The 141,892-nt window shown below is 34.5% G+C and overlaps 18 protein-coding genes across 26 annotated transcripts; 10 read left to right on the top strand and 8 right to left on the bottom strand.

Moving 5' to 3' along the window:
* Positions 1-7,397: 7,397 nt before the first annotated feature.
* LOC131010322 (SUN domain-containing protein 4) lies at positions 7,398-12,239 on the bottom strand. 4 transcript variants are annotated; one of them, XM_057937788.1, is made up of 6 exons: positions 12,145-12,239; positions 11,110-11,863; positions 10,219-10,485; positions 8,267-9,792; positions 8,106-8,191; positions 7,398-7,699 (listed from the first exon to the last, which is right to left on the bottom strand). In XM_057937788.1, exons 3-6 carry the CDS (start codon positions 10,376-10,378, stop codon positions 7,456-7,458), a joined length of 2,016 nt encoding a protein of 671 aa, XP_057793771.1. In that variant the 5' UTR covers positions 10,379-10,485; positions 11,110-11,863; positions 12,145-12,239; the 3' UTR covers positions 7,398-7,455. The 4 variants fall into 4 exon arrangements, with proteins under 4 accessions (XP_057793771.1, XP_057793769.1, XP_057793770.1 ...); XM_057937786.1 differs by having other exon boundaries at positions 11,348-11,863; XM_057937787.1 differs by lacking the exons at positions 11,110-11,863; positions 12,145-12,239 and adding an exon at positions 10,874-11,102.
* Positions 12,240-21,585: 9,346 nt separating this feature from the next.
* On the top strand, positions 21,586-23,961 carry LOC131010374 (spliceosome-associated protein 49). 3 transcript variants are annotated; one of them, XM_057937873.1, is made up of 4 exons: positions 21,586-21,800; positions 22,238-22,449; positions 22,751-22,919; positions 23,057-23,545. In XM_057937873.1, the coding sequence occupies exons 1-4, from the start codon at positions 21,767-21,769 to the stop codon at positions 23,221-23,223; spliced, it is 582 nt and encodes a 193-aa protein (XP_057793856.1). In that variant the 5' UTR covers positions 21,586-21,766; the 3' UTR covers positions 23,224-23,545. The 3 variants fall into 3 exon arrangements, with proteins under 3 accessions (XP_057793856.1, XP_057793858.1, XP_057793857.1); XM_057937875.1 differs by lacking the exon at positions 23,057-23,545 and adding an exon at positions 23,746-23,961 and having other exon boundaries at positions 21,619-21,800; XM_057937874.1 differs by lacking the exon at positions 23,057-23,545 and adding an exon at positions 23,743-23,961 and having other exon boundaries at positions 21,619-21,800.
* Positions 23,962-28,359: 4,398 nt separating this feature from the next.
* On the top strand, positions 28,360-31,582 carry LOC131010320 (pentatricopeptide repeat-containing protein At1g71420). The gene has a single exon (XM_057937784.1). The coding sequence runs from the start codon at positions 28,599-28,601 to the stop codon at positions 30,642-30,644; it is 2,046 nt and encodes a 681-aa protein (XP_057793767.1). The 5' UTR covers positions 28,360-28,598; the 3' UTR covers positions 30,645-31,582.
* LOC131010382 (protein TAP1-like) lies at positions 30,786-31,321 on the bottom strand. Its single transcript, XM_057937884.1, has 2 exons — positions 31,063-31,321; positions 30,786-30,987 (listed from the first exon to the last, which is right to left on the bottom strand). Exons 1-2 carry the CDS (start codon positions 31,319-31,321, stop codon positions 30,911-30,913), a joined length of 336 nt encoding a protein of 111 aa, XP_057793867.1. The 3' UTR covers positions 30,786-30,910.
* A 300-nt stretch (positions 31,583-31,882) lies between the features above and the next one.
* On the bottom strand, positions 31,883-35,080 carry LOC131010358 (eukaryotic translation initiation factor 3 subunit I-like). The gene is made up of 8 exons (XM_057937851.1): positions 34,680-35,080; positions 33,806-34,021; positions 33,333-33,460; positions 33,078-33,197; positions 32,901-32,990; positions 32,445-32,531; positions 32,264-32,343; positions 31,883-32,112 (listed from the first exon to the last, which is right to left on the bottom strand). The coding sequence occupies exons 1-8, from the start codon at positions 34,861-34,863 to the stop codon at positions 32,037-32,039; spliced, it is 981 nt and encodes a 326-aa protein (XP_057793834.1). The 5' UTR covers positions 34,864-35,080; the 3' UTR covers positions 31,883-32,036.
* A 1,728-nt stretch (positions 35,081-36,808) lies between these two features.
* On the top strand, positions 36,809-37,480 carry LOC131009754 (uncharacterized). Its single transcript, XM_057937163.1, has one exon. It carries the CDS (start codon positions 36,809-36,811, stop codon positions 37,478-37,480), a length of 672 nt encoding a protein of 223 aa, XP_057793146.1.
* Positions 37,481-40,856: 3,376 nt separating this feature from the next.
* LOC131010337 (endoglucanase 3-like) lies at positions 40,857-43,162 on the bottom strand. The gene is made up of 5 exons (XM_057937813.1): positions 42,908-43,162; positions 42,164-42,667; positions 41,824-41,973; positions 41,626-41,737; positions 40,857-41,542 (listed from the first exon to the last, which is right to left on the bottom strand). Exons 1-5 carry the CDS (start codon positions 43,100-43,102, stop codon positions 41,052-41,054), a joined length of 1,452 nt encoding a protein of 483 aa, XP_057793796.1. The 5' UTR covers positions 43,103-43,162; the 3' UTR covers positions 40,857-41,051.
* Positions 43,163-54,533: 11,371 nt separating this feature from the next.
* Positions 54,534-57,846, bottom strand: LOC131010339 (mannan endo-1,4-beta-mannosidase 1-like). Of its 2 annotated transcripts, XM_057937816.1 has the most exons (5): positions 57,279-57,846; positions 57,005-57,199; positions 55,435-55,557; positions 55,147-55,352; positions 54,534-55,074 (listed from the first exon to the last, which is right to left on the bottom strand). In XM_057937816.1, the coding sequence occupies exons 1-5, from the start codon at positions 57,597-57,599 to the stop codon at positions 54,660-54,662; spliced, it is 1,260 nt and encodes a 419-aa protein (XP_057793799.1). In that variant the 5' UTR covers positions 57,600-57,846; the 3' UTR covers positions 54,534-54,659. The 2 variants fall into 2 exon arrangements, with proteins under 2 accessions (XP_057793799.1, XP_057793798.1); XM_057937815.1 differs by having other exon boundaries at positions 54,534-55,352; positions 57,279-57,803.
* Positions 57,847-61,767: 3,921 nt separating this feature from the next.
* On the top strand, positions 61,768-64,056 carry LOC131009753 (mannan endo-1,4-beta-mannosidase 1-like). The gene is given in 6 exon segments (XM_057937162.1): positions 61,768-62,109; positions 62,561-62,755; positions 62,848-62,970; positions 63,291-63,380; positions 63,383-63,495; positions 63,579-64,056. Coding segments are annotated over 6 exon segments (1,341 nt in total).
* A 500-nt stretch (positions 64,057-64,556) lies between these two features.
* Positions 64,557-73,294, bottom strand: LOC131010311 (SCY1-like protein 2 A). The gene is made up of 14 exons (XM_057937769.1): positions 72,629-73,294; positions 72,212-72,316; positions 71,489-71,599; positions 70,668-70,850; positions 69,578-69,704; positions 69,293-69,354; positions 69,113-69,199; positions 68,676-68,762; positions 68,315-68,428; positions 67,310-67,438; positions 66,575-66,637; positions 66,197-66,358; positions 65,987-66,105; positions 64,557-65,760 (listed from the first exon to the last, which is right to left on the bottom strand). Exons 1-14 carry the CDS (start codon positions 73,121-73,123, stop codon positions 64,875-64,877), a joined length of 2,730 nt encoding a protein of 909 aa, XP_057793752.1. The 5' UTR covers positions 73,124-73,294; the 3' UTR covers positions 64,557-64,874.
* Positions 73,295-79,285: 5,991 nt separating this feature from the next.
* LOC131010338 (MDIS1-interacting receptor like kinase 2-like) lies at positions 79,286-80,931 on the top strand. Its single transcript, XM_057937814.1, has one exon. The coding sequence runs from the start codon at positions 79,424-79,426 to the stop codon at positions 80,852-80,854; it is 1,431 nt and encodes a 476-aa protein (XP_057793797.1). The 5' UTR covers positions 79,286-79,423; the 3' UTR covers positions 80,855-80,931.
* Positions 80,932-82,438: 1,507 nt separating this feature from the next.
* On the top strand, positions 82,439-84,046 carry LOC131010385 (molybdopterin synthase sulfur carrier subunit). Of its 2 annotated transcripts, none has more exons than XM_057937888.1 (2): positions 82,439-82,596; positions 83,583-84,046. In XM_057937888.1, exon 2 carries the CDS (start codon positions 83,621-83,623, stop codon positions 83,909-83,911), a length of 291 nt encoding a protein of 96 aa, XP_057793871.1. In that variant the 5' UTR covers positions 82,439-82,596; positions 83,583-83,620; the 3' UTR covers positions 83,912-84,046. The 2 variants fall into 2 exon arrangements, with proteins under 2 accessions (XP_057793871.1, XP_057793872.1); XM_057937889.1 differs by lacking the exon at positions 82,439-82,596 and adding an exon at positions 82,643-82,876.
* A 227-nt stretch (positions 84,047-84,273) lies between these two features.
* LOC131010359 (uncharacterized) lies at positions 84,274-87,271 on the bottom strand. Its single transcript, XM_057937852.1, has 2 exons — positions 86,231-87,271; positions 84,274-84,596 (listed from the first exon to the last, which is right to left on the bottom strand). The coding sequence occupies exons 1-2, from the start codon at positions 87,062-87,064 to the stop codon at positions 84,462-84,464; spliced, it is 969 nt and encodes a 322-aa protein (XP_057793835.1). The 5' UTR covers positions 87,065-87,271; the 3' UTR covers positions 84,274-84,461.
* Positions 87,272-102,259: 14,988 nt separating this feature from the next.
* LOC131010310 (bifunctional aspartokinase/homoserine dehydrogenase, chloroplastic-like) lies at positions 102,260-109,034 on the top strand. The gene is made up of 18 exons (XM_057937768.1): positions 102,260-102,593; positions 103,178-103,251; positions 103,352-103,726; positions 104,179-104,267; positions 104,368-104,671; positions 104,804-104,856; positions 104,940-105,148; positions 105,257-105,344; positions 105,421-105,534; positions 106,049-106,147; positions 106,382-106,576; positions 106,715-106,797; positions 106,883-107,108; positions 107,339-107,484; positions 107,626-107,761; positions 107,933-108,016; positions 108,096-108,188; positions 108,434-109,034. The coding sequence occupies exons 1-18, from the start codon at positions 102,466-102,468 to the stop codon at positions 108,677-108,679; spliced, it is 2,742 nt and encodes a 913-aa protein (XP_057793751.1). The 5' UTR covers positions 102,260-102,465; the 3' UTR covers positions 108,680-109,034.
* LOC131010367 (protein PARTING DANCERS) lies at positions 109,021-110,931 on the bottom strand. Its single transcript, XM_057937864.1, has 8 exons — positions 110,787-110,931; positions 110,209-110,330; positions 110,045-110,133; positions 109,867-109,962; positions 109,688-109,782; positions 109,575-109,615; positions 109,403-109,486; positions 109,021-109,303 (listed from the first exon to the last, which is right to left on the bottom strand). The coding sequence occupies exons 1-8, from the start codon at positions 110,839-110,841 to the stop codon at positions 109,154-109,156; spliced, it is 732 nt and encodes a 243-aa protein (XP_057793847.1). The 5' UTR covers positions 110,842-110,931; the 3' UTR covers positions 109,021-109,153.
* Positions 110,932-111,009: 78 nt separating this feature from the next.
* Positions 111,010-113,667, top strand: LOC131010380 (uncharacterized). The gene is made up of 4 exons (XM_057937880.1): positions 111,010-111,158; positions 111,228-111,281; positions 111,447-111,498; positions 113,265-113,667. The coding sequence occupies exons 1-4, from the start codon at positions 111,076-111,078 to the stop codon at positions 113,484-113,486; spliced, it is 411 nt and encodes a 136-aa protein (XP_057793863.1). The 5' UTR covers positions 111,010-111,075; the 3' UTR covers positions 113,487-113,667.
* Positions 113,489-117,806, top strand: LOC131010352 (uncharacterized). The gene is made up of 7 exons (XM_057937842.1): positions 113,489-114,786; positions 115,641-115,693; positions 115,996-116,088; positions 116,174-116,397; positions 116,965-117,031; positions 117,261-117,374; positions 117,575-117,806. The coding sequence occupies exons 1-7, from the start codon at positions 114,339-114,341 to the stop codon at positions 117,596-117,598; spliced, it is 1,023 nt and encodes a 340-aa protein (XP_057793825.1). The 5' UTR covers positions 113,489-114,338; the 3' UTR covers positions 117,599-117,806.
* A 1,163-nt stretch (positions 117,807-118,969) lies between these two features.
* On the top strand, positions 118,970-122,901 carry LOC131010384 (succinate dehydrogenase assembly factor 1, mitochondrial). Of its 2 annotated transcripts, none has more exons than XM_057937887.1 (2): positions 118,970-119,141; positions 122,402-122,901. In XM_057937887.1, the coding sequence occupies exon 2, from the start codon at positions 122,480-122,482 to the stop codon at positions 122,768-122,770; it is 291 nt and encodes a 96-aa protein (XP_057793870.1). In that variant the 5' UTR covers positions 118,970-119,141; positions 122,402-122,479; the 3' UTR covers positions 122,771-122,901. The 2 variants fall into 2 exon arrangements, with proteins under 2 accessions (XP_057793870.1, XP_057793869.1); XM_057937886.1 differs by lacking the exon at positions 118,970-119,141 and adding an exon at positions 120,258-120,525.
* Positions 122,902-141,892: the final 18,991 nt, after the last annotated feature.

The raw sequence follows: 141,892 nt of genomic DNA, 5'->3' as shown, positions 1-141,892 counted from the left end.
GAATGAAGAAAGAAATCCATCAAAATCGATGTGTTAAATTATTGAATTTTTGTAAATATTGAATGTAAATGAGATTTAAAATATAAGGGGTGATTCCCAAAAAAAGAAAAACTAGTATAATTTTTATGGACGGACGAAAATAGTAATAAAAATACAATTTTCTTAGATAGATGGAATATAACTCAAATCATCTCATGCGTCCCATGGGTGATTTTATTATATTATACTCCCTATATCCTTGAAAAATAGTCATTTTAATACATCTACAAAAAATAATTTATTTCTATTTATATATACTATTTCACAATATATTACCTCAATATATCAATTTATTTATCTATTTTACTATATGGTAGATCTCTTTCTGATATACAACTTGTATATTAGATTTAGTAGCATTGCCCTCGTTATGTTGTTTGATTTGAGCATGAAGCTAAAATTTTAAAAAATATACACCTTCGTCCCACAAATAACTTCTTATATTTTCTTTTTGGGACGTTCCCCAAATAACTTTATATTCATTTTGGGACATTATCTCACCACTAATAATAATTTATTTATTCTTACTTTTCAACCTTTTATCATTCTCAATACTAATTATAACACTTTTTCACCACTTTCAATACTAATTATAACAATTTTTCTCTATTACCAATACACTTAACAATTTTTCTTTAAGACCCGTGTCGTTCCCTACTAGGAAGTTAATTAAGGGACCAAGGGATTTATGTGTTGTGTGGTTTATTGCATTTGTTGGGTGGTTGATTGCAGGGTGTCGACGTCCAAAAACAGCAGTGCCCCTACCTCTTAAGCCACGACGGGTATCCGACGGGTAGTGGGTGTGGTGGGTATCCGACGGGTAGCGTGTGGCGGATACTCGACTGGTGGCGGGTATCCGCGGGTCGCGGGTATGAATGGCAAATAGTAGTGACTGGCAAATAATTTTTTCGAATATACATTTTGCTAAGTCATGTTAAGGATGAAAGTCATCTTTAATTATTTTTTTCATTTTAGTTTGATGTGTAACGCAGACCTATATCATCTTAACAGTTTTTTTTAGTGAATAATATCCATAATTTATAAATATATTAAAAAATAAATTTTACATTTTTTTATATAAATTATAACATCAAATGATACCCGTCGAAATTCGACGGGTTACACACTAGTATATTATTATACATTAAGTGGTTCTCATAGTAATTTGAGGGACTATACACTAGTATATTCAGTACTTGTTTGATATCTATATTTAGAAATGAATTGATTAATAAAAGTAAGATAAGTCTATATATGGTTATTGGTGTAAAAATACATTAACTTTGGACCAATTTTAATTTTTTACACGAACTTTAAAAGGTGTCAAATTTTAACACGAATTCTGTTTTCAGTCAAATAAAGCTGACTTGGCACCCTAGAATGATGATGTGGACAAAGCGGACCTTTATAAAAAAAATTATTGGTGCATGAATACGTACCAACTTTGAATTAGTTTTGATTTTTTTTAATACGAACTTTGAAAAGTGCTAAAATATACACCAACTTATTGATGGTAATAATTTTAAGTTTTAACACAAATTCGAATTATCGAATTATGTTAAATTTTAAGACATTTGTTTTGGTTCATCTTGAATTATATCTATGAAAGTAAGTTGGTAAAACATTTAACACGAACTCGAATTTTCAGATAATGCATCAATTTCTGTAGTTGAATCGATAGTTGTCTTTAGTTGCTACTCATTCATGTCACTTTGCTTTCATAGATACAATTCAAGACGAACCAAAATAAATGTCTTAAAATTTAACATAATCCGACAACTTGAATTCATGTTAAAATTATTACAATCAATAAGTTGGTGTATTTTTTTTTTTTTGATATTTTTTAAAGTTTGTGGTAAAAATAAAAATTGGCCCAAGATTGGTGTACTTATACGCCAATAACCTGTTTTATAAACATTCGATTTGTCCACATCAGCATTCTGGCGTGCCAAGGTAGCTTTAATTTAGCCAGAAATATAATTCGTGTTAAGATTACTATAATTAATAGGTTAATGTTTTTTTTTTTTTGACAATTTTTAAAGTTCATGCAAAAATCATAATTGGTTCAAAGTTGGTGTATTTTTGCCCCAATATATAAAATATGAGTTTTTCCCTCCATTTTTTTTCTCTCTCTTCTTCCACCAATTTTTTCATTATTTTTTTTTCTCTCTACTTCTAGCAATTTTATCTCTTCTCCTTTTTTTTTTCCTTCTAAATATCGTCAGATTTGATTCATGAAAAAAATATTCAATATGCATCTCAAATTTAAGTTTGTGACAAGTTGCCTTTAATATTTTTCAAAAATTATTTAATAGAAAACCCTTGAATTCTTCCTTCTTGATTTTTTTGAAGGGTTAATTTATTCAGTTTTACTTTACGCATTTCTTGAATTATGACAGTAAAATCGACCTGACACAGCCCAAAATTATCGGATTGCAATTTCACCAGCCTACTTAAATTGAAAAACATTTTTGTGCTCAGAAAATTAAAATTAGACCTATTCCGCTAATCTCGTATTGTTGTTTTCATTTAAAATTTAGTTAATCAATCATAAAAAATTCAAAATCCACCACAATCTCTACTATCGCCCCCCCCCCCTTTTTTTTAAACCTTTTTAGACATAATCGACTCAACATTATTACCGCCGCTTTCTCCCTTCCGTCAGAAAAATAGTAGATGCATGTGGTTTGAATTGTAAAATATGTTCAACATCATGCATATTTTGTGTTTCATATTAAGTTGACAAATTATTAGCAAATTTCACATTATATCAAGGGGTTTTGGCAAATAAAATCACGAACTATTTCGAATTTGCAATTTTAACGTGATTTTTGAAGTATGGCGAATTAAATCACCACTTTTTCAAATTTTGCAATTTCGTTCCCCCAATTTTTTTGGATCGTCAGAGTGTTTTTATGAGGCCTAAATGACATCATTTCGTACAACTTCATTAAAAAATTCTCCAAATTATAAAGAAATTGTATCATGTATTTGCACCATAATTTTCAATATTAAGCAATTTTATAGAAAGTAACTTCGTAACATGAATATTATGTAACGAACTAATTCACGTAAATTTCAACTCAACATTCAACAACCGAAAAAAATTGGAGGGACGAAATTGCAAAAATTGAAAAGGTGGTGATTTAATTTGCCACACTTCAAAAGTCACGTTAAAATTACAAATTCAAAATAATTAATGATTTTATTTGCTAAAACCCCTTATATCAAACATTTGTATATATATATATATAGGGTTAGGTTCTATTGAGAAGAACAAATGTGTTGAGAAGTTGAGAAGCAATTTAATAGATGAACATGTCAATTAGTTTTTATGAACGCGAGTTTGATCTGGGGTTCGATCCTTGGCGGTGGCGTATTTTTTAATAAATTAAATAGATTCGTATGTTCGTCAGTTATATTTGGTATGTTCAAAGAATTTATTGATCTAGGTAATTGCCATGTTCATCAAAATGTCTGACATGTTCATCTATTAGATTGCTTCTCAACTTCTCAACACATTTGAGCTTTTCAATTGAACCACTCCCTATATATATATATATATATATTATTTTTTATTTTTTATTTTTTTGAGAATTAAACATTTGTATATATTTCTTGTATAGTGTATTTTGCCATTTTGCAAATTATGGATTTAATTCAAGAATGGTTGCATTGGATTACGAGTGTGAACAGTTGAACCTTTTCAATTAGCAGCAGCAAATGACCGTAAAATAGAAAAGAGCATACAATAATACATTTGTATACCGAATAAAAAGTATAGATACAAATAACACTGGCGACAACATTTTCATTAAAATGTAATTAAATAAAGAAGAATTGAAGTCAATTACAATCCACACTTAAACTCACAAACACATTTGCTTGGAGTGATATTTGAGTTGCATTTAACACCAATCAATTTAGGATATGTGTCCATGCATTTTGTGCATACTTTGATTCCTTTCTTCTCACATAATGGATTAACATACGAAACAGAGCAATTTTGTGCTTCAGCAGACACTAATCCTCTCTCATCTGCATAATTATACGCCAAATCCATTAACACACACAAAAATAGCAAATCAAGTTTGTAAAAACCTATGATATGTTTTTATTAAAGTATATAAAAACTCAAACCTGGAATGAGGAAGCATAAAATAGCCAGAAACAGAAATTTCACAGATATATTTTGAACCATCTTTTCTTACTTTCAACGATTGTACGTATATAATGTTGATTTGTGTTTATATAGAGAGGACCTAGACATTAATTTTCGGTGTTGATTTAGTTACTTAATCTGATGAGATTGATGTGATCATATATATTTAATGAAAATTGTGTCTATAATGTGATTATTTAGGTCGACAATCAATTCAATCAAATACCGGATTTCCGCTCCCTTCTCAAAATGAAAAATACCGTATTTCCGCTATGTATTACTCCTACTACTGAATGTTTCAGCTAACATTTTGGAAACTTGTTTAATTTATTAAACCAAAATCAAGTTGTTAAAAAATTAAAAGATTTTTTCATATTGCATTTAAGAATTACAGCTATTTATAAGAGAAAATAATCTTAAGCTACAACATATTGAGATCGCTATATATTCCCATTATCTTTTTCATAGTATTAATTAATGAAAAACCGGTCTTATATATATTCTTCCTTTTTAGTGTTCTTGAATTTTACTTGATGCATTTCTTGAATTATGACAGTAAAATCGCTCAGACCCAGCCCAAAAACTATCGAATTGCAATTTTACCAGCTCGATTGGAAAATTAACATTTTCATTCACAAAAAGTTCAACCCAATTCGGTTTAATCAGCCATTGAAAATGAGTAGCTAAATATTTATTGATTACATATATTTATTCAAGACATAAGAATATTACTCTTCATTATTGCATGGTGGATGGGATTTAATCAAAATCCATTATTTACTAACAATAATAAGAACACCCACACATCGAAACTCCTTGATAGAATACACAAAAAGTATTCAAGAGCTTGGCGCCATAATCGGCTTCGCACTTGGGATTGCATATACCAATTCCTTTTGTATCGCAGCTCGCCGGAAACCTGTAGCTGCACAATTCTTGCGCCGCCGCCGCCGACGACAGACAAACAATCACAACCACCACAAACATTGCCCACACCTTCGCCATATTCTCAATTCTAATTAAATATGTTCAATTTTCTCATTCACATCTCCCTTTTATAACAGCAGCTCTTCGGGTTTTCAAACATCAAGATGAGATCGAAGACATCTTCGGATAATCTCACCGCATCCCTAAAGATTGACTCATTAATGCTAAAGTTCATCGGATTTCTATGATTTAAACGTTGTTTTTGGTTTTTTCTTCCAAAAAAAAAAAGTATTCCATTTTTTTGCGAAATATTGAAGTCATAAAGTAAGGATTATACATCTGCTCAAAGAGACGATGAAGCGCAGTCTGTTGGTAAGATGCTTCCCCTCCAACCAATAGGTCGGGGGTGAGCTAGAGTGTGAGTGGGTTTTTTTCTTTCTTTTAAAAAAAAATACATCTGCTCAAAGAAAAAGTAATGATTATATATAACTTAATTAATTTGAAAGAAAATGAAGATTATAATAATCCGAATTCTCATTAATTGCTTGAAAAAAAAATGCAACATATTACTTATTAGCCTTTTCATTTTTACCAATTATTGGGTGCGGCGGTCGCACAGTCTAGCAACAGGTTGACCCGCGCATCCTGCGCTTCTAATTATTACATTTATTTATAATAATTGTTACTGTTAATTAGTATAATATATACATTTGTTCGCATAAATGTATATTTATGTTAATATAAGTAGTTAATATCAATATTGTGAAAAATGTAATGTTTTAAAAAAAATATCTTTCTTTATAATAATAATAATTAATTTTTATTATAACAATAATTAATTTTTATTACAACAATAATTACAATTAATAGTAATATTTTTGAAATATTACAATTCTCCATATCAAATATTACTTTTCATTATAAAAATGATTACTTTTAATAAGCATAAATAATTACATTATTATTTGATCAAATAATTATTATCATAAGAAAAAGTAATTTATTAATATGTATAATGCTTTATATTGAATGGAGGTAAATATTTATATTAACATAAGTATACATTTGTGCGACCACATGTATATCTTATGCTTATTAAAAGTAAATTAATACTCTTATTAGGGTTTAGGGTTTAGTTTACAGAGTTTAGGGTTTAGAAAATATAATATACCCTCCATCCCAAATGAAATGTCTTGTTTCTTTTCGGCACGATTATTTTGAAAATTGTTAATTATATTATTAAGTGGTGTAGTGTAGAGTTGAAAAGATGATGTGTCCCAAAAATTCTACTTTTTGAGGATAATTTTTTCCATAAAAGAAAACAAGACATTTGAAGTGGGACAACCCAAAAAGGAAAACAAGTCATTTCATTTGGGACGGAGGGAGTACTTTATATTAAATAAAGATAAATACTTATATTTATATAAATATACATTTGTGCGAACAAATGTATATCTCATGTTTATTAAAAGTAACAATTATTATAAACAAATATAATAATTTAGGATTCAGGGTTTTAGGTCTGAGGCGCGGGCCGGATCGAGTGCGGGTCAGGGGCGAACCTGTCGCATAGTGTGCAACGATCGCACCCAAGACCAGCCGTTTCATTTTTGTTGTCGATGAGATAGATTTATCCATGGGATAATACCATTATTCAATATTTACATTTTCTAACATTTTCTACAAATTAAGGTATTAATGAGAAAATGCATTTTCTTATCCCATTTGCCCAAAAAGCCTACTAGTTATTCAATAAAAGATGGAAAATTTAAGGGTTAATAGTGTTGTACTTTTTGAATTTTCAGTGTTTCTCATAAAATATCTCAAATTTTTATTTTTTTTCATAAAATATCTCGCTATATAAAATTAGATGACGAAAAAATGACAAAAAACTTAACTTTCAACATTTTCCAACAATGATTAAGATTTTCCAACAACGATTGTCCCCAAAATATTTCATTCGGCGAGATAAGTCATCTTTTCATCATCAAATTTTGTATAGCTGTACATTTTATAGGAAAAATTGAAAGTTCAAAAAATTTTAGGAGAAAATAAAAGTTCAAGATATTTTATGGAAAATACTGAAAGTTCGGGACATAAAACACTATTAACCCAAAAATTAATAACAAAGATAGATAGCAAGCAACAAAGGGTAAATTTCATAATAGGTATTAATGTGAAAATGCATTTCCTTATCCCTTTTGCCTAAAAATTCCATACTAGTTATTCAAATAAAAGCTGGAAAAATTAATAACAAAGAGAGAAGGCAAGCAGCAAAGGGTAAATTTCATATAAAGTGTGAAACAAAATTTTGATGAAAAAAATCTCTATAATGAGAGAATAATTATAGTAATACTACAGCTGAGCAACAAGTAAAACCAGGATGACTTCTCTGAACAAAATTTCCTGGAAATACAATCACTCCAACTATTCACATTCATGTTCTGTACCGCCATATCCGCAAATGACCTCACAATTGCCAAAAATCCAAATACTACACAAACAAGAAATATCAAAATCCCCTTATTCTCCATGTGTGTCTGATCCCTCCTAACTGTCTCCACTTCCGATCTGCAGTGGAACGAGCGAACCAGCTCAGAATTCATTGCGTACAAATGCGAAGAAGCACACGACATTTGCAAGGTTATTTTGTTTTAACGTTTCTTTTCTTTACTACTTTCATGCAGCCTAGAACTCAAATTAACACAGAGAAAACATATAGTGTGAGTGTGTGTGTGTGTGTGCAGATTTGTTGTTGAGTGTATTGATAAGAGCATTTATCTAGGTCTACTTGTGTTCTATGCACCAAGAAATTAACTAAAGTGTTGATCCCCATATACTAACACCAAACATGGTTTCCCCACAAAATTTTATCTTCAAATGATTCAAACAAACAACAAATAAAAGAAACGGAAGGGCATGCTCTTTGAGTATACAGAAGGTGAGAAAAAGTGGAGCAGCAGATAGATTGATGAACCTGAGAAGGGCATGTTCTTTGAGTATACTCTCCAGCTGCACGGAAACAAGAGATTTCCAAGACAAAAGCTCGCTGATCTCCTCGTTCTGCACAACGAGAGAATGTTTTAGAAGAAGACTACATATGAATGGATCAAGAAACGAATTTAAAACATTACATACCATATCCTCTCGGCTTTTAGATAGACTTTGGAGATCAGATATTATCTTCTCTAGAAGTACGTCCTTGTGTCCGATATCTCTATCAAATTCCTTGAAAATGTCTCCATATCTGGTACTTAACTCCTCTAGGTACCGCTCAAGAATTGCTAGATTCAAATCCAAAGATCTAACCTTTTTCATTAGAATTTTAAGAACTGTATCCCCAGGCATCCGATTTACTTGTTTGTGACGGATTTCTTCAACTGGGTCGGGCACATCAATTTCCAGCCTTCCACGTTTCACATCAGGGGTTCTGATCATAGTATCGGGTTCTTCAACTAGATCTTCATAACCCACACCTTCAGTGCTCACGTGCTGGCTCGAACCTGACTTTTTATCATCTAATATTTCCCCAGATAGGGGCACCTTATCTTGAGCTGAAATCAGATCCTCAAGCATTTTCTCAACAGCATCAACGCCGTACACTTCGATGAACGTTAGTGTGCAGTAGAACTCCGAACCATGATGACTTAACAAGTTCAGTTTAAGGTATCTCGCCCATTTTGGCTCTGGCAGAACAAAGTCTTGAGCGTGTTTCATGTTTACAGCACTAAAATTTCCAAGCTTGACCCATGAATCAGTAGGGTAAACAGCACTGCCTAATAATTCGAAATCTTTCAAATTAGAAGAGTGATGCTCAAAGTTTGCTATTTTAATAGCGTCCACCAACGTTTCTTCAGAAAGCTCTATAACAACAAATTTCTCTTCGGTAGAGCAAGGGTTTCTAAGGTACTTGTCTTTGTCGCTGTTCAAGATATTAGAAGCACCCTTGGCTTCCTTATTGAAAGACAAGACCTTTGCTCCTTTAGAAGCAGAAGCATAATTGTAGTCCTCTCCACCAGGCTCCGATCTGTGCATTATGCTTCCAGGTTTACCAGTTGCATATTTAGTCTTGGAGCTAAATGCTTTATTCTTGAATTCATCAAGACCTATATGTACTCCACGAGACAACTCGTCGGTTAAAGACTTGTCCTTCTCCATATTTCCATGCGAATCAGAATTTTCTTTTGTAGGCAAATCTTTCCTTACGGCAGCTTCCTTGGCAGCCGATTCAGAATTTTCTTTCGCAGGCAAATCTTTCCTTACAGCAGCAGCTTCCTTGGCAGCCGATTCAGAATTTTCTTTCGCCAATTCAACAAGTGATTCACTCTTACTATGATTGTTATCACCATTGTCAGAGACAGTTCCAGCTGATGGGTGTCCGCCTACAGTTACTCTCCGATTTCCATCCCTGTCAAAAGACACTTCCCCTTCACCCCACCTTGTAGTTCCATCTGATGGATGTGTAGTTCCATCTGATGGATGCGTATTTCCATCTGTTAGTCTCCGATTTACATCTCTGTCAAGAGACGCTTCGTCTTCATCCCATCTAGTAGTTCCATCTGATGGATGTCCGTCTATAGATGATCTCTCATTTACATCCCTGCCAAAAGATACTTCGTCTTCACCCCAGCTTGTTGCATTAACAGAATACTCATCTGATCTTTCTGCATCCATCAATAAGGAAGATGGAGTTATTTACTGATGAAAATACCAAGCAAGTAGATGAAGATTATAAAAACAAAGGGAACTAATAAAACTCAACAACAACAATGATGCCAACAAGTCAAAAGATGAGCAACAATGATTAATGTTAAAGTAAGGAGCAATTTACACAAGCAGCTGCGTAAAAAATTCTTCTTGAAGGATATAATTTAAACGGAAGGTCACACATTCAATTATAATACTAAACAATACATTAAAAGGACCAAATACTAATCTTCTTATGAATAAATGCAATATGTAACTTCAGCATTCATCATTGATTAGAATAATGAAGTACTAACTAATAAACAACAACCGAACTGACAAATAAAAGAAGGCTTGTCAAAATAATTAATTCAGTTAAATGGAGAATCAGATAGCCGACCAACCTGCTTGACCATCGCCATGGCCGATCCATGAATTTAAGAGGAAGACAAGGCCCCAGAGAACGACAACAACAGAAAGAGAGACCTTATACAAGCGACTTCTACCACAAATCGCCTCCTTTACAGCTCTTCTTTGTAGAAGAGCTTTCCGTGACCTCTGCATTGCACATCAATCCAGCTTGCTGCAGATCACAGAACAGCTGTAAACCGAGAGAACGAAAACAGCCCTACCCCAAAATGGAACTTTATTTACTGAGGAATTCAATTCACCTATAAAAGACACACATTGACAGTCAGCATATAAGCAGAGAACATCTTCGTATAAGCTAACCACACAACAACATAAATCCTAATGTATCCCACAAACAGTTTCATACGGCTAAATAATGTAAGGAGACAAAAAGGAATAGATCATTGCAAATTTTCAAGATCCGATAACAAATGAATCAAGAAACAGCTCATGATGGGCTGCATATCTCAGCCTACAAAATTCTCAAATGCCAGCAGCCTCCAATCTGTGATTGATACACAGACCGATCGAGATTATATTGAACATACAATGATAAAATCCGCAACAAAAATACCAGGAACAAGAAAGAGACAAGGAATGAAGAAGTATAGTTATCTTATAAGGCGAAGATCAGAAAAAGGCATGGACCTGGATCAATCATGAAAAACATATAATCCACTAACACCACACAATAATTATATAGAAGGGTACAGAAACATGTAATTTGCTTGCCAGCAAAGACTGATGATAAAGTCAAGAAGCTGGCTTGGTTAATAGAGTACAAAATCGAGAATCTATCTTAGCAGTGACGTAAAGTAGAACAAGCACACTTCATGAATAAGGAACACTGCTACCAAGAGCTGATGGGGAGAATTTAGTCCCACCTCATAAATAACGAAATTCAAGAAATAAAGCTCCCAATAATCTCGATTCTTGATCACGTCAAAAGGAAGGGGGAAAAAAGAAAAAGAAAAACATCAAGTAAAACACAATAATATTGAATTGGCCTTTAAAAATCAAGACCCATATTGAGAGATCTAATCCCAAACAAGCAATCCCAAATATCTTGACGAAGAATTCTACACAAGAGAGAAAAAAAAAGAATTTAAAAGACCAACTCACCTGAATACCGCGCCACCCTTAGAATGTCTTTGAAATTGTGAGAACTGGGAGACTTTTGGCCGATCTTCAACAGATGCTCTATCAACTTCTGTTTCTATTTGAAAATAAATAAAAAAATAAAAAAATAAAAAGTCTGTTTTCCTCTCTCTCTCAGATGCAGGCAGCGATCCTTGTTTTTATATACATATCACAACATAACGGCTTTGTGGGCTGGCGTCGGCCAAAGTTTTGATCTTTTTTTCGCTATATAAAGGGATTTTTTTATAAAACGGGAAGTGATTATTCTCGAAGGACTAGGATTTCAAAATCATTCGAATTTCACTCCAACAACGTCGGCTTAGCTGGATAAAATCAACTACTCGTAAAAAACGATTCAGTTAAAACTGTCGGATTCTCCGAAAAAACAAACTACAAAACAAAAGTCAAGATTGTAATTGCGCGGTATCCATCTCACTACAGGGATGAACACAATTTTTAATGGCCGACAGAGAGAAGCAGTGATATAATATTATATTACTCCCTCCGTTTGCCAAGATTATGTCACAATTATTATATCGGGCGTCCGTCAAGATTATGTTACTTTTCTTTTATGACAATGGTCCCATCATCCTCTTTAATATTTTATCCTTACTAACACTCTTTATTTACAAAAAAAAATCACTCAAAATTCAATCTCAACCACTCATCTCATAAAGTGATGGGACTCTTTCTCCACTACATCAAAATCATCATCAATTTTATTAAATTTCGTGCCCAAACAAATTGCCATAATCTTGGCGGATGGAGGGAGCATATACTAGTACTAGAATTTTTCAAAATTATTGTGTGGGAAAAGGGTGGAATTTTGGAGTGAAAAGCTGTAACTGATTTGGTCACTGTAGAAACTAATTAATTAATTTTTATTTTTTTTGAAGCAACTAATTAATTAATTAGGCAAAGAAATTAGTGCCTGTTCAATAGTTAGGACAAGAAAAGGGTCAACTGACGTCGTTTCGTAGAGGTGGAGGAATTCTATTGGTGGTGACCTACTGCTGGGGTGGTGGCGTGGCGTCGGTAGTTTTGAATTTAAATAATTGACGCTGAGCTGGAACCAATTTGGCGCACCAATTCATGTAATTGGGCCCAGCTTCGTCTATTTTAAGTTTTTTAACTGGACTTTTTTTTTGAGGTAACTTCTTTTTTTAATATAATACGAGTACTTTTTTTTTTCTTTTTCGACAAAAAAGAAGAAGCCGGTATTTTTAAATGTTAAAAAAAAATTAATTAATTGAATTCATTTGGATAAGAACTTAGGAGATGATTGGTATGATGGAATGGAATGAGGGTGGAATTGAATGAGGTTAGGAATGGAATGAAGGGGGGAAAGGAATGACAAACCTTGATGATTCCTTTGCTTGGTATGCATAAGGAATACAAGAGGAATGAAATTGTAATTCCTTGTTTGATTCCATTCCTATGATTGGTATCTAAAAATAAATTATAGGAATGGAATGAAATTATTTTGTTTTACTAAATTAACATTTACATCATAACTAGCATTTGCACTCGTGCAACGCACGAATTTTTTTTATATATTTTATTATATATAAAATTTATATTAATTTGATTTTTATATAAAAAATTCTAAATATAATAAAAATTATTGTAATTTAAGATAAATATTTTAGTTTAATATGAAAACATAAAGAATAATTCACATTAATAATTTTATTATAATCACAAATTTGCCGCTCAATTTTGTTTGAAATCAATTTGAAATTGAGAACTCCATTTTTAATATAGTATAGATTTATCAAATTGGCATTATTTTGCATCTCTCATCTCTATTTTGTGTTATATTTGTAGGGACAAACCAAAATTTGAACTGGGGTAAAATCGGAAAGAAAAAAAAATTGAATATTAATAAAATTATATTTTAAAAAAAATTGACGTATTTTCCATGCATATTACTACACAAAAACATGCACCCCCCAAAAAAATTAAGTTTTTCTTGCCACCCACAACCCCCCCCCCTCCCCTATCTTTTTATTAAATTTTTCTTGCCACCCCCAACCCCCCCTCCCCTATCTTTTTATTAAATTTTTCTTGCCACCCCCAACCCCCTTCCCCCAAATTTTTGTATATTTTACTCGCCACCCCCACACCCCTCCTCCCCCCCCCCCAATTTTTTTAGGGTAAATTTGGTTTAAAACAATAATAAATTTTCAAATTTTGATTTTTCCCACAAATATGGCTGAACATCGGTTCAAAACCGAACCGAACCGACCCGATTTATAAAAACTGAATTTTCTATTTTTCAAATCATAAAACACATGCTACTGTCATTTGACTCATTTCAAATAATTACAAAAAAAGCGAAAAGAACAAGAAAAACATGTTGCTGCCTCACATCTCGAAATCTGAAGAGAAAAAAATCCATAAACATCAGCGATTCAATTTCACACATATCAGTCAATTCATAAAACAAGAAAAACATATATTAACAATTCATTCTTAAAACAAGAATGCTACTGCGTGGACGTGACGACGCAGATCGCGGGCTGCTGCTGTTACGGAGGAGAGGCCGGGGAGCAGTCATCGTCGCCGACTCGCCGATAGGGTGCTGCTTGCTGCTGCTGTAAGACGGTGGTCTACTGGCAAATGACGGGAGGACGCAGGTCGTGGGCTGGGCTACTGCTGTTGCGTACTTGCGTGGACCTGGCGAGATGGCGCCGGTCTTCTGGCGTGGCGACGGAGGGGAGGCCGGAGCGGAGAAGGAGTAGTTCTCTAGGGTTTCACTTTGAAAGTTCAGATTCTAGAATATGGGTGTGCGGCACAGCGGTAGTTCACTTTGAAATTGAGAACTCCATTTTTTTTATTGCATGTTCAGGTTCACCAGCAAACGTTTCCCTAAGAACTGGATCTTGAGTTGCAATACCAATGAGACATGTGTCTTCGTGTCATTTCTGCATTATGATGGATGGGTGTGGGTGTGGGTGTGGGTATGGGTGTGGGTGTGGGTGGCGAGTAAAATTTAAAAAAAAAATTGTGGGGGTGGGGAGAAATTAAAAAAAAAAAAAAAAAAATTGGAGGGTGGGGGTGGGTGGGTTGGGGTGGGGAGAAAAACAAAAAAAAAATTGGGGGGAAAGGGAAAGGTGGGTGAGGTGTGGGGGTGACGAGAAAACTTAAAAAAAAAAATTGGATGGTGGAATGGCGAGAAATTTAAAAAAAAAAAAAAAAATGGGTAGAGGGGGTGGGGTGGGGTGGGGGTGCAAAATATATAAGGATAATTTTGTCAAAACCTAAATTTAGGTGAATTAGAAATGGATTGGAATGGATAATACCGTGTGGGAGGGAAGGAATGGTGATTCCTATATGTAAAGGAATGGTGATTCCCTTAAGAATAGTGATTCCTAAAATAAAACTATACCAAGCATAGGAATGAAATGGAGGTAGGAATCACCATTCCATTCCCACCTCCATTCCATCATACCAATCACCTCCTTAATCATTATCCTCAATTAGATAACTCAATCACCTAATTTATTACCCTTTAAAATAGAAAAAAAGAAAAACAAAAGAAAGAGAATTTTTTACTAATAATTCATTTTCATTGTTAAATCAAACACTCAATAAAAGTAATTATTATTGTTATCATTTCACTCCTTTATTTGATTTTATTTTCTTTCCATTGCTTTACTTGAACCAAACGAGCCCTTAGCCTATTCGATAACCAGATTTCCATTTTTATTAATCAAATCAAAATAAACTAAACCAAAAATAAGTTTCGATTTTAAGTTTCTTTAATTTACCGAGCTTGATTAATCTAGCTTAATTGATAGTTTTGCTTTGATTTCAATTCTGCACAATCTAAGCTCATAAGCTCATATTTATAAACTTTTGTAGTAAGTTCATTCCTCAACTGGTTACTGCCATCATAAATATTACTTCCTCGTCCCTGAAAATTATTAATTTAATTTGAAAATATATAAATTTTAATAAATAATTATAAAATATATATAAAGTGAATAAAAGAATCATCAAAATTGAGTGAAGAAAAAGATTTATCAAAACTGATGTGTGAATACTTGATCCTTTTATAAATATTGAGTGTCGAAAAAGTTTTAAATAGTGTTACAACAACAAATTCTCACTTTTATTAAATGTGTATAAAAAATATTCACTTTTATAAATGCAAGCATCATATGCTCAAATTAAGTGAACGGACATAAATACCTTTAGATGTTAATAATGGATTTATTTTTTTTTGTAAAAAGACTTACACAAGTATAAATGTGTTAGAAATCTATAAGAAAAATTTGAAAAAGTGACCAATATAACAACAATCAGTCAAAATTCGTCTGGCTTGTGGCTAGATAATTTAATTGGCTGGCTAGTTCGAAATCCTTATAGTCTCCTGATGAGCTCAAAAAGGGTAAAGGTCACTGTATGTCCCATCGTTTGCGCAAATTCTAAAAAATATCTCACCCTAACGATAATATCAAAACGGTACCTAACCTATCACAAAAATATCGTCCGTGTCCTGCAAAAATTTTCCGGTAATCTGAAACTTACATGGATTACCAGAGTTACACCATGGCAAATCCACGTGAATTCATTTAATCTAGGTGGAATTAGTTTTTATCAGCAATTGAAAAAAGGCCCAGAACGACACCGTTTCTTACGTCTTCTTCTCCTCTCTCTTATATCTTATTCAATCATCTCAACATTTGCCCTAGTTTCAAACGCGGTAGTCTTTTTCTCCTTTCTCTTATATCTTATTCAATCTTCAATTTCTCGATAAAAATCTCTCAACCTAGATCAAAGAATGGAGAACTCTTACAATAAGGCGTCAGTGAATTCATTTGAGAGAAATAACTGCATTCATGGAGAATGTAATCTCCTTCAGTCATTTAGTACAGCTAATCCAGGTAAGAGGTTTTGGAGATGTCGATTTGGAAATTTGATAAGTTTTTTTTTTCTTCTTCAATTTCGTTAAAGTTTCATTTTTTACTTTGAAGTCAAATTTTTTGTTGTCAAATTCTATGTAATTGTCAAAGTATTTGTTAATTTAGTTGGATGATCGCAAATATTTTGTGTGGTACGATGAGCCATTCGATGGAAGAGCGAAATCGGCTCTACTACATTGCATACGGAAAAGCAACGTATTAGTTGAAAATGAGCAAAAGGTTGCAGCCGAAAAGCTTCAAGAATTGAAGGACGACCTAGAGTTGAAGATGCATAAGTATCATGTTGAAAATAGGTCATTGAAGAAGTATTTGAATGAGACGAAGTATAGACTTCATACTTTGTGTTTTGTATTGATTGTAACATATGTGTTTTTGATGCTTTGGATTTTCGTAGGTCGAGTTTAGTTTGTATCGAACACTCGACGTCGTCTTCCTATGTAAATGTTATGTTTAATGAATTTAGACTTTCATCACAAAATTCTATTGTAACTATTCGATACAATATCTGCCTATTTGAGTAGTAAAAAAATCATGATACCACTTGACTACTTATTGGCCAAAACCAGAGATGAATGACAACGTATGGAGCAGTGTATATAAAGAAATGAAAGAGAGAGTATTGGAATTCCAAAGCTCATTGAAATCTCTTCCCTCACAACCACATATTCCATTACAAAGCATCACAAGCTACAAGAAGAAGAAGAAGACTGGTGGTGCAGAAACACAAAGGAACAAAATTCTGCACTCCAAGAATAATTAGTGAATGTGATACAAATTTCTCATTCATGAAAAGTCAAAGTAGATAACATAGCATACTCAAAATGACAATTTTCATCAAATTTCTAAACTTAGTCTCGGCTAAGCATCAAAATGACAAGTTTCATCAAACTTCTAAACTTCAAAATTACAAATTTCATCCAAATGACAAGTTTCATCAAAAAGCCTAAATGAGGCTACCAAAAAAAACCCAAAAGATGCAACTAAAGAGGGGTTGGATCATCCACTTGGCTGCTTTGCGATCCCGGAGTGCTATCCACTATATTCTTCTTCTTCTTTAGAGGTCGAGCAGTTCGTTGAGTAGCATTGTAACCACTGACAAATTGTACACGCCGTGTCCCAGGTTCCTGAAATAATACGTTAAGATATGCATATTTCACATTGCATAAAAAATCTTAAAATAATACATACCCGAAGATAAATACTACCAATCTCGGGAGATACTAATGCGCCATATCTTTGTCGTGCCTGAAGGATGTTCAATTAAGTATAACATTTGTAACTTAATTTGACAAAGTTGCAACAAATTGAACTTAGACACATACTGTGCGCATCTCCTTTTGCTTGACAAACTTGGCTAGATTGCTAGGCTTTGGTGGCTGAAACATTGAACTCGGAGGCGCCCTTGGCTGCCTACCTCGTGGCACGCTGCGCTCAGTGCCCTCAGCTTGTGGCTCGCTGCCCTTTGGTGCCCTCGGCATGTGGCTCGGCTGCTCTCGATGCCCTCGGCTTGTGGCACACTGCCCTCGGTTGAGCTCGCATTTTCCTAAACACAAATCATATTTTATTGTGACATTATATTCAATTTCACCAACTAGAGAATATGAATTACATAATATTGTCAAAAGACTAACCTGTGGCATTCTTGGTGGCTCTTTACACGTTCTCTTATTGTGATCAAATCCACTGCAGTTCTTGCAAGACATGCGTAAACCACGCATCGACCATTTTATCTTTGAAGTATTTTGTAGGTCATCGAGCCCTCTTATCCTATGCTTTTTTGGCCTTCCTATCGGTCTTGAATATTAGGAGGTAAGATAGGCGATTCGGTCACAATCGGCCACGACTTATATCCCTGCAGAGGATTCAAACCAAAGTTGTAACATTCCACATCGTTGCTTTTATAGTAAAACCGATCAATGAAAGTCATAGGATCATCTCTGTTGTGAAAGATGCAACTTAAGGCATGACAACACGGAATACCTATCAACTCCCATGCTCTACATGTGCAATCATAATCAACCAAAGATACTACGTGTGTGTCATCATTCATATGCACAAATGCTAATACTACGTGTGTGTCATCATTCATTCGTGTTTTATCATCATTTTCTTCTTTCTTACAGTCACAAAATATTTCCAAGATCTTTGTTTTATCATCCACAAATGCTAATGCAAGAGACACAAAATCAGCTTTGTCATCACACGGATCCACAAACACAAACTGACCACTGTTTTTATCTCTAAATGCATATCTACCTACATCATCATACCCAAAATCAACAACCACCAACTCATTAACAAAAGCATCCTCCCATTCAAATATGTCATATTCAGGAATATCAAGTGCTTCTTTGAATTCATACTCTCTATCACTGAGAAAAGACCCTCCATGCCACAATCTAAGCCTAACCACAAGTTTATCCATTATATTATATCTGCAAAAAAATATATTTAGGAGTATTAGAGAATCCATTTCAGAATGTACATGTATATTATGTGCAATATGCAGAAATCGAAATGCAAAATCAATTGAAGTAGATTCTGCTCTAGCTTCAAAATTTAAAGGCAGCCATGGAATTTCCATCATTAGAAACTAATTCTAAAACTTATTCCATCAAATTAGACATAGCAGCAGAGATAAGAAAATTGGGAATTTTCGAAAACTAATTCAAATTAGGAACAAATTCATGCTGAAAATTTTCGAAAGGAATTTAGGAACAAATATGGAGAGAGAATTTAGCCCTAGATTGAAGAACACAACGATTGGGGATGACGATACCTACCAAAATTTTTCAGATGTCTAGGTTGAAGAACACCACGAATGTTAGGGCTTCTTCAACAGAACAACGCGATTTGAAGAAGACTTCATAGATTTCAGGCCACCGCGTTTCATGGTTACCCAGCCGATTTCAGGCCGCCGCGATTTTAATGAAGTCTGGTAAGATTTTTGGCAAGAGACAAGTTTTTTCAAGGAAGGCAGCCGCGTTTTTTTCAAGGAGACAAGTTTGAAGTTTCAATCTTTTAATCTAAATGCACATATACGAATTGGAGATCAAGTCGTATTAGAGCATCCACAGTGGGAGTGACTTGATAGCTTACTTGATAGAAAAAGGGACCACATTGAGTAAGGAGGCCACAGTGGGGTGACTTGATAGCTTACTTGATTAATTTAGTTTTGATTTTTGTATTTTTCATTTAAATTTAATTGCACAAATTTAATTCAAATTTAAATTACATTAATTTTAAAATCCTAAAACTTACATAAAAAAGTTACATAAATTTTAAAAATTTAAAAACATATCATAAAATAACTATTCCGGCCCTAGAGGTCCGAAACGTGCCCAAACATGCTCGATCAAATCATGTTGGAGTTGAGCATATATCTGTCTATCTCAGAGAAGTGCATCTCGTTGCACGTATTCCTTGAAGCAAGCACTCTCCATCGAATCATTGCTAGACGCCCTGTGTCCTACGTCGTCATCTCTCCAGTTGGTAGCTGTTTCACCTTCGTGCTCCACAATCATGTTGTGGAGAATGATGCAACATATCATGATGTCCTTGAGATGCTCGACGTACCAACTCCGCGCCGGTTGTTGAATGATTTCCCATCAAGCTTGAAGTACTCCAAAGGCACGTTCGACATCCTTCCGTGCTGATTCTTGTATCTTCTTGAACCTCGCCTCCTTTGGATTGGTAGTCATCGATGGACTCTTGACGAAGCAACGCCACTCCGAATATATATGTTATCACACAAGTAGTAGTCCATATGGTAGTAGCATCGGTTGGTCTCAAAGATCATTGGCGCCGCCGTTCCATCCAACATGTCGGAAAACAGAAGCGACTGGTTCAGAACGTTGATGTCATTGTTCGAACAGGCGACACCGAAGAAGGCATGCCAAATCCACAAATCGTGGGACGCAACGGCTTCCAAGATTAGCATGCCACGCTTTTGAGCAATTCTTCCACGCTCAATGCATACAATCAAGACTCCCGAGCATCCCGGAAAATCCGTGTCGCGCCTCGTGCATTCGAAGAAGGCGTTGGACGTCCCCCGTCGTAGGACGTCGAAGATACTCGGCTCCGTATGCCCGGATGACAGCTTTGCAGAATCTCTTTAGGCATAGACGCCCCGTCGTATCGGTGACCTTGAGATACTCGTCTAAAGTATCCGCACCGACGCCGATCGCTAATTGGCGGATAGCCACCGTGCATTTATGCAAAGACGTGAGAGAGTCCCGACCTCGTGCATCATGGCTCATCCGGAAGTAACTATCTTCACCTTGCACAGCATCGACGATGCGCAAGAACAACTCCTTCTGCATCTGAAAACGACGTCGAAAAAATGTAGGCTCGTACGTCGAATTGTCGTTGAAGTAGTCTTGCATAAGACGTAAATGAGCAGCTTCACGATCACGGTAGACGTATTGTCGGTGATGAACAACACGTTCCGGCTCCGATTGGGAGTACATTTGAGCAATCAATTGTTTCTGCAACTGGATCTCATCGATGATCTCCTGCGCTACCCCGTCGGACGAAGACGACGAAGTATCATTGAACCATTCCGCCATTTTTTGAAGGAAAAGATTGGAAGATTGAAGGAGAAAAATTGTTGTGTGTGTGAATGAAAAAATGAGTGGTATTGATAGATAGAAATTAAAAACAAAAAAATAGGTGAATGAACGACTATGAAGCCGTTGGGAAAGAAAAAAAAAAGAAATCGACTAAAATAGCTGTTTGATTCAAATTTAAACAATTATTTTTTTAATAGGCGCGCGTGGACACGCGCTTTGTATAAGGGAGATTAGGCCTTACTCGATCTATCAAGTCAACATCGAGTAGGCGTTGGCTGCAGTGGGGGACTCGATCCCCACCTTACTCGAGTAGGTGGAATCGAGTACCCCACTGTGGGTGCTCTTACAAAATTACAAATCCTTATTATTTCAATGTTAAAATAAAGCAAATACACAAATTGATAAAGAATATAATTATATAAAAAGTAAAATAAAATTCTTTTTTATGGACAAAAATAATAACTAGAAATTTTTTTCGTGGTCGGAAGGAAGTACTACAATATAATACTCTCCGTCCCGTGAAACTTGAGTAGTATTCATTTTTACGCACGAAGCCTAAGCAATTTTTCTACATAGCAATTTTTTTTTTCTTCATTGACTTTTTTATGCTTTCATCTATTATATTTAACATATAAAATATTAATAACTTTTTAAAATTTGTGTCGAAACGAAATTGTTCAAGAGAAAGTAGCAGGGCATCTCATGGGATACTCGGGTGACCAATAAAACTGGTCTATAAATAAATTAGAAATCAATTAAATCCGCCGACCTCACCTGTGACGCGAGAACTTAGCCATTCTTTCCGTCTCTCGGACTTCTTCTGCTCTCTCTCTTATCTACACTAGAGAATAATTCGTAGCTGCAGTTGCGAGCATATTCTGTAATTATTGCTTTAGATCATGGCGGACAATCCTAAATCCTCCCTATATATTGGTATGCACTGTTTTTCCCCTCTTCATCTAATTCTGTTTGCTATTTTCTTTGTTTCTTTCACTTTTCAATTTCGGCTGCTTTTGATTTTTTTTTGAAACCCAGTTTTGGGCATTTTACCACTGATTTATTTCTAGTGTTTGTCCCCGTTTATTTTTACAATTTCTGAATTTTGCTTTTAATTTACAGCATCGCCTTTGAATTAGGGATTATTTTTGAGATCTTTAATGGTAGATACTTTTTAGCTGATGTATTAACAATTTACTATCTTTGAATCTGCTTATTTGGTCATTCTCGAAGCATACTACTTTCTAGAGTAAAGATATTTCTGATTAGGCAGTCGAATTGCTCTGTAACTTATCATACAAGATAAACTTACTGTTAAACTTCAGGTCGTTTTCTTTTGTTAGTTATCAAATTACGAATTCTTTCTTCTACAGGCAACCTGGATGAGAGAGTCAGTGATAGGGTGTTGTATGACATTCTAATTCAGGCGGGTCGCGTATTAGATTTATATATCCCTCGGGATAGGGAGACCGATAAACCTAAAGGGTATGCTTTTGCGGAGTATGAATCTGAAGAGGTAGCTGAGTATGCTGTCAAGCTTTTCTCTGGGCTTGTAACTCTCTACAAAAGGACATTGAAGTTTGCCGTGAGTCTCTAACTTATATGATCATACTCTCAACTGTTTAGTAGTTCCCGCTCCTCAATGGTTCACTGTGAATTGCCCCCTTTTGAGTTTTGACATGATATGGACAGTCTAGTTCCTAGCTTTTCTCTGAGAATAGTGCGAATGCACCGTTTGATTTTTGTTAAAGAGAAAATATGCTGTAATTAAGTTGACGTTGGTGAGCTGAAAATTTAACTGGTACTGTGGAGTGAACAACTATGTTAGAACCTCATTCTTTAGTAAAGTTAATAATTGTATTAACAAAATCACTTTTTAAAAACAGATTTCCGGACAAGACAGACCCTCTGCTTCTCTACCCATTGCAACCTCACCAGCAGTTGTTTCTTCTGCTAAACCAAGGCATTACCACAAGAATACCGAGCCTTACTCGCATTCTCCGAGGTTATCAGCATCTTGTCGGTTTTCAGAGCATAAGATTAATTATCCAGAAGGTGTGATACATGGTTTCTGATTTACTGATTTGTGACATTCTGCTTTTAAGCTTTTGACTGGTTAGATTATGTTTTGGAATCTTTTCTTGTGGTTAACATGATCTTCTTCTTCTTTGTTTGTCTCCATTCTCTGCCAGTTCTCCCTGATATGTCTATGCACCGGTCTAATGGGTATAGATCATACCATGACAGCACCGATTATGATTACAGTCGAAGAGTGTTTGGTTCAGTGTTGGATAGTGTTAGTCGTTCTAGCTCGAGACGTTATGAGACACGTGATTCATGGAACCGTGATCCTTATTAGTTATTACTGATTATCTATTTGAATTGGTAGAGACCAACTTTGGTAGTTAGTCTATAACCATTGTTGTTCACATAAAGTGGTGTAGCACTTGACCTAGTAGTGAGATGACTCCTCTGTACAATTATTTAGTTCCATCCGTCTTGTGTGGTACATCCGTCCAGACTGCTGAACGTGTTGGCTAATTTGTACTTAAAAGTTATGGTGTTGTGTTGTGAACTTGAATTATGTGTGAAGTTCATCGCTCCAGACACGGTACTTGGTGTTCGCGTTTTGTGTACCTTTGTAGTTTGCTTGGTAATGTATGAAGTGTTGGAATGTTGCATCTCTGTCTCATAACATTTGATGCATGAATGAGTGATCTTCTTTTGTTTGGCTGAAGGGGCCATAGCTAGCCTATATTTCTTTATATGGGTGATTTTTATTGATCTGGCATTTGTGGAATGTGACTGCTGCTGTGGTTTGCATTGTGTAAATTTGACAAAGTGCAAATTGTAATTGATGTGGTGCAATGAATGGTAGAAGGTGATGAGAGCAACAGTCATGTTGATGTTGAAGAAGGTGAAATTCCTTGGTCAGAATGATGCCATTGCCAGCTGATTACATCATCAATCTCTTACACAAGCCACGGACAAAATAAAAATATAATCTTATTCTTTTACACCATCTAAAATCACCTATGATATGTCATTTTTGCTTCATTGTTACACTCCTTTCACAATAAATCTGATTTTTCATCAAGTCAATTCTTTAAATTTGTAATCACATTTGGTTACATATATTCCAATTCATTGTACAATTTTCACAGTTAACAAAGCCTATCATTTTGTTTTCATTCTCAAGAGACGTTGCAATTAAGGATGTCAATTGTGCCCGCCGCAATCAATATCGGATTGGCTCATTCGGCTTATTTTTTATTCTTATCATTCGGATTTTTTGTTACTTTCGGGTTAAACTAGACTTTTGATTTTTGGTTTAGTTCATCGGATTATAAAGTTACCAAAAATATGCTATATAATATTTTCTTTATCAAGATACTAAGCTTGTATATTATTAAATATAAAAATCTGTCTTTTCAACATCGACTTATCTAAAAATTAATTAGAAATCTTTCGAGTTAAGGATATGATGGACATCTCTACTATATTTAAAAGAGTAATTTCAAAATTGAGGGGTAATTTTGTAGTTATAATAAAATTGAAGGTTTATGTTTAAACTCTATATTTTTCTTCTTATTTTCATTTTCTTTTAACTTCTTATTTGTTGTTATATTTCTTTCCAAAATTGTGAAATTCGATTAATTATAAAATATTTAATATACATATCAAATTAAAGATCACGATAAGAGCTTTAATATGATACTATATTTTATGAAAATATTTGATTTAAAATGTAAAACTTAAATTTGTTTAAATATTAAAGTTTTATAAATTTCTCTCTCCTCTATCATCTTTTTTGAATAAATATATTTTTAATTCTTTTTAGTTACTCCCTTCGTCCCTGAAAATTGTAACCTTATTACTATATCGGGATGCCCCTGAAAATTGTGACATTTCCTTATTTGGAAATGACCCCACAAACTTTTCCTCTCACTATCTACAAAAAAGTGTGGAACTCAATCTCCACTTAAACCAACTACTACACTTTTTCTTAAAACCCATACAATTTCCTTTGGGTCTCAATTTTTAGGGACCGAGGGAGTAGAATTTTATTTTTAATTTTTTTAATTTTTTTTTATTTAGTTTTTCATAATATCAAATTTTATAATTGTGAATTTTTTTTTTCAATATTCAATTCAAATGCTTATATTTATAATTATAATAATTGAATTAGTATTAATTTAGAGTGATTTTATATAAATATAAAAATAAAAAAAATATTTTCCCGTGCATTGCACAGATGCAAATGCTAGTTAAACTTAAATGATTATACTCCCTCCGTCCACCAATCAACTACCCATTTGCCTCTAAAATTTTGTCCACCAATTAACTACCCACTCTGCTTTTTAGACATTTATACCCTTTCATACTTTTTAAATTACAACACTTTACCAGCATGACCCACCATAGTTTATGGTGAAACATAAGAGGGTGGGTATCTAACTAATCGGTGAATTGTGAATAAATCGTGAGTTATACCTAGTTTTGATTGATCGGAGAAGACAAAGGAAGTAATCGGAATGCTAGAACGAGAGAAAATCTGCTGTTATATTGAGAGTAAAAGATAGCGTAAGTTACAAAGGAGCATGTATGCTGCTATTTATAGATTACATATAAAGGGTAAAATAGTAAAATCAGCACTGGAGCATGCGTCTTGCGTGGTCAGGGGTATAACAGTAAAATCACCTTCATGCGGGAGACCTCCCCGCGTTTCTGGTGATCCCTCTGGTGAATACCATTCCTCTGGCGAGAGCGGCTTCTCTGGCGAAGATGGTTCCTCTGATAAAGGTGATTCCTCTGGCGAGTGTGATTCCTCTGGCGAGTGTGATTCCTCTGGGGAGTGTGATTCCTCTGGCGAGTATGATTCCTCTGATATATTCATTCCGCTGGTGAGGCTTATTCCTCTGATTTATATCATTTTTCTGCTCTGCACATATTACTCATCATCAGTTTACATTAAGAACACTAATTAATCCCACCTAATTAATTAAGTGAGCTAATGTTAACAGATTTATTTTTTGCCTTTTTCGGCCCACTCACCCAAAATGAGTTCTCACTTTTTATTCCCTAAAAAGGGAATACAACCCCAATCGGCGCAAACCCTAATTCTCTATCTCCCTCCCGCCGTTGTTCTCCGATCTTCCTCTTCGCACCATCGAGTTATCTGTCGATGGCTTCTCTTCCGACTGCTCATCCCTCCTATCCAAGTGAATGGGAAGTCGAATCGACGGAAATTGACGGTGGATCCCGCCTCCCCTCAATGGAAGAAGTCGCCATTTCTTATGTGGCTTCTCTTCAGGGGTTGGCGCTGGAATCTGAATCATTCGTGCCAGAATCTGAGTCATTCGTGCCGGAATCTGAGTCATTCGTGCTTTCGACGGAATCCATGGTGCCGGAGACAGAATCTTTCGTAGATTCGACGCCGACACCCGGATCTGTTGATCTGTGGTCGCCACCTACTCTCGCTCCACCTTTCTTGTGGCATTTTGTGGAGTTGGCTGAAATTAATGAGTTCACCAACCTCCCCCTTTGTGTATTTAATGACTCATTAAGTTGCTAGGTACATTTGAAATATTCCCTCCAAATATTTTGTGTAATTTGGCATAAACAGGCGCCATTTGTGTAATCTGCCATATTTATTGGCTTATTTAATCAATTCAGTGTGTCTTAAAGTACCGAAACTTGTGCCATTTTTTTAAATATTGCATGAATAGCTTCTGCCATTTTCACACCTATTTTCAAGTAATATAGGCATCACTAATAAAATTATGAATGGGTTTACTTAAGAATAAATCACAAATAAAGCTTGTTAAAAAAAATAAGGAGTAATTTAAATAAAGGAATAAAAATAATGTTAAATAACTCAACTTATAAAGGAAAGATTAGTAAAAGTAATCACATTACACTAACACTATCATTTTGGTCTTTTACACCACATTTTTCAATTTTCTTAGTCTCCGTGCCGACCACCAAATGGGTAGTTGATTGGTGGACGGAGGGAGTATTTAATTTGGGTTAATTATAGTTTATAGCCTCAACTTTCACCTTTTTTTATTTTATAGGCTTAACTATGATTTATTTTTTGTATATCCTGAACTTTGGTATATTATTTAATTATAGCCCGAAAATAAAAGTCAGTATCGGAAATATGATCTGGATAGCCGGTAATCTGACTCAGATTACAAAAAAAATGATGTGGACATTTTAATTTTATTTGTAGGCCACATCATCAAATAACAAAATAAAAAACAAAGAAAAATTGAATTGATAAATACCATGGAATTGTCGTTTGGCCCATTACAAACTCATTCAATTATAAAGAAGCATATTAGAATATCAACTGTTCTGTCACCTTTACGTTCTCTCCAGTCTTCACCAAAACCACAGACTTCATCCAAAGTTTCGACATCAAGATTCTACCTTTCATGTGCGTTGGGTCTTTCATTGTCGACAAGTGAAGATTTTGGTGTCCACGTCGAAGGGCCATTTTTTTTCCCGAAAAGGGACCGCACGAGAGTAAGCTTTTATATAATACTTGTTCTCATCAAATATTAGGGTTTATACTTTAATGGTTGTAGAGGCTAATCGAATGGTTGTAGAGGCTGAAGAAGGAGAATGGGTTGTAGAGGCGAGCAAGTTTATAGTGGTAGATGAGCAAGATGTTGGGGGAATAGATTGGGGTTTAGAGTGTAATGAAGATGATGAAATAATTGATGATGATGATGATGATGTAGATTCAGATTATGATAAACAGTTAGTCATTGAAGAGTCTGAATCTGAGCAACATTTAGATGATTGTGATTTCTCCGACGATACTGACTTTTATTTTCGGGCTATAATTAAATAATATACCAAAGTTCAGGATATACAAAAAATAAATCATAGTTAAGGCTATAAAATAAAAAAAGGTGAAAGTTGAGGCTATAAACTATAATTAACCCATTTAATTTTCATGTAAGATTTTGTTTAAAAATTCACATCACAAATGTTAAAAACCTTATTATCAACTTCAAAATAATGAAATTTAATAATCAAGCAATCAGAGATTTTTTAGTTTATCGAGCCAACTCATTTGATTTCTGAGTTAGTCTATTGGCTATTTGAATTTTTTATATTAAATTAAAGACAACTCGACCTTAATTCACTTTTTTCTTGATCGGGTTATTGAGTATTGACATCCCCAAAAATCACCAAAATACTTTCATCCACAAAACAAAATAAAACAAAATCGACCATAAACATCTGTGTAAGCCTGGTGGTTTTCTGTTGCGCAGCAGCTTTAGGAAGACGGATTTTGTAACAGAAAACGGAATAATTGCCCTGAATATATCAACTTTGATTCAATTTTGATTTCGAAGTATAAATTAATAGTTTTGACTTGAAATACACGATTTGAAATTTTATATGATCGTTAATCTTTGATAAATTAATATCATCTTTATTAACTGAAGTGACAAATTTATGTGGTTGTAACTAAATAAAATGACGTATATATTCAACTACGTTGTTTAATTCGTCCACGGTTTAAATTATAGTATACATTTTTACGTTTACCTTAGCATTAATTTGAAGATAATTGATAATATTATAAAAAATTAAAATAATTGAAAATTGATATATTATGAGGCATAATTTTTTGTTCACGTTCAAAATCAAAATTCGATGAAAGTAGGTGTATGCATGCGCAATTGCTCTGAAAAAAGCTGCATTTTGTGAGCTATGAATATTGCTCTAAAATCAGTAGCTCCAAAAAATTGTTACACGACCAGCCAAGCAATTCGGCGCTACATGCAGCCGCATACTATCTCCCAGCCGCCGCCGGACCTCGTCGCCGCCAACAATGCCATCAACGCACATGCTAAGCGCGGCGACTTACATGTTGCCCACCAGCTGTTCGCTGAAATGCCTCACAGAAATATATATTCTTGGACGATACTCATCTCTGGCTACGCACAGCGCGGCAAAATGGAGCACTGCTTCCGTCTCTTCTCTCAAATGCTGTCCCATCATAGACCCAACGAGTTCGCCTACGCCAGCTTGCTGTCCGTCTGCGATCACTGCCACGGCTTGCAAGTTCATGGGCTTGCCTTCAAAACCGGTTTCGATGCTTGGATTTATGTCGCTAACGCTCTGATCGCATTGTACTGGAAGAATATTCGCTGCAGCGCCGGAGTCGAGGCGTGGAGGGTGTTTGAAGGAATGAATTTCAGAAATCTCGTTACCTATAACTCCATGATCAAAGGACTTGGGATGCACCATCGAGGCCATGAAGCTATGGTTTTGTTTGTGAGAATGCTTTGTGATGATGGACTTGAGTTCGACCGCACTACGCTCTTAACTTTGATATCTTCTCTCTCTGTAGGCAGTGAGAATGCTATGGGGCTAAAGTGTTGTTTGCAGTTGCAGTCTGCCAGCATTAAAACGGCTTTGAACTTGGATGTTGGGGTGGCGACCTCACTCATCAAATGCTATTCAACTCTTTCTGGAGATGTTGGTGCTTGTCGTAAGCTCTTCTTGGAGACGAGTGTTGTGGATCGCGACATTGTTATGTGGACTGGTGTTATGGCTGCATCTGTTGAAAGGGACCCTGCTCAAGTTGTAGTCCTTTTCAACCAGATGCGTTGGGAGGATGATTTGTATCCGGATTGCTACGTATTCACCGTGTTGTTAAAAGCTTGTGCGAATCTGGTGACGGAGAGTGCTGCCGCTGCAGTGCATGGTCAGGTAGTCAGAGCAGGTTTTCTAAATGGAATTGAGCTTGATAATGCTTTGATTCATGCTTATTCCAGGTGTGGTTCCGTTGATAACGCTGAGCGAGTTTTCCACGACATGTCATCAAGGGATGTTGTCTCTTGGAATTCAATGTTGAAGGCTTATGCTGTGCATGGAAAGGCTGAGACAGCTTTGGATTTGTTCGCACAGATGGATGTTGCACCGGATGAAGCAACTTTGGTCGCGCTTCTGACATCTTGCAGTCATGCCGGGATGGTGAAGGAAGGGATTGAGATGTTTGATACCATGCGCGAGAGATATGGTATAGCTCCTCAACTTGATCATTATGCTTGTATGGTTGATATTCTAGGGAGATCTGGCCGTTTATCGGAGGCTGAAAACATCATAAGAAATATGCCTATGCAACCGGATTGTGTTATCTGGAGTGCTTTTCTAGGAGGATGTAGGAAACATGGAGAAACAGAGGCAGCCGAGTTAGCATCACAAAAGTTGCAGGAATTGGATCCGGACAATTCATTAGGATATGTTATGATCTCAAATATCTACTGCTCAGCTAATAGCTTTGGTGAAGGAGGCTTGATAAGAAAGAAAATGGATAAAGCCGGTGTTAGGAAGGAGCCCGGTCTGAGCTGGACAGAAGTCGGGCATGGATTGCACGAATTTGCTTCTGGGGGGCAGCGGCACCCACAAATAAAAGAAATAGGCAGCTATTTGGATGGGCTACTGAGGCAGTTGAAGGAAATAGGTTATGTTCCAGACACCAGCTCAGTCTTGTTTGATGTAGAAGAAGAGCATAAGGAGGAGCAACTGTATCTTCACAGCGAAAAGCTGGCGCTGGTTTTCTCTTTGATGAATGGTGGTGATTCGAGTTGCAGAGTTATTAAGATAATAAAGAACATACGCATTTGTTTGGACTGCCATAACTTCATGAAATTAGCATCAAAGCTTCTTGGCAAGTCCATTGTTGTCAGAGATACTAATCGATTTCATCATTTTAGAGACGGAGCTTGCTCTTGCAATGACTATTGGTGACTGCCTCTTAGTTTCTTGGTTGCAAGGATGGTAAAATTTCAATTCATATCGTGTTAATGGTTACAAAATATGGTATGATATAACTAGAATATTGTTGAGAAAAATGCTATGCTGCTTGCTAGTTCCTGCAGAGAATTTGGCTACAAACAAAGCGGCAACAATGCATTGATAAATGGAGCAAAGAGAAGATTTATTACAGCCACGTTTATTTGAAACAAAAGATTATGTGGCTGCAGTTGCAGACTATTTATTTGACCACAGAGCAATCACTCTACAATCTTGGCATTGATCTTGCAGTGGAATTTACGGCATTTGAAGACGCAGTCGGTCATCCTCTTCTCATCTGCAACAGCAAATGACAGTTTACACGATGCAAGAATCCGAAAACTGGAGAAATGGGAGAGTAGAAAGTGCATACCACTAGTGAACTTGGCACATTGATCGAGCATACATCCGAGGCTACAATAATGCTGTTTGGTGGAGGTGTCGGGAGGGAGACAATGCACCGGGCAGTATTTGATGCAGGCTGCAACACCAATGCCGCTTGATTTGCACTCTTTCAGGCAACGGTCGATGCAGGCTCCGGGGGGCAAGTGAGCCATCGTTGGGCCAACATTGAGCAATGCCATCACCACCATCATCAGCCCCACAATCGTTTGAATGCCTTTCCTGCCCATGGCTGCTGTGTTTTCTCTGCACAGAATAATAATAATACCTAATCAAATCTTGATGCAGAGGAGGCGGGGCTACGACGCCTTTTATACAGCCCATGTACATAACATTAGTGTGTGAATGTTGCAGTTGCTTCATTTACCTCGTGTGACTGCACCTCCATTAACTTGTGACCAGTGGAACAACGCTCTGTTTCTTAACTACTTGCTTTTGTGTTTTATTTAGATTAAGAATTCCATCAATATTTGAAATATCGCCTTATATTTGCTCATAAATTTATCAAGCATTCTGATTACGTCACTATAAATGTTGATGCAACAGGAGAAACAGCAAAATCTTGACAACTCAATGGTTCGCTACATAGTAAAATTAAATTTAGAAATTCAAACGTGGTTTCTAATTTAGCGATAGATAGCTCGATCTAAAACGCGTTTGAGCTTTTGTCTTTCAAGCTTAATATGGAATCCTAGTGTAATACAACTGCTGCCAATATCGTAACATTCTCATATTTACAAAATCAATGAACCGTAAGTCGAAATTGAACGCATTGGTGCTAATGATGCCGCTTTCAAGAATCATAAATAGTATTAATAGAAAACGGGGCAAAAATTGGATGTTAATCTCGTACAAACATTTGAACTCAATGTTCCGAAATTTCATCATAAACACAATAGTACTCTAATGTGAAGATGAAACTAGCAAGGGCCGAACTCTTGATGTTCAAATCTTGATGTTGAAGTAATCTTGATCAAAATGGTGCAACCTAACGTAGCCATCTTCCCCTCCGCTCGAGAAACTACGGACACGACAAGGAGAAAATCATTAGGTTGAAACTTAAAAAACCAACTTTCTTGTGAGAAGCGAGAAGAGTCGTAAGAAAATGATAAAAAAAGAATTGTTCAGATGATCGTCAAATGAGATGTGAAGGAACAAGGGGAAAATGTCACCTCCTGCCATCTGGATTGAACGCCAAGGCGTTGATAGGTCCAAAATGGCCCTTTACACCTCCTATTTCTTCGGTGAGGATCTACAGAAAAGAACAGAGAACGAAAAATCATTAAAGAGCTCTTTACTTTTGTAAGGTCACAATATCATCTTGAATGTGAACTTATAGCAGCATGAGTTAACCTTGTCATAGAATTTGGCTTCAAACTTTCCAGCACGATGATCAGTTGTGGTAACAGCTGATGCATCCTGACCACCTCCAAGCACCACCTATAAATGCCACAAATGTCAAAATCAACGCAACCGGAAAACAAACATCTATCTTAGTAACATGTGGAAGATCGACACAACATTTTCTAAGTTCACAAAAAGCTGTGCGTATAAATTATAGGAAATATTGCATCCAAGCAAAAATTGAGACTCTTTCTCCAAACATTAAATATGTTCGGGAAACCAATAAATATAAAGAGCTTCAGACGAATTATCTAAAAGCATAAATCCCAGTTTCAAGAGGCGCGCTAAATTAGGGTGTCGGAAAATAAAGTAAAGACGACTTTGAGAAAGAAATGATAAAAATGCAAGACTTAAATGAAAATAAAATAGATATCTGTGTTCGCTGGATCTGCTTCTGATTCTTACATGATCAAGAAGCGGAGACATTGCAACTGCATTTACAGGCCGTTCTGTCACATAGGTTTTGATAAGTGTTAATGTTCTTGAATCCCAAAGCTGAAAAAAGGGAATAGACCAGTTAATACAAGATGACAGCAAGAATTATGGACATATTGAAAGGACATTAATAAGAACATGAACCACCTTTGCAGACTTATCCAATGAACCCGAGAGAAAATGTGAACCATCTGCAGCCTTTGCAAGTGATGTAATAGTTTTTTTGTGGCCTTCCTCCTTGTTAGACTCTTTCAGCAACTTTCCTGTCTGTAATTTCCAAAACAATAATAGAAGGATCAGCTATTTTTCTTGGAAAGAAAAGCGGTTAGGTGATATCTTTTGCAATATGCTAAAAAACAAAAATATAGTCATTAAGAACTGAGTTTTGGTTAAAATACTAACCTCAGAATCCCATACACGAATTACTGAATCTTCACCACCACTTACAATGGTCCTATTCAGGGGTCCCCAAACTGCTCTGTTTATTCTTCCCTGTGGCCCCTTAAGAGTGAGAACAGATTCGCCACTCTCTGCAATACCGTCCCACAATAATTAGCCATCTGACGAATAACGCAATTTGAGTAACAAATATGATGCCACAAAGTTTTGGAAAAACCAATATCAATATATAGGTCAAAATCTATTCTTTTACTACTCTTCTTAAAAAAAGTTCAGAAACCTTAATGATATCCTTATCAGATACCCAAATATAAAGGTAGTATTTCATAGATTACTTCTTAACCTTAGTAATGGATAGAATTTTAAACTCATCAAAAAGTATTGGCAAGCATACAGCTCAAACCATGTGAGACATCCTCATATGTCAACTGCATGATTAAATCTGGCTAATTGCTATAAATGAGAGAAAAACTTACGGTCTTCTGGATCTCTAGCTATGCGTTTGATGTGAATAGCAGACGGCAATCCCATGAAAGGATCTGTTGTTATGACTGCAAGCTTATCACCAACAGCAAAATCAACAGACCTCGCTGGTGAATCAAAATTGAAGGTGAAAAGCGGAGTTCCTGTTCTGACATCCCATAACTTTGCGGTCTGATCAGCACTTCCAGTTATAAGCCTTGAGGAATCCCCTAAACAGCAAAAGCGATCCATCCACTATTCAGTTTACAAACACTCCATTGAAATTATCATACAACAAAGTCACTAACTTGGCAACCGATAACTTGAAAGAAAAGGCAGAAATCAGTACAAAAATCACATATTTTCATATCCAAAATCGCTGTAACATCCTTCGTTCGACTACAACTACAAACTTGCAGCTAAAACAGAGCAGACACAATTCACCCATTCATCCACTAAAGCCTAAAAACAACACAAAATCACAAGCTACCTAATTACTTTAGATAGCATCGATCGTGAGGTTATCAACACTCTATAAAAAATTGTCATATTTTATTAACTTGGGAAATTTGAAGGAAAGTAAAGGCAGCAATCGTCTTAAACATGATCTCCTTGCCGATCCAAAAACTCTCCTCAATTCAACTAACTTACGATCTTACAGCTAAAACAAGCCCAAAACAAATTCACCTATCCATCCACTAACACCAAAAAAAACCAATAAAAATCTCAAAGTTGCATAATTCTCCGTCAGCCATTTGCTTGCAAGGAATTCAAATCAAACAAGTTTATATTGAACAAAATTAATACTCCTAAACTCGTCTTAATTTCGAGATGTTCGGCCTCTCAAAGTCCAGAAATCGGGGAAAATAAGGGAAAAAGAGATAATACTGGAGATGTCGCAAGTCCAAACAGCGCCATTGTGGCCGCGGTAAGTTCCGAGGCGCTCGCCGTTGTCGGCAAACCAGACGGTAGGATCGTGGTCCTTGGCGCAGGAGAAGAGCAAATCGCCGTCCCGGTTGTACTTGAGAAACGTCAGCGGCCTCTCGTGCCCTTTCATCAATATCGGCCTCATCTTTAATACCTTCCTCTTTTTTTTCTTTACCTCTCTCAACAATGGCTGATAAAACCCTAATTTGTTGTCTGAGAACACTCAAGAAGAAGATGGGAACCGAGAAACCCTAACATCTATAATGTCTTAGTTGTTTATATTTTTGTCACTATGACCTCAAAATTAAATAAAAATAAATAGTACTATAGTATTTATAATTTATATTTTATTGATGCAATATACTTAGAAGGTGTTTGGCTGAGCTTATAAGCTCCTCAAAACAGCTTATAAGCTGTTTAAGAGCTTAAAAGCTCATTCAGAGTGTTTGGCAAAATAAGCTCATCAACAGCTTATAAGCTTAAAAAATAAGCTCCAAGAGCTTATAAGCTTCCCAAAAAATAAGTTCCTCTACCCCAACTTATTTTTTTATAATCTCATATGCAACAATTTTTTTATAAATATTTTTCAACTATAATTTATTATTTTCATCATATATCATTTAAGTTCATTTTTCTTCGATTTTCTCTCTGTAAAAAAATATTTTCTATTTCTAGCAAAAAAATTCTTTCTCTAGCTTATAAGCTCAATTATCCAAACACTTTGATAACTTATAAGCTCTTAAAAATAACATCTTACAAGCTCTTGAAACATCTTATAAGTTCCAAGAACTTATAAGCTCTTTAAAATAAGCTTAGCCAAACACCCTCTAATCTCATTGCTGATAGAGTGATAGTATTCAATATACTATTATATTTTGTTTCAGTAAATCCTTATACAATATTTTAATTTAATAGATCCTTATATTATTGATAATATCAAATCCTTAGTTAAAGAAATTAACGGACCTTATATAACTTTTCCGTTAACTTAATGACATGTGAATTGATTTTAATTTTAATTTAATTCCAAATCATATCTACTAAAAAGAATACAAAATCTGCAAATTTATAAACCTAGCTAGTCGACTTCCTCATCATATCTCTACCACAGTGATAAGTCTGAGCATTGAGACGTCTGCAAATTAAATTTAATGGCACAATTTGATTTTTTTTTTTCTTAGCAAGAGTGGCAATAAGAAATCTGAGCATAAGCACTCAAAAGGGCTGCCAAACACTCTCAGTCCTCTTTCTCCAAGAAAAATGTACTATTCAAGCACTCAAGAAACATATCTACTAGTATATTTTTATTGCTCACTCTAACACTCTACTTTTGCTTTTGCTTCTTCTCTACTTGTATGGATTTTCAAAAATATTGAAGAACAAACTTGAAAAAAATTGGGTAAAACAAAAATCTCGATAGAATAAACAAAACAAAGAATATAATTATTGTTCTTATTGACTAGTACAATGGTGGATTTTGTTTTAATCTTTAAATAATATGACATGGAATTTAATTTAATAAAACTGAGTTGACCTAGTTATAAAAAAATTATAAGATCAATTTTTTAGGCGAAGTTATAAGATCAGTTAGTTCCGTTAAATAAGGATTTGATGTGATCAATAATTCAAGTATAAGGATCTATTAAAATGAAGAAATTATGAAATTGTATAAGGATTTATTGAAACATACTCATTCCGTCCCAGGCCAATAGATAAGTAGTGTGGTCCACAAAAGATTAAGTTTTTAATATTCCCTTATTTTTCCTTAATCATTTTTCTTTCCTTATCTCATTTATACATTCTTCATTAAATTTAAGTGAATTAAAATAAAATTGAATTATGCGGCTGAATCAAAATGCATTGAAAATGACACCAATTAATTGAACACTTCATTCTGAAAATTAAAAAAAATGCGGTTGATTCATTAAATTGCCAAATGAATTGGCGGCTGTTTACAAACAATTTCCACAAAAAAAAGGCGCCGGATTTTTAAAGCTTGAAACCACTACACTCCTATAAATATTCATTTCCTAACACAGCATTCTACACTTCTAAACTAAAATCTCCATACTAAAATTCAACACGGCATAATGCACTTGAGGGATCTTGAAGATGATAAGAAGATGATGGTTGTTCAGTTTCTCCTTCAAAACTTGAATGATGCCGACGTCAAATTCAACTTAGGGCGCCGAACTATCACTCGATTGTGGGCTGAAGCAAAGAAACAAAAACAACAAGGTCGGCTTATCAATTTGACATCAAAGAAAAGATTCACACCACGCTTGACAAAGAGAGTCCAGATAGACATAGCACAAATTCAGGCTCTAGAGCTATGTAGAAGAAGCACAATCAGAAAATTGGCAGTTGGCATACAAGTTAGCAAGAGCACAGTGGGACGTTGGGTTCATTTAGGCCTTAGCAGAACGCATACGAATGCCATAAAGCCTGATCTCACGGCCCCTAATAAGCTACTGAGGTTAAGGTTTTCTCTTGAAGCCTTAGAATATGATAGGATTGCAAATATTCTGAAATTTAAGACAATGCATAATGTAGTGCACATAGATGAGAAATGGTTCTACATGACAAAGGCAAATAATCGATATTATCTCACAAAAGAGGAGCCTGAACCTTACAGGAGCTGTAAGAGCAAAAAATTCATCATTGAGGCTCACTTCGACTCCTTTGAACTTGAGGCGCACTTCGACTCCTTTATTCACATGGGCAGAGGTAAGAACAACAAGAAATTCCTTGAGGCTCTTTGAACTTGCACCACTTGGCTTATTTGGAAAGGTCGTAATGAGAGTAGATTCGAAAACAAGAACTGGCGAAGTCAAGAAAATGCTGGGCGAAATCAAAGCGAGGTTGTGGAGCTGGAATAAGGTTTTTAATCTGTTAGATGAGGAGATCAATTTTATGTGCTGGTTTTCTTACGCCATTTCTCCTTATTTGTTGTAATTGTTTTGGTACCTCTGGTACCTTGGATTCTTTCTTTAATATAATCCTTTCTCTGACCAAAAAAAAAAAAAGCAAAAAATTCATCACCAATGTGATATTTTTGTGTGCGGTTTGCAGGCCACTCTTTGATGAGAATGACAATGTATTGTTTGATGGGAAATTTGGTATTTTCCCTTTCACACAAGTTATTCCAGCTCAGAGAAGAAGCAAGAATAGGAATGCAGGGACACCAGAGACTAAACCAATTCAGTCAATCACTAAAGCAGTGATGAAAGAGTGTTTCATCAACCAGGTATGGAGACATACAATGACTTGTATGCATCGCCGAAATGTACTTTATGTCATAGAATTAGTATGCAAAGTGTAATGCAGATGCAACAATCTAGGGTTTCACCAATAAATCGAAGCATAACAGATGCTAAAACAACAAATCAAGGCATCACAGATACCATAGCACGAAAAGGAAAGTCCTCACCTGTTTGATAATGGGAAAATAGATTTCGGTGAACCGATCTACAATCCTCTTGAATCGGCAGGGCGAAGGCTCCGCCTTTTCCTCAAAATCAGGCGCCGCCACTTCATCTTCTTCAGCCACCACCGCATCAGGTGGCTCAGACTCCGGGACGAAGGTCTCCGGTAGATCTGTCATAGGAACCGCCTTCCTTTTAGCCTGTCGAACTGCCTTCCTCCTAGCCTGTCGATCTGCCTTTTTTCTACCCTCTCAAGGAAGACATGGGACATAGCCACCAAGATCTATACGAGAGTCACAGCCATTGGAAAATTGCGAGTCAGAGACGTGACCACCGCTCAGAGACTCGGAATCGACGAATTCAACCAAGGATTGGTTGAATTCTGGACAAATCGAAGGGGGTTTTGGAGTACACATCATGGTGGGAGGTCGAAGAGGTGGGTTGCGATCGATTGGTGAAGGAGTGGCGGCGGAGGTTGAAGAAGGGTCGGCAGCCCTTTCGATTCTAGGGTTTGCTTAGAGAGAGAAATGATAGAAAGAGGTTGTGAATGAGTGGCATGTGTAATGAGAGGTTTTAATTAGGAGTATGTATCATTTAATTAACCCTCATACTTATACTTAATAAAGCCCTTATTATTTCTATAAAAAGACTGGGCCTATTGGAGTGAGACGTCCCAGAAAGGAAAACGAGCCTATTGGAGTGGGAGTAATATAATAGTAGAGGGACTTGAGGATGTGTTTTACCTAAAAAAAATCCCAAATCGAAACCCACATGGCATTAACATGGAAAATTAAAACTGATGTGAAATTAACATGAGAAATTAAAAATTATGATTATTGACGTGTAACTACACCAATATTGAACAAGTTCTTATTTTTAATATAACGCTAAGAAAGTGTCAAATAATATATTAACTTAAAATTTATTTGAATTTTTTCACGAGCTAAAATTTTATCTAAATAAAACTGACGTGGCACTAGTGGCAAATTGGAATTGACATAGCAAATTGAAACAAAAGTAACAATCCAAACCACGTCATTTTGATTATTATTATTATTATTATTATTATTATTATTATTATTATTATTATTATTATTATTATTATTATTATTATTATTAAAATAATTTTTAACTCCCCACTTTGAAATCTCTGACTTTCTCTATGTTGAACCCTTCTTTTTGCTGGTGAAAGTTAGGGATGATAACGGGCCGGATCTGGACCGAATCTCATCAATACCAAATTCAAATTTATTTTAATTGATGGGATCCAGATCCGCCCCAAATCCAACGGATCTGAAAATTTGGGATCCAGATCCAGATTCGTCAGATCCGCGGGTGCACAGGTCCAAATCCATGGATGTACTGTTTTAAAATTAAATTTAAAAAATAAATAGTCACAAAATCAACAATATCTAGTTTCCATCATAAAAAATATTGCACAAAATCAACAATATCTAGTTTCCATCATAAAGAGCAAGATTGGTGAGTTGTGTTGTTCCAACTTACAAACCAACATCTAATTTTAGTTTATCTTGAGTGAGAGACTTGTGAGTTTCAAATTACATTAAGAGCATTTATAATTGTTATAGCACTCCTAGCAGATCACCTAAATGCATCACTAACTCTAAATTTAAGCTAAAACAATTGAAAATGAGATAAAAAATGCATCCAGCAGATCTCCTAAATTGGATGGGGCCCACAAAAAATTTTACACCCACCTAAATTCAATCTTAAATTTACACCCACCCTAAATTTATTTTAAGCTTATAATTAGTAGGGCCCACGCATAATTATTATTTTTATGTAGAAAATAGGAGATCTGGTGTATGCATTTATAAAATCGAGATCCTAAAATTAAATAGGGAAGCTTTAGGGAGGAATATAGGAGCATAATTTTGAGATTTCTGCTGGGAGTGCTCTTAGTAAGTCTATATTAGCTTCAATAAGTTTAACTTGTTGGTAGCATTAATGATGGCATAATAAAGGATCTTTATTCTTATCATATCTATTTAGTAAGAATGATTCGTGTTAGCTAGATCATATATTCATTGTAAGAGGAATTTTTATAGTGGATTCATAACTGTAATAATTAATACTCCCTCCGTCCCATGAAGCATGACCCAGTTCTTTTCGGCATGAGAATTACGAAATTGATATTTTGTGTGTTAAATGTGATAGGTGAAAAAGTGAAAAAGAGTAAAATTTTTATCATTTTTAGAAACATGTCAAGCTTCGTGGGACAACCCAAAAAGAAAATTAGGTCATGCTTCGTGAGACGGAGGGAGTATAGTATAAAATTATTTTATTATGTTCATTTTATTTTTCTGTTGTTTTACTGTCTTTCATAAATAATTATTGGATGTTTTGTTCAAACAATTCAACGTACGTACTCTGTTTTGCAGGAGCAAAAAATTTCACTAATCAATATATTTCCATTCAAAAGTCATAGTTGCAAAATATAATACTTCATATTTCTATTTAGTTTAATTTTAGGATCATAGTAAAAAAAATGGGAATAATAATGTCCATTTGTTAATTGTTGGGCTGATTGCAGACATATTCCTTCTAACTCAAAATCTACGAGCCCATTTATTAATTATTCTTCAAGTTAGTGTTGATATGATATCTGATTTCAAAAATATTTCCCTATTCAAACCAAGTCTAAAAATAAAATGACCATCAAATAACCTCTTCAAAAAAAATGACCATCAAATAAAATGAAGTTGAGAGCTTTGTGTATTTAGCAGCTTCACACTAAAATGAGAAGAAAATACAGTTAAATGTGCTTAACTGATGATCTTCTGCATCTGGTGACATATAGCGATCGATCATTGACCGATTCATATAAAATATACATTTGCAAATTCTTGATCAAATTTTTTCTAAAGAAGAATACTGGTGTAGGGGATCAAGAGGCGCCAGCAAAGAATGCCAAGGGTCCAACCAATGCAGCATTGATATATGTAGTAGGCTCAGAATGCGCATAATCGCCTCTTTCATCGGGGAAGAAATCGTTCTGGTTGGGACCACCAACGATGGCGCCGATGAGCTCATTCGGATTTGGACTCGAGGTGTAGTAGTAAGGCTGAAATCCAGCCTCGCACCCGAGCCTCTCCGGTTGAGCCCTCACCGAGGGCAGAGACGAGCCTCGGTGATGAATCCTCTTGGGGTAGTTCGCCCCGTATCCCACCATGTATGACATCTTCATCGGATTGTCTCCGAGTATGTAGTCCACCTGCCTCTTGGCCAGAATCCGTAGAGTCCTCGACGTCACGCCGAGGCTCCCGCAGTTGAAGGTGTGCTTGGCCGAAGCCATGTATTTGGAGTAGGTGGTGAGCAAGAAGGTTATGGATGTTACATATTGAAGGTTGCTCGACCCCATCTTGTACATCAAACCACCTATATACATGTATATGATCAATTAAATATTGACATTAATGGAATGAGTATTGTATTGCTTTTAAATTTTAATTTAGGCCAACCGTTGGTGTATTGTGTGGTGGAGGAAGGGGAATTAGGCAGTATTCTACACATGAACTCCTCTGCTTGCTGCCTGTATGCCCCAAATGTCTCATCCTTATTCACTAAACTCCTCTGCAAAAATGCAACAAACATCCATTCATTAAAATTTAAACTAACAAATCTTGGAAAATTGAATTACTATTCAACTGGTGTCTCACCCTTGCTAAGAGGACACGAGCTCCGGCATACTTGTTGTCCCAGCTGAAAATGTCGGTGACGTCGCTCCCGTCCACCGACTTTATGATATTTAGGTAATAAATCTGGTTGGTTGCTCTAAACAGCCACGCCGCTGCCCACAGCAATTCATCCTGCCAACATCAACATAAATATATAGTATATCCAAACAAGTTGGCTTATTACACAAATTAAATTTATTCGTCCCAATTAAACACTATGAAACTTTCATTTTTAAAAAATGGAATTTTCGTCATGTTTAGAATTGAAAACCTGAATTATGAATTCATTCAGCAAAATAATGAATTATGTATAGTAATATACCGTGTAACCCGAATAGGAGCAATAGAAGGGGCAAACATTAGAGCCAAGGGAGTCGCTATACGACCCTCTGTGCTGCATTGCAAACTGCAACATATTCTTAGCAGTCGCCAGCAGCAGCCGCGAGTAGCTGGGGTCCACTTTCTTGAACACGACGGAAGCCGCCGCCAGCGCCGCCGCCGTCTCGCCGGCCACGTCCGACCCCGGGTTTCCCGGCGAGACGTAGTAGACGGTTCTCACCGTGTCCATATCCTCCGGCCTCTCCCAACACTTGTGGTCGGCGTTGGGGTCGCCGACGCCCACGTAGAGCCTCCCCGGCGTCGCGCGGGCGCACTTGAGGAGGTAGTCGGTGGCCCACCGGATCGCGGCGCGCGTGGCCGGCAGCTGCGGTCCCAGCTTCTTCCCGTACTCGATGACGCTCCACGACAGCATTGTCGTGGTGTACGCCATCGGGAAGTTGAACTTCACATTGTCGCCGGCGTCGTAGTAGCCTCCGGTCAAGTCCACCTGCAAAATCATCACCACACTATTTACACAGGGCAGGGGCGGTCGTAGAAAAATTCGTGATGGGGAGTTTGAGATTTCTAAAAGACAATTTTGTTGCAAGTTTATTTCGTGATTGGATTATATGGTAACGAAAAGGTTCGTTTGTTTGGTGAGTGTGTGTGAAGGGGGGCTTGGGTTCAGCACTGACCATAGATGCTAATGCGGAATATCATAGAAAAGGGGTATATAAAGTGCACTTACACCGGCGAGACTGCCATCGGAGAGTCCGGAGCTGGCTCTCCAGGTGATTTCTTGCGGCGGGAGGCGGCCGGACCTCTGGCCTTGGAAGAAGATGATGGATTTGGAGAGGGCATCTCTGTAATTAGGATTGCATTGGACGCAGAGGAGGGAGATGTTGAAGAAGATGAAAACAAGTAGCAAATGGGAAAGCACCATTGTACTTGAAGAGATGTTTTATGTCTCCAAGTACAAAAGCCTCAATCCCTAGTGTGTCTTCATCGGGGACGTGCATGGCTTTTTATAGGCTCCAAATCCTTTTCTTCTCATTTTACTTTTCATACATAATACTTCCTTTCCTACGTAAAATAAGACTTAATAGAGGATGCCATGAGTTTTAAGAAAACTAGTGTATAGAATTGGAGATGAATTAAATGACATGGCATCCAACTTGGATGATGTGACATATTTAACTATACTAGTACATCCCCCGTGCGATGCACGGGCCACGATATATTTATTTATTTTTAAAATTTTAATTTATATAAATATATTACTCTCTCCGTCCCATTCTAATAGGTTCGTTTTTCTTTTTGAGACGTCTCACTCCAATAGTCTCGTTTTTCATTTTCAGTAAAGAAAATGTACTTAATTGGTGTAAACCACGCCACTTACTCCTGAAAAGTAAGTTTCTTAATAACAAAAAAATTCTGTTAATTTAAATATTAGTATTTGATAATTTATCAACTTAATGAGTAGGAGTATAAGTATTAAATTTGATGAGTATTGTATAATAATTAAATTTACTGATTATAAAGCATATAATTTAAGTGAATCTCATTTTGAGCAAATAACACTAAAACTATCAATAACAATATTAATAGACGTCATATAATAATTTTGGGCTCTTAAAAGTACGAACTGCATTATTATTAAAAGTTCATATTTAAATAGCCCAAAAATAATTACAAAAATAGAAAAAATAAGAATAATTTAAAAACAAAATATAACAACCAATATGTTTATACAAACAAATAAATAATTTGTACATATTATTAAATAAATCTATATTACAATTTAAATTCTAATTTTAAGATAAATAACTATTTTTTAACAAATTCATATTGAAATTTCCTTCTCCTTAATTGCATTAAATTAAAATAATTATAATCAAAAGAGAAGAGAACATGATAAATTTTGTGGAGAGAGATTAATATATAGATAATATAATAACGTGGAGTGAATAAGGAGAGAGGGGAAAAAAATGAAAGAATATAGAAAAAGAAAGAGGAGAGAGAAATATAATCACTTTAAAATTTTAAATTATAATAACTTATTTATTTCAAATTCACATTTAATGATTTTTATATCAAATTAAAAATCTTGTCATGATCTTTAATTTAAGATACATGTCGAATATATTTTCATAAATTAAATTTAAAGACTTTTAGAAAATCATCTAAATATGAAAAATAGGTTAGAAGAGAGAAAAATTTGGAATTGAGAAAAAATGGGTGAATGTAGGGCTGTCTAAATGGTTATCGGGTTTTGGGTATCCAATTAATCGAACCGAAATTCCCGGGTTTGGGTATCCAATAACCGAAAATTTCGGGTAATGGATCGGTTTCGGTTATTATTTTTTTGGAAATTTCGGTTATCGGTTAACCCGAAAAACCGATCGGGTTAACCGAATAACCGAAAATTATTTTATTAATTATTTAATATATATTATCAATATATCCTATATAATATATTATATATTTGTAAATTCATATATAAATATATTTGTAAATTATTTAATATATATATTTGTAAATTTACATATATATTATATATTTACAAATATATTATAAATTTGTAAATTTATAATATATATTGGTAAATTTACAAATATATTATATATATAATATATATTATATATTTACAAATATATTATATTTGTAAATTTACAAATAATTTACATATATATTATAATATATTTACAAATATATTATATATTATATATTTGTAAATTTACATACATATTATATATTTGTAAATTATTTAATATATATATATATATAATATATTTGTAAATATATATTATATATTTGTAATTTCTTTTAGAGTAAATAGAGCAAAAATTATTTGAATTTTATTTTTTAAATTGGTATTTCGGATACCCAAATAACCCAATTGGTTAACCGAAGCGGGTATTGGGTAACCGAACTTCTAAAACGGTTCGGGAACGGTTATTGAAATTTGGCAATTTCGGGTTCGGGTAACCGAAAATTCGGGTACGGGTAACCGAACCCGAACCGATCGACAGCCCTAGGTGAATGTATAAGAAAATGAGGAGAGAGAAAATATGGGAAAAAAGATAGTAGATGAAGCGTAAGTTATCTCATATTTCTACTTTTCTCTCTCCTCTCACCCCACTCTCTTTTAATTTCTAAACTTTTATCCTTAATTGACATTATAATTGCAAAAATGCCATTAAATTGGCGGGAAGAAAACTGGTGTTTTATATTATATATAGATGGACTAGAAATGACATTGTTTTGGCACATGCTTGATTTCAAAGTGATACCGAGTTCTTGCTAAAGTGATACCGAGTTGTTCTTGCCGAGTTATTCTCGCAAAGTGAAGGTGGAATACATGATTAACACTTGTGTTACATGATTACATTTCAATTCATTTTTATTAAGTTTTTATTTGGGTAAAATTATTTTTTAGTATTAAGTTATTTAGATTTAGATTTTCATGTCAGTTATTTTGGGCTCTAAATATTATGAGTTAATTGACATATCTTACCCATGTAATTACAATGCATTGCCACATCATTTAAATTTTTGATCGGAATCTGACATCGTGGGAAATTCCAAAAAAATGATTTATTATGTATTTTAAATTAAAAATGTAAAATTGTGGGAAAAACAAAATCTGACAATTTATTATGGTTTTAGATCCAATATAAAAAGACTAACATTATACTACTTAATAAAGAATTAAGAATGTGACAATTTTTATATAAAACGATTATTAATTATATTTATAACACAATTCAAGTAAATTAAATAGTGAAGTACAGGTACTATTAATTTGACGTGGCATTTGAATTGGAGTACTCCCTCCGTCCCGCGAGTCTTGACACGTTTGGGTTCGGCACGTGAATTAAGGAGTTGTAGATTAGTGTTTTAAGTGTGTAATTAATAAAGTTTAAAATTGATAAAGTAGGAGAGAGAAGGTAATAAAAGTGATAAAGTAGGAGAGATAATATAATAAATGTGATAAAGTAAGAGAGAGAATGTAATAATTATTACCCAAAAAGGAAACGTGTCAAGACTCGTGGGACGGCCCAAAAAGGAAAACGTGTCAAGATTCGTGGGACGGAGGGAGTAATATTTATAAAGATATTATATTATGTTTATACATAACATAATATGTATGAATAGCATTACCTCAAATCTAATCCATTTTTTTTTGACGTGGCATTTGGATTGGAGCCGGAATTAATTTCATTGCAACAACGCAAATTTAGGCTTTTTCATCGGCTCTCATTGGTTGTTTAACTCAACCACCTAGCTAATTCTTGCGCAATTCTATATAATCGTACGAAAATCATAGTCTTTGACCAAATTAATTCACAATTTATAGCCAAGACACATTATATGTGGACATGTAACTAAAATATGGGTACCCACTAATGCTACCAAGAGCAAGATTGGCAGTAATTATGGGGTGAGTCCCATTGTGTTGTGGAAATGAGTTAATAATGAATTTAAATGATGCTGCAAACATCACACTGTCAGACATATAATAGTGATTTAAACTTTATTGGTAGATTATTCCGCTAATGGGTAATATATATGGCTTGATATTTTTGCCTTTGATATGAAATCACTTTGTTGAAAAAAAGATAGAAACAAAAAAGAATAGTAGTAATAATGGTGGTGGACCAGTTTGATTGGGGCACACCAGACCAAAAAAGAAAAATATTAATATTAATATTAATAATAGGAAAAGAAGAAACACATAAACTGAAAAACCGCCAAAATAACGCCCTCGCAAGGCAGGTGTAAGTGACAGAAAAAAGTTTAATTGCGTTTGCAAATAAAGGAAAGAAAGCGAGAATGGCGGCCATGCCTTGGATTGCGCTCTCAGTTATCGGCGCCTCATCTAACTAATTACTACTTCCATATTTCTTACTGTTATTATTGTATCACTGTCACACAATAAAACTTCACATGTCAACGATAATATTACAATAGTAAATCAATATAAGTCCTAGGCGTGTTGTATAACATACCTCAGTTACATTTACATATATACACACTTAATTTGTCTTTTATTTTTCTCTTTGATGAAGTGGGACTTGAGATTTGAAATTTTGATATATGCTACACTTCTCGGGATTGTGAAATAAACTCATCTTTCCAGCCTTCTTTAAGACTAAGACTTTGATTCCCCTTTGTTGAAAACACCGCCCCTCGATCCTCTTCTAATCAAAAGTTGCAATATTAGAGAACAAAAAATTATTTTCAATCCTTAGACCATGAAGATTTACGATGTATGCAATATTTTTGGTGAAGGTGATTCTTACCAACACGTATTTTAGACACTTTATTTATGAGTTCTAACCTGGTTCCGGTGAAGATGTGGTATTCATATGCTCTGATCCTTCAACTCTATGTTCCTCTTGCGGGTGTGGGGCTTTCTTCCTTCCTCTTTTTCTCCTTCTTTCTCTTAACAATTATATTTTTTTGAATGGGGTGTTTGAAATACCTCTCTGCTATTGAACATTGAATCCGGTAAGATATTCAAAAACCAAGTGTGTTAGAAGACTGCCATTCATACTATTTATAGTGTGCATGACCTAATGGGCATATTAGTCCCGATCAGAATACAGAGGGGCACTTTTGTCATTCTAGGCTCCTCTCTTGGTTAAGCGGAAGGGTAAGAAGGTCTTTTCCTCTCTACGGTATTTTCCACGTAGGCCGACATATGGTTAGTTAGGGGTGGCGTTCTTTGCAAAAAGGAGCACAATGATCGTCTGCCATTCAGTTACAACGATCGCTATACAGGTGCACACTTCTTTTCCCGTACCAAGCTAAATTTTGTCCGTATTCTTCCGCTCTTGCTCCACGGTTCAGCTCTATATATCCTCAACCGTGGTATCTAGGTAGAACATATTAATATCTGCTCTAAGGTTATCTCAGAGCTTCTCTAATATCCTACTATGAAGGGATCTCCCTTAAACACAATCAGAGTGGGGTTTCTCCTCTATTCAGCTCTGACACGTATCTTTCCCTATTAATTATTTAGGGTATTCGGACTCCTTTTAGAGAAAACCTGGAGTTCCGAATACCATCCTCATCAATTTTATTGAATAAATATATCACTTGAGTTTGAATCTTAAATGACGATTTTTTTTAATGTATTGGTTTTAATTAATAGCGAATATATAAATTTTTAATGTGAATGCATTATTTTTCACGTTTTCACGAAAAATATAATTCTTACAGCCGGTCTTGCATGCGGCGGTCGCACTCCAGTGCGACGGGTCCGCCCCGACCCGCGCCCCAAACCCGAAATCCTGAATCCTAAATTATTACATTTGTTTATAATAATTGTTACTTTTAATAAGCATGAAATATACATTTGTTCGCACGAATGTATACTTATATAAATATAAGTATTTACTTTCATTTAATATAAAGTATTATATTTTCTAAACCCTAAATTCTATAAACTAAACCCTAAAGGCCTAAACCCTGTAAACTAAACCCTAAACCTGAACACTAAACCCTAATAGGAGTATTTACTTTTAATAAGCATAAGATATACATTTGGTCGCACAAATGTATACTTATATTAATATAAATATTTACCTTCATTCAATATAAAACATTATACATATCAATAATTACTTTTTCTTACGATAATAATTATTTGATCAAATAATAATGTAATTATTTATGCTTATTAAAAATAATCATTGTTATAATAAAAAGTAATAGTATTTGATATGGAGAAATGTAATGTTTCAAAAATATTATATTAATTGTAATTATTGTTGTAATAAAAATTATTTATTAGTATTATAATAAAATAATTATTATTATTATAAAGAAAGATAATGTTTTTAAAATATTACAATTTTCACAATATTGAAGTTTACTACTTATCTTAACATAAATATACATTTATGCGAACAAATGTATATATTATGCTTATTAAAAGTAACAGTTATTATAAATAAATGTAATAATTGGGAGCACTGGTCAAATCCAAGCAGATCAGGATTTCGGATCAGGAGCGCGGATTTGGAACCGGGTCGACCCGTCGCACGCCTGTGCGATGGTCGCACATGATAATTCGCCTAATTCTTATTATAAATTTATAATATAGCATCGTATCCATAATCATGTTATAGTTTGAAAATGGCGCCAAATTGAAGTGCACATTCCTTCACGAGCGACAAAATTGTACGCTTTCACTCTCTAATTGACAAAAAGGTGGAAAACTAAAATCAAATCCTAAATAGATTTTGGGGGAACATCTATTTGGAAAAGAAAATTAAAAATAGAGATAAGTCATCAGTGGAGCAATGATATGTTTAAGGTTCATGTCCAAAGTTAAATTCATATACATCTACACCACCGGATTATTAAAGTTGATTATTGGTAAGACTCTTCTCTTTCAATCATTAAATCGGGAATTCGAGTAGAGTATGAGTGTGTTTTTCTTTTTTAAGGTGTAATATATTTTTTTTAATTATTAAAGTTAATTTTTCATTGATCAATATTAACATCTGGTTCTTTTGTTAATTATAAAATTGAATTAAACAAATTAAATGAAAAAAAGTTTTTATTATCGATCATTTTCATGAATTATTATTCCTATATATAATTCAGCATGTGAGGTGACAAATTTTGTATGAGGTGGTTTTTTGTATGGCCGAGTGTACAGGAGATTTTATGATTTATACAGTAAAAGAGCAAATTGTTGCTCCGATGAAAAAACAACGGTAGTTAGAATTGATTAAATTAAAGTCGTGGATCCCATTAAATAATTAAGCATTATAGTCCTAATTCCTCGTGCAATTAATTGAATGATGGGTTAGACAGATGAAATAACTATCACTTTTCCAACTGTTACTTTTTAGTCACATGTCACTTTTATTTGGAAATTCTTGTATTTATAAAAATTACTCATCTGTCTCATCACAAATGTCTTAATTTTTATAATGGATGTCCTATTGCAAATATTTAATTCTTTTAAAGGATTTAAATTTATTAATTAATGAGCTCAATCACCCTACTCTCTCTATCTCCACTAACTCACTTTATCTACTAATTACATATTTTTTTTATCTCCATATTCAAAAGTCATGTGATATTTGTAATGAAACGGAGGGAGTATTATTTTTATTATTAAAAACTATCACTTTTACAAGTATTACTTAATTTTATTCATAATAAATAATTTTTATTCTTAATAACTATCACTTTTATATAATAAATCATGAGTCAAGAGTTGGATTCGGGCCAACTCGACCTCACGCATTGGACATTGGACCTTTTATCATGTATATATATATATAGTCATGTAGTCTAAACAATCGCAAGAATGTAGGCTTTTTAAGGATTACTTGATTATTTGAAAAGCAACTATATATTAGATCAATACTACTTCCAGATATTAGAAATTACGCAAGCAACTATATATTAGATCAATACTACTTCCAGATATTAGAAATTACGCAAGCAACTTAAAGGTTGCAGTATTGTCAGATACATGTATGTGTGTATATATATATGCGTAATAATATTAATGATGATAAGATAAGATTGATATTGTAATAGGTACTTAACTGCAGCTTAAAGCCAAATTAATTAAATGCATGCATATCTTTACATCTTTTCATGCAATAGATGCAATGGAACATTAATATTCAGCTTTATACCAACAATTAATGCGATATATACTCCACACGAGTAGGGACAAAATTAATATACTACTATTATATATAAATAATCAATATATTGTCTATACATTTGTGTGTCGGGGGCTCTTAATTTTTCCGGGAACTCGATGACGCCATTAGGGCAGCAAACGAAACAAATCGCTCGCGAACTATTTCAAGTTCGACACAAAAATATTTGTTCAAAATTCATTCGTCTCTTAAGCGAGTCGAACTCGAACCTAAAACGGAGCTCGATAAAATTATTATATATTGAGTTGAACTCGAGCCAGTGTATATTCGGCTCGTAAGCTTGCAAACATGTTCGACTCGAACTTGTTCACGAATATGTTCGCATGGGCTCACGAATATGTTCATGTAAATAATCTTGTATATTATCAATTAGTGTATTTATTTTACTATTTATTTATCAAAATTTATTTTCTAAATTTTATAATTGTATATGTATTTTTTTTAATTAATCCTCAAATAATATCATCAATACTTAACTATCAACAATGAGTTCAATTATATATTTTCATATAATATTAAAATAAAAATTAACAACTTATTGTTATAATTTTGAAATAAGATGCATATATAAAAGATAAGAATATCTATATATATATATACATATATATTTTTATATTATATAATATATATATAAAAATTAAAACATAATAATAGATGAAAATAGTTTGCAATCGAGCTCGAGCTCGAATAACAAGTTCTATATTAGATTCACGAGCCGAGCTCAGAGTAATAATTCGCGAAAAATTGTCAAGCTAGCCAAACACGAGCCAAGTTAGATCTCGAGCTCGTGCTCATTCTAATTGAATAATTTTCGAACCAAACTTGAGTTTAATATCTAGTATTTGTCAAGTCCAACTCGAGCTCAATTTAAAGCTCGAATTCAAATTTGAGCCAAACTCGAACCGAACAAAAGTTTCACGAATCGTGCCCAAACCTAAAGCTATTCGGCTCGGCTCGGCTCGTCACTATTCGTATAAAGCCCACCTTCATTCTGGCTCAAGCAAGAAATTAACAGCGTAAATACTTAATACCTTACATTAATTGTCTACTCCAACGTGAATTTAATTTCATTACTTAACTCGGCAAATACATGCCGGCTCTAAAAGGGTTGGTCAAAATATTAATGAATCATTAATATTATCCATTCGAATGACTATAATTCAAGTTTATTTCAATTTGCACACGGTGGTATAGTATTTTGTATAATTGAGCAATGCGTTATAAGGGTTTTACAATACAACCGATATATGGCCATTTATAAGCACTTTTAACATTTGGTTCACATTAATTGTTTTCTTTTATATAATTTATTCTAACAATTTACAAATTGTTACCATGATAATTAACTTTACAAATTATATAAAAATTAAAGTCCAGCTTATTCTTATTTTAAGCTAAAGAAAAAGAGAATGATTATTGAAATTGTACATATCCAATATTCATATGTCTTCCATACACACAGAAAGTTAGAACTTGTGAAAACACTAAAATGGAAACACGTACGTGTAGAAAACATAAAGCACAAGAACAACAAAGATGATTACCTAGCTCGATGATAACACACCTACGGTTGAGGGGCCACGCCCAGGGTAAATTTCCACTAGTGATGCTAAGATATACAAATGACTTACACGCGAAGACTCAATCTTCCTAGCCTCTATATCTTCCCAAACCGTTACCTACGTGAACAATTGAGAGCAAGCTAACAACTCACTCCCTAAGCTTGAAAGCTACACAGTCAACACTCAAACCCAATCAATCAATATTACTCCAACAGGCTGGAACAGTTAACACACCAAAAGAACAAACTTACGACCCACGCTTACAAAAGAAATAAGCAACAAACTAGAACACACTCACACAAACTGTATACTCTCAATATGCATGAAATTACTCTCACAAAAAAGTAGAATATCAGTAAAAGCAACAGCAAAAACGAATCATCTTCATTTTCATAGTTGAACCCACAAAGCAGCCAGGCAAAAGTAGGACTCTAAGGATGAAACTTGCGGTACAGATTAGGGTTCTATGAAACCCTAGCTTAAAAGACTCCAACACGATATGGAGATTCGGTAAATATATATTTGTAGATAGGCTCAAGTATATCTCCAATATATTATCTTCAAAAACTGCAAAAGTAGGCTGCTTATGTGTCTCCAGAAACTTGTAATATTGGAAGCAACTCATAAAGGAATGACAAGTAGAACTCATGAAGACACTCATGCTAGTTTAGACAATGATAATCAACTTAAAGTGTAAAAATACTCTAACAATTATATATTCGAGTTTTATTTTATTATATGTAATTTATAGATTTGATAATCCTAATAACAAATTTTGAAGTATCAAAATAAAAAAAATTATATATATATATAAAAAAATATCAACATGGAAACTCATTAAGGGTGTAAGTAATGTACTGAACCATGACTTATGAATTTATTTAATAAAATGATGAATTCATCATAAATCTTCACGATTTAAAGGTTAAAAATAATCATACTTTATACGATGTATATATGCCTAAACTTATTTAAATCACTATATATATATATACACAATATTGTCGGTACAAATAGTATACACCATTGGTGAATGAAGGGCATAGTAATATATAATTAATACTCCAAATGGGAGTATATGGGTATAATATGATCTTGCCATGGGAAAGGACTACAAGCCAAATGGGAAATTGATGTTTTGTCATAAATCAAGATAATTAATCATTAAAACAAACATAAAGTTAACTCAAGTGACAAAGAAATATAAAGCTAAATTAAGTGACAATAGATCCAGAGTCGCTACAAAGGAGAAATATATGAAGAATCCTCTTAAAAAAAGTATCATATATAATTCATCCTCTTAAAAATGATCAAATAATATAATCCAAAATCACTAGAATCTATCTAATATTTGAATAAATATTTGTAAACTCCAACAAATCCAAACAAGGGGGGGCCTAAATGAAAAGTAGAGCTGCTGATGCATCACCTTGTCTTGTGTTTTTTCTTTAGATGGATGCTTGCACACACAAAATAGTTAAAAAGTGGGCCTACGTATCATATATAAACCTAAGAAGATCCAATAATCACCTAACTTTGGCCCAATAGTTTTATGGTTTCTACAAATGCATAGTGAAGCCCGGCCGACTCTTATGGAGTACTATTATTTTGAATTGCCGACACATCCTAGCCTTATTACTTGATTTCATGACAAAAAAAGTTGCACGTTCAACTCTTTCTGATATTTTCTAGTATTAATAAGTTAGAAATGACATTAGGTTAAGGAGGGGCAGATCAAGACATCCTTGTTCTTAGGCATGCATTTTCATTTTTATGAGCCTTTTTATATACTTAAAATTAGAAATGCATGAGAAGTTCTAAAATTTTCAAGATTTTACATATGCTATGAGGCACATAGCATTTCTCCTACTAAAATTTTAACTATGATTGATATATAAATTGAGATTGATAAATTCTAATGAAGAATTAGTATATTTTGATTGGGACCGGGGCGCATTAATAAATTTTATTTGGGACCAATTCATCATAGTTAATACCTATTTTGGTTTCAATTCTATATTGACCCACAAATTAATTATTGTACTTTTATGACAAATTGATGGCAACCGGTATCTAATATCTAGACCACAAATTACTGTGTATTCATGTCCAATTCAATTGGTGATCTCATCATTTAACTAAGAAAACTATTATACATATAAAAATGATTTTAATATGAACAAAAATTTAGAAATGAATACAAAAGAATGAGATATTCCGTAGATATTAATATGAGTTATGAAGTGATGATGGTTGCATGGTGATGGGGCATGACGAGTCGATGGTTGTAATTAGTGAATAAACGAGACATTAATCCGTTCATTGCCCGAGATTGCCTGGAGATGATCCGAGCCGTTGATGGGTTCTGCGATAAGACGATCTGATAGCCATCATAATATTGATCCATCCCTTCTGCCATCACCTGCCAAACCAAGCTTCCACTCATTGTACCTCCACTTGTTGCATATCTGTATATATCTCTGTATACATCCCGCATGTACAAGTCCCTCTCATGCAAACCATATTTGCTCGACTTTCCGAATTCGGCAATCACCAATGGCTTCTTCAATATGTTCCTTGCATCTTCCCAGTGACTCCACATCCATCTCTCCATGAAATCCATTTGCTCATCCTCGCTTTTCCCAGGTAGCCTGCATACAATACAACAATTAATTAATAATAATTTAATTTGTGAAAGCATATATATTTGATGATGAACGAACCAAGCATCGGGATACGCGTGGATGGTGGCGAAGTCGATCTCTTGAACGAGATTGCTACTGATGAAATCAGTCCCAATTTGGTAGCCAGGATTGATCACTTGTTTTCTTTGGGGCATGGTGTCGCCATAGAAACCTTCCATTCCTATCTCAACCAAGTGTTTGTTGTCAATTGATTTCACGAAACGTGCCATTTCTTCAACCCATCCCTATATTAACATCAAGAAATTAATTATAGGTAGGGTTTTGTTTTTGACAATTAGTCTACGGTTAATTGTATTTGTTGCTCACGGTGATTGTTGCTCCTGAGAGGTCGGTTTGGCAACGTGGCTCGTTTATGAGTTCCCACGCCATGATTGTGGGCTCATCTCGGTAACGAACTCCTGTAATGCTGTTCAATCTTGTCACCACTCTCTGCAAACTCAAACAAATTATGCGCATCAACACTAATTTAGTTTCCCCTAGAAAAACACACATTTAATTTAATTTAATTTAATTATTCCCTCCGTCCCATCGAAAGTGGTGCGTATTCATTTTTGAGCCGTCTCACCGAAAGTGGTGCATTTTCTTTTTTGGCAAAAATTAGACACTCCTTATTTTTCCTTAATCACTCTCTTATTACATTCTATCTCATACTTTATCACTTTATTACCTTTCATCTCCTACTTTATCACTTTATTACATTCTCTCTCCTACATTAATCTACAACTCCTTAAATCTCGTGCCCAAAAGAAACGCATCACTTTGCGCGGGACGGAGGGAGTAATATATATGTGTGCTCAACTAAAGTAGTAGTGTATGTACTGCACTTATTTGTTCATGAATTTTACTTCCTTCGTTCTCTAATTTCACGTTCATTTAAAAATACCACGAATTTTAATAAAATAATTGAATTTATTATGAGTGAAATAAGGTCTCATCATTATAAGAATATTGAAGTGATTAAAGTGAAGTAATGATTCTATAATTTTTTAAAGCTTCGTGGAATATTTTTTACTAAAAGTAAAAGAACATGAAATTGGGGATGAATTAATAATAAAAGAGACATGAAAGTGAGATATTTATATATCTCACTTATAAAAAGGTTATTCTCACCTGATAGGCTGATATTATAATACTATAAGGTTTAGTGGCGGAGCAGGCCAGACACATGTGTGGTCCCCTAAATTTATTATTTTTATAAACAATGTTACTTGATAATTAGTATAAAGTTATATATATATATATTATGATATTTTATTTTAGTTGACATATTTATCTTTTATTGTAAGGTGAAAATTTATAGTGAGTGTATAAAAATTAAGATTTGACTTTTCTTATTTTTAAATTAAAACTTATTATTTGCTTTTTAGCTTGAACTGTTTTAATTTTGTGCGTAGTTATTATTGAATGATTGTTTAAATATTTATTAACAAATTATTTTATTTTTGTAAGATATATATATTTTAATATCTTGATCTTGTGTTATATACTCCCTCTTTCTTTTAAAAAATAGTACTATATTTTTTTTGTCATTTTATACACATCCAAAAAAAAGTCATTTTTCATTTATAGACACTACCCCACAATATATTATTCTCGATATATCAATTTATTTACCTATTCTATCAAATGGTGGACTCCTTTCTTTACTCACAATGCAATTAATTATCATCATTAACACTGCCTTTAACAATACATTTGATTTTTCAATATTTTGATATAATTAAATGGTATTATGCTTTTATCAATTTCTATATATATTTAATTTTTTAAAATTCTACTTTTGATTATCTTTTAAAAATATATTAAATTGACCATTGAGCAACATTTTGGGCTCATCACTACATATATATTACATTTAATGTTCTTAACTCCTTACCCTAATATGGTTCTTGTAGTAATCTTTGATGAGTGGATTTGTGTAGAAATCATCATCGCCATCAACTTGTGCTCCTGCATTTCTTGCCCATTCAGCATACTGCGCTTTCCCTCCAAATTCATCGAAATTATTGACGAAGCTAAGAATGAGACGAATTCCATACTTCGTGGCTTCAGAAATCACAAAATCCAATCCCTATATTATATATACTCATTATAATTCGTTAGTATTAAATACATACGTAGTATTAAATAAATACGCATAAATAACGTACCTGAAAGACACGTTCGTCGTATGTTCCCGGCGAGATTTGAAGGGCGGCGTCGCCTCCGTCTGCAAAAGCCCACGTCCGGCACACAGTGAGGCCGGCGGCGGAGGCTTGGCGGAAGACGTCGGAGACCTTGTGGCGATCGTCGGGATCGGCCGCCACGTGCATCATCCAATACGCATTGAAGCCGTTGAAGAGAAACGGCGATCCTTGGACTACCAAATTGCTTCCCACAAATGCTAGATTTGAGGGAACCTTGCGGCCTTGGCAGGCAAGACCTCCCAACAATATAAACATAAACATAGTTAGAATCGAAGTTGAACCCATTTTCGACTATTTTAATGATGTTGGAGGACTTTTTTTATTAAGACCCTATGTCTATATATAATTAATTATACGTTAAGTAAATGAATGGGATTTGAATTATAAGATCCGTTGTGCAGCTTTCTTTAAGTTAACAATTTATCTCATGTTGACCGACCTATCATGCTGAATTGAGTAGATGTACGTGGACTTAATGTTGTATTAAATTGAACAAATGTAAGTCTAATATGGAAAATTCATAAAGTAAGGTAGCGTGTGCGTAACAGTAAGAAAGAGCAAATCAAAAATGACAAGTGTTAGCTAGCTAGTAAGCTAACGCGTGTGTGGGTGTGGCATCGATCGTGGTTTGGATTAAATTCCAAATTTCCAATAAGCTGAATTATTAATTTGTGATATTATCTCAACGGTTTGGAGGCGGCCGACTTATTGTGTTTATGATAGATACCACTACTCTTATCCATCCATAACTAATTAAATCAGTAACCATATGAAATTCTGTTTTGTTCTAAACTAAAAGAGACATGTTGAGTATTAATTGGGGCTAGGTAGTGATTGTGATCGAGGATATATGATCAGATCGATTAACCAAAGTGATGTGGACTATATATGTGGCAGGTATGCATTAATTCCGTATATTGGGTCAAGTCCATCACAGCCGACGTGAATCAAGGCCCATTGGGCTCTAATACGATAAGAACTGCTAGGAACCACTCCAGAAGCGAGTTTTTACGATTCTGCCCCACAATTTAGTGTATATTACCGTGTATCACTCTTAATTTGTTATAATATTTAATTATATTTTTTTCAATTTTAATTTATTATACTTTAATATAATAAAATTATAATTAACAAGGGTTCACTCATCCAATTAGAGTTTATTATTATTTTTTATATTTTTTTTGAATTATTAATTGATTATTTGGATTAATTAATTCAAAGTTAGGGTATATAATTTTTAAAATTTTAATTTTTAGTGATAAATATTAATTAGAGTTTATAATATAATAATATTTTTAATTTTATAACAAATAAATATAAAATAGATAAATTAAGAGTAATACACAGTAGTACACACTAAATTGTGGGACAGAATATCTCATTCGAGATTTTACCATCTCATATTTAATGCTAACTTGGATTATTAAACGTGTTCCACCGTGATTGGCCCTGCCAGAATATCCTAATTCACTGCAATTGTCATTGACCATGAATAACATCAATCATGTACTCGCCGACCTATATCATATTGGATTAGTATAACTAAAAAAAGATAAGAAAAAATACTAACTTTATTAATTGAAGATATCCGCCCATGGTTAGGTGCCAACATAAACCGACATAAACGAGATCATGTGGCAGATAATTGGTTCTTTTTTGTTTTTGTTTTTGTTTTTAAATATAAAATGTGGGTTCTACGCATTTAATTTAGATATTAATATAAAATTTAACATATTCTTTACATACTTTATTAAAATTTCCTATTTTTCTTTACATATTTTTTTTCCAACTTAATTACTAACTCTCTCTATTTTCTCTCAATTATTCTCAAAATTGCAATTCCCCTTAATAAATAAGGAATTAATTTTACTATTTTTTTTATCTATTAAAAGTAATCCTAAAAAGTAAATGTCTCTATTTGTGAAGCTTTAAATGACATTATCACGAACATAGTCGAATTGGTGGAAGAATTTGGTGTTGATTGTGAGAAATTAGGGTATGTGGGATCGTGTTGAGTTTGAGAGATGAAGCTGTTGACTTGAAAGTGAAGAATGCTAATCAAAGGGAAGAAGAAATTGCTGATCCAAGTGGCTGACTAAGAGGCTGTTTGGCTAAGCTTATTTTAAAGAGCTTATAAGTTCTTGGAGCTTATAACATGTAGTTTCTTAAAATCTTATAAGTTGTTAAAGTGTTTGGATAATTAAGTTTATAAGCTAAAAAGAGAATTTTTAGTTAGAGAGAGAAAAATTGTGTTAGAAAGAGAAAATAAAAAAAAATGAAATTAGAATGATATATAATGAAAATAAAAAATTATAATTGAGTTATTTTTATAAAATAAGTGTTGCTTATAACTAATAAGAAAATGAGAAAATAAGTTGGGATAAATGAACTTAGTTTTTTAGAATTTTAAAGCTTATTATAAGCTCTTTAGGAGCTTATTTTTTAAAGAGCTTATAAGCTCAGCCAAATACCCTATTAGTCTTTATTTATCAGTGTTCCATGTGTCAGGAATCTGGAGATATGAAGAAGCCAAGTTATAATTATGTTTCTATTTTATCTTTTGAATTAGTTTTGTGATTCACGTAACTCTTTCTGGAACCATCACGCAAAAGGAAAGTTATCAAATTCTTTTCTACGAACCTCCTCCCTATATGTATCTTTCTTACAAAGTTACAATATTTCTTATCTGATACATCAAAATGACACTAGAAAATTACACAAAAAGATACATTATCAATTTACACTGAAGACATCCTTACTACACATTAGGTATTTTCTTTTGTTTGTTGGATCGATGATCAGATTCAACGCAACTCATCAAAAACCAATCCTTGTTTTAGATCTTTATGTTTTTATATTATTTTATTATTTACAAAAAACAATTGATAAAGGGGTGTTAGGGAGCTTAATTAGTTGGTTATGGCAAGTTGGAGACGATGTCACTTCAAGAAATCACGGTAGAAATTTCTAAATATAGAAGATCTATCACACGTGGGTTGTTATTAATTTTACATCCGTCCCGCGAAACTTGAACAACTTTTTTTCGGCGCGGGTTTTAAGAAGTTAGTATTTTATTTGTTAAATGTAATAGATAAAAAAGTGAAAATGTGAATAAAATAAAAAATTGCCATATAAGGAAAGTACTCAACCTATGTTGCACAGGTGCGAGGGGGCGGGTGCTGGAGCGATACGATTCGGATGCGGGGATACGAATTTTCAAAAATTATAGGGTACGATTCGTGAATGATACATCTGTTATATTTATATATATTTTATTATATGTGACCAATCAAATTGAAAAAAGAAAAGAACATTCACAAATTAAATATTGCATTGCAAATATAAGTTAAAGTAAAAGTTTCAATAATGAAGTTCTTCAAAAATTGCAAAAGAGCCCAAAAAAATGAAAAAAAAAATCGCATTGCAAATATAAGTAAAGTAAAAATTTCAATAAATTGCATGTAAAAGTTTCAAATTGCATGTAAATATAAATAAAAAATTACAAAAAAGCCCAAAAAATAATTGAAAAAATTGAAAAATCCAAAAATAATTGAAAAAATTGCAAAATAGCCCAAAACGCACCCTATTTATGGATGCGCGAATCGGATTCGCGAATCCCCCCTTTTTTTTTTGAGGGGATCCCGTGCGAATCCCACGCGAATCGCACCCGCACCCGCACCCGCACCCTGCGCGTATCCGACACTGCACTGTGCTATTTTTTGAAGAATCCGTGCATCATAGATTCATAGTATTCAACCTTAATTCGCGGGACAATCCGAAAAGAAATACTGCTCGAGCTTCGCCGATCGGAGGGAGTATCAATTAATTTACATCAACTTAATTATTAATACAGTATATATGCATCGATCGAGCGAGTTAGTTAGAAAGAGCACATGTGGCTATATGTCATATTGTTCATTGGAAAAGAAAAAACCGGCTATCAAGCATGCATGCACGAATATATACGTTAATTTATTCCATATTTTATCTGCAAAAACATAAATTGTGCATAGTAATTCCCATCGACATCATGGGTTTAGAATTGTTTTATATATCACGTTGCAACTTCCCCAATTTAATTAAATATTAAATTAAGCAACTACCCACATGCCACAGTCCACACCTTCTATATTTAGAATTCTCCCATGATTTCTTCTAACCCTAACCTCTAACCGTCTCAACTTGCTAAAACGGCAATGCGTAAAAGAAGAAGAAGAAATTCCCTCCGACTGAAACCCTAAAACCCTTTATCAAAACAACCACAAAAACTGAAATCTAAAATGAAATTAAAAGATGGAACTGAAATCAGGCCGCCATCATCATCGTTTCCCTCCACCGAAAACAAACCCCTTTTCCCGCTTAACATTCTATTTTTAGTAACTCCAAATCCATTATAAATAGCCACATGCAAGAACTTCACTCCTCATCAAACACTACATTAGCATCGTCGAAAATGACTTCCATTGGAACTTCAAGTTCGATAGTTGGTATGTTTATGTTATTGGGAGCTGTTGTTGTCTGCCAAGGCGGCAGGGTTCCCTTAAACCAAGCTAATTTTGTAAGAACAAGTGAATCCCATTTCCTTCTCCAAGGATCGCCATTTCTGTTCAATGGCTTCAATTCGTATTGGATGATGCACGTGGCCGCCGACCCCAACGACCGCCACAAGGTCTCAGACGTCTTCAGCCAAGCCTCCGCCGCGGGGCTCACTGTCTGCCGCACTTGGGCTTTTGGAGATGGAGGCGATGGCGCCCTCCAAATCTCCCCGGGAACCTACGACGAACGTGTCTTTCAGGTTAATTAATTACATCTCGTATTTCACTACTTCATCTATAAGTTTGGGTTATACATCACTAGTCTATCAACCTTGCACTTAATTTACGTATAAACTACTCCATCCGTCTCAACTTTTAGTATTCATTTGAAAGTGACACGCGTTTTAATAAAGCAGTTGAATGTGTTTGTGAGTGGGATAAGGCTCCACCTTTTATGTGAGTGTTAAAATAATTAAATAGGAGCAAGGGCCCCACCCACTTTTACTAAAAATAGAAATTGATACCAAAATGTATAACGATCAAAAAAGAAAATATGGATACTAAAAGTTGGGAGACGGAGGGAGTATAAAGTAATTACACTCTTATGATCTTGTAATTGCAGCTGCTTTATAAGTTAAGTGAGATTTTTATTTGATCCTAATACATATTGCATATATCATACTAACGAATCCAAATTAATTATGTGTATAGGGATTGGATTTTGTGATTTCTGAAGCAAGGAAATATGGAATCCGTCTCATTCTGAGCTTCGTGAATAATTACAACGATTTCGGAGGTAAAGCGCAGTATGCTGAATGGGCTAGAAATGCAGGAGCGCAAGTCAATGGCGATGACGATTTCTACACAAATCCACTCATCAAAGATTATTACAAGAACCACATCAGGGTAATTATTAATTAATTAATAATGTAAAGTAATGTAAATACATTAATAAATTAAATTAAATGATGCATGATTGGTATATATGATTTTTGCAGAGAGTGGTGACAAGAATGAACAGCATTACAAGAGTTGGTTACAAGGACGAGCCCACAATCATGGCGTGGGAACTCATGAACGAGCCCCGCTGCAAAGCTGACTACTCCGGGAAAACACTCAACGTGAGCGTTAATGGCGCCGCCTTCACTTTTCATGATTATAAATTACATATATATTTTTATTTCTCATTATTAGAATCCCATATTTTTAATCGGATATGAATTAAGTAAAATTAGTTCAAATGACAGAAGATATCCCAAAGTTCAATATCCCATCTTAGTAAATTAACAACGAATTAAGTAGCCTATACTATTTAGGCTAATGTTTAAAAGTAAAAGCCCCTAACAACATACATAAAATCCTCTACTAATCCACAAATTAACGAGCTAGACACACATTCACAAATCTAATGATGCATGAATTGTTGATGTTGAATATATAGGGATGGGTTGAAGAAATGGCAAGTTTCGTGAAATTAATTGACAACAATCACTTGGTTGAGATAGGAATGGAAGGTTTCTATGGCGACAGCATATGCCCGAAAGGAAACAAGTGAATCCTGGCTACCAAGTTGGGACTGATTTCATTAGTAACAATCTTGTTAAAGAGATCGACTTCGCCACCATCCACGCGTATCCCGATATTTGGTTAGATGCTACACCTAAAGAAATATGACGATAAATACTGATTAATTATATTATATAAATTCTTAATTAGTTGATGCATGCAGGCTATCTGGGAAAAGTGAGGAAGAACAAATGGGATTCATGGAGAGATGGATGTGGAATCACTGGGAAGATGCAAGGAACATATTGAAGAAGCCATTAGTGATTGCCGAATTCGGAAAGTCGAGCAAAGATGCAGGCTTCAGCTTGAATGAGAGGGACTTGTACATGGGGAATATATACAGAGATATATACAGATATGCAACAAGTGGAGGTACAATGAGTGGAAGCTTGGTTTGGCAGGTGATGGCAGAAGGGATGGATCAATATTATGATGGCTATCAGATCGTCTTATCGCAGACCCCATCAACGGCTCAGATCATGTCAACCCAATCTCATGCCATGAATGCGTTAATGTCTCATTTGTTCACTAACAAACATGCCAATCATGCGCAACTGCATGGAGTCGCCACCGGCGGTCATCGTCGACATCATCATCATCGTCGTCGTCCTCATCATCACCGTCAATATCCATCTCCATGAAAAAGTTGATTTGGAATTGCATCAAGAGTAATATTTCTATAAAGTATGTTTTGTATTAACAGGTTAATTGTCATTTTACTTCTTAAAAAGAAAGGGAGAAAACTTCCCATTGGTTTCATTATTGTATTGTTTCTGATTTATGTGGTTTATAATAAAGTAAATGAAATCATTGCTACTAATTTAAACATCAAGACTTGAACTTGTGTACGTGTATATATGCCTGTTACACAAATATTCATGATTAATTAGTTCACACAATCTGATTTGTAGTTATGAATTTCACAAGTACTTATACATAAATTCTTATACATAAATTCTTGAGCACTTTGAAATTGGTTAGCCAACAGTTGAGCTCTACAATAACATGGAAGATTTGGGGTGAAATGTATAATACACAAACATATACATATTAAACTAAAGAGTAAATTAAATTGACAGTTTTCAAGTGATCCATCCACACACTGTACACAACTATTCCAACTCAGAATTAACAATAATAATAAAATAACCAAAATTTATTATTTATAGTCCCCATCAATGGGAGTTGCCCGTTTCTAAGAATAAAAAGAATTATCAACAAGATATTTCATTCAACCCCCCATGGGAAAAAGAAAGAAACTTTCTAGAAAAGAGTCTATACCACACTATGCTACAAACTCAGTTACATGCTATAGAACAACAAAACCTCACCATTTCGAGGAAAATACACTTCAAGCACTGAAAAAAGTGAACTCTTCAACCCGCAGCGGACAATGACAAATGATCTGAACCTCGAGCACAGACTATACAGACATAGCAGGCGTAGTTGTATGTAGAGATCACAGCAGGTCCAGTAGAGGGGGCTGCTCGGTTCGAGATTTTGTTTGGCCAGTTTGCCCTCGATTTCCCCTACCTCGCCCTCTACCAACAGCAGTTGCAGGAGGTGGAGCGAGCCTTAGTGCAGTATGCTCATTCTTGTTAGAAGCAAATATTGAATCCAAATTTGCTGCCTTCTGATTGGAAGAACCAATAGGTGCTGAAACTCCGTGGTTTTGCTTCAACTGCCCAAGAGGGTATTGTGAACTGTGTCCACCATTGCTACTTCCAGTACTTGCTGATGAACTGATTCCTGGATTCTGGTTCTGCATGCTGAATGCCCAAGATGAAGATTGAGAGTTCGAACCATTGGCAGATGTCGAGCTGCTGTTGAACCCATATTTGTTCACTGATGATGGAGTGGAGCCATTGTTCATGGAGCCGGAATTATTTGTGGTGCCACTAGGGCGCGGTGGCCAGTTAGCAAAGGGATCTATATCATCCAAACTTGCATCTGAGGTGCTTTTGTTTCCATTTAGAATGTCTAAGCCACCAAATTGAGCTGCAACATTTGATGAATTTTTGGGAGGCCATTCAACATCAACTGCAGGGCATGAAGAAGGCGGTTGCTGAGTAGAGGGAGCAGATGATTTCAAGCTGGTTTGAGCAGGCTGATTCGGTACTGCAGGCTGAGCGGCTGATGTTGCAGATGACGACTGCGAGGCAGTTGCAGCTCCCCTATTAGGTATCCAGTCTTCATCCCATGCTGAACTGCGCTTTGTATTAGATGGAGCGCTGGAGACAGGTTTATTCATTTGTCCTGATAGGAGTCCTTCAACTGTAGGTGATGGTTTTGGTTCCGGCTGTCCAGATTGTGTTAAGGTTACTCCTCGCTTTTCTTCTATTTTCCTACGAAGAGGCAAGGTGGGAAAAATCAAATTAATTAGTGCTAGATACAAGACACATACCATTTACATCATAGTCATACATCGGTACATTATGCAAGTTAGCTGGTACACACATTGACATCTGGTGTTGGCACACCATGCGAGTTGCTTAGCAGACACACCGAAGAGAATTGAAGTGTTCTACGAAACAAGAGAAAGATGTAGTTGCACAAAAGATGCAAGCCTACCTTAATACATCCTTGATGAAAAGCATATACTTAGCAAACTGCTGTACATTCAATTGTTGGGTAGTGAGAAGAGGTATTAGTAGTGGAAGAACATGCACTGCTGCGAATTCAACTCCATACTGGTACAAGGAAATAAACATGACCAAGGTAAGATGAAGAGCATATTGATAATGTCTTCTAGTACCACCAAGACAGCGAAAAAACACAGACCTGCTTCAAAACTGCATTTGCAACCCCAAGGGTACACATAAGCGTTGGAGCAGAATGATCAACAGCTGTACATCGTTGAATAGTTTGCAAGATTTCTAAAACAGCATTCTTATCTAGTATCTGAACCATGTCACTTAAACATAAGAGGGCGTTCACTCTCACCTGCAATTTAAAGAAGAAAGTTATGGAATCTACGTGTTCTAATAGAATAAAACAAGCTAAATTTCTTGTCCTGTCCTATATCGTTCACAAGCCTGCATAAGAATATGTTTTTATTTCTGCGAAATACAAAACAAGTCAAAGATTTGTTCTAGTCACGGAAGATGCTCCAATATGCATACAATACTTGGTATACAAACATTCACCGACATCACATACCGCAGCAACAGTTGTTCTGAGGGCCAAACCATGAACACGAGGTAGGATAGCTTTCGTCACAAGCTGCAAGGTGGAAAAAGAAATAAAGAGATAATAAATGTCAATAGTTTCATTGGGAAAACCAACTGTAACAAAGAGAATAAGATCATGTTGCCAAAAATTCAGTAGCATAAAAACCTCCTTATAGATGTAATTTGTCAGCTAAAATAATTTCCACTCATCACGTAACAGACTAACAGCACACACATATCTAGATGAAACAACAGATTCTAGCATAAAACATTTTGGTTATAATCATCGTATATGGACATGCAGATGAAGTAGCAGCACGTGTGAAAGAATTCAAGAGAATACAATAATCAAGTATAGTGAAATTAGGCTACATGTTGAGATATGATCCAGGCACATGTCCAGGGTGAACCAACGTAATTCAGGCTATTCAGCAAGTTTACTAACTTCCCGAAGAGGCACGAAGGCAAGCCATGCTCACTGAAAACAATCAAGCATGCTAACAAAGTTGGATATTCGATCCACATGTAAAGAGTGCCAACATATCCCATTAGGGACTTCCTAAACGTATCTCCCCTTGGCCACAGATATGAAAAGAAGTGACAAGACAAAGGGTAGATACCAGGCACAAAGACAAATGGCATCAAAGTACACAGAATGTGCATTAATCTCTAAGCAGTCAATATATGGGGGAGGGGATTGAACTAGATCCCAGCAAGCAATTACCTGAACATCAAGTTGTTTTGCAAGTGAAACGGTCTTTTTCAGAACTTCCTCTTGCAAGCGAGCATCCGTATCATCATAAGCTCGAACAAGCATTGGAAGAATATGAGAAATAAGGTGCTCCTGAGTAGCCTGCCAGGTGTAAAGAAAAAATTTATGAAATTATCTCACAAGGTATAAGCCTCCAATCATGCAACAGATTCCATTTTGAATAGTTGAAGATTGAACCCTCCAACAAGCATTGATTCACTCATAAATTCTCAAGTCATCCAGACTCCCTAAAGATTAGCTATAAATGTTTCTCTGGACTAAATGAAATACTTTCTTTCCCGAAGTCAAGTGTTACTAGTTTCTTGAAGAAAATGACTACACCTTAGGTTTCCGCAAAGTTCTCACAAGAATAACCACAAAAGCCATGATAAGCGTGTTTCAGATTTTTCATTTCAAAGTTAAATTACATTAGTAGTTACATATTTTGTTTGGTAATGTCAGTGAATAAAAAGCATAGAAATATTATACCGCTGATATTGAGTGTGTTTGTAGTGCCTTGACTTAGTATTTTCCGGAAATTGACAGCTATACATTTCATTGTTCATTACTCACAGATAACAGCAAAAGGTGTATTATAAACTTTCTCTAAAGTAGACCTTGCCCCCTTAACTTTTCAGAATCTACAACCATCAGTCCATCACTATAAAGCTGGAAGCCATCAAAATGTAGAAACCACATGTATGTATGCACAAAAAGATTGTGCGGAAAAGTAAAAAGATAGCATAAATGTGGTGCATAAATGGTACTCCCTCCGTCCCACTTGATTTGGCTTGTATTCCTTTTTTGGGTTTCCCCATTGACTTGGCTTGTTTCCTTTTGGGTAATCAATTTTCACTACAATAAATATGGGTCCACACACCTTTACATTACAATCTTACTTTCCTAAATAACCGTGCCAAAAAGAACAAGGTCAAGTGAGGTGGGACGGAGGGAATAGTTCAGTAGATATTTGCATACCTTGTGGATAATAAGCTCAGCATGCTTGACAAGCAGCAACAATGTCTCACCAGCAGCAGCACTAAAGACAGGTACAAGAGCTGGTAGAGTTGAATGCTCAAAATCATTTTTGTCCTACAACAAAGTTTACAGCATAAGCCTATAGTCTCGAGCCTGATCGTAGAAAAGGCAACTAAAATAAATTTTCAAGTATACATAGATGCAGAAAACAGTAACTTGTTGCAACAATATATCTCGAGATTTAACCTAATTGCACTCCTTTGAAGTCACAAATTCATCATATAAAGACAAAATCAAATTGATTCCAAAGACAAATAATCATGCCAAAGGCTTCAGAAGAAATGATGAATTAATATCATACCTGTGACTCTGCTATCGTCAGAACCATAGGCAGAATCATAGGTTGCATCACCAAATTTCGGAGTTCTGCACAAAGTGGGGGGAGAACCTATATGCAGAACATAATCCAAGGATCAGTTTTTTTAACTTGTCCAAAGGAAAGCATAGTGATAAAGTTAGTACACACTCATAACTTTCATATTAAAGGGAAGGCCGAGCTTGCTTCTGACATCATGTTAAAGTTACTACAAGACAGATATTGTGACTTATTATGAGACATAAAATTAAGATTTTGTTTTAAAAAATGCACTAAGTCAACATCTGATTTTGTATGAAGTAATTTTCCTTCTCCATTTTCCTCATTACAATAATTCAGTAGCAGTACTAGATCTATGTCAGCATACAATATTAGAAATAGTCCAAACTGACTAGAATTGAAGGAAATAAAAATACTCAAACCTTGTACCGCAAAACACGGGGATCGAAGTCTTTCCACATATCTGATAAAGCTTTAAGAAATTCAGTTTTCTGCATGTTATCTCTCTCCTGGAAGTAGTCAGAGCAAATTTCAAATTCAAAAACTTGTATCATGTGACTTTACTAGCAAGTCAAAGCTGAGGTAAATAATGGATTACATACAAGCAAGTGGTCCAGAAAGCGAAGAGCACGCAACCTAGTATCCTCACGAAAAAAAGATGAACCTGCAATTGCAAATAAGGGCGGGATATTTGATAAAACAAATCAAAGCAATGCATGAACTGTTACATAAGATATCAACATGGACTGAAACAAACAAAGTAAAATTTAGCACCTTATCATTCACCATTAGAGATATCTAAACAACTAAAGACTGAGGGACAAAGAAAAATGGTACTGCAAATAAGATAAGGAAAGAGCTATAACCAAATGGATGCAAATCATAACCTGTGAAATCCAATGCAGTTGGCCTAGAAGCCTCATTTGTTGAGAGCATTCTCTGCAAATCTGGAACTAGCTCCCTTGGAATTTTTGAAAATGCCTCATTTGTTAGGTATGTTAAACTATTCATATACTGCACAAAAGCAACCAGCCAAGAAAATTAATTCTCTAAACAAGCACATAAGCACATGCTTATAAAAACCCAAAATTGTCAAGAAAAATCTGCAAAACTTACAAAGACTAAGATAACAACACAGAGTATCCCGAATTTCATTTCTTCATTTTTGCATTATGTTATACTAAACTTCAGAATCCAAACTGGAAAAAGATAAGTTCACAGGTAACTTCTGGAAAATACATTAAAAAATGGAACAAAGAAGGGCTTTTGGGCTCTCTGGCAATTACATCAAGTTTTTGGGAACCAACCAGCCATAATTGGAGACTCATTTCAAACGTACAAATTTTGAATATTTTCAAAAAATAATCAAGTCCTTTGTGACAGATATCTGAAAATTTAATAAACTTAAATATGTCAACAGAGAGATACATAACTACAGGTCTACTAGAAGCTTTCTTCAAATTCAAAAGATCCTCACTCACTCTTAAAAATTCTGTCATTGTATTCACATTTATAACAAGCACACCAAGGATATTACATGTCAGACTGCAAGAAAAATTAACTAAACATACTTATTTAAGAAACAAGACATGTATCTCAATGACAAAAGACACCAATGCTGGAACTCCTATCTTTGCACCAAAAGAGGATAGGATAGGAGAGGAGAGGAGAGGAGAGGTAAAACAACATCCTAGTAAACCTAAATATATAAGATTACATGCACTTAACATAGTAGAGATGATATAAATGGTCCTGACCAAGCTATGCGTAGAAGTATATGATTTTCTCATTTCTGAGAGCATAAAGGTTTTATCTCAAATCAGAATCTAGAGGTGCCAAATATCATATAACTAAAAGCATATAATATCAGCAGGAGAACATAAAAAGGTTCAGCTGTTTCCTGATCTCAGAGACCAGAGCTCATAACAAACAATCAGCAATACAGCATTGCCTAAGTTCAAAGAGAGTAAAACTTACCATCTTCACATTGTTGTTACAATCAAATAAAGGCTTCTGAGCTATCAAGTGGTAAGCAAGGCACGCAAAACTGAAAATATCAGCAGCGGACCCAACCGAAGCTGTTTTACTCCGTACCAGTTCGGGAGCAGTGTAGTTTATTGATGGCTGCAAGGGCAGTATAGAATCTTCTACATCGTATTCCTGTTAGCAAAGCAAGTTAAGAATTCAGTCATGCATAATTCAAATTTGTATTAATCTAGACAGGCCTCAAAACAGAAGCAAACAAATAACAAGTAGTAGAACACTAGCAATGCAATAAAAAACCTGGGGCAAGTGGACAACAACATAGAGAGTACTCTCAGAAAATGGAATAAGTAAACTCTCAGTTTATGGCTCCTGAATTACTTCAATAATAAAACAATTCCTGATGTGAAACAAATGTTTAATTTTCTATAGGCCATTTGATAAAATACTTGGAGTATTATCAACAAAAGGCATCATGGAGGTGGAACCGTGGAAGTGCAGAGATATAATTGAATTCATAGATCTATTTGCTAGGATAGCAGCAATTAAGAGATTGGGAATGTTATGAAGACAAACTTATTCTTTCTAGTTCCTTTACTAGTTTTATGGGCTATGTCACCACAGAAACTACTAGAAGTAGATCCTTATGCATATTCTTTTATAAGAGAATAAGAATGAGATATTACACAAGTAGTGAAATACAAAATAACTAAAAGCACAGGATATGCAATATATCTACAGAGAGAATAATACGCAAAAGAGCAAATAAAATAACATGCATATATACCACAAGTTTAAACAAATCAATGACTCACAGCATAATGGAATGGTTGCACGCTTGCAGAATCATTGGAAGACTGATCAGCTGAAATGGCAAAACCAAAACCACCAAGTTTCCAAGCTCCATTAGACGTAATAAGGATAGTCTGCCACATAGACAAGGCACATCAGTTCAGCCATAGGCACAAGGTGCCCTCCACGACAGCATACAACCGATGCCAAAGTGAACAGGCAATTAGTAAGCATAAATGATTTACATTATTAATCAATGAGTCATGGAAATTTGCTTCAGAGTGTTGTATAATTATGACACATAGGACATGTTTACATCACAAGCTATTTAATTGCAATCAAGCATTAAAAGATGAATATCATCCTATTAGAACATACACTGAATGACTGAAGTACAAGCAGCAACGAGGTTAATAGCCAATTTCAGAGAGAGAGGGACAGAGAGGAGGCAAAAATGACGAAACACATGATGAACTTCTTATAAAAATAGAACACTAAATTTGATTCTCTACCTCCATATAGCATCAAAAAACGTAAACTGTATATCAAAGAGTGCATCTAAAAAAATCATGTTATACATTGTGCCAGTGCCTCTGGACAAATTGACGTTTAATACTTCTTCTCTTCCACAAACTCAAAAGGCAAATTAAAGATTAACAGAATAAATGAGAATTAGATATGAGAATCCAACATGGAACACAATAAATGGAACTGATTTAAATTTATTGAATAAAAGAAATCACTACCTCAGGAGATATAGCCCGGTGGATAAGACGTGCATTATTATGAAGAAAATCCAATGTCTCTGCAATCTGGAGCAGACCATGCTTAATCTCCAATATTCCCATTTCCTGCAGCAGATATGGTCTATCAATCCGAACTCCCAAGTAAAGCACAAGATTTTATGAACATGGTTCCTGAATGCAATTATACTTAAGCAATCAAAACAGGAAAACACGAGGAAGTAAATATTGCTAAGGGTACTAAGTCCAGAAAAGTTAATCCTTTCATCACATATAGTGTTGTTAAAATCGTCTCTTCTTCAGTATATTCATCCTTCCCAAATTAGCATCCATTATCCAGCTCAAAGTATCCCATACGACAATCCAAACTCAACAAAAGTTCAACTTCAGAAAAACCTAAATTGCAATTGAAGCCCATACCATCCCCTTTAGCTCCTTGGGAACCGTGGCGATGTTCTCCACATTCCCCAGCGCATTGGCGGCCGATGCAAACAGCGGCTCGGTGACCATGGCCATCGTATTCTTACTCTCATCCAACGCATGGACCACGTGTACTACCCCAGGGTGCCTCAGCCTCACGAGGCGGGCCGCATCAGCTCGAATCACATCCAGAAACGAATCCTCCGCGGCCTTGGACAGGCCGGCCCGCTGCCGAGCCTCCGAGAGCGCCTTCTTGTCCAGCACCCAAACGCAGACGGTAGGGTATACGGCCGGCGCGTGGCCGTCTCGTGACTTGGCGGAGTACAATTTCCAAGCGAGGCCCGGCCCCGCCGAGCCGATCTGATCGAGGAGGTCGTAGTCCTGCATCGCCCTGGGCAGGCCGGTCACTTCCTGCACTGTGGTTTGCACGGTCTTCTCGATGACGGCCGACGCCTTCGCGAAGGCCTGCGTTAAGGTTTTCATATTGAGGGACATGGCTGGATAATTAGGGGTTTTTACGAGGGTATTTCGGGGATCAAAATTGTCGGTGGCTGTGGCGGTGTTGGAGAGAAGGATTGGATTTTTGAGATGATCGGAGCTCAGATCTCACCCTCTCTCTCTCTCTCTCTGGCTGTTGAGGGAAGAAGAAGACTTGTGTATTTGATTTTTCTACCTGGCGTGGAAAACAAAATGATAAATGGAATCTAATGCCACGTCGGAATTATGTGGGGTACTTTGGTTTTCTGGTCTTTAGTCCCTGTACTTTTGGGTTCACTACTTTTAGCCCCTTGTCTTTTGTTATTTATAAATGTACCCACGCACAATTCCATGAACTTCCATTTACATTTTTTTAAAATTCACAATTTATATATTTTGTTTACAATAATAGGTATTGCATTAAATATATTTTGTGTATTTATTCATGGCATTTATATATAAAGTCAACGTATGGTAATGACCATTTTGCTATTGTAAAAATTAAAATTGTTCATTCACATAAAAAAACTTAAAAATTAACTATTTTTTATGCAAAAATACAAATTCACCATTACGATAAAAAATTAAAAAATAGCCACTATGCTCTCTCTCTCTCTCTCTCTCACACACACACACATCCCTTTTCCAAGTTCTCTCTCTCCTCAACACATGAAAGTGTAGTTTCAGCATCATCAATTCATTTGCTTCTTTTGCAATTCTTCGATGATTCCCCATTCTTTGATGAGATTGGATTGCTTCAGAACCTGGTTCATCAAAAGGTGAATTCTTGAGGTAATTAATTTCGCAATTTGGATCATTAGCGTAGCATTATTGCATTTTGATACGAGTGTTTATGACTGATTTTATATTTATTTATCTACTACTTTTATGGTTGAATTTTGTTTCTCTTTGGGGTTATCCACTTCACTGAACTGAGGAGACTTGACTAGAAGTTGTTCACGGCGTTCGAGATCCACGCCAATGACACGGTGGCGCTGCCTTCACCTCGCGTCGCGCCATCTCTCGATCCAATTTCTCACGCGATGGTCTATCTATCAATTAACCAAGCAAACAAATCAGTGTGCATCTATTGCTACAGCCTGAATCTGAGGGGGAACAATTTGGACTATTTTCTGGTCAATTCAGAGCATCGGTCATCTATATCTATCGTGTACGTATAGATTGATTGAGGAGTGAATTAAAATAGTGAGAAATCGGGAGAGATTTGATGAAGAAACGGGAGCAGAGCTTATGCGCTAGGGGTATGGGGGTGAAGGGTAGTGAGGATATACTTTCTTAAAACTCGTGCCCACCCTCAAATAGGACTATATTTTGTGAACGGATGTAGCACTCTTTAGATGTGGTTGAGATATATGAAGGCATTAGATAAATAATAGGGAGAGGGCTGAGGTTACTTTGGATTCTTTCTGGTGGAGGGACTTGAAAGATATGGTAAACGGGGTTGAGGATAAGATTTTTTGTGATAATAAAAAAAAATTCTTTCGGAAATGGGTTGTCTATCTTTTTTTGGGGGGATGGGGACTACCTTCAAAACTATATTCAAGAATCTCTATGTTTTATCTACTCATAAATGCTTTAAGGGCGGGAAGATGGACAGCTTTAGGAGGGGAGAGTAGGGCTGAAATTTTACCTGGAATAGAGCTTTTAACTTTGTTGAATTTGTTGAGTTTATGGATCTGTGGTTTGTTTTATGCAGGGTTTCTCTCCATCAGCCGAATGTTGATTTCATCTCGTGGAGTGGTTCAAGTTCAAGAAGCTTTTCAACAAAAGAGATTTATTTTCTTCTTCACAAAGCTCTAATCATTGTGGACAATATCCGACAACTTCAAGGAAATTTGGTTGAAATGCATCCCATACAAAGTGTCCTCCTTCCTTTGGAAAGCTATTCAAGACCGCATTCCCGCAAGAGAAAATTCGATGAAGAGAAGAATTATATTCGACAACAATCACAATTGCCCAATATGCTCTTCTCAAATGGAAACCTCTGATCACATCCTGCTACATTGCTCTTTTTCTGTTATGGTGTGGAATAATATTGCAGCTGGTTGAAGATCCTCATCATATCTTTGTCTTTTATTTTGAATCACTTTTTTGAGTTTGTTGAGATGGGCGGGAACAAGATTGAAAAGATGCTATTCAATACTATATGACAATGTGATGTTGGAAGATATGGAAAGTTAGAAACGAGAGAGTCTTCAAAGATGGAGTCTTTGATGTTGCTAGAACAATTGATGATATTATTTTTTGCACGTGGAACTGGTTAAAGGCAATGAGTCCCATTGAGTTCTGCTACACATCTCATGAGTGGACCGTCGATGTCATTAGATGTTTTCTGACTAAACTATTTTTGGTGTTATTTATCTTGTACCGTTGTGCTTCTTGTTTGGGTTTGAGTACCCCGTGTACTCACATTTGCAATAAATTTCCTTTTACCTTTCCAAAAAAAGAAAAAAAAGTAGGCTAAGGGAAATAGTGTTTTATCATCGAGCCATCAATTTATTCCAAGCTATCCAGATAAATAATACTCCCCCGTCCCATTATAAATGTCCTATTGCTTTTAGACACAGAGATTAATGAATGTATAATTAGTAAATAAAGTGAGCTGGTGAAGAGAGAAACATATATTGATATTTATAAAAATAGATATGGCAAGCGAGTAAGTGGTGGCTCCATTTGTTAATTAGTCTTTTAATTATTTGCCAAAAAAAGAATGAGACATTTGTAATGAGACATCCTATTATGAAAAGTGTGACATTTGTGATGGGACGGAGGGAGTATGAAACAAGGTGATAAGACCAAATTATTTTACTATCTTGCTTTATCATCACCCCTATCAAACAATACCGAATTATTTTCTTCGTCCCTCAAACATCTTTCTAGAGAAGGGTGATACGAATTTTAATAAAAAATAGTTGTGTATCTAGTTAGTAAAAAATGAGTCCCACGAAAAATAAAGATTGTAAGTATAATTATAAGTGAAATTAGAGCATCCGCAATGGGCTTACTTGATAGCCTACTTGGGGGACCACATTGAGTAAGTAGTGCTGCATTGGGGTTACTCGATAGCCTACCTGATAACATTAGTTTTGTTTTTTATGATTTTCATTTAAATTTAATTGCTCAAATTTAAATAACACAATTTATTTCAAATTTAAATTGCATTAATTTTAAAATTCTAAATAGGAGTACATAAAACTTTAATAAAATAAAAACAATTTCTAAAAATTAACTACTCTGGTCCTAGAGGTCCGAAACGTGCCCAAAGGTGCTCTATCAAATCATTTCGGAGCTGAGCATGTAGATGTCTATCTCGGAGAATTGTATCCCTTCGCACATATTCCTCGAAGGACACCGGTGTTTGTCCAGCACTCTCCGTCGAAGCACTGCTAGACGCTCCGTCATCATCTCTCCAGTTGAGAGTCGCTTCACCTTCGTGCTCTACAATCATGTTGTGGAGAATGATGTAACACAACATGATGTCCTTAAGGTGCTCTACGTACCAATTGCACGCCGGACTTCGAATGATTCCCCACCGAGCTTGAAGGACTCCGAAGGCGCGTTCGACATCCTTCTGTGCCGATTCTTGCATCTTCTTTAACCTTGCCTCATTCGGATTGGTTGCCATTGATTGACTCTTGACGAAGCAACGCCACTCCGGATATATGTCGTCACACAAGTAGTAGCCCATCCGATATTCGCGCTGGTTGGCATGAAAGACCACTGGCGCCGCAGTTCCTCCTAACACGTCGGAGAAGAAAGGTGACTGATTCAGCACATTGATGTCGTTGTTCTAACCAGCGACGCCGAAGAAGGCGTGCCAAATCCACAAATCGTGGGATGCAACGGCCTCCAATATCAAGGTGGGCTCTCCCTGATCCCCGCGTGTGTAGGCGCCGTGCCACGCCTTTGGGTAGTTCTTCCACGCCCAATGCATGCAGTCTAAGCTCCCGAGCATCCCGGAAAAACCGTGTCGCGCCTCGTGCATATGAAGGAGGCGTCAGACGTCAGTTGGTGTTGGACGGCGCAGGTAATAGGCTCCAAAAGCCCGGATGACCGCCTTGCAGAACTTCTTGAGGCATACACGCCCGGTTGAGTCGGCCACTTTGAGATACTCATCGAAAACATCCGCATTAACCCCGGTGGCTAATTGGCGGATAGCCGACGTGCATTTCTGTAAAGGAGAAAGAGAGTCTCGACCGATTGCATCAGTGCTCATATGGAAGAAAATATCTTCACCTTGAACAGCCTCGACGATGCGCAAGAACAGCTCCTTCTGCATGCGAAAACGACGCCGGAAAAAAGTAGGACCGTACGTTGGATTATCGATGAAGTAGTCTTGCATAAGACGTACATGGGCCTCTTCACGATCACGGTGGACGTATGATCGGGGACGTTTGACGCGCGCCAGCTCTGGCGTCAGTGGGGAGCAGTATGGAGCAAGCACTTGTTTCTGCAACTCTACCAACTCCATAAACCTTTCAGCTACTTCGTCGGAATCAGGTGAAGAATCATGCTGGGGTGACGCCATTTTTTGAAGAACAAAGATGATATTTTGCAAAAAAAATTGAAGGAGGGAGAAGGAGTGAGTTGTGATGAATAAGGGAGGGAGAAGTATTATTTATAGAGAGAAAAGAAGAGAAAAAAAAATAAAAAATAAAAAAGGTGTCAAACGAGTAAAAGAGCCGTTGGAAAAAAAAATCAAAAAAGCCGTTGAAATATTTTTTTTAAATTGAGGCGCGTGCACAGCATGCGCCGCTCGAGTGCTACACGAGCACTCGAGTAATGCTCGAGTAGACCCCCCGCAACGCCCCTACACGATGGCAACGCTCTACTCGAGTAAGCCATCGAGTAGAGCGTTGCGGATGCTCTTATTTTTAAAAATAAGTTAGAAAAATAATTTAAGGACAGAACAAAATGAAAAGAGAGAAAAATATTTTAGAGATGGAAAGAGTATATTTAAATTTAATTAGAATAGAAACACTCATGGCAAAATGGATGATTCACAACTTATTTGTACTATGTTGATTCTTTGTTGCAGATACGACATGTCATCTCATATACTCTATTCAAAGTGTGATGCGGCTTATTGGTGAATAGAGATTATACTAAGATATACTCTATTCACAACTTATAATGCTATGCACCCAACAATTTCCCATGGAGTTGAATTCAAAGGTAAAACGCGTCGTCTAATTTTTTAATCATTTTCAAAGTCTTCCGCAGCTGAGATGCGGCTGCTGTACAGCCAAAAATTGACATTTACATACTCCCTTCGTCCCACTGTATCTGAAACTCTTTCTATTTTGGGCGTCCCATTGTAAATGAGACTCTTTCTTTTTTGGGTAAAAGTTTTTTTCTTTAAACACCTTTTCACCTTTTCACCTACACAAAATACACATTTCTTAATTCTCGTGCCCAAAAAAAAGGTCTCACTTACAGTGGGACGGAGGGAGTAATTCATTTACGTATATATTTTTTGTCATTCCAATTGTTTTGATATTTTTATTTTAATAAATACATATCCTTATATTTTTAACCTTATTTACATTTAATATTAAAAAAAACTCATTTAATAAATTAACTTTAATAAATCAGTTTATCTACTTTATCCACTTCTTTTATGGATGTATTAATACTCATGCTTCAAATCACGTTCTACTCTTCGGTGGATGGAGAAATTATTATTTTGACATATGTGTCGGCCAAATGGGATCATCTGTCCCAAAATATAGTGTGTACCACGTGTACCACTCTTTATTTCTTTGTATTTATAAATTATTTTTTATTTCATTTTAATTTATTATGCTTTTATATATTATAAAGATAATTAACAAGGGTTCACTCATCCATTTAGGGTTTATAATTATTTTTTTATATTTATTTGAATTAATAATAGTAGATTATTTGGGTTCATTAATTCAAAGTTAGGGTATATAATTTTTTAAATTTTAATTTTTCAATGATAAATACTAATTAGAGTTTATAATAATATAATAATTTTTATTTTTATAAAAAAATAATTTATAAAATAAAGAAATGAAGAGTGGTACACGTGGTACACACAATATTGTGGGAAAGAGGATCCCATCTGTGTGTCGGCTGCTCAGTGCGAGTTAGTACGATTAAAGTGAGCAATTTTTATTGTCTATCTTTGCACAAGGCCATGTGTTCGTTTTTAGTATTAAAGGCGCCAATCCACCACATTATGTAAGAATTTATTCCATCACATCACATTCCCACTCTACATATAGTAAGTATCCAAAACCACCATTCATTCAATTCACATATACCCCCACCATGCGCTTCTCCGTAGTACTCACCGCTTCCCTCCTTGTACTCTCCCTCCTCCGCCTCTCGGCCGCCGCATGCCACCGCGACGACGAATCCGGGCTCCTCGGGTTCAAGTCGGGCATAACCGCGGACCCGTCCGGCATGCTCACCTCGTGGAAAAAGGGCACCGACTGCTGCAAGTGGTTCGGCATCACCTGTGAAACGCAAACGGGTAACCGGGTCAGGTCTCTAACTCTGGTGGGCCGACCCGGCAACCTCACCACCAGTTTATCCGGCACAGTCTCCCCTTCTCTCTCCAAACTCCAATTCTTGGACAGCATCTATCTCCAAGATCTCAACAACCTCTCCGGCCCCTTTCCAAATCTCATATTCAGCCTCCCAAAAATCGACATCATCTACATCGAAAACAATAAATTTTCCGGCCCGATTCCGCCCCGAGTCGGCGAACTCACCCAACTCATCGCATTCAGCCTCGAAGGAAACCGTTTCTCCGGCCCGATTCCGAGTTCCATTGCCAATCTAGGTCAGTTAATTCAGCTGAAACTCGGCGGCAACCTCCTCACCGGCGCCATCCCCACCGCCCTCCAGAGGCTAAGCAACCTCACGCTCCTCGACTTGGCCCGGAACCACCTCTCCGGCCCGATTCCAGATATATTTCCGGGCCTGACTAATCTCATAAGCCTAAGCTTCTCTCACAATAATTTGACCGGGAAAATTCCCGCGAGCATTTCAATTTTAGCGCCAAAGCTTAGGTTCCTTGAGCTGGGCCACAATTCCCTAACCGGAGCAATCCCGGGCTTTTTTGGGAATTTTCGGGCTCTGGACACGTTGGATCTTTCTTGGAACAAATTATCCGGGCCCGTCCCCAAATCTTTCGCGAATCTCACCAAAATTTTCAATCTCGATCTCTCCCATAATAATTTAGTCGATCCATTCCCAGTAATGAACGTGAAAGGTATCGAATCCTTAGATTTATCCCACAACAGCTTCAACTTGGGGTCGATTCCGAAATGGGTGGCTTCATCTCCGATTATTTACTCTCTGAAGCTGGCGAAATGCGGGCTGAAGATGAAGCTGGAAGATTTCCGGCCCGTGGAGACTTACTTCTACGACTACATCGATCTATCCGACAACGAGATCACGGGGAGCCCGGTGCAGCTGCTGAATCGGACGGATTATTTAGTGGGATTCTATGCTTCCGGTAATAAGCTGAAGTTCGATTTGGGGAGTTTGAGGTTCGTGGAGAGGTTGAGGTTTCTGGACTTGTCGAGGAATATGGTTTTCGGGAAGGTGCCTAAGGCTGTTTCGGGGCTGTCGGAATTGAATGTGAGCCATAATCACTTGTGCGGCGCTCTGCCGCCGAACAAGTTTCCGGCCACTTCCTTCGCCGGGAATGACTGCCTCTGCGGCTCTCCGTTGCCGCCGTGCAAACCTTGAAAATGTGTAGTGACACGATATATATTTTTTGGTTTCAATAAAAGGATAATGCTGCAGACTGCAGTGCCCTTCCCCTATGATGTTCTTCTATCTTGTTTTGTGAGCTTCGATTGAAGAAACTATTAAAATAAAATAATTTTAGTCCATTTTTAACTTTCTACACTAATTCCAAAATTTATGTCTATATATGAAAGTATGAAACCATGGCTGCAACATTTATTTTTCTTCAGGTATTTTTTTTTTTCTGTTCATGCATGTTCTTTCACAATTTATATATACATGATAAAAAAAATTCGTTAAAGTTTTTCTTTCTTCCTTTATGCTCTTTTTTCTATTCTGGTTTTTTTTTAAATCAATAAATTTAATTCATTAATTAATACTTCTTCCATCCCACTCCAATAGACTCATTTTATTTTTTGGGTAAAAAAGTTGTACTCCACTTAATCGGTGTGGACCACCACTTTACTACCACTTTCCTATTAAAAAGTAAATTTTCTTAATCTCCGTGCCCAAAAAAAGTGAGCCTATTGGAGTGGGATTGAGAGAGTATTCAATATTCAATAGAGATCACCACAAAATCTTTAATTTGGTGTAAAAATAATAAAAAAATATATTTAAAACAAAAAATTATATACTTAATAATTATTTAAAATTTCAAAATAAATTTTTTGTCCCTCTTCTCTCTCATCTTAATTTTATCTTTCATCCATTTTTATTGTATTAATTTTATTTTACAATCTATTAGATATCAATTTTATATTTTTTTATTTACATATTCTTCTAATCATAATAGTTTTTAATGCAATTAAAGAAAAGAAAACTATATTTGCTCATCTTAGAATTATTTAATTTAAAAAAATAAAACTAATGGGGTAGTATTATTTTAAATATAAATTTGTAGATGAATAATTATATATATATATATATATATTAAAAATAAAAAAAATTAATATGATTTATATTGGAAAAATTCTATATCATAATTAAATATCAAATCTTTTTGATGATGATGGCCAATTGGTATTAAAATATAATAACTTAACAATTGTTATAATTTTGGTCGTTTACTTTTGAGGATTAATTTTGGTAGATAAAAATAATAAGGTTAATTTCATGTTTGCTTAGATAAATTGAAACTTTGAAATATCCTAAGACCTTTGATTATTTATATCATTTAAACTAATTTTATTTATATCATATTGAAAAAATTCTAATCTTAAAAATAAAAATACTCAATCATATATTTTATAGTCATACAAACTAAATTGCCCTAAAGGTACCAAAACAAATACTACCAAATTATTTTGCGTAAACAAAATTGAGTAAGTTCATATCTCCACAAAAAATGTCAATGAATAAAGCTTATCCCTTGAATTTGCAAACTTTTATCTATAGTAAGTAGTATTTTTTATATTTTTTTAGATAATTTATACTAGTAAGTAGTATTTCTAAACAAAGCCCCCTCAAAAAAATGTAGTAGTATTTCGAAACAAAGCGCTTCAAAAAAGTACTCCTATTTCTAAACAATGGCCAGATAGCATATCACTCCCCAAATTATCCAAGTTTTGAATTCAACCACCAAGACTTTGGGATAATTATGCATGGGCCTTAAATGTACAGTAAGCAACGATATTTGTACATTTGACCATTTGCAAAGCTGAGAGCTAAGCCATAAATTTCCTCATCACTTGTTGATAATTGAGGGCTGAAATTGGGGGATTCTTGGAGGTGAATTCCTAAAGGTATCTTGCTTCTTGCTCCTTCATCGGGTTTTCTCCCTTTGCTTTCTTTCACTCCTTTAATTTTTCACCAGCTGATTCACAAAATTCTCAAATGGATGTTCTGATTTTGTAGCTGAAAATATCGTCTTGTTTAGAAATTAGATGTTCTTGGGCTGCTTTGTTATTCTAGAAATTCGAATCATAAAAAGCAAATCTTGAATCAGGTTCTTCATTCCAGGATTTCCCAATGGTGATGCAGTCTGATGCTTAAGATTTATTCTTTTCCCTTTCTATTAATAAGGTAGCCTTTACTAAATAAAAAAATACTTGAGAGCTAAATCGAAAGAGAAAATCAAGAAAATAAAAATAAAAATAGAAAAGGATTATTCTCCCTAAGATTGGCAGAGTAGAATAGCTGTCGCAGTGAATTGAACTCATTCTCATGTTAGCTTTAGTGAATTTCCGATTCATTTTATGGCATTTTAGAGTGATAATTTTTACAGGGTGATGGCTGTGCTAGGAAAATTGTTGAACTGATGTATGTGTTTGCTGTTATTCAGAATGATTTTTATCTATCTATAAATTTATGGGTTTCAGTTTTAGGTTCTGTCTTTTGTAATGACTGTAGAATTACAATCATTTTCTTAGTTAAACTTGCATTGCATACTTGTGCAATATTTGAGCTTCCCTTGTTCAGTAGCTCATCTAGTAGTTTAGATACATTCATGAACACAAGGCTGCGATAGCCTATTTAGAGAAATTGGATCGATTTAAGAATGCTTGCTCGGCTCTAAATCTTTAGGGCAATACGGTATTCTTGCAAGAATCAACAACTTGCTTCTTATTTACCTAAGTTGGTAGTGTTCTACACGACAGAAGCTTCTTGTTCGACTTCCCTATTTTACGTTGTTGGAGCCCCCACCTACTAAACTCCTATTAGGTCGATCTAAATATTTTATGATCCTACAATACATGCATAGCTAATGAGTATAGATCTTTCTTGACAGGAACTCATACCAACAACCTTGGAAGTCTGTCTAAAAAGATGGATAGCTGCACAGGAGGAGGAGAGGATGATGCATCTATCAAGGTTAAGGTTAAGGTCTTGTTCTTTGCTCGAGCAAGGGATCTAACAGGAATGGCAGACATGTCTTTGGAAGTTTCACCAGGTACCACCACGCATGATTGCTTGAATAAGCTTATTTCCAAGTTTCCCGGACTTGAAGAGATCCGTAACTGTATGGTGCTTGCTCTAAACGAGGAGTACGCCCTTGAGTCTGTCGTTGTTAGAGATAGAGATGAATTGGCTATCATACCTCCTATAAGTGGAGGCTAGACGTTTTTCCTCCCCATGTTCAAATATGAATACTAACCATACTCCTACATTATGAAGTTGTTTGTGAATGTCAAGAAAATCTGTTCAACTTGTTTAGTCTTATACAAGTAATAATAGACTACAATATTTGAAGAATTGATCGTGCTTATATATCTGCTTGAGCCTCTGTTAATAGGCACTGCAAAATCTGTCCCTTTTTAGCAGGTTGATACTGTGATGAAGCTTAGGGCCCCATTGATTCTGGAATAAATTTGGGGAATTGACGAGAGATATGTCGAACCAACATTGTTACAGATCGAGTCTACAATGTTGATGTTTGACGAGGGAAAAATCGCAGTCGCTGCTAAATGTCTAAAGCATAGTTGAGAAAACACATTCAATAACAAAGCCATTTGAGTTATAGATACATAGACGATGAAACAGAAGCTTTTTAGGGTAAACAAGTAAAAGGAACACTAATGCGCACACGTTATACACTAAAATAGTGGCACCTAAATATTGTCATAAGCTCGACAAAGATCACTTCTTTTACGTATAAAAATTCCTAGTCTCATCTTAAACTCATCACGGGCCAGTTGCTCGTGGAACCAACGGCAGGCAGTGAAGGGCGGATCACTGGGACAAGTTTCACGACTGAGAAAGCTTCGTTCAGACGAGCAGCGCGGCTCATCACCTGAGACACCTTCTGCAAAATAAAATTGAAAAAGTGATGGCATATAGATAGAGAAACGTGGTGACATATGACACAAGTGGTTAAACGGAACGGACCTCCCTTCGTATTTGCAGAGAAACTTATGTTGCATTTAATATGTGTAGGCTTGTTGAGATGTAGAAATTGAAATAAATGCTATGTTTTGTAGAATTTAGCACATGTATGCCCTACATCTGAATACAACTCATGCATCCAACATAACAAATGGACAAGAATGAAGTCGTCGTTGCACCAAATAACATGTCTATCCACCTTAGAATTTTGAGGTGTGACTTCATCCAGAAAAGAAATACATCCTGTCCACAAGTGCAAGTCCTTTCGTGGAACCAATCACTCAATTAATACACACACACACACATAGGGATTAGGGAATGGTTTAAATGAGTACACTATGAATTTTCTATCAAACATTTATGAATTAAAAAAAAATGCCATCATTGGGATTCGAACCCTAAACCATGAATTTATTCATCAAATTGATGAATCCATAATAGATTTTCACTATCTAAGCACGGGAAATGGTTCTTATTTTATATGATATACACTCGGACTCTCATTTGAACCACTCCCTATATAGGTGGGTGTGTGTGTGTGTGCATGCATATATAGCTGAAATTGATAGACGATAGTTCAATAGCTAGGTCATGAAGCAAAGACATACTAATGTAAGTTCTAATCTGAAGCTAATATTCACGTGACCCGTATATCTCCCCTGAAAGCTCCGAAATGGGTAAGGAAAAGGGTATAATAGCCTCCACCTAACGTATCCGAACTGAACCATGTTTTTTTTACCATCTCAAGATTGGTGCTTCAGGCCCTACAGTCCCTTGCTTAGTCAATAACTATGCAATTTTTTATGTCAAGTTGAAGACAATCACAATGGTTATATTCGAAAAAGTCCAACCAGACATTGATCCACTTAAACTAACGTGTATTTGTGGGTCATCCGTACTTCATTTTTAAACAATTGCTGATTTCTCAAGTAAGCTCACTTAAAGCAGAAAATAACCCCTATAGGCTATACCTCTAAACCTAAAGAGTTGGCCTAAGATGATCCTTAATTATAACGTAGAATCCCAATTCTACCAGGTCATAGAGTGTCTTAGTCAACTATTATCAGTTATATTAGCCAAAATTCCAGAATGTGCTTCAAATTACAATCTCCAGCTTTGGCATTCCTTACAAGCAGCTCAATTCAAATACACGACGTCTCAAATTTTTATTTATTCGATAGTCTGCAAAATAACGCGGCTAAACACCACTGCAGAATCGGACAACAAACTACTTAACCGGCATTCAATTTTGAGCCACGCACATCTTAGCAAACAAGGAACTTCTAAAGCTTTTCAACAAAGTAACCTAATGACATTTCTAAAAACAATGGAAAATATAGAGATTTCACTAACTCCATCTATCAGCTTGCCAATACTCAATCAGATAATTATCCTCACAGATCATATTGAACTATTTAGCTAGCTTCAACATAGGCAAAACACAGCATAAGCTGCAATTACTCCAACTTCAGGAACAGCTCAAAACACATAATCCGAAATTGAATTAAGTAAACTGCATGATGAATATAATGCAATCCAAAAAAGAACACTAACCTTATCATCAACAGCAACCTTAATCTGCAATCCCCTGGTCTTCCTCTTCATCTTATACAACCTGCGCCCCAAGATCACGAACCCCATAAAAGCAGCAGCCACTGAGACGGTCCAAACAGGACTCATTCTCATCATACAGTACTTCAGAAACTCCATTGGCATCTTCCACCATACTACGCCGCTCTTCTCAAGCTCACCGCCGCCGTTTTTAACTCCGGCGCGGCCACCATCAACAACTTCGCCTCCACTTTCAATCCCCTCATTCTCATTCATTTCCTCGCCTAAAACCTGCGACTCAGCGTGCAAAATCACGTCGCCTTCCACACCCACCTGAGAACCCTCGACGAGATCGCTAATTTCAGCAGAATCCCCATCAGTTCCAATCGAGTCCATGCAGTAATTCACCAAATCTTCCGAGTCATCCCCTTTTTCCTCAATCACCTCAGATTTTGCGTCGTTTTCCTCATTTTCGCGAAACCCTAATTCGTTAACCCCTTCCAATTCGCTGAATTTCTGATCTTCAGACCGCTCGCTGCTAGAATCCGGCGAAAATTCGCATGGCTCCTCGTTAGGGCGGTGGGACAGGTCCTCCCCCAACCCGGGATCAATCCAGCCCGGGTTATCGGAGCCAACCGATTTACCATCATCTACAAGCTCATCGCAACGATCGAGAGGGTCCGATGAGAAATAATTGGCCTGAATTAAGGCGCAGGAATCAATATCGTGGAACGAGGCGCCGGAATCGGCGGAGGTCACCGGCGCCGACTCGGTGTCCGAGTTGGTTTGGAGAAGCTCCCAATCTTGAAATTCATTTGTGGCCTCTACGATATCCATTGCTGCTGAGTGGAATCAAATTTTGGAGGAGAGAGAGAGGAGAAGGATATTAATGAAACACAGAGGAGGAGAGTGGAGAGAGTGAGAGAAGTTTCTTTAATTGTTGGGAGAGATTGGAATAAATCCAAACCAGATATTATTAAGTTTATCCCCACATAGGCTTAATTGCACCCTACCTAATTTTGTGAAAATATTCAGACTTACAGCCAACAACTTTTAATTTGTAATAACTACTATTGTTGTTAGTTATATGTTATATTTTTTTGACGAGTAATGCTAAATGGCCATAATTATGGCTGCCATATTGGGCTAGATTGGTAATTTTATATTTATTGTAATTATATATTTAATTATTGATTTATTATTTTACAATGTTACCCCTCCATATATTTTCTTTCCTTTCTTTGATAATAAATATTATTTCCTTATATATAAACTAATTATACTATGTTTTCCTAATTATGTTACTTACCGAATATGAATTGATTTATTTTTGGACATTTGATAGGTCTTAGGATATATCAATTCCTTTTAGACGTAGCATTTTTTTTCTTATTTTTTTTAGTTCTATTCGATTTATTGTTTTATATCTTTAATTTATTTTATTAAATTTGCCTCAAAAAATTTATTTTATTAAATATTCTTCTAATTTTTTTTATTTCTATTTTCTTTTGTCGTATGTATGTAATAGTTATAAGTGTTTCTTTTTTAATTTCTTATTTCAATTTGAACTCAAACTGTTTTATTATATATTTTATATGTTATAAGACTTAAATTATATATATATATATATATATATATATATATATAAACTAGTTCATATTATATTTTACTAATTTAATTCCAATTTACTAACTTCTAATTATTTTTTTAGATGGTCTCCTGTGCATCCGGGTGCAAAATGACACTAACACTATCTTGAAATGTCACTAACACTATTTTGTTTTACAAATAACACTATCATGTTATATATAACACTATCGCGAAATGACACTAATACTATATTGAAATGACACTAACATTAAATGACACTATCATGCATGTTATCGAAATGACACTGTACACCCGGATGCACAGAAGAATTTGTGTTATTTTTTACTAAGAACAATTGACTAAAAACTCAATGTGCGACGCTTTTCATAGTTAGTTCTATATCCTTTATATTGAAATTTGAGTGTTGACATTCAAATTTTACTAATATGTTGTTATTCCACCATACCATAATTTGACATATGGTGTTAAAAATAAAAAAATATTGCTACAAAATTCAAAATGTTAATACGTTATTTACATATGATCTATATATAATGCGTTATGCGTCAAAACTGTTATACATATTTAAAATATTATATTGATCACAAACTGATAATCAACCTTACATATATCACAATTTTGAATTTGCAAAAGATATACATGAAATTATAAATTGACTAAAATTAAAAAATCATTTAATAAAATGTATTTTGTAATTAATGAGCCAAACGTTTTATAAGAGATTCCTTGTAATCTGTTTCCATCATGTAAACTAATATCAATAATCTTGAACGTAGATAAAATTAAAATAATTGGGATAATATATATATATATATATATATATATATATATATATATATATATAATCTTTTAAGAAACTCCTTATCGTTTTTATTTATTATATGAAATAATATCAACATTATTCAACATGATCTACATAAAAAAATATACTAGTACTTTTTATTATTTCTAAGTATAGTGATTTCAGCTAAAACTAGTGTAAATTTGAAATAGTGAATAACATAAAATATTACAAATTAAAACATTTAATTTTTGTAGGCTTAAATTAATACATTTTTAATCTATTTATTTATGTGATTTAATTTTATATGTTATTGCTTACCAATTAAAATATTTGATTTTATGAATATACATTTTTTTTATTTTACTCCATTAAACTCTTTACTAAGTGTCGGGTGATGGGTATCGGGCACCCTTATAGGGTGTTGAGTGTCCCTTGTGAATGTGATGATTGTGTCACTAAAACTTACAATTTGACGAAATAATCAAACATTATTGTCATTGTGTAACACAATTCTCACCATTATATCGATTTCTATCATTTTCTAATATGTATTTCTAATTTTGCTAATACATTTTTTTGCACTATAGTATAGTTTTTTTAAATAATCAAACAACGTGGTTAGTGTGTGACACTAGTATTTTTACTATTACATTAATTGATTCATCTATTTTTTTTAATCTTTATTTATAATTTCACTAATACCTTATAGTACTATTTTTACATTATAGTATAGTTTTATAAAATAATCAAATAATATCGTAAATGTTCGACACTATTCTCACCATTATATCGATTTCTATTATTTTTATAGTCTTTATTTTGAATTTCACTAATATACATTTTATTATCTATTATATTATCATTTTACAAAACAACCAAACAATATGATAGATTTATGACATTAATATATTTTAATAGAAATCGATATATTTTATAGTCTTTATTTTGAATTGCACTATTATATATATATATATATATATTATTTATTTATAGATACTCTACTATAATATAATTTCATTTTTTCATGATTAATAATGAGCTTGAAAATCGTATAATTAATTAAATATATTCATATAACATCTCCCACTAAAATATTTTTTTAAAGATTATCCATCATCCAAAAATTAGCCAACATTAGTTCAACAAAACAATTGATGCTATTTATTAATGTTAGTTGGAATTTTTCAGTCCCTCAAAACAAAAGTTGAAATTTTTAGGAATAAATCAATAATTTATTTCCTAAAATAGTTGTTAATTTAAATACGGAAAAAAAACCGTTTGTTTCAATAGGAATCATTTCCTAAAATAATTGTGTGAATTAGGGTAGGGGAGGGGGGAAATCGTTTGGTTTGGATGGAGGACAAATGAGTCTTCAAATTAGATCATTAATATTTGGAGTACTGCTAAACACACATAATATGTGCGCACATAATTGGACTTTTTGGTCATTTTATATATTTTCAAACTCTAAAAAAATTAATTTTATTTATTTGAATTTATGTTTTACATAAATATCCATGATACTATAAAGGAAAAGATTACCCATAATCTTTCCATAATAATTTAAACCTTACTTTCTTCAATTATATCAATCAATCCCACAAATTGTTTAACTATCCTTTTTTAGGTGCAATTAATGTTTAACTATTCTATTATTAAACTCCACCATTCAACATGATTATATAGCTAAGATAGAATCACTGTTATAACTAGCATAATTTGTTTATCAAATCGTTATCAAACTCCATCATCATAAAAACTCCATTCTCATAAATTTGGAGTTTTCAATTTTCTTATTTATTTTTTTATTTTCTATAATAATGATATATTTATATATTTTTATAAGATATCAATTTTATTGTTTTTATTTGCATATTTTTTTATTACGATAACTATTATACCATTAAGAAGAATGCGATTAATCCACTTTAGGACTCTTTATTTTCTTTTTTAAATTGCAAAACTAGATTTTGTATTAATATTAATTTAAAGATGAATAATTAGCTATATATTCAAAGTATATAATTTTTGGAATAGCTTAACGAAAAAATCATAGCAAATTAGGGAAGTAGAAATAAAAATTAGAAAATAAAAGTGAATGACAATATGAGCACATTGATGGACAACTCAATAGAAATATACTATACAATAATATATTATAATAAATTTGTGAAATTGAAATAATAGAAATAAATGAGTAAAATTATAAAATAATGTCTTACTTTGAGCACATCGATCGATTGCTCAATGGAATTATAATATAGGACATTATATTATAATGAATTGGTGAATATAAAATATAAAATATGAAAGTACTGTAATAATAGTTCAAATGATAACACACTCTTAGCTACTTTCTTTGATTAATTATTTTATAAAGGTATATATTAACGAAAAAATCATAACAAATTAGGGAAAATAAATAAAAAATTAAAAAATAAAAATGAATGACTATAATTATTTTGGAATAGTGTCATTCGTTGTCACATGCATCTACAATTCAATACAATCGAGTGAATAATAGAAAAGATAACAACAAATGCAGTGAATCACTATTCACTCCTTTCTCTAACTACTCATATTTCCTTAAACGACTGTATCTAACTCATATACAATCGTTCTTCCTTTATCGAAGTACTTCATGTACCTTTGAGGATGTAGGAAATCCCATTCATTTATTTATCTAATATAAATAAAGAATAATTATAATCTGTAATTAAAAGAAATAATAATTAAATATCGGAATCACTATAATAATCTCAAGTAATAATTAAATATGCAAAAGAAATATTGTAATTAATGCAACTATTTATTCTAATATGTAATTAAAAGAGCGGGGCATTACAATATATATATATATATATGTGTGTGTGTGTGTGTGTGTGTGTGTGAAAAAATAAATGATTATATCTATGAAAGTAATGTCATATGTGGAGCACATTGATCAATTATTTTCATAAAATTAAATTTTAAGATATTCTTGAAAAAGAAATTAAGGAATGTCCTATATTATTAGTGGTGAAGTATAATCGAACGGATACAGATTTAATCGGTGATTTGTTATAGAATTACGAATTATACCTAGTGTTGTTTGGAAAAGAGAGAAAAGCAAAGTTGAGAGCACGAAAATCTGGTTGCTGTAATATTGCAAGTGAAGTAAGCGTAAATCACAAAGGGTGTATGCATGGCTATTTATAGATTACAAGCTAAGGGCAAAATAGTAAATTCGGTGCTGAAACATGCGCCTCGCATGGTCGAGGGCATAGTAGTAAATTTGCTTCCAAGCGAGAGACTTCTCCGCTCTTTCGGTGATTTCTCTGGCGGGTGTGGCTTCTCTGGCAGAGGCCATTTCTCTGGCGGGTATGGCTTCTCTGACGGAAGCCATTTCTCTGGTAAGGCTCATTTCTCTAACGACACCCGTTCCTCTGGCAAAGTCCGTTCCTCTGGCGAGGTCCGTTCCTCTGATAAAGCTCATTCCCTTGCTCTGCATATATTACTCCTCATCAATTAGATATTACATTATATTATAAAGTATTACATATCATTTCCAAAACAAAGCGACCATATTTAAAATAAAAATAATAATAGTTAGATGACAAAATAAAGTGACCATATAAAATTGTATGTCAAATAAAATAAAGAAAAAATTAATAATATTGATACATACTATATCATTTTTCAAAAAGAAGTGGAGAATTTTTTTTAAAAAAACAGATGACAAAATAAACTGACCGTATAAAATTGTATGTTAAATAAAATAAAGAAAGAATTAATAATATTTATACAGTATCATTTTTTAAAAAGTGGTCATATTTAAAAATAAAATAAAAAAAGAAAGAAAAAATTAATAGTTAGAGTCCAAATGATAATATTAAATAAAATAAAGAAAAAATAATAATATTAATACATATCATTTGCAAACAAAAGTGGCCATATTTCAAAAAAAGATAAAGAAAAAAATCTAGTTAGAGTCCAAAATAAAATGAAAAAAAGAAAAGAAACGAAAAAGGTGAGATCATATACCTAGTGTGTTTACTTCTAGGGCATTTATTTACAAAGCTTAAATTAAGGAAGGTTTATTTTTAATGATTAATCTTTATAGATAAATATAAAAAATAAATCTTTAAAAACTTTCCAATTTGAAAAAAATTAACAATATTGTTACATATCATTTACAAAAAAAAGGTGGCCATATTTTAGGAAATGAATCAATAACTTTCCAAAATTATCAAAGTTGAAAAAAGAAATAAAATCTGTAAAAACTTTCTCATATAAATTAAGGGTAATTTTGTCATGATTATAATTTAATTTAGGTAATAAAATTTTAAGGATATTATGTGTGCACATATTATGTTTGTCTAGCATTATTCATTTTCTTAATGTAACTAACACATTAATTTGTCAAAAAACTGATGCACATGAATTAAATGGTAATAATGGAGCGAAAAGAAAAATTGTTCCATAACTTCCATTAATAACTGATGACTTAATTATGTTGCATACTGCGGTTATTTTAAAAATATAAAAACTGATAAAATTTGACGAAAAAAATAGTTGCTAAAAACTTCAATACTTAATGTTTCGAAGCGTACCACATTATTATTACGAAATGGAAATAATAATTCATTTTCTAGATTTGTCAAAAAAAAATAATCTAGAATGGTAAGTGAATTTATCGAAACAAAACCTTTTTTTTTACTCGGCACACAATAACAACATCAATAATAATATCTAAATAACTTACTCTCTCTATATCAATAATATTCCTCCTGTAGATTCCAATTAATAATATTATAAAAATGAGCAAACTCTGAGATTTTCTTAAATTTTTTCTTCACTGCATGTCCTTTAATATTGAGGGTATACAGATGAATTGAATTAATCATGGAATAATCCGACGGTATATTCTGGTGATAAGTTTATTTATTATGTATAATTTGATTTAACCTATATTTGGATATTTGACCACTCCCATGATATAAACTGCACGTTCGTTAATACTGAAATTTTTACACAAGGCTCTCGAATATAAATACCACAACACATTTCACCATTTATTTCCAAATCACTCCCAACATAAATTATTCATCATGAGTCTCAATCCAAACCTCATATACATCATAATTTTATTTATTTCAACACATTTTACTACCAATGCTCAAACCTTCGACCAAAATTATGTTTCAAGTTGGGGAGGTGACCATGTTAATGTTCTTGATCAGGGAAGAGAAGTTCAAATTAAAATCGACCAATCCAGTGGTTCGTAAACATAATTTTTTCATTATTTGTTTTTTTTTTTTTTTTATGTTGTGATAATTTTATATAGTACTATTATTTTATTTTTTTTATGTAGGAGGTGGATTCAAATCAAAACAAGCATATACATCTGGTCTTTTCAAACTAGATATCAAAATTCCACAACAGGCTAGTGGAATCGTAACTACGTTTTATGTTAGATCTTGTTCCACCTTTTCACTCACACTTAAATATGTTTACTAAAAAAAGTTAATTATTACTCCCTCCGTCCACTAATTCAAGGCATTCTTTCCTTTTTGGGACGTCCACCAACTCAAGGCCTATCCATTTTTAGTAAGTTTTTATTTATATTTAATTAGTGGGTCCCAAAACAATACATTTTTTCTCCACTCAACTAATAAACAATACATTAATTATGGGTCCCTTTCTCCACTCAACTAATAAAAATACACTTTTTCTTAAAACTCGTGTTTTGCTCCTTAGATCATGAATTAGTGGACGGAGGGAGTACTATAGTTAAATTCAACTTGCCGCAAATTAGACTTAATTTTCAAAATGTTCAAATAAGGTTTGAATCTTTTGATTTGCAATTAATTAATGTTTTCTAATTTTTTTCTGGGAGTTCGGAGCCGGAGCCTCAGAGCTAAGAGTTTGACGTTCATCCGACGGTGGATTGAAGCTCATACTTCGAGAGCTTTTGAAGCTCATCATCAAAATTGTCATCTAGTGTTTTAATTTTATTGTTAATCACCTGGAATTGCAACTGTCAGAAAGTCCTAAGTTGATTGTGCCAACATTCGTCTCAAATACTCGATTATGGGACGTCTAATGACGAAACTGATAACGCATAATATTTTAAGGATCCTCAATCAATTTTGAGTTTTTAAATTTGGAACTCTAAACTTGTAGATAAAATCGAGATATACTTTTTCACTGCAAATCAAAAGATCAAGATATTATTGGGATGTTTTAAAAATTAGTATCTAAATATACAATTAGATTGGAAGGTTGAGATATAATTGTGGATGCACATTAATTTGTTTTCTTTATATTCCCCAGTTAACTTCAGAGCCTGACAATGGGCCAGGTGGAGCCCATACTGAGCTGGATTTTGAGATATTGGGCCAAAATGGGCCGCCTTATAGATTACACACAAATGTATTTGCCCAAGATAATGGTGGGAGGGAGCAACAAATCAAGCTCTGGTTTGATCCAACATCAGGCTTTCATGAATACAAAATCATATGGAATCAACAACAAATTGTGTAAATCCATCTTAATCCCCTTTCCTATATTTCTGTATATATCTACTTTGGTAGTAATATTATTATTCTACATATATATCATATACTTGCAATATTTGTGACTTTTTTAATATAAATTAAAAATTAAATAAATAAATTTAAAGACCACATCACTATAGACTCAAATTTAAAACATTTGATTTTAGTCGTTAACCACTTTACCTCTAGATGAACAAACACACACAATATTTGGAATTTTCTGTCCTCAGTTTTTGTGTCACACTTGTATCCCGTCATTTTTTTCTTCTTCTTCTTCTTATTTTTCTTCAAGTTCAATTTATTGTGTTTTAGTTTAATTTTATAAATTTTTTATTAGGGTTGATTACCAAATAGGATTTTTAATTATTCTTCCAACATTGAATTTGAAATTTTTTAATTAATAATTGATTACATAGGGCATACAATTTTTGTAAGATCAAATTCTTAGTAATAAATGTTAAGGAATTTATTCATACTTTTTAAAAATTATTATTACTCAAAGAAAAAAAAAAAAACTCATCCACACTCTAGCCTTCGAACCCCCAACTTATTGATTGGAGGGAAAACGTCTTACCAATAGACTACACTTCGTCGTCCAAGGGTTCATTATATTATATTCTGCATGTCTACAAAAATAGTCTCTTTTTGTTATTTTGAGATGTGCACAAAAATTAGTCTATTTTTAATTTTTGTAATCTATCGGACTCCTTTCTCCACTCCTTTTTTAAGTGAGATTATTTCTACATTTACAATACACCAAATCATTTTTATTAAGACTCCTTTTTAAGTGAGATTATTTCTACATTTACAATACACCAAATAATTTTTATTAAGACAATGCAGCAAGTAAACACATGCAACAATCCCTTAAAATGTAACAATCCCATAATACTAGGTAGGTGCCGTGTGTAAATTTGGTTATATAATTATACAATATATTTTTTTTAATATAGGTTCTTTGTAGATGGAACTCCAGTGAGAGTGGTGAAAGAGTATACAAAAATTGGGGCCAAGTATCCGACACTCCCAATGCACGTGCGTGCAACTCTTTGGAATGCCTCAAAATGGTTAGGCCCAACCGATTGGAGCAACGCACCATTTTACGCTAATTTTCGCGGCTTTACTATTCAGACTTCACCTAAATTTCAGAGGCTTAATGCTCCACAACAGACTTTGTATCAAAATATCAAGAAGACCAGCATCCTTTATGACTATTGCAAACAAACCAACGCCCACAATTTCCCCGAATGCACAATCAATATGTAATGTAATCTTAGTTTACATCTCATCAACATTCAACACTAATTAATTATTCAAAACCATCCTAGTAAAGTAGTAATCATTCAGATCAAGCCAAGCCGATTTCGTTTCTTTGAAGATGGAGCATCAACGATAACTCACTACTTCTATATTTATATATGATGAACATTAATTGAAAATATATACGACGGTGCCACGCAAATTTCGGCATCTAAATATAGAAATAATAAACAATCTATACTTACAATGTTGTTGTTTATTGTCTGATGGGCCTTGAAGAAATCTGTCTGTTTTGGCTCCAAAAAGTGCAGCCCAAATTCAAATTTCAAATTTTTGGAGCCCATTTTGTTGCCTCTGATTACTGTAGATTTATTCTATAAATACCGCCTCATTAATGCTGATCCTCACAATTTCATTTTGAGTTCTCGGATTTGTTGCATCTGATTTGTAATACTTCTTCCCTTTCTTTTTTCCATTTTGTTTTTTCTAAAATTTTCAACTCTTTCGTAGAATAGCCTTTCCAATTATTTTTCGTTGCTGTTTTTCTAAAATTAACTTTATCTTTTCTTTACAAAATTTGTCTTTATGCTTTTTATTTCAGAATATGTATTCTATATTGTTACATAACTCTTTTTCAAATCTGTTGAAAGAGTTTATGTTCACATGTGACAATCAGCAATACATAAACATTTTTGGAAAGTTTACACTGATGTAGCTTTTTTTTGTTTGCAATCATTGTTCTCACTGTTGGTAAAATTGTTTTCATGCACTGAAATGATCTGTGCTATGCACCTTCAATGGTGATGAATATTTGAATATGTTGCATCAGATTCTTTTTGTTTTGATCTGAAGCTCGACTTTCTGTTGGTTCCGTATGATTTCTGCTAAAGTGCAAACAACTGAGTTTGTAGTACTCCCTCCGTCCACTAATTCAAGGCCTTCTTTCCTTTTTGGGACGTCCACCAACTCAAGGCCTATCCATTTTTAGTAAGTTTTTATTTATATTTAATTGGTGGGTCCCAAAGCAATTCACTTTTTCTCCACTCAACTAATAAACAATACATTAATTGTGGGTCTCTTTCTCCACTCAACTAATAAAAATACACTTTTTCTTAAAACCCGTGTTTTGCTACTTAGGTCATGAATTAGTGGACGGAGGGAGTAATTTACAAGCAATATTTTTTCAATAAAAAAAGGATAAATGCAAATAACTTCTTTCTCTAAGCTTCTTGCTTCCATTTTTACATTTTTTCATTAATGCATAAGCTATACATCATTTTCTTTTCTTTTCTTTCTTTTTTATATCTACAGCTTTTTTTAATGTGTTTCTTAATTTCTTTTACTCACAACTAATTTTCTTCCTATTTTATGTTTTTCTTTCTGTTTTACATCTTTTTTTTTTTAAATAGGTTTTACTACATCTTTAGATTCTTTCTTTTATTTCTTTTTTATATCTTCAGCTTTTTTTTTTTCATATTTTATGTGTTTCTTTCTGTATTACTACATCTTTAGATTTCCCCCCCCCCCCCCCCCCCTATTTTCTGCACTTCTAAGCAAAAATAGAGCAAAACATTATTATAAATTTATAATAATGTTTTTCAGGCAATTTCCTTTTATTATAGATTTCCTATACACTATTTCCTTTTATTATAGATTTCCTATTTTTTTCAGTCAATTTTTTATTCTAAATGATTCGGAGTCTCTTCATAACTTAGTAGAAGGTAAATTATTTCTAAAAAAAAGTATATTATTCGAGTTTTCAGACTAAAGTAAAAAAAATCATTAACATAAGCTACATAGATGACAAACAGTAATTTTTTTCTAAAGAAATATGAAGAAAACAATAATCAATACTTAGCTTTGATAATATTTATCTGTAACTCTCAAAATCTGAACTATGTTTTTTGCTAGATATACCAGAATATCAAAATCTGCAGAGGTTATGAGAATATCAAATTTCAAAGAGTCAGCAAGATATATTCGAATTGACTGCTAAGTAATTTACAAAGTCAAACCAAGGCGGATTTCGCCATTTCGGAGGTAGCAAAAAAGAATGGTCTTTTTTTTTGTTCTTTTTCTTAAGCAAAAATAATAAAAGAGGGGCAGCACATATTTTAAATGGTTTTGAGTTAGCAACAAGGAATGGTTTTTGGTTCTTTTTTGTTTCAGAGATAGCAACAACAAATGGTTTTTTTATTTTAAATGTTACTGATAAAATGTGATATTATGGAAAGTAAAGAAAATATTTTAAAAAATACTAATATAAAAGAATTGAAAAGTAGATTTATTCAAAAAAAGATGAGAGAGGAGAGAGAAAATTTTTAAAATTTTAATATTAAAAGAATACTAATATTTATATTTTAAATCAAATATTTATATAAAATATATCAAATTAAACCTATTGTCGCGATCTTCAACGAAATTTCAAACTATGTTCAATGAAAATTTCCACTAATTCTAAAATTTGGAAGAATTAAAACCACTATAACATGATTAAAAAATTGTCCAAGTCATTTTCAGTGAAATTCCTATCAATAATTACACTGGTCATTTGAATAAATACAAATTTAACATGAATAAATTAAGGTTTCCCGTAAATAATTATGCGGTTGACTATGAATGAGTATCGATTATTCTTGGATAAATAGCCTATGAATGAGTACATTTATGTTTATTTAGTTTAGCAATTATTACAACACTTGCTTCTACTTGATACATAAAGCCTATATCTGAGATATTAATTGCAAATATTTCGGAAATTTCTCCCCAGATGAAGACTTGATGTCAATGGAGCATTGAAGTGTTACCTCTCAGATCTGCAAAAGCCATTAAAAATGGTGTTAGTGTAATTTTGATATTAGCTAAATTGTTCTTTATGAATATTTACAATTCTCTAACGCATTTGTGCAGATAGCAAGGAGAAGAGAAAAACACAGTACATTTGAAAATTTAAATTTATGAATGAAACAAGATGCGTGAATATCCTCTTTGAAGGCTGGCGCTGGAATTGAAAAAATGTTTAACTCATCTTTATTGAAAAGATGGCAGACAAGGCAGAGCAGAGTAACCTCGGCAGTTTGAGCAGCATCGCTCGGCAGCCAGAGCAGAAATAGCACGGCTGCCAGAGCAGAGAATACTTAGTAGACAGAGCTATATCAACTCGACAGCCAGAGCCGATGGTGCTCGGCAGTCAAAGCAAAACCATCTCGGCAGCCAGAGCCGAGGCCAATTCCAGAACATCCATGGAGGCCAATTTCAGTACTCTCGCACTAATTTAGTGAAACTAATGTGGATAAAAATAAAGATATTCCTCAAAAAACTTTTTTTAGAAATGTTACACCAAGAGGTTACACCCTGCAAAAGCACCATTTGTTTAGACTCGAGCAAAAACAAATACCATTTCTTTAGACTTGAGCAAAAACAAAAGTGATGGATGTAAAACGAAGGAGAAAGGGAAGCTGCAGACAAGGAAGAAGGTTGTCGCTGGAATTGAAAAGATGTTCAACTCATCTTTATTGAAAAGATGGGAGACAAGACAGAGTAGAGTAACCTCAGCAGTTTGTGCAGCATCAGCTCGGCAGCTAGAGCAGAAACAGCACGACAGCCAGAGCAGAGAATGCCCAACAGACAGAGCTGCATCAACTCGGCAGCCAGAGCCGATGGTGTTCGGCAGCTAGAGCAGAGCCATCTCGGCAGCCAGAGCAAGGAATGCCCAGCAGACAGAGCCGTATTAGCTCGGCAGCCTGAGTCGATGGTGCTCATCTGTCAGAGCATAGCCATCTCGGGTGCCAGAGCAGATCCATCTCGGGAGCCAGAGCATAAACAGCTCGGCACACAGAGCAGAGTTGTATCAGCTCGGCAGCCAGAGCCGGGGGTGCTCGGCAGATAGATTAGAGCCATCTCGCAGCCAGAGCAGATAATTCCCAGCAGACAGAGCTGTATCAGCTCGGCAGCTAGAGCCGATGGTGCTCGGTAGCCAGAGCAGAGCCATCTCGGAAGTTAGAGCAGTGCCATGTCGCAGTCAGAGCAGAGCAATCTCCGTAGCCAGAGCAGAGAGAGCTCGGTAGACGGACCAGTATCATCTCGGTAGCCAGAGCTGCAGAAGTAATATGTGAAAAAAATATAAAGATGTTCTCTGTATAAGAAAAAACTTATCTGCAAAAATAAAAATTGTTGGTTTAAGAACCAATTTGTGTAGGTATTCATAAATCTAGAAGCGGCTGTAATAATTTAGTTGGGCTCGAAAATTATTAATTGTTTTGGACTTTCTTTAAGTTTGTGGCCAACAAAAAAAATTAAACTTATTTGCTGGAGTTCATAAAGTTTGCTGTAATAAATTTATTTTTTACTCTTATTTCTTTAATTTATTGATTGGATTAATGGTTTTTATGTGAATTGATATGATTGTGAAGTAATTGGCTCGGTATATTCTAAATTGTTATGTTATCTAGAAACTGATATTTATATTCTTTCTCTCTAATTGAATTATTGATTGTATTTAACTCATATATAAAAAATTAACATTTGCATCCCATGCAATGCACGAAAAAATATTTTAAATTTTTATATTTATGTAAAAATAATACTAATTCAATTATTATACTTATAAATATAATAGAAAAATAATTTTAATTGAATATATTTGAATTGAATATTGAGAAAATAAAAAAATATCACAATAATAAAATTTAATAGGGTAAATATCATGGAAACTCCTGAACTATACCCGCTTTATCAAAAATACCCTTAAACTTTCGAAATGTTCAGCAGAAACGTGATGTAGCTCGCCTGATGCCACAATTTAATTTATATTCTATTTTTTTAAAATTACATGGCAAAAATAAGGGCTTTTAAGTGGGCAAAATATACCACATGTATTTTTTTCTTTTTCAGTTCTTATTTTCTTTTATTATACAATGTAAATTTTCAGTTCAATTTGAATACTATGTATTTTTTTGTACCACTTAAATACACTTATAAAATTTTATAGTATTACTATTATTCATTATAAATTCGTACGAATAAGTAGACCGTGCATCGCACGGGTAAAATCTAGTAAATACTGAATGAGAAAGTTTGATTTACTCACGTAATGGTATTTTACTATTTAGGACGTCGTTTCCTTAGTATGTCCACACATGACTATTGACTAATGTGACAATTTCTTTTTTTTGGTGATAATATTGTAAATAATGATAGACATCGAAACAGACATCATGGTTGGTAGCCCGCAGGGAAACCTAGCAGGCAACACCAATAAATAAAAAGTGGCCATTAGACTCCACAAAGGGATGCTCAACAAAGCGACAACAACATTAGACATTCACGATTTAAAATAGGAAAAGAAATAGATATTGATGATTGTGAGCATCTACCAAATTTTTTTTCGTTATTCGATGAGTGTCTAACGTTTGTTTAATAAAATAGGTGTGCTCAAAAACTGAAAAAGAGTGATCATTCCAAACTCTTATGACAATTAAAAAATGAGAAACTTTTATACTCGTCGCAACAAAAAAATAGTTAATTAAGTAACACAAAAGCATTCATCTCTCTACTTTCTAATAACTAGTATAATATGTAGGAGTACTAATTCACTAAACTCAGAACTAACAATCTCCGAATAATCTAGTATTTATTTCATACTCTTGACCAAACAAAAATGGAAATTTTCTTTTTTAAAGAAACAAATATTTCAAAACACTTAAAACCTTTGGCATCAATACTAATTACTCTGCCACTAAATCAATTCAAGTAAAATTTTTATTTTTGATATTTGATAGCTAAATACACAAAGAAGAAAATGAAAAAAAAAATGAAGTTAAAGTTACCATCTGATTTGTTAATTAGTATTATTCTAAGATTCGCATAGAGCAGGATAGCAGTGACAGTGCTCCAGAGCAAAACTAGAGTAGAAATAAATTGAGCTCATTTTTCATTTTCGCCTCATCACAAATATCAGTAATAATCAGCCGCCACACACACACACACACACACTCACTCACTCTCATTGGGGTCTGCAAATCAATCATCAACACAACACAACAATGGCGTTCGCGTCTTCCCTTTCTCCATCCTACACTCTGCCAAATCTTTCTTCTAAGCCCAAAAATTCCGTCACAACACTCAACAAGATCTACCCTTTCTCTCTCCTCCACCGCCCCCCCATTTTCAGGTAACCTTTTCTTTTGTTAAGCTCCAACCACCCAACTCGATGTTCCATGAATGGGGTTATTTTATTTTTCATTTTTCATTTATTTGGTTGTTTTAGTGTGTCAAGATTGAAGCTCTGTTGTAGATAATGGAAAAAGATTCAATTTTATTATCATTCTTGAGAGGATGCCTATGCATGCAGCTACTGGAACCTCAGTTTGGATTCAATTTGAAATTCACAGCTGCATTTAGAGTAATAACTTTTACAGGCTGATGAATCAGTCTATGTCAGGAAGAAAAGGTGCAAAAGTTTGTTGAACTGATGTATGCATATGCTATTGTTCCAAATGATGTTTTATTAGTCATTGATAAAATTTATGGTTGTCAGTTTTAGGTTCTGTGTTTTTGTAATGACTATAAAACTACAGTTGCTTTCTTAATTAGCTAAACTTGCATACTTGTGCAATATCATTATCTTCAGAGCTGGAATCTTGCATTGCTGTTGATGTACAATTTTATTTCTTGAGTTTCCATTTGGACTTTATGTGTTGATTTTGTTGTCTTGTCTAGTTCTAATTTATTTGTTCTAACTTCTATTTGTCACAGAGTATGTTGCAGTTCTCGGTTGCAAGGAAGAGACTCGTCGAATTTTAATCTGTTCGCTTCTGTCACTAGTGCAGGTTTCTGGATTTTTTCAATTGCACATACTTGATTAGAACTCATGACTCTGTATCTTGTACTAACAAAAAAGGCTTTGTAAAATCATGTCAAAATTTCTAGATGTTCTTCTGGACGGAGCTGTCGAGCAAGTTCAGCTTCCAAAAGGCGACACTTGGTCCATTCATAAATTTGGCGGCACCTGTGTTGGAACTTCTGAAAGAATACAAAATGTTGCAAACATTGTTGTTAAGGATGAGTCGGAGAGAAAATTGGTTGTCGTGTCTGCAATGTCAAAGGTGACGGATATGATGTATGATCTCATACACAAGGCACAAGCTCGGGATGATTCCTATGTAACTGCACTGGATGCTATTCTAGAGAAGCACAAGTCAACAGCAACTGAGCTACTCACGGGAGATGATCTGAATAATTTCTTAACACGGTTGCAACAGGACATAAATAACCTTAAGGCAATGCTGCGCGCAATATATATTGGTACGTGTATTTGTAGATAATGCCCAACGCACTAGGCAGAAATAATCATCCTCACTTAGATATATTGAATATCCTTCCCCTAACAAAGAGTGAAATATGAGGTGCAATGACCAAATTACTGTCTTACCCATACAAGAACAAAAGCAAAACTCAAAACTTGTAGTCTTTCTATGACATTGTAAACGTGAGTGATGGAATGGGTTTAACGTTACTGAATTATTCTCTTGCATTTAGAAGAAGGTATAAGTAAAAGTTTCCCTTATATGCCACTTGGTAATTTGATTTAGTGGTATATGTCAATCTATGTGTGTTACAAGTATGAATTCCAATTGTACGTTCTTATTTGTCTGGCTGTTTATGACTGAGATTATCTTTCCTTAATGTTTGAATTGCATTTGACCACTTTATTCATTCTTGCACGAGTATTGACCGGAATTCTTGAAGTACTGCAGCTGGTCATGCAACTGAGTCTTTTTCTGATTTTGTGGCTGGACATGGCGAGTTATGGTCTGCAGAATTACTCTCTTCTGTGATCAGAAAGGTGCTTCTTATCTTCTAGGCATTTAGTTTATGAGTTTTCTGTACTTCGGGAGTCATCTGCATCTAGAATGTTCTTAAAGATATTCTCTTGGTTCTTGTAGAGTGGGTTGAAATGTGCTTGCATGGACACTAGAGATGTCCTCATAGTGAATCCCACAAAATCTGATCAAGTGGATCCAGATTATGTGGAGTCAGGCCGAAGACTGGAGAAGTGGTACTCCGAAAATTCATCTGACATAATTGTTGCAACTGGGTTTATTGCCAGTACACCTGAGAATATTCCCACAACTTTGAAGCGTGACGGAAGCGACTTTTCTGCTGCCATCATGGGTGCTTTATTCAGAGCACGTCAAGTCACAATTTGGACAGACGTGAATGGCGTGTACAGCGCAGATCCCAGAAAAGGTTTATTCTAATTATGTGTATACTTGATTTGTTGAAAATATAGTTTCTTTCTCTCCTGTACTACTTTTTGATGGCGCACTAGCATTTTATGTCATTTCAGTAATATCCTCTTTTTTTTGTTGTCCGTGACAGTCAGTGAGGCTGTGGTTTTGAACAAATTGTCTTATCAGGAGGCATGGGAAATGGTAAGACTTTTATAATACGGTCTGGCAATTACGAGTCCTAGGTTCGACATTGTATCAACCGTTAACCAGTTTCATCTATGCAGTCATACTTTGGGGCGAATGTTTTACATCCTCGAACAATTATTCCCGTCATGAAATATGACATTCCAATTGTGATAAGAAATATTTTCAACCTCTCTGCACCTGGGACAACAATCTGCCGACCTGCCAATTTTGAAAATGAAGATGGATTGGAGTTTGCAGTTAAGGGATTTGCAACAATCGATAATTTGGCCCTTGTAAATGTGGAAGGGTGAGCTTTAAGTTCACAGAATTATGATAATTATATACTATTAAGTCAATGTTCTGCTCGTTCTTCCCTTGTTGCTACATAGCTCTTAGTCATACATATATTCTGCAGAACTGGAATGGCTGGAGTTCCGGGTACTTCTAGTGCTATTTTTGGCGCTGTGAAAGATGTTGGAGCAAATGTGATTATGATATCCCAGGTAGTTTTACTCAATTATTTCTTCAATGCATAATGTAACATTTCATTAAGAATCTGATGAATCTTTGTCGACACAGGCTAGTAGTGAGCATTCAGTGTGTTTTGCTGTGCCTGAAAAAGAAGTCAGGGCCGTAGCTGCAGCATTAGAGTCTAGATTTCGTCAGGCCTTGAATGCCGGTCGTCTGTCCCAGGTACTTCATTTTCGGCAAGTATAGGAAACCCTATGAAAACTTTCATCTCCTGAAATGTCTACCATGTCTGCTTTAGATAGTATGTAAGTATTTTGGAGTGTGATTATGTAGTCCTTAATGATGGCCGTACTTGCATATTACTTCCTTCGTCCCATTACAAATGTCCCATTACTTTTGGGCACGAAGATTAAGAAATGTGTAGAAAGTAGATAAAGTGTATTGATGGAAATTATTTAAATATATATTGCCAAAAAAGGAATGAGACATTTGTAATGGGACATCCCATTATGAAAAGTGGGACATTTGTAATGGGACGGAGGGAGTACTTTTTAAAAAACCTCGTGGTTGTGTGAAATTGGAGATTTACCTCTTTAATTGTGAAATTGGAGATTTACCTCATATCAAACATTTACCCAATTTGTTTGGTGTGGTGTCTGCCAAAGTGCACTCTCTATAATACATATTCTGAAAATATTAGTAAGCTTAATTTCCGATTATCTTGTGCTTTTTACAGATTGCAGTTATTCCCAATTGTAGCATTTTGGCTGCAGTCGGCCAGAAAATGGCAAGTACCCCTGGAGTTAGTGCCACACTTTTCAGTGCACTCGCCAAGGTTGGGAAAATATTCCATATTTTAGAAGTTTTATTATATCTCTTCCTTTAACACATTTAGTTTAACTATCGCTCTATGAAGGATCAGCTATGAATATTCTGAAGTACTTATTTGCACTTTCAGTAGTGTAAAACTGGAACTTATCTCCAGAAAAGAAAAACGATAAATGCAAAAGCCTCTCCTTTTATGGGATTCAGTGGATCAGATGTAAGATCTAACCGTGTCCTTCTACAGGCTAATATCAACATTCGTGCTATAGCCCAAGGCTGCTCTGAATATAACGTCACTGTAGTTGTGAAACGAGAAGATTGCGTAAAGGCATTACGAGCTGTGCACTCGAGATTTTACCTATCCAGAACTACAATAGCAATGGGTATCATCGGACCAGGATTGATTGGTGGCACATTGCTCGATCAACTCAAGGAACAGGTACACTTGACAAAGGATTGATTTCTTTTCGCTCCAACGTTTTATCATCTGCATGACTGACTTCTGATCTCTGTGGTTTTGAAATTGATGAAGATTATGGCTTCTTCATACACTTATGTATTTCATCTAACCGTGCAGGCAGCAGTCCTCAAGGAAAAGTCTAATATTGATCTTCGTGTGTTGGGTGTAACTGGATCAAAGACTATGCTCTTGAGTGATACGTAAGTTTCGTGAAATTAAGCACGATAACCAGTATGCGTTATTTTGGATCTAACAACCTCGCGTACATGTATTTGATCATTCCAGGGGAATTGACTTGTCGACATGGAGAGATCAAATAGAGGAGAAAGGGGAAAAGGCTGACATGCAGAAGTTTGTTCAACATGTGCACGGCAATCATTTCATCCCAAATACTGTTGTAGTAGATTGCACTGCAGACTCATCTATTGCGAGCCATTACCATGATTGGTTGCGTCGAGGGATCCATGTCGTCACCCCAAATAAGAAAGCCAATTCAGGACCACTTGAGCAGGTAGTTGACTAATAATTGATACTAGACCTGTGATAGTTAAACTTTATGTATAAAATACCAGGCAAATGTTTAGAGTTCTGAACATCTGTCGTATCAATTACTGTAGTCTCCATCTCTGTTTATGCACATGATATTCATTATCTTCATTTTTTGTCCCTAATATATTTTCCAATTACTGTTGGTAATTCTACTGACAACGTTACTCTTGTTTGAATTCCTCCTGATTGTAGTATTTGAAGCTTAGAACTCTTCAGCGACAGTCCTATACTCATTACTTTTATGAAGCAACTGTTGGAGCTGGTTTACCAATCATTAGCACTTTGCAAGGACTCCTTGAAACTGGGGATAAAATATTACGAATTGAAGGCATTTTTAGGTCAGTGTTCGACATAATTCCTTCTGTAGCTTTATTTTGAGGCAGTTTAGCATCAGTCATCTCTCAGTTCGTTAGTAGGAAAAGCTTCTGTTTATCACAAGTTTCTATGGACTGACATTACTTCATAATGTGGTCATGCAGTGGGACTTTAAGTTACATATTTAACAACTTCGAGGGTGCACGGGCATTTAGTGAAGTGGTGAAGGAGGCAAAAGAAGCAGGTTATACCGAACCTGATCCAAGAGATGATTTATCTGGCACAGATGTTGCTAGAAAGGTACCGCCAATGCCTATCAAATTCTGCCTTCCTTATGAAAACTAATATAAAAGTCTCAAACAACAATTTCTCCTTGGATGGCCACCTCCTTTACCAATGCTACTAGTTTCATTTTCTTTTGTGCAAATCCAGTGAGATAATTTTGTACTCGTCAAATGTTGAATGGCGCAGGTGATAATCCTTGCCCGAGAATCTGGGTTGAAGCTGGAATTATCAGACATTCCCGTTCAGAGTCTAGTGCCAGACCCACTAAAGGCATGAACAAGCTCAATTAACGAGGCTCCCCAACCACTAGTTTGTATCTCTGATTCGATTTTCTAATGCCTTGTGCCAGGATGTTGCTTTGGTTGAGGAGTTTATGCAGCAGCTCCATAAGTATGATCAAGACTTGGCAAAGCAAAGGCAGGAGGCTGAAGCTACTGGAGAAGTAAGCACTTTTAAGCTTTATTTTCCAGAAAGCATACGAAAGTTTTGAATCATAAAATTACACCTAGTTGGGGATAGCAATGTTGTTGGCTGGTGGATGACCATGCAATGAGTTGGTGGATATAGTACGAAATAAGAAACTATATGTTTCCTTCCTGTCAAAATATTGAAAAGGAATGGAAATCTGTATAGAACACTGCTGATGTATATATCAATGCACTCATGATGATCTTGAAATATTTGAAGGTCTTGAGATACGTTGGAGTAGTGGACGTTGTCAATCAGAAAGGAATGGTGGAGCTACGGAGGTATAAGAAGGAGCATCCGTTCGCTCAACTTTCTGGATCTGATAACATAATAGCATTCTCAACTCAGAGGTACGAGAAGCAGCCACTGATTGTCCGTGGCCCTGGCGCTGGGGCTGAGGTGACAGCTGGTGGAGTATTCAGCGACATATTGCGCCTAGCATCGTATCTTGGTGCACCATCGTAAGTTCGATGACTGCTGATCTTGAACTGGACGAAGGTTTAAACTTGAACCAGTTTGTGCCTGCCTTTTTGTATCTCTCCCCTGTCCAAGCCCGAGCCTCTGGTAGCCAGACCCGTTTCTGTGTCCCGATTCCCCTGAGATTTCATGGGCTAGACGACAGGTATAACTACTGTAACTTTGTAACCAGATCATGCCGAGTAAGTCTTCTTAGTGATGTTGATGCTTTTACGAGCAAGCGCTAAGTAACTATGTATTCAACGATGACTAAGATAGTATGAGGTATCCTAGAGGAATGAGGTTGTATGTCGGCCAATTCTATTTGCAAACTAGATAAAAGTGCAATATTTCTTCACAGCAATATGAATTTGCATTGTATAAACATGATATCATGCACAATAAAAAAAGGTATTGCTGCGGAAATTGTAGTCATGAAACCTCAATTCAGTTGGTAGATATAGAAGCTACAGAATGGTCATATCATTTCAATTTTATACCAAGGTAATATTTTGGGTCTCTGAAAAACCTGGTGATAGTTTCAGCCTTTTCGGTTGAAAGATCGGTGGTCTCCAGAATGTGCTCCTTTGATGCCTTCGCTATTGCTTCAATGGAACCAATGGCTTGATTTAGCTGCAAGATCAGAACTCAAATTTTTATACCACAACAAAAAACCAGGGTTAAACAAAAGGATTCGTAAAGGGCAAAATCATCAGCAAATTGTATTATTACCGCAATGGCGTCATGGCTATCAATCCCAGGGATAGATGTAACAACTTTGACATAGACATCCATGGATTGAACTGACTTCTCCCTCTAAAATCACATCAACTGTTTTCTAAGCATGCCATGCAGATAAAACGAATTGTTAACAGTAGCAAGGAAAAAGGATTGATCAACAAACCTCAGCTCTCAGTTTTGCTATGGCGTCATGTCGCTTACAAACTGCAACAAAATGCCTTTGATAAATATTACACTTCAAGATTCTGAATAACGAGGCTTAATAAACGACCTCACCTCCACGAGCATGTGCTATCTTTACAATCTTTTCGAATCCCATCTCCAAATCCTGCACGGGGATGAAAGTTGGCCTACCGAACTCCATGCCGTGTCTGAAAACAGAACACAGATTTCTTAGCCAGGAATGCAGTTCACGAAGCTTGACAGTAGTTGGAATGAGCCAAGAATCAACTAACTTGAAATACGAGCGTATGAAAAAGTCATTCTGATCTTTAGTTGGCAGGGTAACAACCACATAGAAATGTCCAAACTGTTCCTTTAACTTCTGAATTCTGCACCAAGCAGACGAAACCTCATAAGAACCAAAAGTTCAGAAAATTGGTCTTGATTAGTAGGAAGTGGAGCATTATTCACTTGCTGAAGATGGATTCTGTGCGGCCAGAATCCCAGCTGGTCGCGAATACGAAGGCAATGGAGACGCCTCCACAGTTGAAGATGAAATCCTGCAAATGAAGCAACTCGAAAGCTAAAGCATGGCGCACACGAAGGTATCCATTAGCTAGAGAAAAAGATAGTACTGGAGCGATCGACACAAAATTCAGTCTAAAAGAATTCTCATAGAGGAAGGAAGAGATGAAGCTGATGAAGGATGGATGCTGCTCATCTTTCCATGTTGTGCTCATGATACAAACACCATTACCTGCACCAGATTGAAATCCAATCACCGTACAATCAGTAGACAAACTCAATTTCGCGAACACCAAAAGTTGGAATCATTGAAATAATCTAAAATTAATTTTACACCACCTCTCGACTCAATTATTTTTGCACCACCTCTTAGTTAAAAAATGTTTGAGTTTCCAACAGAAAATCGGCATAACCTATCCATTAAACTAAAAAAAAACTTGAACTTCCTCATCATCGCCGGTTAAAATTCTATTGCATTTTCAGAAATTCATCAGCAACATTTCAAAATTCAAGCTGATTTAGTGCATCAGCATCAGATCCAAAGACTAAATCAGCTTGACTAACACAGGAAGAATATCCATACGAGAAATCTAACAAAAGTCCAAAAATGGAACAAAATCAAATAAAAGATAAATTACACAAGGAATTAGATAATCACAAACGAAAAGGTAAATAAGAAGAAAATCACCGTAATTTGATAGTTTCGAAGGTGTTGATTCTCTGTAATCTGGTGCAGGATTCATTATTACGGCAGACTGGCATTCGACGAAGCAGAGAAGATGTAATCAGCGATCAAAATTGCGCTATTTATACACACATTTGGCGGGAATAAGATTTTAGGGCTAAAACTCAATTTCAAAGTTTTCAGCGGGGCTGTTTTGCAAAACTTAAGAAAATTTAGGCAGCGAAGTGTAATTTCTAGTTAGCGAGTTATTGAAAAAAACAAGTACTAGCAGTGTTTTTCAGCTGGAAGAAAAATGCCGACGGCCGCCGTTAATATCGCCGCCGCTTCCACGCCGCCTCCCAAACGCCTCTTGTTCGACCGTCGCTACGGTTGGATGTAAGTCCTAAATAGTTTCATATAGCTTTTATTATTGTTTAATTTTACTCGATGTTCATTGAATTGCAGATTGGATGAGTGGAAAGAGCCATCCGAAGAAGCCTTATCTGGTGGCCGCGGAATGTATGATTACGAACTTGAATTAATTTCATTTTTCTTCTGTATAATAATATCATCAACTTTTATTTGGTTACAGCAAACTGGAAACCAATTTATCTGCAATTTTTTTCGAGCTCAAATTTTGATAAAATACTTATTTTTTTGGGGGGTTTTGATTTGCATTTGAAGGTTTTGCGTCGTTCCTCTAGCAAAAGCATTAATTCAGAAGGCATCTGAAACGGTACCAACAAAATTTTCCTTTCCTTCCATTGTTTGGTTGGTTGTTGAAGTAACTACGATTTGGAGTTTTTTGGTAGCAGTGTTGAATTTAATTACATTGCAATTGGGATGTTATTATAGCTATTCCTCATTCTTCTCTATTTAAATGGGATGGATGCTTTTTTCTGACCATAAAAGTTTTATTATGATAGATCTAAGAAAGAAAAATGGGAAATCTGAGAATTATTGAAATGAGTTAGGAACTTGGATGTCTAAACCATAGGTCATTGTGCTGTTTCAAGGTAGTAGTGCATTCTTGTGTCAAGAGAACTCTGAGATTTAGAGCTTAATTTACTGGTGTTCACTTCGGTTCGTGAGGAAACGAAAGCCAATAATGTGGAGGAACCAGAGCTTAGTTAGCCTCTGAAATCAGAGTAGACGATTGAAAGATTATGCTGATCCATCCCCTTAGACTAAGATGCTGCAAGTATTGGATTATGCTTTACCTGTGAAATATGTAGTGAACATGGACCTCCAAGGAGATAAAGGGGACGCACTCGCACACTACATCCATTCTCCAAACTTCACCTATTGACAGATAGAGATAAATTTACAGGTACCAATAGTGAAGTTAAAATTTAATCTTTTCCAAGTTTTATAAAATATACTTTTTTACCGGAACTTTTACATTTTGTACAGTCATACTCGTAGTCGAACCCTTTCTGAGCTGTATCACCTCTACCAACTATGCCAATTAAAATCAACCCATACCACCCAAACCTGTGCCACCAGCCTCCAGAAGGATGTAGCTGTCCAAAAAATAAAAAATGGCTATTTTTGTTGTAAAAAAACTGGTAAAAAGGAAAACTTTTTAGAAGTGGCTATATCATGAATCATGATTGAAGAAGATCTTTGTGTCTGTTTGTTCTGCGAATGAGATTCTTTTGCTTATTGAATTATTCTAAATCTAGATATCGTTTGTATTGTCCTGAAGTGATCATTCTTCTATGCTTTAGTTAAAATCAAAAGTGTGATTAGTGTAGAATGGACAAAAGCAGCCTTATTCAACTACTAGTTAATAAATGGGTTAATTGATAACGAAAAAATAAAAGAAAACGAAATTGGCACCAGAAGAAAGTTTGTGTTTTTTTGCAAATAACCCTTAATTAAATATGGCTCGAGTCCATACATCCTACTCTTCCTGAAGTACCTTCTTGGTTGTGCCATGAGAATGCAGAGCACCGTCTCTTCTCTTGGCTCGATTTTCACTTTTGAGCCTCGTAATATCTTTGCTATGGCTGCTCTGCCTCTCCGGCGAAACAGTGAAATGTTTATCTAACTGGTTCTCCTTGGCCTTGATGATGGGGGTACTGAGTTCCTATATATGTATATGAGGCTTAAAAGGCCGGCGTAATGCTCTCTTGGTTCCGTTTGGTCTCTATAATTGCACTATCGATGTTATTATAAGGAATTAAGGATGACCTCCTCTCCGTCCACTGTGTGTGGCATGGCTTGGACTGTGCATGCAATTGTTGCTTAGTTCTCTAACTCGTGTATGATTCGTCTAATTTTTTATGCTGCGCATCTTTTTCTAATCTGCTTAATCAGCTTGGCATTTGTTGATAGACTTCTGAAATCTTTCATTGTGACATTACTACTTTCCCTCATATCAGCTGCATTGGCACAATGTCATTTCTTGAGTTCAAGTAGTCGAACTACTTCGTTGCGAAGTCTGGCATTTCTCCTAGAAAATTGATAACTGATGAATTCCTAGATGCTCTTCAACAGGTAAACTTTGTTGGGAGTTCAACACTGGGAGTCCTCGAAAGACCAGAATTGCTCTCACCCAAAGCTGTTCAAGCCACTCTCACTCACCAAATGCATAGATTTGTATCTTCAGTAAATAATGCAAGACTAGTTCCGACGGCACCGGGAAGAAGTAACGAGACTGCATCGACTCCCGTCCCGATGGATCTACCGGAAGGAAACACTGAAGGGAATTTAGGCTAAATTAGTTCCTGATTTAGATATTTCGAACATAGTAATAGTTTCTCTTTCTTATGATTCTCTCAGAGTTTTTCTTTTTCAAAATTCCTAGTTTTTTTCTACTGGGACATATCTCACAGATGCAGTTTGCACTTCACTGCAGGTGACTGGAGTAAATTCTTGATTATATTTTTTTCTGTACCCACTTCACACTCGTAAAATGCTATTAGGAGAAACGGCACAGGCAAGTTTTAGTCTCTCGTTCGAGAGATGGTTTTTCCCTTATCAAAACTCTTGAAATTTTTTTTTAGAGAAAAAACTCTTGAAAATTATTATTCCTGCAATCTACTAGAGTTTAACACCTCACAATCCTTGATTGCGATTGTTAGTACGAGAGAGGAAAGAAAATAAAATAAAATTGCACCCTATTACTTATTTAAGTCAAATTTGTGGTTGAACATTTACAAAATCCCAAATCCCAGAGTTAAAAAAGGAAATCAAATTTGTGGTTGAACATTTACAAAATCCCAAATTCCAGAGTTAAAAAAATAGAAGTACTACACGTGCACCAATACTGAACACAATTTCGTGTATCCTCTCAATTGCTGATCACTCGATTTTCTCTCAAAATCTAAAAGCCAATATATATTTATCAGAAATAAACATTGCATTTCTTTTGTTCCAGAATCAGAAGATACCTCTGGTAGATTCTGTAACCAACCAGCTTACAAAACTCATAACTCTCGAAAAAACTGCAACAAACTACAATTATCATAATCCAATCTCAAAAAGAATATAAAGAAATTCAAAAATCTAACATCCAATTTCTTTATCCTTCATCTCCATCACCATTCATTCCCACCGCCTTCACATAAAATGCCCACCATTCCTTTAACTAGAACAGCGCCACCAAGACCGCCGTGCCTCAGTCTCTCCTCCGCCTCCGTCGCGCCCCGGCAAAGACCCAGTATTTGCTTCTCTTTGCTGAGGTTCAAGCCGAAGCGCTTCCATTTTCTGAAGCCATGTTCTTCACTCAGAGAGACCAAGAAATCACAGCAGCAAACACTTCCCAAGACTCCCGACACAGCTCCGCAGAGCCTTAGGAGATTCTTGAATTTCAACCCGAGGAGCGAGAATGATGAGAATAAGGACGGCGACGCCGCGGCGGAGGAGGACGGCGGCGGAGACGACGCTGCCGCGATTAAAGGCACAATCTTGGCGGGACTTCTGCTTGTGGGCGTTGTTGGTGGGTTTGGAATTGTTGGGTATGTGTATAGAGAGCAGATCAATGCTTTCTTGACCCAGTTTTCTGGCTTCATTGAAGGTGTGATTTTGAACCTCTTTAGTTGTTTTTTCATGAGTATTAGTTGATATATGAGGTTTTGCATTATATGTGAGATTCCAAAATTGGATCTTTTGCTTGATATCTGTGGCGGGGAGAGCAATCTCAGCTCGAATGGCTATTTCAGGAAGAAATGCTGAACGAATTCGGGGAAAATGAGGGTTTCTTGATTCAATATATGCTTGTGAATAATGAGATCTATCTGAAGATGGCAATGATGCATACTAACTGGTTTTGTGTGGTGTGGAAGGAAGTATGATTGACCATTTTTGTAATGGTTAGTTTGAGATATGGTGCGAACTGAAATGAGTTGCCCTGCTAGTATAGCGAATTCTGCTGAGCATTGTGATTTACTGTTGGAATGAGAATTACTTTAGATGATCCTAAGATTCTACACTTTGTGCTCAAAATATGCGAGTTTCAGAATGTAAGAATTTAATTTCATATTGCAATTTGTAGTTGTGATACTTTTTTTGGGTTTCAACACAGTTTCTGCTCTTTGTGGCCTACTGCTTTTGAAATATGACTGTAGTATTATTCCAATCCCAATAGTTTCATCTTGAAGATTGTATCTGTGAATACTGTTTTTTAAGGTGCCAACCCTTTTAAGCATTTCAGAACAACCAGGAAGTAGCTCAATTGTAAGGTGATTCTATAGGATTAGCTAATGCTTGCTATGACTGGCACTCCTCTACTCAATTGCTAGTTTCCTGTACAGGCTATTTGATCATTGTCGTCTTTGAAAATCTTGAATAAATCTACTGATGTTACCCTCATCGGTTTGCTTGAAAAACAATGTGTTTTACTTCTAATGTCTCGTTGTTTACTGTTTTCAGGTTATGGTGCAGCTGGATATGCCCTTTTTGTTGCAGTTTATGCAGGACTAGAAGTAAGAAAAACCAAATATCTTGTTGAGCAAATTTTGTTGCTTCTAACTACTTTTCAATGTTCGCTACTTAAGTTATCTTCTTCTGCAAATACCGGCATCAGCAATCTTGGACCATGAAAGAAACAAATGGAAAAGCCATGATTTCACCCTCTTGTAGCCTGACATTCTTTACTAAAAATCTAGTTATGTGCTATAGATGACCTTTATTGTTTGTTCGGCTTTTAGAACTATCGAGTTCCTGCACATGAATCAGTGTCTGAAATTCACAATGAATTGATGCAAGCTATTGTCTTGTGCTGTAGATACTTGCAATACCAGCCATTCCATTGACAATGTCCGCTGGCCTTCTTTTCGGCCCGTTCACTGGAACAATTATCGTCTCTATTAGTGGCACGGTGAGTTTCAAATAGCTTGGATGAATAGAAAGGATAATGAACTAATGATGCAAACTGCGTATTGAGCTGTCTTACTTCCTTTCAGGTCGCAGCCAGCATTGCATTCCTAATTGCCAGATATTTTGCTCGTGAGCGAATTCTAAAGCTTGTTGAAGGAAACAAGAAATTTCTTGCGATAGACAAAGCCATTGGGGAAAACGGTTTTAAGGTTGTTACTCTTCTCCGCTTGAGTCCATTGCTTCCATTCTCTCTCGGAAATTACCTCTATGGACTCACATCAGTCAAGTTCATCCCATACGTCTTAGGAAGGTCAGTTTCTTCTTTTTCTCTTTCACGTACTTCTTTTATGCTCTCGAAACTTGCATTTTTTCGGAAGTGAATGTTTTCATGATTCTCGTGGTTGAAGAGAGCTTATCTTCTTCACTTACTATGTTGACGTGAAATGGCTCATTATATACTTCGTAGAACGAGCATTTTGCCAAAGTACAATACCCTTGTGATAACGGATATTGTGTGTTCGACTCTTTATAATTTATACATAGTCTTTTCATGTTTTGGTGTATATATTTCCTCTATTTGAATTTAACAGTTAGACATGAAGTGAGAACGTCCTATTAGACCGACACTTACAGAGTTACATTAGCTAAGCTGCAATGATCTTATAAGTAATATAGTCATGTGAATATTGCTGATTAACTGATAAATTATTCTAGATGAACTCAAACCTTAGTATGTTTGGTTGTTCTTAGTTGAAGATAAACATAGTGTCAATGGCTATTTAACTTTTTCTTTAGCTGACAGCACGTGATTTTAGTAAATTAGCCGTTAAACCTGGCCATCTATCGTGATACAAATTCATCTCGTTGTTCTTGGCAGTTGGCTAGGTATGCTCCCCGGAACATGGGCATACGTGAGTGCTGGCGCGTTTGGTCGAGCAATACTTGTGAGTCTCTAACCTTGAGGCGTCTGATCTCTTTTATTTTGTATCAAATGGGAGTTTGCTTCCAGCAGGAAATGCTGAATCCCATCTAAACCTATGCTTATGACAACCATAAAAAACAAACTGCAACTAGTATTTCTCAAGAATCTCCTTAAAAAGTGCTGGATTTCCTCGTGCTTGTGCACGAGCACGAGCTAACGACCCGTTTTTGCTTCTGGATCCTCTTCTCCAGCAAGAGGAGGCTGAACTCGGAGGGTTAACCGGAGGGAACGGTCAGCTATGGACACTGGGGATCGGGCTATTGGCGACAGCGCTCGCGGCAACGTACGTGACACGGCTGGCCAAGGTAATCCTACTGGATCTCTGTTCTAGTTGGGATTCTCTAGTAAATTGTTGTCTGGGAGAGTCTCGTGTTGGATCATTTGATTGTTCAAGATCCTGATCCAAACACTACTAAAATGCCAATAAAATTATAAACATACCATTGAATATGAATGCGATTGGTTTGATTGATCTGAAGTGAGTGTTGTTTATTTGTTGATGCAGGACGCTGTGAAAGATATCGAGTAGAGAAGGCCTGTGCATCAATATTGATAGATACACTGTAAATTGAAATTTTCAATGGGGAACAAATTCATCAACAAAATTTTCTCACTTCATGTACCACTCTCCTAAATAAGGAAAATTGCTCTGCTCTATAACGGTGTATCGTGTGGCCTATAGCCTTTTATTTTGTCCGCGTTTACTTTGTATAATTGATAAAATGCATTATTGAGTATTTTTATGGTTTCTCTAATCTTACTCTTTTAATGAAATGTAAATCAAGTAAAATTAGTTTAGATGGTTAAAATAATCAAGCACCTTAAGATATTTTATAGTTTTAATTCATAAAAATAAATAAGAGATTAATCTCATTATTTTAATTTATTAAGGTTAATTTTTAAAAGTAAACGCCTGTTTAGAAGAGTTTTGTTTGAGAGTGAGATGGTGATCATAATATAGGGTTGAGATTTGAAGTCGTATTCGATATATTTACAAATATCAACAAAATTATATTCCATTGTTCATGAGAATAAAATAAGACTTAAGGAAGGGTGGCATGAATTTATTGCGTTTTTTATTTACTGGGTAGAGAAAATGATCTAATAGAAAAAGTTATTTAAGTTAGCGAGTGAAGAAATGGTCCACAAATTAGTGAGTGGAGAAAATAGGCTCACAAATTATTAAATCGTTACTAAAAATAAGTTAGAGCATATTTTTGTGGACAGGCGAAAATGACAAATTAAGTCTTATTTTCGTGGACGGATTGAGTAAATATAGTATTGAAATATAAATTTAGATTTTTGAGTCATATTACGATGAAACGACTTCATATAAGCTTTTATATTTACGAGTTTTTGAAAGAGAATTCATAATATACTAGAAGTCATTATTTATATTTAAATATTTAGTTATATACATTATTTATTTTCAAAACTCATTATTAATCATTTTTTATATGCAAGAATTGATTAAAAATGTATTACATTATAATGCAAAGAAACACAAAAATTACTAGGGATGTGAAATAGGGTATAGCATATACTCGATCCTACATTCCTACTCGATACCAGGTCGAGTATAAGTAGGGTTGATAAACCGGTTCCGGGTTATCCGGTTTTAACCGTAACCGAATCGGAAAAATCGGTTATCGGTTAACCGAAAACCGGTTTTTACTGGTTCGGCTGAGTTATCGGTTAGTATGTTCATCACTAACCGGTTAATCGGTTTAACCGGTCGGTTAACCAGTTAAACCGATTAACCGGTTTATTTTATATTTAATTAATTAATTAATTTATATATTAATATTTTAATTTAAATAATACATTAATACTTAAAAGTTAAAATTAGACTAGGGCTTTTCTCAAGTTTCAAACTGCCGTCTGGAGACAAAGGCCGCGTTCAGCCTTCTTCTGCGGCTTCTACGTTTAGCCGACATCCCACCGGCCACCGGCGCTCCTGTGCTCAGCCTTCTTCTGTGGCTTCTGCTTCTGCGTTCAGCCCGGCAGCTGCCTCCCAGTCCCGCACGCCGGCCACACCAGCACGGCGACGGCGTGTCTCCGGCGGCCTGAAGGTAAGGTTTTTTTGTTGTTTATCTTTTTCCCAATTCCAGAATTCATCAGTTTCATTTCATAGCTTTGCTCTTCTTTGCTTTCCAAAATTTGACAGGTTTTGGTGTTGGGCAATTATATAATTTATTTAGTCTTAATCAATCATTGTTGGCAACTGCAATACATACGTGAAGAGCGAAGATATATATGTATATACATCAAAAAAAAATTTTTTTTTTGGGGGAGAAATAATTGCAAATAAAGAGTGAAGATATCAAGTGTTTTTTGGCAACTGCAATCCACAAATTTTGCTACTTGGAATGGCACCTAATCGTTATTTGTTACCCTCACCTCTTTCTTGTTTGGATTGTACAGCAAATTAATTTTATCCCTTTTTATTCCAGCAAATTAGACTTTGCATGAATACAGTTTTGGACCTTGGTTTCTTTTATTTGATTAATAATCGGATAAATCAAGTTACAGGCTTATGTGGTTAGATTGCTTGCTTTTTGTGTGTGTGTGTGTGTGGAGGTAATTTGTTATAGTATATCATTGTACTATAAGTTTGTGGATTGATGCTCTTCATTTGTTGTGTTTTTTGTAATTCTGCAAATATTTGTGTTTGTGATGTGCAATGTATATGGAGAAATATATGGAATTCATTTATTAGAGGTGTTCTTTTTTTTTAATATAAAAATACAAGTCTCTATAAAAGTATGTTTTGTTCTAAGTAATTAGTTGGTGCAATGGATAAGATCTTACCCTTTCTTTCAAAGGGCAAGGGTTCGAATCCTCTTGCCAACATTCTAAAATTTCGACTTTTTTTTTAATTTCATAAGCTGCCTCAAAACCGGTTAATCCGGTTAACCGATTAACCGGAACCGATAAACCGGTCCGGTTAATCGGTTAACCGAAGTATTAACCGGTTCGGTTACCGGTTAGCAAACTTCTCCTTATTCGGTTCCGGTAAAACCGAACCGGACCGATTACCAGCCCTAAGTATAAGCGAAGGATTTTTTTTAATTCTGGTAAATTACAACATTTTTTTTGTTGTTATTTTTATGTGCTTTTTTGCTATTAATGAAAAAATAATACAAAAAAATGAAAATTCAATAAGTATTAATAATCCAAAAAATGGGCGAAAATGGTAACTACCTGCAACTCTGCAAGCATTCTACACTCGTTATACCATTTCACCACTCTCCCTCTGTTCGCTCTTCCACAAAATGGGCGAAAATTGGCAATAACCCAAAACTCCTCTGCGCTTGACTGCGTTCAACACCACCATTCTCTCACCTCTGTCTTCTCCAGCCAACCCGCCACAACCGCCCTGTGTGCGCTGAAATCCTCAATAACTGGGAGGCAGCCGATTCTGCTAGTTCCAGCTTTCCAATATCAAAACATACGGTGATTATTTTTCACTCTTTTCAGTTTTCAGTTTTTTCTGAGATTTAATTGGCAATCAAATGGTAAACCTTTGTGCATATTCGTTCTATAACAAGAATTTGGCTTTGTATGTGTTGCTTGCTTAATACGACGGATTCATGTTTTGGGGTGTATAGGGTTTTGTGCTTGTTGGTCGATCTGCATTCTGCAAGACCATCAAAAGATACGATGTTCACTGTGAGTAATGTGCTTCGGCTTAGCAAATCTGACTGGTGTTCGGGCTTAAATATTTGATTAGTTGAGCTTTTTTATGATTATAGTGAGCCCAAGCTCGAGCGTGGTTCGGTTAACTTAAAAACAAACTTTTTCTAGCCAATTGCAAGAATGATAATTTTGTAACAAATTGAGCTTGGGCCTCAACTAAAGAAGGTTGAGCTTTTAGAAAATCTAAAAGAGCTAAGCTGAGCTTGAGCTAGTAAGTTTTCTTCTCAGCTTAGGTTTACTACACCTGTACTAATCACCCTCCTGCTGCCCCCTATCTGGACTGACCCAATTCCCCTGCCCGGCCACAAACACCCAGCACCCCACCTTGCATCAACCCCAACAAACTTAGGCCTCCTCCCTCTATTGTTTTTCCCTGGTTGGATAAATCCTTTTTAAAGCGTTCTCTCATAGTGTGTTGAGTGCTTTGAGATGTGTTTGTCAAGAGTTTGTTGTTAGATATGCATGCCTGAGACTGGCAATGATTTTGGTTTCCCGGTGTGAGTCAGACCATAGCGGGGATTTGGTTGAAAGGGCGGCGGTGGTGGCTATGGATGAGACAAGTGGGGGAATGGGTTGGGGGGCTGTGGCTTGAAAGGGTAGATTAGAACATTAGGATAAATTTTTCATTCTCATTAGTGTTTTATTCTTTTAAATTTTATGAAGTGTATTAAAAAGAATTTGGGGTGATTTAAGGTGCACCCTAGCACCCTAGCACATAGGTTGATATACCTTTTATGGTGTGAAATGTTAGGCAGACTTGCTTGCATCTATGAAATGTTATTTAAGTTTTATTGAATTTGGCATCCATTTGAAAATTCCATCATCCTCCGATTTCCCTTTGAGTGCTGCTGAATATCAAAGATGGTGGCAGACACACTTTTGCACCATTTAGTATTGCTAGTATCTAGGGAAATTTTAAAATAATTTTTTGATTCATTTGATTTGTAACATTTTTTGCGATTTAATTTGCTTATTTATAGTTAATAGAATGTGATTTTCACTAATTTTAGTTGCAGTTCTTATTGGGGGTGGATTCTATGTTTGAAATTTGATGTTATCACAAGAAGTTAATGTTTGTGATCGATATTCTTGCTAGACAATTCTTAGGATGCTAGTCATTATGTAGTCGTTCCGTTCAGTTATGCAGATGGATTAGCCATATGACTATATGAGTGCCTTGCTGCACTTTGCCAATTCACCAATGACTTGGAATAATTATGTTAACATTGACTGGTGCAATAATTCTTGTTAATGGTAGAGTGTAATTTTATGGAAGCTGGAAGACATTTATAATCTGGTTTCTGATGTTTGGAGATTTGATGTCTTGCAATACGTGGTTCACTTATATCAATTCTAGTTGACACAAATGCAGGCTATGCAGCTAGCTTGTTGAAAATATTTTGACTTATAACCCATATTTGCTGGTGTTGTGGTCCTGGTGCTGCAATTTTTACATGTATAGACTGTCTTGGTTTCCATGAATATCATAATACGATTTGATAATGCAACTTGGAGTTTATTTCTTCTTAGCTTTAGAGCTGTATTAGAAAACCTTTTAACCTCTCTTGTTAAAGAACTTCTGCATCGTGGAAGTCTGATTTATGGTGTTGCCCTTTATATTTAAACTTTTCAGATCAGTGACCTTCTTTGGCTCAAGTTGAGATTATTTACAGAAGGCGAAGCTGCGGAAAACAAACTAGCCGGAGATGCAATGGGAGCTTCCACTAAACCAAGGCTTTCAGGAATGCAGTTGCAAGTCCTTGCCCTGTACAGAGGGTTCTTACGAGCAGCTCGCACAAAATCCCCTGAAGAACGTAGCAGAATCGAAGCACTTGTGTCTCAGGAGTTCCGTCGGAATTCCTCACAGGTTGACCGGAAGAACTACCTCTACATCGAGTATTTAGTTCGGCGTGGAAAGAAGCAGCTTGATCAGCTAAAGAGCCCGGAAACTGTTGGATTGGCTTCCTTAAATGTTGAAGCTTCTCAAGTAAAAAGATCTTAATTAGTGATACTTGATGCTCAGTTGTATTTTAGGCTATATAAAAAAAAAGATAAATTTATTGGACATGTGGTCGCCCAATTGGTGGAATTACGATTTCATGATTAACTACGAGTCTAGATATTTCGTGTGCATTTGCTTAAGGTATATCACAAAGAAACAATGTGAGGCTTATTATTTAATTAAGAAATAATGTGGGGCTTATTATTTAATTATGTCGATTGTTACTCGAAGAATTTCAGGACATAAATTGTTAACGTTTTCGAAAATTAAACACCAAACAATTAATAGTTCAAGGTTGGGGCAATTTTGCTAGAAGTTCCAAAATTTAGAGAACAATTGCAATTTTTACTTCTTTCATCTTGTCGAATTTAATAATTTTGTTTATAATCTAAGGTTATTGACATTTAAATACACAGATTTTGAATTCATTTTATTTTTTTCATAAACTTTGAAAATTGTTAAAAAAAAATACACAAACTTTATGCTCTAAAAGTTTTACCACGATTTTAAATTACACCTAAACTGAAACTGGCATGACATTTCAAGTGGCAAAAATATAAATGAGTTGTGAGGGATGTGTAAAAAATAAAATGAGATGGCAAAATTTTAAGTTGTTCTTCTATGGGACATTTAGCTGGTGGACGTCCAACAGTTCCACTTGTTTTACTTGGCGAACAATTGAAATCAATCCAAGCATCTACTTATATTCTTATTCATGGTACAAATTAATTGTTGCTTAATTACTGTACTTAACTCAAACAAATCAAACTTATATACTTATATGAGTGGAGTGTTATGTTATCAACAGACGTGGATCCCAGATGTTGAAATGCCAACACAACTGCTTAGGATTCGTCACTCAAGCTCCAATGCTATACAATGAGCTCTGAATGAACAACAAGACAAGGACACTAGGATAAATCCATCTTTTCTTACCAAACATAAATAATATTGTGTTTTTATTTCAAAAAATCTGATTTATTTCACTTACCCTCATAAAACAATGATGTTTTAATGCATGATTTGTATGATATCATTTGTTAAACCGACAACTCTGTCCACATTAAATTTCGGGGTTATGGCCAAAAAATAAACAAACTTTGAAAAAATTGTAATTTTTACATGAATTTTCAATTAAGTCAAAAAATACATGAATTTATATTTTTTTTGTAATTTTCACCTAAGTTTGACTTTCGACGAAATTATACCTTAATTGACAATTGAAATTAAGTCAACTATATTAATTTTTGACTTCTTATACCTTCGAGCTTCTAAATACTCATCATCACCAGAAGTTAGAGCAATATCAGGTGAACTTCCGACTGCCAACTAAGCTCTAATTTTGTCGAAAGTCAAACTCAGGTGAAAATTACAACTAAAATATAAATTCAAGTATTTTTTTGCTTATTTGAAAGTTCAGTTGAAATTTACAATTTTTTTCAAAGTTCATGTATTTGTTTTTACAATAACCCCTTAAATTTTTGAAATGCTATGTCAATTTCAGTTTAGGTGTAATTTTAAATCGTGGTAAAATTACTAAAACCACAAAATTCATGTATTTTTTCATAATTTTCAAAATTCATAAAAAAATCAAAAATAAACTAAAAATTATGTATTTAACCACCAATAACCCAAAATAAAATATAATTGGATGATCGCCATATAAATGTAGCTTTATATTTGATTTCTAGCGGATTCCCTTTTCATGTTTAACTAGTATACGCCCATTCGTGCGATGCACGATGGACATCAAAATTAAGAGGTATCCAGATTAAAAAATTTAAAAAGGTTGGTAAATTTTAAATAAAAATATCCTTAAATTTTATGAAAAATATTTTAATACACATTTTTCATAAAGTAGGGGATTCAAATATTATATGAAAATTTATTCACATGCCTAGTTTATATATGGATTGGTTATTGTGAAAATTATGTTTTTCGTAAGAATGTGAGAATACTGTATAAAATATATATAAATGTGAGAATATTGTATATAAAATTATTGGTTATCCGTGAATTTATAAAGTTAAAGCATTTAAAATATATATATATATATATATATATATATATATTACCAAAAAAAATATTGTTAAATTAAATAAATATAAATCGTATGTTCAATTCTACTTTTTTTTTACAGGAAAAATAAATTACAAATCTATGAATTTATCTTTTTTTCTATTAGATTAAAGAATTCTAAAATAAACCAATATAAACTCCTACATCAATATAACCAATACGAAATAATCTATTGAAGCAATCCAGGCATACGACAAACATATGAAAATAATTAAATGCACTATGGTCCTTATCTCTCTACACTAATAACAAAAAAAAATACAAGTTTAACGCAAAAAGAAATTATGAAAAACTCATGCAAGTTTAAAACATGAATATAGTGAAAAAAAATAAAATAAAAACTTGAAATAAAAGAGTAATAAAAATAATTGCAGTCTTGCATAATAAAATGTACATAATTTTCATGATTTCATAAAATATTTTATGCAAATAACAAAAAAGATGAAAACTAACTTCATTTATAAAATAAGAGAGAGAAAGAGATTAATTTTAAAAAAATTAATTTGAATATCTTCTTTTTAGTTTAAAGTTTTTTTATATACTATTTTAAATTAAATTAAAGCTCATGTCATGATATTTAATTTGATATGTGTATTAAATTTTTGTTAATTAATTTAAATGTATAAATTTTAGGAAAAACAAAAATTCTAAATGTAAAAAATAAATTAAAGAAAAGAAAACAAAAATTGAAAACTTGCTAAGAAAAAGAAAAAGGAAAAAAGAGGGAGAGAGAGAGAGAAAGAGTGAGTGACGGATAGTTGGTTAGAAGTGAGAGAAATTGGTTAAATTTAGAGAAAATGAGAGAGAGAAAATTTAGCGGTAAAAAGTTACCGTTATACTGATATTTTATATTATATATAGACTAGTACTAGTATATTGCCATTCGTGCGATGCACGACGGACATCGAAATTAAATAATAAATTTAAATAAATAAATAAATTTAAACAATAAAAAAATTAAATATAAACAAATAAAAAATATATTTTAATAAAATATAATAGTTCACATCAATTACTTAATAAAATTCTGAATTTTAAAATATAAATATGCAAGTTATACAAAGTGTAATGATAATTAAAGTTATTAAATAAATTTAAAACTTATTCGTTAATGAAAATTTGCGCTATGTGTATATTATTCATCATAATAAATATTTTTATACATACGCAAATAGAAAGTTATAAATTTTTTAATGAAGAGAAAGAAAATAAAACATTTTAATATTTTCATAACTTATTCATTTTTTTATGATTTTTATACTATATTAAATTTAAGATACATATTAATTATTTTTTCATGATCAAATTTGGTGACGTTAGAAAGTAATTACAATATAAAAAAGTAAAAATAAAATAGTGAAATTTTTGGTGGAAGAAGAAAGAGAAAAGGAGAGGAAATAAATAGAGAGAAAATACTCCTCTTTTATATATTAACTCTATTAGAGTGAATTTTTAAAATGGCCACTTTCATATTGTAAAGATAAAAAATGTCCACTAAAATAAAAAACATAAAAAATGTCCACTGTTACCAAAATACCCTTCACATTAAAAATTAAAAAAATGTCCACTTTACATCACCCCTTTAAAAAATCCCGCAATTCACAACCAGTGTGAATTCACAACCAAAATTTTTCGGTTGTGAATTCACACTGGTTGTGAATTGAGATTTCACAACCAGTCGAATTCACAACCAGAATTTTTTGTTTGTGAATTCACAACTAGTTGAATTCACAGCCAAAATTTAATTCACAACCAGTCGAATTCACAACCAAATTTTAATTTTTTGGTTGTGAGTTCCTGTCGAATTCACAATTAAAATTTAATTCACAACCAGAATATATTTTGGTTGTGAATTCAAGTAGTTGTGAATTTGAGGTTTTTAAAGTTTGGATTCACAATTAAAACTAAAATTTATTTTGTTTGTGAATTCAAGAATATTAAGTTGTGAATTCATCGAGTTGGTTGTGAATTCAAGAACATTAAATTGTGAATTCATAGATCTGAGCGTGAATTCAAGAATATTAAGTTGTGAATTCATAAATTTGGTTGTGAATTCAAGAACATTAATCAATTATCCAAAATATATTTATCTTTCAATCGATCAAATCTCTTTAATAAAATCCACAAAATCCTCCACCGCTCATTTATCACCTCATCCAATTTCAATTCCATGCTAGGGTTTGAGAATTCGTGATTGCGATCTGCCCCAATCGGCAGCGCCAGCTGCCAAATCACATCCGTCATCAGCAACAGGAATAACAATGCATCAAGCAAACAAATACAATACAAGAAAGGGTAATGGAGTTGGAAAGAAGGAGAAATCATTAAAGGAGTCATTCTAGTTATTACATAATAACTACTAATACTTCACCATTTATATTTTCTGGTACAGCCAATTAGGCGGCGGCAGCTTGTATCCTTATCTTAAAATTTGAAGAATCCCGAAATAGCAACAAAAGGATACTAAATACAGATGAGGTCCTGCAAAATATGCGAGTAAAGACTTAGAATATGTAAGCTTTACATTACAATGAATGAGTACATCCAAAATAATAACTCAAATAGATGCCTTCTAAGTCAAGATAATCCACAGATGCTTGGTTCATGACTACAAACTGCTAAGCCCCTAATCAACCAAAATCCCAGAAAATCACAAGAACTATGTTGTAAGTGAATAGAAAAATGAACTAGGTCAGGGACATTTTGCTTCACATTAGATAGATCAAAATAAGAACATGATAAACCAAGACCATCTGGTGGTTCACTATAAGACGCTGAAACCAATCTGCCAAAACTTCCTTTTTCACACGCGCACTCTTGGGGACCTAATCGACCATTCAATCTCCACATTGGTATGTTATCTTCACTTCGGCTAAGCCTTAACAGTTATACTTGGGGATCACCTTATTCTCGCTCCTCCCCGCTGAAGAACGACTGGTGCAGTATCAGCCCTCGGATCCTCGCCGGCGCCAGCTCGTCGGCGCGGCGGAGCCGCCTCCGGAAGCAGAAGCACATGGAGGAGCTGATGGCGCAGGTGGCCGAGCTCCGCCGCCAGAACCACCAGATCCTCACCAGCCTCCGCTCCACCATGCAGCACCACGTCGCCGTCGAATCCGAGAACACCGCTTCAGATCTAGGGTTTCCGCAGCAAAACCCCCTCCGCCGCCAGAACCACCAAATCCTCACCAGCCTCCGCGCCACCCACCGCCGTCCGACCCATCCTCTATTGCCCGCGCCAGATCTGCCGTTCAGTGGGCAGCTCACGGCCGCGCCAGATCTGCCCAGCAGCTGCAACGACTCCGGCGAGGCGAATTGGAATTCAGGGGTGGGGCGAGTCAGCAGTGGCGGAGCAACGCTGCCGCGTGCGCGGCTCCCTCCGTCTCAGAACAGCAGTGTAGCAGTGGTGGTGGGCGGCAACTGCAGAGCGGCGGCGAGGACGAGAAGGAGAGAGGGATAGACATGAAGGTGAAGAGAGAAAGAGAGGAGAGAAAGAGAGAAATGAGTGGCCATTTTTTTAAATTTTAAAGTAAGGGGTATTTCTGTCTTTTCAATAAAAAAGTGGACAGTTTTTATTATTTTTATCTTAGTGGACAATTTTTATCTTTACAATATGAAAGTGGATAGTTTTATATATTAACTCTATTATATAGATAGATGTTATCAGATACATTAAACTTGGTACCGGTGACATACTACTTACAAATTTACAATATCAATGAATTATTCTATAGTAGGAATCTATTTCTAAATTAATATGCATTCTCTTTTTAACCGTGTCCTAATATTCCCATGATCTAAAGGACAACTTTTAATAGTTGGCCAAATATTAATAGAAAATTAACATTCAAAGTTAGGCCTATAATTAATTGTAGACATATTCCTAGAAAGATCATCCAAAGGTCTCTAAATTTTATTCCATATATTTAAAAATATATTAATTCCGTGAGCAATCTGCACAAGTAAAGCACCAGCAAATCATAATGGCATGAATTAGCTTCTCTAATTTGAGAGGAGGAAGCAAAGATTTAATGCTATTTGGCATATATTCTTTTCAAAGGAACTAGTACAATAATTAGTTAATTCAATATAATTTGTCTCGAAGAAAATATTTTACAAGGTGTACAAGAACTATAAATTAGATATATATATATATATATATATATATATATATATATATATATATATGGGTGTGGTTCTAGAGAGAACTACATTATTTGTGAGAACCGGAGAACCATCAAATCTAATGCATTCACTGTAAAAATTAATGCATCCGCTATTAAAATTAATGCACTCAAAAAAATAAAAATAAAAATGCTCCCTTCAGGATTCGAACCCAGAATCTGCATTCATCCAACAAGATGATGCATCCACCGTAGATCTTGATGATCGAATGGCTGAAAATGGTTCTCCGGTCTTCTTTTATTTATGGTTCTTTCCTGAACCTCTCCCTATATATATATATATATATATAGGGTAGGGTTAACATAGAAACCCCTCTTAAGATGAAAACTAGGAACCAATTTAAAGCCATTGATTAAAATAAAATAGAGGGCTGAGATTAAACTATAGATGCACAATTTCGATTGCATAGATGCACAGTTTCGATTTGCTTGAGTATTTTGCATTGTTGGTTTCAATTGCATAAATTGCATATTTTTTAAGTGCACAGTAAAATATAATAGATGCACAATTTCTTTTGTTGACTAAATCCTAAACATTAGATCTAATATTTAAAAGGTCAAGATTAGGTTCCTAGTTCTCATTTTAACAGAGGTTTTTATTAGAACCTCTTCCTATATATATATATATATATATATATATAGATATATATATATAGAGAGAGAGAGAGGAGAGGTGGGCTAAAATAAAAACAATTTTTTTTGCATAAAATAGGAACGGATCTCGGCCCTTTATTTTCCAAGATCCTATGGCTTAAAATCATCTCAAAGATCAGCAATAAAACTGACGCCTATTGCATTGGAGGATTTTTTTTGTCATTATAAATAAAACTAACTCCTATAACATATCTTCTCAGATTTGGTAACTTTTATTTCATTAGTCGCTTTCTATTTCAATGCATATCTTTTCATTGCTCAAGAATAAAAATATATCTTATGCAAATATTGCTTCTATCATATTTTTTGGAATTCTTCTAAAGAGTTACTTCTTACGACATGATTTGCTGGAATTACTAATCACAGATACATTGCATGAATCACGTTATGTTGCAAAAATGAATCGAAAATTATCTTGCATGAATCGCCCGTTGATTCAGCACGAATATTCATTTGTATGAATCGCCCGTTGATTCAACACGAATTTTCATTAGATTTTAATCTGGCTCAGCTAATCTAATCTAAATTTCATACAATGATCTGTGTGATTCATCCGATTAATGTTTTCATAATTCCCATAACAGTATAATAACATGAATTAGAATGCATTTTACGATTTTTTTTCGTAGTATTATTTAGGATTTTTTATTAATTCAGAATGCCTATAGTTATTTGATTGATACGTAGATAACTTCTTTATTTTTTGTCTGTATCATGTTTCATTTGAATTTTGAATCTGCATTCTGTCCCATTTTTTAGGAAATACAATTCATCTGCATTCTCATTTCTCTCACAAATTATAATGCCTTTCCCCTTCTTCTGAGCAAGGTAAGCTGCAATTCACAATATCGATGCAATTGTTAGACGATATAGGGTTCACACAAAAAAATAGTGATTCAAACATTACAAACACAAGTTAACATCATTTGCTGAAAAGTATACATACTGATTCATGCATGCTTCATCTGCATTGGTTCATTGAATACAATAAATAATTCACCCACATTATTTGGTTCATGCACAACCACCAACTGATTCAAACATATAATTATAGGTTTTAAAAATATTACCAATGGATCATCCTACATTTAGGCATGATTCATACTATACAACAACAGTTCATAATATATATAATGTGGTTCAATTAACCAACTCAAGCTTACTTTACACATCAAAACAACATTACGCATACTCTACACAACCACAAAACATCCCACTAGAACACTCATACACATCCAAAATATAAACAAAAATAAACAAAATTCCAAAATTATCAAAACAACATTTCGCATTCTCCTGTCGAAAATATAAATCGGTGTGTGACTCATAAAATTACAAATCATTAAAAAAATTATCATTTTGATCCAAACTTATCACTACTGATTCATATTGCACGAAATCGGAACACCAAATGAAAACCAAAGCCGATCCGAGTGTTCATATCCAATTCGCCATTTTTTTCAACCAAGATACCAAAAAAAAAACAAAAAAAACAAAGCAGCTCTCTTTGATTTCGTAATCGCCATTATAGATCCGAAATCCTTTACCGCAGGTTTTTTTTTTAATTTTCGTCTGAATTGCCCTCTAGGCTAAAAGTCTGGACAAAAACGAAAAGACAAAAGCTTGAAGAAAAAAAATTACCTCTCAAACACCTAAAGGACAGAAAGAAGAAACTGATTTCTCACTGCCATAGAGGATAGAGCTTACCAAGAATTCAACACCAATGCCATAAATTTTTTTGGTGCCTTTTGTCTGAATCGCCCCCCGCTGGAAAGGGATAAAGAGATCTTGGAAAATAAACCCTACACCGTCTAATTCATACCATAAAAAATAATTATTTATTACTTCTCCACAAAATAGATTAGATATGACAATAATATTCAAAGATTCGTCTGATCTAATCGAATCATTTCAAGTCGCAGTCAAATAATACCATAAATGAATTTTCAATTAAATGGGGCGCTATTTTCGAAACAAGTTTGGTGAAGATCATCGGCCAATTTTTTTTGGACCAAATTACCCTTATCCGATTAATTATGTATGATTCACAACCTGTTTTAATTTGAACCGAGCAGTAAGTAATAATCTAATCTGGATCGCAGGATTAATTAGATCTATGGTTAATATTTATTCTTATTTTAAACACTAAGGGGTGTTTTCACCCTAGCTCACCCCTATATATATATATATATATATATATATATATATATATAGGGAGAGGTTCAAGAAAGAACCATAAATAAAAGAAGACCGGAGAACCATTTTCAGCCATTCGATCATCAAGATCTACGGTGGATGCATCATCTTGTTGGATGAATGCAGATCCTGGGTTCGAATCCTGAAGGGAGCATTTTTTTTAAATTTTTTTAGTGCATTAATTTTAACAGCGAATGCATTAATTTTTGCAGTTGATGCATTAGATTTGATGGTTCTCCCGTTCTCACAAATAATGTAGTTCTCTCTAGAACCACACCCTATATATATATATATATATATATATATATATATATATATATATATATATATATATATATTACACGGAATATATGTGCATTTGTATAATTTTTAATCAAGTTAGTAGTGCATATGGATAAAAGAGTTACTTTATTTTATAACTTGATTGGACCAAGTTACATAAACACCTTGATTTTTAAAATATTCAAAAATATTATAATATTTCAAAAAGTTACAAATATGACATATGAAAAAAAAAATCTGTCTAAAAAAGATCAACTAGACCAATTTGTTAAAAAAAGATATAAATATAATTTTTGACGGTCCAGCTAATCTTTTTAAGAAATTTCTCCATATCCCATATTTGCAACTTTTTGAAAGGTTGTGATTTGTGTGTGTGTGTGTGCATATCTCAAAACTCAAAAGGCGACTATATTTACAATTTAATTGAATAATCGAGTTTAATTGAATAATCGAGCCATAAAATCAAGCTCGCTAGATATCTATAATCAATAATTTATGATATATAACATATTAAAAAGATAACTTTTAATTTGAAATCAATTTCAAAATTGAGTGATAATTTTATAATTCTAATAAAATTGAAGATTTATTTATAAATTATTTTTTCTTTTTATTTCCTTTTACTTTATCTTCTAATATTTTTTTTTATTTCTTTTTAAAATTTTGAAAGTCGACTAATAATAAAATATTTAATATGCATATCAGCTTAAAGATAACGATAAGAGTTTTAATTTTGATATATTTTATATAAATATTTAATTTAAAATATAAAAATTATATTTATTTAAAGATTAAATTTGTTAAAAAAAATATCTTACCGCTCTCATCTTTTTTGAATAAATCTATTTCTTTTTATTATTTTCATTTTTTAGCTTTTTTTTTTGCTTTTTCATAAAATTAATTTTTATAATTGTGAATTTGTATGTAGTTTTTTAATATTCAACTCAAATATATTCAATTAAAATTAATTTTGTATTGATAAGTATGATAGTTCAGTTGGAATCAATTTTATATAAATATAAAATTATAAAAATATTTTCCGTGCATTGCACGGGGTGCAAATGCTAGTATATAAATACAAACGAAGGATAAAGAATTGAAATTTTCAATCTCATCAATTATCGATCTCACACTCTCATATTTTATTTCATTGCGATCTCAAAGTAGGAGGGATCTTTCCCTTTGAATCCCCTACGTACCAAAAAGAATGTATCTTTGGGCAAAAGCTAATGAGAAGGGAACTGAGCACCCTTTCAGCTATAATTTTTTAATACCATATGGTACTTCACCTCTATTGGATAGAAAAACTCAAAAACTTTAGACATACAACAAAAGATTTAAATACAAAAAGGAATCAAGAAGTGTACCAAGAAAGATTAATAGGTTGGATTCATATCCCTAATTTACCCAAAATAATCTATTTAAATAGTTGGCCTCTTTATAGTAACCGCTATCTAATTTGCTAACACAAGCATCTCCTTTGTGGATCATGGGATGTAATTGATTCTTTCTTAATTTTGCTAATGATTATATTCTGTTAAGCTATCGATGATATTACATTATGAAATGCATGTAATAGTATATAAATAATTTTTTAACATATACGAGACGTACTGTATGATGATATTCCCTTTAAAAAGCTTTTGTAACACATTTGGTATATTATGTTTAAGTATAAAAAGTGATAATTCTTAAGTACGACATGGCATTTTTTCATCAGTTGCCAAACCCAAAACCTAACAACATATAGTATAAAATGGAAAGTAATATTAAGTGGAGGATGTGAGGAAAACTATTTAAGAAAGCATGCATGTTTAATTAATATATATAATTAGACTTAATGATCACCATGAATTAATGTATGTTGATGTTGCAAGATACGTTATTACTCTTCTACAAGCATCTGTACGAGCCATGTGCATTAAAGGACATCATAATTTCACTCAAGACACGTACGATAATGTGATGCGCAGAGTATGATTGGTTCACATCTTTCGTAGATTTTATTCACTTCACAATACAAATGTGAAATGACTCATTCTATAATAGTGATGAGTCGGTCTTTTGTCACAACAAATTTTAATTAAACAATATAAATAAAATAGAGATCGAGAAGCCTTGTGAGGATCGAGAAAATTGTCGGGGATAAGAGGGGTCCTTTCTACTCAACATTGACGATCTTCATATTTCACAAACAAAGATGAGAGATGGAAAGATAATTGAATAAAACAAAGAATAATTTAAAGATTTGAAGTGCTATATGAACAAAATTGTCATAGTTTTCTGTAAGTGTTTAATAATGCCTCTATTTACAATGAGTTGTGGTGCTATTTACATGCACTCCTAAGCTAAGAGAATAAGGATGTGTTCTTTTTAGTTGTAAATTTATCATGGGAAAATGAGGGATAAACAAAATTCACCCTTTAAATCTTTTATTTCTTTTTGGTAGTGAAAAGAAGAAATGAGTAAGGGTCAAGTAAAAAATAAGGAAAAAGAAAGAAATGATTTAAAAAGTGAATTTTATTTAATCGTCATTTTCTCATGATAAATTTACAATCAACGAGAACACACCTTAATAGTTTTTTCAGTTCTACGAGTAGAGCAGTAAAATAGTTAATTTAGGTCGGCAACACGTTGTGTTGAGGGGTAGCTTTGTGAATTCAAAGAGTACTCATGTGTGTATTGTTGTGATCAAGCTTCTTCAACGTTGTATTTGATGATTAGCGCTAAGTGTCATTACCCCTATCTTTCTAACTCACACCACGATTGAAAGTCCCTACTCTCCGATTTGATACCCACACAACACAACAACAACAAAAACCACAATCAAATCCTAGTTGCCAAGGGCTGCGATCTGGGGAGAGATGAGGAGTGGTGGTGACCGGATCTAGGAGAAGTCGCGGCTGCTGCAACTGCCGAAGAAAGAGGGAGGCCGCGGCGCCTTTGTCGTTGCCAATGGCATGACTGTGTGTGTGTGTCCTGTTTTTGAGGAAAAAGTTGAGAGCTAAGCGAGTGAAAAGGAGATGGAGATTTGCTGCAGCAGTCGTGGTGTCCCCGACAACAGTTTCAGCGGTTGTGATGTGTGTGCGTGTGTATCTGAAACAAAAAGAGAGAGAGAGAGAGAGAGAGAGAGTTGAGGGAGGGGGTGGACGAGTGTGAGAAGAAGAAGAGTGATGTGTGCGCGTGTGTATTTTTTTTTTTTTTTGCCCAAAAAAGCCACTAGGCCTCCTATGAGGATTTCCGTCGATCCATGTCACGCTTCCGACGGCGGAATTTTTTTCGGGGCATAAAAAAAAATTGATACGTTGGGTACTTTTATGCACTTATCCAAACGATAGGACATATTCGTTAAAACGCTAATACGTTAGGACATAAAATGATATTAACCCCAAATAGTATGATATATTCCCTCTGCATCATTACAAATATCTTAGTTTTCATAATAGAATGTCTCATTCTTTTTTGACAAATAATTAAAAGACTAATTAAAGTAATGGGCCCACCATCTACTCTCTCTCTCTCTCTATATATATATACCTACTTTTACAAATCTCAATTTATTTCTCTCTCTCCACTAACTCACTTTATCTACTAATTACACATTTCTTACTTTTCGTGTCCAAAAGTAATGAGACATTTGTACTGGAACGGATGGAGTATAAAATATAAATAGTACTCCCTCCATTTTTTTATTAAATGTCCCCAGCTGTCAAAATTCACATACCAATAAAATAAGAAATTTACATTTTTAGCCTTATTAATTATCATAATAAATACATGTGTACAACTAATTACTATTTCCTCCATCCCAATAGTAATGTTCCACTTTCTTTTTTGGGAAGTCCCAATAGTAATGTCGCATTCCCTTTTTGGCAATATATTCGCTCTCTCTATACCTAATATTTAAATAATTTCCATTAACCTACTTTATCGAATTTTTACACATTTCTTAATCTCCATGCCGAAAAGTTATGGGACATTACTATTGGGACGGAGGGAATATATTCTAATAAATATTAAATAAGAATAAAATAGGAAGAATGTCATAATTATACTCTCAAATTTTGAAATGGGACACTTATTCGGGAAGAAGATAAACATTAAAATAGGATACTTAATAAAAAAGGGAGGGAGTAAAATGTAATAGAAGATCTTATATATGGAACTTAGGTCACCAATCAAATAGGAGATGTATATATATATATAAAGGGGTGCGTTTCAATGAGACCCTTATTTTTCTTGAGACACTGAGACCTTTATTTTTCAATAAATAAGACATATATACTGATGAATAATGAAATTTAAAATATTTCGCTTCCTCCAGGATTTGAATCCTGAGAAAAAAATCGACCTCTGGGTACAATATCAGCCATAAAATTGATAAAATAAACGCATGAGATCGTGTCTAAGATATCATTGGAGTGCTCATATATATAGGTTGTAGCAACTAGAGTTGTCAACTAGACCAGACCGACCCAGCCCAATGCGGCTCAAGTTCGATATGGGCTGGCTCAAGACAGACCCACTTAATCGAATGAGTTAACTGGGTCAGGTTAGTCATTTGAAATGGACTCTATTTAAGCCATTTATCAAAATCAAGTCTGGCTCGGGACCAAGATCCTTAGAAGATCGATCAGCCAAAAGCTCGGAGCAGGACCAAGCCCGACCCAGGACTGGTCCAAGCCCAATATTTTAGGTAAAATGTATATTTTTTTTTATTCCTCTTATTCACTCTCCAATTCCCTACACGATTTCTCAATAGTAAAATATTAAACTTATTCAGTCTCCTATTCAAAGACGTCTTCAATTCAATCTTCTATTCGAGTTGATTAAAATATTAATCTTATTAAAATTGAGTGGTTGTGAAATTTATCTTAAAGAGTATTATACTTTGTATTGGTTCTAAAACAAAGGTAGATTAGACACAATTAAAAAAAATTAGAAGAATTATTTAGTAAATATTGTAAAACAAGGTTAATCAATAATCTTACAAGAACATCTTCTAGCATAAAAAAGTATTGGTTCTTCTAGAATTTCACTTTTAGATAAACTGAAAAAAATAAAAGAATAATTTTAGTAAATTGCCCACATATGAACTTGCACATTATTTACATGGCCTATATTATATAGTTTTTTATTTTGGCAAGGAACTGTTCTCAAATATATAAATAAGCTTAAAACAATCTAAAGATAATGATTACAAATTTAAAACTATATAAAACTGAAAACTCATTCATATCCAACTGAAGTTCATCCGAAGCACAACCCAGTAAAATTCCATCATACTCGATCCACCATTGACCCATTTGAGGCTCGACCAATTTGATGCCCAAGCCCACTAAACATGTGATCTGGAACCGGGCTGGATTCGAGATTTTCTAAAGAATCCGGCCCAATACCGACCTATTTTAAATGTGGTCTTGAGCCGAGCTGGGCCTAAGACCCTACGGAATCATCCAGGCTTAGGGTCGGGCCAGCCCGACCCAATTGGCAACTCTAGTAGTAGCAAGATTTGACAAAAATATTCCAGATTGAAGGGGGAAATTAAAGGCTGCTTAGAGCAACTCTAGCCACGCTTTAGTTTAGCGTTTTCCACTACATTGTCGTGCAAGCTTCTCTCCAACAACACTTCAATTTACGTTATAATCCCTTTGTCCTATTATTTTTGGGTACAAAAATGAAAGAGTGTGTAATTAGTAGATAAAGTGAGTTGATGGAGAGGTTATTTTAAGCATTACTTTAAAATACACTAATTACTTAATCATTTTAACTCAAAATTCACCTAAAATTAAATTTTCTACAAAATTTAAATTTAGGGGCATTTTCAAAACTACCCAACTTTGCAAACATGCCTACCAAATATACTCACTTTTGATATGATGTATATTCATCTCATTTATTTAATATTTGTTTGGTATGAAAAACTAAAATTGTCATGGGTGTGTCATAAATAGTACTCCCTCCGTCCCAAACGAAATGACCTATTTCTTTTCGGCACGTAAATTAAGAAATGTGTATAAAGTAGATAAAGTGAGTTTGTGAAAAATATTTAAATATTAAGTGTAGAGAGAGAGTGTATTGCCAAAAAAGGAAACATGACATTTCGTTTGGGGCAGCCCAAAAAGGAAAACAGGACATTTCGTTTGGGACGGAGGGAGTACAAATGATTGAGGCTTTGATTCTTATTTAAATTTGATTTGTACTTAGATTCTATAATTTGTTTGAATCGGCAGAGTAAGGAAGATTTATGCGTCAAAGAAATAATATGTGTATGCGAACATATGGAAACTAGTATAATGTGAGTTATTATTTAGTTGATGGAATATATTTGAAATGGTTCACACTTGTGCAAATTATTCATGAACTGCGTATTGCAAAAAAAAAAAATGTTGCGAAATAGGACTTGTGTAGGAAAAATGTGGAACGTACATTTAGAATTTTTCAAAGTCGATTTGCAATTGTTGCAAATTCGGTCCCTTATTAGAAAAATAAGCATTTAGAGCTTATAATGAAATAGTGCATTATTGTGCACAATATGAGAATTGAGAATGAACGAGACATGTTTGCATCAATTCAAGATGTGAGAGATCCCAACTCTAGATGTCGAAACGATGCCAAATGAAACAAGTCATTTTCAACGAATTTCGATATAATATTGTTGAATAGAATAAATCCAAAAAATTCGACTTTTTGAAACTGATCTCTATTTCAACGAAATTTCATCATGCCATTGAAGTATATCTATATATTGTGCGTTTAATTTTAAACACAAAAAATACATACTACTATTAAACAAAGATATATACTATAATATTGGCCATCAATATGCATAAAATAAAATTCTAAAACATATTTTTCGATCTGAATATTTCAACAAAATAAATTATATCCTACGTGGCGTCGTATAATCACTCTATTCTAATTTTTGCTCAATTCTCATTCATTCTTATTTTTTTAATTTTTAATCAATTTTCATATCCAAAAACTATTAAATATCTAAATATCATTATATATCTAAAAGCTATTGAATATCTAAAAAACATTATACTAATATTCCACTTATCAATAAAATTTTATTTATATCCATACACGAAAAATAGAAAATACATAAGTATTTGTAATTTTGAGGTTGTAATGATTATTGTAATATTATACTTTATGATATTCAACTTTGCAATTTCAGTTTAAAACGTACATGATACTTTAATATATATGACTTTGATGCTATTAATTCTATTTATGTTCCCTAAAACATAATCTTCGACCTCATGGGCAGACCAATTCAGGTTTGAACGTATATAATACTTAAAATGAGTTAAAATAAAAATTTAGAACTAATCTATACCTTTGATCAATAATACTTAATATATTTTAATTTGCCTCTAATACCTATTGTATATTAAGAATAAAAAACTACTATAGAATTTTAATTTGCCTCTAATACCTACTATATATTAGGAATAAAAAACTACTATAAAAAAACACTATAGATCCCTTAATAAATCGCAACAAAGTTGATCACAAAATGCAAAATTAGATAAGTATTCTTAATTATTAAATCTACAAAAAAAAAAAAAAAACCTCCGGAATAGGATTTAATCATATCCATTAAGATGGAAAAATAATTAATTTATACTATAATAAAATTCTAGAATGGTGATAAGTCCATCTGATTTCACAAAAAATTCTGTCAGCTAGGTTCCAGAGAAGGCAATTCCCTGTGAATTTTTGTTTTATTATGATATATAATAAGCAAGAGTTAGAGACAATTTCTTTCGAGCGTAAGATTATACATACTGAAACTTGTTTTCAGTCATGAACCACTGTACGTGGAAATCTCAAGAGTAACTAGAAAAATAGGTCTAAAGATTTTAGTATCAAATGAGAATGGTCATACGCATGACACAACAACTAACGCGTGTATGATAAAATTTTTGATAAATTAAAAGGTAATTGTAAATTTAAGTGTATTCAAACTTTGAAAGTTGAAGTCATAATTGATGTATTATTTAATTCATTTTATTTTAATGTTTTTCAGTAACTGAGTGCAGCCATATACATCTAATTTAAGTAAAATTCAAATAAATGTAGTAGACTAACGGGTTAAGGTGCAGATAGGCCCCTCAAGTGGAGGCCCTTAGAGCGTTTCAGTCCCCTTACTAACTGTGTGTGCAAATTGGCCCCCGAACTCAAAAAAACGGTGCAGATCGGCCCCTCTGACTTAACACCGTTATGGGCCGTTAGTCAAGGGGGCGATCTGCAACGTTTTTTCGGAGTTCAGGGGCTAATATGCACATTTTAACTTTTTAATTAATTCATCTCTCTCGCTTAAAACACTACAAGAAACTGGGCGATTAGCGACGGAATTTTCCGTCGCTAATCCCCAATTTTCCGTCGCTATTTTCAATCACCGACGGAAGGCCGACGGAGGCCGTCTGTCGCCGTAAAACCGGTCGCTAAACCGAATACCTGTCACAGCCCGCAATCCCTAAGGATGGTGTAACCGGGGTTATGACTCGGGAAGGGGATTAAGAAGCGGGGAAAGAAAGGGGCATTTACTTAACAATCAAACATTTTACGAAAAGAGACATTTATTATATAACACTAGGATCATAGATATCCTGTTTTGCTTTAGATTGAACATTTTCGTTTCTCTCCTCCTATCGCAGATATTAAAAAAAAAATATGTAATATGTGTCCGTCTTATAGTCTTACTAAGACAAGTTTGCTAACATTCTTGAGTCATTGCTTTCCTTTTGGCCTCCCACCAAAATCTGTAGATCTAGTCAACTGGAACGCAACACATGAAGTCGTTTTTTTTTTTTTTTTTTTTGTGCGGTACAAAAAATCAAAGGTTCTCTTCATCGTCTTAATCTAGAGTTTACCCTCAACTGGATTCTTGGTTTCATAGCTATAACAAGCTTTACTCGAGAAAAAGTTCATCCATCTTTCGTAATGGTTCATTTTTGTCCCCATCTCGTTTCTAGCTTCTCATCTACCAGACATTCTATTTTTCAAAGAAAGACGATCATCAATACATTCCTTTTCTCATATCACATGCGTAACACTTTTCCATGATTCCATCGTGAAATCAGCATAGACAAAATAACTCAAGTCCTTATTCTCAAACCTTACGGTTTGTACTATAAATTGTTAACAAAAGGAGTGGTCGATAATAATCAGAGGAGAAAAACTAATGTCAACTAATTTTAGACACAAACTGATGGACAGTTAACCAAGCTATAGTTTGGGTGACTTACTAAGTCAATATACTAACACTTCTTAGTCGTATACCTCAAAAGAATCTACTAGGGCAACTCAAAAGTTGTAAAAACTCAAATCTCAAATGATATCAGAATAAAGTGTTGTAGAAAATTTGTTCAAGAGACTCAAATAAATAACCAGAGGGTAGAAATGAGTAACTACCAGGTCGAACAAAATGACCTAGAGTGAGAACCCATCTGATTTTTAAACTGAAGTTGAAATACAGGGGTTTATAAACCCAAAAGACGTCTACTGAGATTTGGATCATGTGGACTGGCCAGGTCCAACATAATCACTTCCCAGTTACACGGGAAACATCGTCCCGAACTTAGAAAGCCGTGGACAACTATTCATAATAAAACTCAAGTTCGTAATGGCACTTAAAGCTCAAACTTAAGGTTCTAGTCCTATTGAACTAGACTCTTATTCCCCAAGGTCTACATACAGACAGTCGAACCATATTTTC

This window comes from Salvia miltiorrhiza, chromosome 2 (genome assembly GCF_028751815.1).
Source record: "Salvia miltiorrhiza cultivar Shanhuang (shh) chromosome 2, IMPLAD_Smil_shh, whole genome shotgun sequence".
NCBI lineage: Eukaryota > Viridiplantae > Streptophyta > Magnoliopsida > Lamiales > Lamiaceae > Salvia > Salvia miltiorrhiza.
The sequence above is the reverse complement of the archived record's forward strand: the minus strand, read 5'-3'. Positions and strand labels throughout refer to the sequence as shown.

Coding starts and splice junctions, on each gene's coding strand:
- LOC131010322 (XM_057937788.1), bottom strand. CDS start 10,378: ATGCAGAGGTCACGGAAAGCTCTTCTACAAAGAAGAGCTGTAAAGGAG. Junction 9,793..10,218: donor CCATGGCGATGGTCAAGCAG/GTTGGTCGGCTA, acceptor TGATGGATGCAG/AAAGATCAGATGAGTATTCT. Junction 8,192..8,266: donor CTAAAAGCCGAGAGGATATG/GTATGTAATGTT, acceptor CTCGTTGTGCAG/AACGAGGAGATCAGCGAGCT.
- LOC131010374 (XM_057937873.1), top strand. CDS start 21,767: ATGGCGGACAATCCTAAATCCTCCCTATATATTG. Junction 22,450..22,750: donor AAAGGACATTGAAGTTTGCC/GTGAGTCTCTAA, acceptor TTTTAAAAACAG/ATTTCCGGACAAGACAGACC. Junction 22,920..23,056: donor TAAGATTAATTATCCAGAAG/GTGTGATACATG, acceptor ATTCTCTGCCAG/TTCTCCCTGATATGTCTATG.
- LOC131010320 (XM_057937784.1), top strand. CDS start 28,599: ATGAATATTGCTCTAAAATCAGTAGCTCCAAAAAATTGTTACACGACC.
- LOC131010382 (XM_057937884.1), bottom strand. CDS start 31,321: ATGGGCAGGAAAGGCATTCAAACGATTGTGGGGCTGATGATGGTGGTG. Junction 30,988..31,062: donor ATGTGCCAAGTTCACTAGTG/GTATGCACTTTC, acceptor TTGCTGTTGCAG/ATGAGAAGAGGATGACCGAC.
- LOC131010358 (XM_057937851.1), bottom strand. CDS start 34,863: ATGAGGCCGATATTGATGAAAGGGCACGAGAGGCCGCTGACGTTTCTC. Junction 34,022..34,679: donor TTGGACTTGCGACATCTCCA/GTATTATCTCTT, acceptor TTTGCTGTTTAG/GGGATTCCTCAAGGCTTATA. Junction 32,532..32,900: donor TGTCTCCGCTTCTTGATCAT/GTAAGAATCAGA, acceptor TGGCATTTATAG/GTGGTGCTTGGAGGTGGTCA.
- LOC131009754 (XM_057937163.1), top strand. CDS start 36,809: ATGCACTTGAGGGATCTTGAAGATGATAAGAAGATGATGGTTGTTCAG.
- LOC131010337 (XM_057937813.1), bottom strand. CDS start 43,102: ATGGTGCTTTCCCATTTGCTACTTGTTTTCATCTTCTTCAACATCTCC. Junction 42,668..42,907: donor CCGATGGCAGTCTCGCCGGT/GTAAGTGCACTT, acceptor ATGATTTTGCAG/GTGGACTTGACCGGAGGCTA. Junction 41,974..42,163: donor GCTCCTATTCGGGTTACACG/GTATATTACTAT, acceptor TGATGTTGGCAG/GATGAATTGCTGTGGGCAGC.
- LOC131010339 (XM_057937815.1), bottom strand. CDS start 57,599: ATGGGTTCAACTTCGATTCTAACTATGTTTATGTTTATATTGTTGGGA. Junction 57,200..57,278: donor ACGACGAACGTGTCTTTCAG/GTACGTTATTTA, acceptor TATATAATATAG/GGATTGGATTTTGTGATTTC. Junction 55,353..55,434: donor TCTCAGGAGCAACAATCACC/GTGAGCAACAAA, acceptor ATGTTAATATAG/GGATGGGTTGAAGAAATGGC.
- LOC131010311 (XM_057937769.1), bottom strand. CDS start 73,123: ATGTCCCTCAATATGAAAACCTTAACGCAGGCCTTCGCGAAGGCGTCG. Junction 70,851..71,488: donor TGCAACCATTCCATTATGCT/GTGAGTCATTGA, acceptor CTTTGCTAACAG/GAATACGATGTAGAAGATTC. Junction 67,439..68,314: donor CTGAGCTTATTATCCACAAG/GTATGCAAATAT, acceptor TACACCTGGCAG/GCTACTCAGGAGCACCTTAT.
- LOC131010338 (XM_057937814.1), top strand. CDS start 79,424: ATGCGCTTCTCCGTAGTACTCACCGCTTCCCTCCTTGTACTCTCCCTC.
- LOC131010385 (XM_057937888.1), top strand. CDS start 83,621: ATGGATAGCTGCACAGGAGGAGGAGAGGATGATGCATCTATCAAGGTT.
- LOC131010359 (XM_057937852.1), bottom strand. CDS start 87,064: ATGGATATCGTAGAGGCCACAAATGAATTTCAAGATTGGGAGCTTCTC. Junction 84,597..86,230: donor AGGTTGCTGTTGATGATAAG/GTTAGTGTTCTT, acceptor TTTATTTTGCAG/AAGGTGTCTCAGGTGATGAG.
- LOC131010310 (XM_057937768.1), top strand. CDS start 102,466: ATGGCGTTCGCGTCTTCCCTTTCTCCATCCTACACTCTGCCAAATCTT. Junction 104,268..104,367: donor TCTCTTCTGTGATCAGAAAG/GTGCTTCTTATC, acceptor TGGTTCTTGTAG/AGTGGGTTGAAATGTGCTTG. Junction 107,485..107,625: donor CGAATTGAAGGCATTTTTAG/GTCAGTGTTCGA, acceptor GTGGTCATGCAG/TGGGACTTTAAGTTACATAT.
- LOC131010367 (XM_057937864.1), bottom strand. CDS start 110,841: ATGAATCCTGCACCAGATTACAGAGAATCAACACCTTCGAAACTATCA. Junction 109,783..109,866: donor TTCATACGCTCGTATTTCAA/GTTAGTTGATTC, acceptor TTCTGTTTTCAG/ACACGGCATGGAGTTCGGTA. Junction 109,616..109,687: donor GATAGCACATGCTCGTGGAG/GTGAGGTCGTTT, acceptor ATTTTGTTGCAG/TTTGTAAGCGACATGACGCC.
- LOC131010380 (XM_057937880.1), top strand. CDS start 111,076: ATGCCGACGGCCGCCGTTAATATCGCCGCCGCTTCCACGCCGCCTCCC. Junction 111,159..111,227: donor GACCGTCGCTACGGTTGGAT/GTAAGTCCTAAA, acceptor ATTGAATTGCAG/ATTGGATGAGTGGAAAGAGC. Junction 111,282..111,446: donor TTATCTGGTGGCCGCGGAAT/GTATGATTACGA, acceptor TTGCATTTGAAG/GTTTTGCGTCGTTCCTCTAG.
- LOC131010352 (XM_057937842.1), top strand. CDS start 114,339: ATGCCCACCATTCCTTTAACTAGAACAGCGCCACCAAGACCGCCGTGC. Junction 117,032..117,260: donor CGTTTGGTCGAGCAATACTT/GTGAGTCTCTAA, acceptor CCTCTTCTCCAG/CAAGAGGAGGCTGAACTCGG. Junction 117,375..117,574: donor ACGTGACACGGCTGGCCAAG/GTAATCCTACTG, acceptor TTGTTGATGCAG/GACGCTGTGAAAGATATCGA.
- LOC131010384 (XM_057937887.1), top strand. CDS start 122,480: ATGGGAGCTTCCACTAAACCAAGGCTTTCAGGAATGCAGTTGCAAGTC.